General features: G+C 51.2%; 3 protein-coding genes across 3 annotated transcripts; all 3 read right to left on the reverse strand.

Moving 5' to 3' along the window:
• Nucleotides 1-3,119: 3,119 nt before the first annotated feature.
• On the reverse strand, nucleotides 3,120-56,243 carry LOC134154669 (transmembrane protein 209-like). The gene is made up of 17 exons (XM_062601349.1): nucleotides 56,177-56,243; nucleotides 52,251-52,356; nucleotides 15,799-15,851; nucleotides 14,903-15,029; nucleotides 14,727-14,785; nucleotides 13,855-13,986; nucleotides 12,639-12,877; nucleotides 12,019-12,227; nucleotides 11,375-11,546; nucleotides 10,352-10,423; nucleotides 9,119-9,215; nucleotides 7,431-7,556; nucleotides 6,897-6,994; nucleotides 4,858-4,972; nucleotides 4,660-4,757; nucleotides 3,766-3,839; nucleotides 3,120-3,174 (listed from the first exon to the last, which is right to left on the reverse strand). The coding sequence occupies exons 1-17, from the start codon at nucleotides 56,241-56,243 to the stop codon at nucleotides 3,120-3,122; spliced, it is 1,899 nt and encodes a 632-aa protein (XP_062457333.1).
• Nucleotides 56,244-68,901: 12,658 nt separating this feature from the next.
• Nucleotides 68,902-82,561, reverse strand: LOC134154671 (transmembrane protein 209-like). Its single transcript, XM_062601350.1, has 16 exons — nucleotides 82,535-82,561; nucleotides 81,638-81,689; nucleotides 80,758-80,884; nucleotides 80,583-80,641; nucleotides 79,711-79,842; nucleotides 78,487-78,725; nucleotides 77,867-78,075; nucleotides 77,223-77,394; nucleotides 76,199-76,270; nucleotides 74,965-75,061; nucleotides 73,283-73,405; nucleotides 72,757-72,854; nucleotides 70,640-70,754; nucleotides 70,442-70,539; nucleotides 69,548-69,621; nucleotides 68,902-68,956 (listed from the first exon to the last, which is right to left on the reverse strand). Exons 1-16 carry the CDS (start codon nucleotides 82,559-82,561, stop codon nucleotides 68,902-68,904), a joined length of 1,749 nt encoding a protein of 582 aa, XP_062457334.1.
• Nucleotides 82,562-104,808: 22,247 nt separating this feature from the next.
• On the reverse strand, nucleotides 104,809-108,418 carry LOC134154672 (uncharacterized). The gene is made up of 13 exons (XM_062601351.1): nucleotides 108,247-108,418; nucleotides 108,000-108,145; nucleotides 107,801-107,909; nucleotides 107,546-107,662; nucleotides 107,364-107,431; nucleotides 106,476-106,571; nucleotides 106,167-106,355; nucleotides 105,942-106,044; nucleotides 105,665-105,806; nucleotides 105,400-105,583; nucleotides 105,188-105,287; nucleotides 104,985-105,103; nucleotides 104,809-104,850 (listed from the first exon to the last, which is right to left on the reverse strand). The coding sequence occupies exons 1-13, from the start codon at nucleotides 108,416-108,418 to the stop codon at nucleotides 104,809-104,811; spliced, it is 1,587 nt and encodes a 528-aa protein (XP_062457335.1).
• Between the last annotated feature and the right edge of the window lie 32,504 nt (nucleotides 108,419-140,922).

The following is a 140,922-nucleotide window of genomic DNA, read 5'->3' on the forward strand; positions in this document are numbered from 1 at the left end:
AAGTAATATCAAGTATGGACAAGAGATATTAAGATTGTTCAAAGCAATAATGGAACCCAAAGAAGTAGCTATAATGCATTGCAAAGCCCACCAGAAGGGAAATAGTGAAGTGACACAAGGAAACAGGAGAGCAGATATGGCAGCCAAAAAGGCAGCACTAGCAGGACAGGTGATTGGGGCTTTATTACCCAGTAGAAAAATACAGGTGAGACGTCCTGAATATTCAGACAAAGAAAATCAGTTGGCATAAAGGCTAGAATGTACAAAAAATGCTAAAGGGTGGTGAGTCACCCCAAATGGACAAGTTTTAACTACAGCCAAAATGATGGAAGTGCTCCTCAAGAGACTGCATGAAGAAACTCACATGGGAGCAGATGCTATGATAAGCAGCGTAAAAAAGATATGCTGTGGGATCAAAGATGCTATCAAATGCTGACCTTATTGTAAGGAGATGCCCCACCTGTTGTGCAACTAACCCCAAAATTCAGAAGAAACCACCTATGGGAGAACTAAGAAGAGGATTAACCCCAGGGGAACACTGGCAGATCGATTTCTCTCAATTGCCTAAATGTGGTCGGTTTAAAGATTTACTTGTTTTGGTAGATACATTTTCTGGCTGGCCAGAAGCCTTCCCATGCTCCACCAATCGTGCAAAAGAGGTAATTAAGATTTTACTAAAAGAGATAGTTCCTCGATTTGTGATTCCTGAAGGTATATCCTCAGATAATGGACCTCATTTTATTTCAGAGGTGGTTCAAGGAACATCCAGATTTTTACAGATGAAATGGGAATTACACACTCCATGCAGACTCCAGTCTAGCGGTAAGGTAGAAAGAATGAACCAAACACTTAAAAGACATATTTCAAGACTGTGTCAGGAAACCCATCTTAAATGGGTAGATGTATTACCAATGGCCTTGATGAGAATAAGAATAACCCCAAGAATAAAAAAGGGAGTAAGCCCTTTTGAAACACTTTATGGGAAACCTTACCCAATTAATGAAATAGGGGGACGAAGTGATCAAATGCATGTAAGAGGGGAAGAAATGTTGAGAGAGTATTTATTGTCTTTGTCTCGGGTACTAACATCTTTACATAGGTACCTTAATCAACGTACCCCCCTTCCATTGGACTCCCCTGTGCATGACTTCAAGCCTGGGCATCTAGTTTATATTCGGACATGGAAAGAAGAACCACTAAGAGAAAAGTGGAAAGGACCTTACCTGGTGCTTCTGACAACTCCTACTGCAGTAAAGGTGGAGGGAATAAGTTCCTGGACCCACTATTCCCGAATACAGAAGGCACCTTTGAATGACTCGTGGACTGCCACACCCACAAGATAGCTCTCAAGAGAAGAACACAGAAGTTACAAAAGTGATGAACTGCACTTGGAAAATTGAACTCTTTTATATGGAAATAGAGTGCTCTTAAGTGTTATTAGGTGTTATTTTGCATTCTGATAGTATTGTTAATTATAGATAGAGCTGATTTACAAGAATATTGATTTGTTTAATTTAATTTGTTTGCTATAGAGTTAAGATGGAAAATGAGGACATTGTTAACTTTGTTATGCACGCTCATTGGTAGAGCTAACCTGATTTTGTAGCTTATACGGGCCTTCAGAAAAAGTGACTCAGATTACTGCTTGCTTCTCTATCCCCAGATCTCCTGGATTACCCATGCCATGGGAAATACTTAGAATTAACTTAACATTCATGTAAGAATAATTGAAGTTGTTTAAATGAGACTTGCTAGATAAGTGATATTAACAAGTCTCAGAGGGGGGAATTCTTAGAGAAATATCCCCCCCCTTAAAAAGCAGGGCCCGCTCTTTGAAACAAAGGCAAGTGTTTTCCCCCAAAAGACAATTCCGCAGAAGGGGAACGGCGGCACGTGCAGGTGTGGTGAGACGCTCGCGCAGGCGTCGTTCCGCAGCGGGGACGTTCCACTGCTGCCCGAGCTTTGAGCCCGTCACTGCAACGGGAACCGCAGCTTGCCCGGTGGCCCCAGAGCTTGACTCGTTCCCGAGAAGCCGGAGGCTCTGGCCAGGCGGCGGCCGCTCGCCCCCAGGGGAAAAAAAGAGAAAAAAGCCATTTCTGGGCACGCTCTGGCAAGGCAGCAGGAACTTCGGGGTGTTCCCCGAAGTTCCTGGGATGAGCCCACGCAGGTGTATCCACTCTGGTTTCATGCAGGGATGCTGAAGCCACAGGCCAGTCTGCAAGGCCCTAAAAGTAAGGAGCTGCTAGCAGAAAAGCTAACATGAGAAATAAAAGAATTTTTAAAAAATTAAAAAGCAAAGGCAGGGTAACGTTCTAGTCGTACTCAATCACCCACAACATCTTCTGTCTCGTAAGATGGTCACATTTGAATGGTAGGGTTATTTTGTTTTGTTTTAAATCTATTTTAAAAATACCTACTGAAACCAGCAAGTCAAAAAATTTTCTCTTTCCCTTATATCTGCAGTGGAGACACCTGAAGCATCCAGAGAGGTCACAAAATCCAATTATTCCAATGAGCAGGGATAAAAGACAACGTCCTTTCAGATCGCATCTAATTAAATTAACCAAAAATCGGTTTAAGCGCTAACTTGGCGCCTGTTATGCCCGTCTGGAATCTCTTGGATCTTGTGAATCCGGCAGTTGGCCGCGTTGCAGTAACTGTCTTTTCAAGGGACTGCTCGCCAGCGAGCGGCTGGGTACAACTGCGGGAGACACGTCCCAGCTGCGCTGCTGCATTCCACCCTCAAACGCGGCAAGCGCGGGTTCATTGCTGAGCCCTGCGGTCAGTTAAGCTCTTTAGAGTGCTTGAAGAGTAAATGCAACAGAAATAGCAAGGGGGGTTTAAATACGATTTGTTAAGGTGAGGAGCCAAATAGAAAAGACCTGCCTGGAGTTCCTGTTTAGATACATTTCATCAGTAAAAAACAATACAACGTTTTACAGAGTATCCTCCCCAAAACTGTACAGAAATTACAAACATTTCCCCTCTGTCCATAAAGCAGAGTTTAAATTATCCCATTTCATAGTCCATATTCAAGGCAACAAGTGAAACGATGCTGCTCAGCTCGTCTTGTAGGAGAAGCAGGATCGTTCTTCTGAGCTGCAGTCCTGCTAGAGATGTTACTCTCCAAACACCCCTAGAACGTTGACTCCTGATGCACCAAAATTCACTCGCCTGCAAAAACAGCATTATAACGATAAGACACAAGTAAGTTAAAGCTCCTATTTAAAACAAATCTTCATTACAAGAAAAACTGCCAATCCCACACATCAGCATTTTAACATTTATGTAGGTATCGTGTTTCACCTCGAATTAAAGACAGCTCTTTCAGAACAAAAAAGTCCGGACATTGCTTTTATGTCAGTGCAGCTTTCACTGTGCACTCGAAACTCCTCTTGTTATGCCAAAAACAAGAGATTACAGCACTATGGCAGTGTCTGTCTCCTGTTTATAAATAGCACAGTACTTCTAGCAAGAAGGTAGCAACCTGGTTGTCTGGCCAAGGCCACTGTTCCGCAGCATGGACTCCACAGGATTTTTCAGCCAGGACAAGACCAAAGAAAAGCACAAAACATTTCCTGCACGCTCATGCACACAAAACTGACATGATTTTGTAAAAAGGCTGCCATTACTTAAAATGAGAAGAGCATTTTAATTCCATCAGTATCGTCCTATGATAGCAACTTCAGTTACGGTATTTCAAAACAGAAAGCTCCTGCTCGGATCTCGTGCGCAGCGCAATGATACGGAACGTTTGACACTTACCCAAGCATCCCAGATTCTTTTGTCTTTATGATGTACAGAAACATAAGCAATGTATGGAACATGTTGTTTCTGCCCTGAATACCACAGGAAGAGAAAAAAACTTGGAAATGAAATCACATGCAAACAACCATACTAATATCTTAGAATGTCTTATTTAAAACAACTGTCATCCCCTGTCCTGATCTTAGGTGGAGCAGCACAATTTTTCCTTCAAAACGTTTTGCAAGATACATATACTGCAGTGCGAGCCCTGTTGGCCTGTTATATCATCAGAGATGAGAAAAAACTATAACAGAGACCTCGCGAAATGGTATTACAGCTTAGACTGCTGGGGTTTTGCCTCAATTCTTATCTTTCAATTAGGCAAACACCAGAAAAAGACCAAGCTTGTTTTCTAGATGGATTATCACCCTCAAATATTTTTAAATGCTTTTTAAAAGAGCTTTTCTGAAATCAGAAAATCAAGTCACAATCGGGGCTCAATAATAAAATCAAGATGTACAGGAAAAGTCTAGTATTTTGATATTGAGATTAGATGTTTCCCTCCAAAAACTCTTACAGACAAGCATCAGTCTTGTTGGCAATGAGGAATAGCAACACACCTCAGAGCTTACATAAATTAGGATTTTAGAATAAATCATCAGAAAATAAACAACAAGAGGAAGCTGCTGCCTGGGCACTGATGTACCTAAGTTAGGCACTGAAGCTATCATTCAGCAGCAGACTAAATACCACACGATGGTCAAAGATTGTGGTAACATTTGCTTTCTGCACTGAGCCAGCCTACATATTCAATAGATGTGGCTAGTTCCAAAGGAAAAGGAAGAATGAAAAAGAAACAGATCAGGTCTGCTCAAGGTTTCCTGACAGCAGAAAAAACTAACACGATCATACCTCAGGCAGATTGTAGACCTGGCGGTGGTAGATCAGCTCATAGTGGGGTGGATTGATGTTGCTTTGGTAGATGCAAAATACATTTTCATTTGTAATGTCTGTGAATTAAAGTTTTAAAATAAGATAGGGATTTTAAGAGCGCTGATGGGATTCAAGCAGGAAACAGCAGCTAAACAAGCAGTCCAAGAATGCCAATACCTGGTTTATCTGGTGTTTGAACAAAGTGTTGGGCAGTGAAGGTTTTGCCATCGGGGTATTTGGGGCTAGGGGGCAGTCTGGCATCGAGGTAAGTGCAGAATATGTGCATAAGGATCTGTGCAAACAAAAACAAATCTCATTTTAGTATCATTAAGAAGACTGACAGGACAGCAGCTTTCTTTCCATAATCTCAGACATTAGTTAGGGTATTTGAGAGTCTGTTGCTGCATCATGGACTTAATTAATCCCACCATGTTTAGAAGCCCAAGGCAGCTTAACACTTAGAGCACTGAATTCAATGGTCCAGGGCACGCCACAGACATCAAGACAAGTTTATTCTTCCTGTAAATGAAACCCTTTCAGTCACAACACGTTAAAAAGGTGCTGCATGTGAACTGAACTCCTGACATACAAGTAACTATCTTCACATCTCACAGAATTTGCAGAGTCACAGATCTGAATAGCATGTATAGGACAAACTACAAGATACCTGATTTCATGATGGTTTCTACGCTAGCTGCAAAGATTTGGCGTAGAGAGGCCGATCCGATCTAATGACAACTTTTCCAAACACTACACTTACCCAGCAAGTTGCTCATCTCTTGTCAAAAATGGCAAAACAAAATCAATGGACAAACTTGAACTGCTCATGAATCTTACCAGCTTTCAACATTTTGGAAGAAAGTCCTAGAACAAGTATCTTCTTAGCTAACAGCGAGAAAATCGCAGTACTGCATGTTGTATTTTAACTCTTACAGTAGACTTCTCAACATTCTTTGGGTGCAGCGTGACCAAATTACTCTGTAGTATGATACCTCCTGTGTTCAACATAGGATTTGTTTGGCAGACAGAAGAATTTCTATGGGCTAAATGCCCAAAGCCTCAAGAGGTCTAGCAGAAATTATTGCTTTAAGTTGCACGCAATGAGACTAACATTACAGTTAAAAACTCTTCATTTGGCACTTATTGTCTTAAGTTAATGCCAAAGCTTCGAGACAAGTGTTCAATATTAATTTCATCTGTTATATCAGAACTTCTTTCCCAGAATCTTTACAAGTTTAGTACATTGTCCAATACTACCTCTCTTAGCTGGTTTCATTAAAAGACAATGAATTCAGGGTGTGATGGTCTGTGTTACGCTTGTCATTCCCAAATATTTAGTCATCTTCACAACTAGAAAATCAAATCTTATTTCAAGACAGATTTTGCTCAGCTTTAGCTTCCAGCAATTCAATCTTGTTTCATCTTTGTCAGCAAGGTTGTAAAACTTGCATATGAATCTTCTTTCTGCTTCTCCCCAGTAACTGAACATCTACAGAGGGAATCAAATCACCTGAACTCTCCTTTCAAATACAGAGTTCAACTGAAGAGTCACACGTGAAGCTTGTTCTCCACTACTTGGATTATCTTGTGGCCTTTCTTTTATCTATTTCAGTTGAATTTTCAAGTCACTGTATTCACTGAAGTGCTTTCTCCTGACCTTTTGCATTAATTGGCTAAGCATGACTACAAGTCTGTTCTCAAGTAAGATAATGTAATGCCTGTGGATCTCTCAAGAAATTACTGAATTAAATAAACATGAAGACACGCCACTTAATCCGTTTGTTCTTCTAACCATTACAGCACAGGAAAATTTTAAGGTTCATCTTGCATGAGAAATTATGAGGTTTGGTTAAAGCAGACTTTTTTTTTTTTTTTCTTTTTTTTTTTAATAAGGTAAGAATATTGCTCTAACAAATCCGCAACCTTCTGTCAGGTTGCTCCCAAAACAGTTACCTGACTGACATCTCAGATGAGTCTAAATAAGAGGCCGGCTTAAGACTAAGACATGAAATCGCATTTTTGTGATCTGCACAATGTCCAATCCCATTTGCATTATTCCTTGCATAATTTCACTGACTACAATGGGATTATCAGGATAGGGAGGCAAACAGGATTTTGACCATGTTCCTCAAAAGACTTAATTGCTACCACACACAAAAATCTACCCTGAAAGACACACTTTAGGAAGTTATATTAAGCCTTCTTTGAAAACTTACAGCACAGTCAGTGGGCAAGTCAGCATCCCACTTACGGCCCTTGAAATCTCCTCCTCTGTTCCATCGGAACGAGCTCATGTATCCTCCCTGAGAAAGCTCTGAAAAAACAAAATTTATTCAGCTACTGGAGGTTGAAGGTGCAAGAAGGACATATTTGACACTAGCTTCAAGAACACTGCATGTATTTTCAGTGCACAAAATAGGAAAAATTAAACTAAGGAAGTGCTTATAAAGATATAAAGTTAGGGGAGTGGAGTTTACAAGGTATTTTTTATTGGTAATTAATGAAGGGATTAAATAGGACACTTCACACCCCAAACTGAGAGAAGAAATAAAAACTTCCATGCCAAGTCCCACATCATTACATTGGTATGAAAAGAGGAAGTTGCAAAAACTACCTCTGCTACTTGAAAAGCAGCTCTTCTCCCTGCTGTGACTGTAGTTCAAACCTCTTAATTGACGGGGTATCTGACACCACTGACGCTTGACCCAGCTAACGGAAACGTTTTAAAGTCAGTATGGTTGACCACATACCTTTGACCCTTTCAACCAAATACTCTTGGTTCGCTGCAATATCCAAATACTGCATTATAGCGTACAGAGTTGGCATGACTGGAGCTTTAACAAGCGCTGCTTGTTTCAGATTGCTGATGCTGGCTTCTGCATGCGACAAGAGCCAGCACGACATCTGCATCCACGACAGAAATTTGAACATCCTCCCTTACAAGGCATTAACAAATGCAATGTTACAAGGAGGAACTGGCTTTTTTGTCTCACTATTTACTAAGGTAACTTACTAAGATAATTTACTAAGATTTATACAAAGTTAACAGCTTATCCAATACTCCAAATGTTTGTTTCCAATCCCAGTGAAGTACTAGCTGTCTCCCTTAAACCACAGAACATAAACGCTATGCAGCACTGTGCGGTCGCAAAAGACGACAGACCCTTATCTGAAGGGCTTGCATTCCAAAAGAAAACAGAAACCTATAGTGTGAAAAAGGGAAGAAGTAACATCCATTTTACAGAGCAGTAGGAGGGCAGCAAGGTGGAGATGAGGTCAGTAAGTGATCAGTTTTTCACAGGCACCACAACAGATGCAGATCTTGAGGACAAACTACAAACAGGCCAAAAAAAAGTAGGCTTTGTTTAAATGAAGCCTATCAAATCCTGCTCTTGATTGAGGGGGATATGCATGTGATAGGGCAACAGAAGGAGTTCCTTCAGAGTTGCACTATGAAATTTTAGCTAGAATTCTAGCTCATCAAAATGCTTAAAAAGGAGGGGGGGGACCCCAAAACAGCAAAAATCAACTGCCCCAACCAAAAGATCTTTTCTTCTAATGCCCATAGCTCTCCAAAATCCACCTGAGATTATCCTCCCCAACCCCACTTAGTGCTACACCTAGTACTTAAATAATCTTTAATGTATCTTAATCTTAAAATGATCTTAGATCTTAAATGCAAACGATTAATAGCCTATCTCTGATAACAGAACTATTCTAAGTTAAAATAAATAAATAAATAAACTTTAATGTATCTTAACCTTAAAATGATCTTAGATCTTAAATGCAAACGATTAATCGCCTGTGATAACAGAATTAATTTAAGTTAAAATAAATAAATAAATAAATACTTCCTAGGTCTATAGATTTATTATTATCACAGTCATAAGATGACTTCTCAGTTCTTAAACACTATTTGGATACAATGTATCACATCTAAGTTTTCATAAAACTTTTTGTGGCCTGTTTGCTTTCAGACAAGATAGCAGGTAACAATTTAAGGAAGGAACAGCAATAGGTTTTTCAGGAAGTAGCTGATTTTAAGGAAGTTTGGAAAGACACATACTAACGTAGACAGAGAGGGCTGACAGGCAACCATCCTTGCAACGTGTGATAGTTTTCTGACAGTTTAAGATACAAGGATGTTAATCTGAGCCCTTAACTCTCCAGGAATGAATTCAGAGGAAACAAGAGGCTTAAGAATTTTATGCTATTGCAGCATCAGCATGCCTTTATCAGTATTTCCAGAAATCCTATGAAGAATCCTTCCAGTTTAGTAAAATGCATTACATGAAGCAAAGATCACACCAATACAAACAGGAAACGGAACTGTAATTCTTAGCAGACTTGTTTTCTATACTACCTATGCAGTGCCCTGCTATGGGGTGGCCTGCTACCAACCACCACAGGGAACCCCCCAGTTACTCTATCATCATACCTCCAACCTGCATTTCTGGGTACCCCGTTCTTCTCAGCTGACTGCTCACAGACTCAATCTCTTGTACAAGTGGCACTAAAATAGTCTCATTAATCCACTAGGAAAGAGAAATGCAAAAATTAAAAAGCTTAGAAGCAACAAGAATGTGACAAAAATGTTAGTTTACTCTCTAGTCAGCATCACTGTTACAATCACAAAGGAGTTTAACAACAGGAACTTTGAAGTCAACCAAGGAGGAAAAGTAATTAAGAGCTCCAATTTAGATAGGGGTGATTGGCTCTAGAAAGACCCTCTAAAATGCCAAAAATTCACTATAGAGGACTTGGGAAAACAAATCTCCAGAAAGCAGTGATACTGATAAAGCTTTCCTGAACAATGAGAAAAGGGGTATTCTGAGGCACTGCACGTCACTCATAGTGGTAATTTAAACTTTCATGGGTCCACTCCCTCTCAAAACCCTTTCAGGAAATGAAGGGCCTGATAAACACAATATGTGACACTTGTATGTGACACGATTTGGGAACTGAAGCCAAGCTGCCTGTAGGTTTATGAACAGATGCTTAGGAATCTGCTACAGAACAGTCATAACCCCACATCTCATAGAAATCTTTTACTTTTCACTCGTCCCACTACTTAGAAGAACTACATACGTGATAGTTGCTGACTGAAGGGGTAATTCAAAGTTAGGCTTACAAATTATTTTGTCATAGTATGTGATTGTATTTCCTCTGCTAAAGCAATTGCCTAAGACCAAAATTTTCTTTTTGTTTTTTTATTACACTCCTCAAGGCTGTTGGAAAAAGTCAACGGGCTGGCATTTCCCATGCTTTATTTGAGTCCAGAAGGAGTTTGAAATACAGGAGAAAAAAAACAGAAAAAATTCAGAAAATTGGGTTGTAGAAAGAAAAAACAAGTCTTTTCACATCCACTGTGTGTTAAGATGCACGTGTCTTCATTCAAAGGTGGGTGAACTTTACAGCTGTAAAGTTTTCAGAACAGAAAACACCTAGGTCAGCAAGTGCAAAAGTTCAGGTTGAAAATGTGTCCTAATACTTCTTTGTTACAAGCATGCTGTTCTAGTCTCCATGTCCAAGCCCACCCTAATCCTCAAATAGACTCAAATATGTAATTCTTTTCACTTCCTTAGGTATACATGGAGCACTGAGGTACTTTTTCATTCTGCTGTACCTATTCTAACAGCAAGAACAGGCAGTTCATAGGGACAGGACTTACACTTCTGAACCTAGCGGTCCAGGAATCCAGGTAATCAAGCTGTCGTCGATTCACAATCACCCTTGCCCAAACCTATGGAAAGAACATTATTACCTACATACAGCAACCTAACAGAATACTAAAGAGTTTTTAGGGCCTAAGACGTTTTCTGACCGCAGCCACAGCACATAATTCAAATTGCATTTGTTCCAGAACTCTCATCTAATGGCTGTATCATGTGAATTCTACAGTAGCTTACCATACTACTCTCCTACTCTCTGTTCACAGTACACTAAATCTCCCGTGAGTCCAAACGCACAGTTTTGCGTTCCCTGCTCTGTTAGGATAAAATTGGTCCAAGTTGCAGGGTAGACTAAGTTAATGTACGACATAAAGAAAACAGATCAAATTTAATTAAAAGCTACGTTAATGACATTCTTTTGAATCAGACTTATTCCAGACACAAGTGTAAAGGAGAACAATTTTACACACCTTCAACTATTTCACTACATTAGGTACAGGTCAGTTTCCAGTCATTTTTTATGTCACAAGTTTATTTTATCCAGAGTACAAAATGGTAAAAAAAGTTCCGCAACCACCATTCTTGAGTTGAACTCGAAGTCTGTCTGTTCTCAGACACACAGTAATATTAAACAACTTCAGATAAAATAATTCTGAAGAGTTGGCCAAACCAACAGAAGTTTCCAGCTTTCCACCGTGGCCTACACGGTGAGTATTAGTTAATTACAAAGACCACAAAGCATGAAACCTGAAATTCTCTCAGGAGTCACTTTTCCACCTAAACACAGGTACCTTGTTCACCAAGGAAGAAATCATTTTACAATTTTACAATTGTAAAATTTTACAGTCCGGAATTTGAAATGTATACCCCTTGTGGCAAAAAGTCTTACAAGCTGTATGAAGATGGTTAAATGCTATAGGATTTCTCCCTTTCTAGCACCGTTGACGGAGTTCACATTTGGATGGAGCCACATATTTTAGAGCCCTGTTTTTCTCTCTTGGCTCCTTTGGTGCTGAGCTTACTTCTTCTGCAGTCAGTGGAGAGCTCAGACGAGCTTCGTCCTTGTGTGCTGATGGAGCTTGGGGCATGCAAGCCACCTGATACTGGTACTTTCTCAGCACCTGTGCTTGCTCTACTAAGGAACGGCTGTAGTTCCAAAAGGTTGGGCTGCTGGAAGGAGAGCTGGAACATGAACTTGCTGAAATGACATTGAACAGCCATAAAATTATCACCAAGTAATCACAGAAGCAACACTGCAGGCAATAGGTCACTATATTAAGGCTTTGACAGGAGAGATGTGCTCATGAATTATCATAAATACATACACCAAAATCTGTCTGCATAAACACTGATTTCATCTTTATATTAATAAGGCACTGTCCCTATCCCAGACAAAAACTGCCTGCAGGTAATTCACCACCTTTAGCTCAACTGCCTTCTCCACAAAATATCCCTCCCATCGAGGTGATAAAGCCCTTCAACTCATTGTAGTCCACTATACACAACAAATGCTACAGAGATTATTAGTATATCTATAATATAGACTAGTACTTCAGCAGCTCTCTTTCTGTGCAGGAATCTTTTCCAACTTTTCTCATCCACTCCTCATCAATAAAACCAACATCCCCTCCTTGCCAAGCTTTTCAGGCTACATGAAGTTATTTACGTACCCAATTGAAGTCTACGCTGTTTCTCTTCTTCGCTTCGAAGGTACTTTTGCAGTGACTTGCGGTCTGTGATTTCATCATCTTGACTCATACGGGAATTATACCGCATTGGTGAAAAGTGGCAACGAGACCTTAGCCCGGTGCTTTCCACTGGCCCAACACTTGAGGCATATGGTGAACCAGTAGGAGAAGAGCTGAAGCTGGAAAGCTTTGGGAAACAAAAGCAAACAGTTGTGTCACATGAGGAAAGTGAGAGTTCCATTTTGACTTTATAAACTAAATGAATAGATCGACTCAGCATAAGAATTGATTACTCTGCTGATTGCTGCTATAAAATATGCTCTCGTTTGGGGGAAGGTTTTTGCTATTTTGTAGTTACATTCTAGTTTCTTATTTTTGCTGTGCTCTGAAAGAATCTAGCTACTCTAAAACAAATAAATTAACACCAGGGAAAGAGGATGAATACTGACAAGACAAATTTCATCTGCTTTGCAAACAAAGCGAACACACACACAGGACCCTCCACTGCCCGCCGCACACCTCCAATGGCTTACAGCACAACACAAGGACACGATAAGCAAAGCCAAACCATTCCCCTTGAAGCCACCTTGGTCATTACCTTACTGTAGCTGCTGCTTGGTGAATAGGTTAAAGCACTGCTATAAGAAGCGCTGTTGCTTGACAGAGCCTGCCGCTGAGGGCTGTACCCTGAGATACAACCAGAAGTAAACTTTGGACTGGCCCTGAAGGGCCGGGATGGGCTGTAACTCAGCACAGTTTGACCCTGGACTCTAGGAGAAGGCGTAGAAGAAGGGACTTTCTTCGCTGCCAGCTCATGTGCTGGAATTATTTGTACCGCTGCAATAAGCAAAAAAAACCACAATCAGCACTGTACATGCAGCAGCCCAGAACTCTCCTCCTCACTTTAAATACACAGCAAAACACACATACACAACTCTCTTCCCTTAAGGAAATTCTAGGACACTAAAAAGACTATTCTAGTCTGACCCCTACAGGATTCAGCAGTCAACCCCAAAGACATAAAAATCAGAAAACTGGGACACGTGATCATAATTCAATACAAATTCTACAATTTAAAATTTCAGTTAAATTCTACCAAGCACCTTTGCATAGCCCGAGGCAATTATTTAACTTATTTGGTCAGCTACTCTACCTGCCTGCTTCATGTGTCTTTAGCACATCTAATGTCTCATTTACCTGTGCAAACCCAGATATTACACTCCTCAGCTGCGGTGATATAACCCTACTCCCGTATCTGCCGCTCTTTCTCTGGAGGCAGCCTAGTAGTATGTAACACATTGTACTAGCACCTTGCTTTTGCTGTATTTTCAAACTCTGCCAAGTTTTTCTATATTTTACAACATCACTCAGACGTTCAGAACTTTTCAGAGCAACTCCTCTCTAGCCTGTCATTTTCAGACTGCACACTAAGGTCTCTTTTCTCTTTCTAATTTGGCGCTCTCCAGTCAGTATGATGATAGTAGGATACCAAATTTAAATACAAACCTATACACTCTGCCTTGTTCTCAATCCCATTTATAGGTTACAAATTCCTTGTCCAGCTTCATAAAGTTTAAGTCTCTCTCACTGCCCTTTAACAGCCCACTCTCCTTTTGTATTGGTTGCTTCCTCTCCACTTCTCCCCTTAATTGCTCATCAATTTATCACTTTTATTTTGAATTTTTATAGGCTGCAGTTAGTTCATCTTACTGCTCTTGTCAGATGAGGTAACTGAGAACTCACTTCACTAAAGATTCATGGGCTTGAGAAAGATATCATCTTTAAAAAAAGTATTTATAATTTATAACACCTACCTGCATTCTGCATCCCTAGAAGGATCTGCTGTCTACGAGTCATGACCAAGGTAGTTGGTGCCATTGTGTACTTGAAGTACATCCAAAAATCAAATAAGGCATTCAGACTGAACAGGGATACAAGCGCAAGCTCTAGAACAAACACAAAGGTTTTTATCATGCTAGGCACCATAAACAGGAGTAACAGTAAATGATCTGAGAAAACAAGTTTATACACAAATCAAGAATAGTTTATTGTTAGGGCTACCAATAACTGCCAGTCTGAGCACGGACGTAAGACAACTTCTCCTTTTCATGCAAGAACCATTAGAGATAAATTTCCTTTCTATATTGAAATTCATTTCTGTTGCTACAATATGTATTTGTAAAAGCGAAAGGTATTTTCCAGACAGGATACAAAGCACTGCAATGAAGTTTCATGCTATTTATCAAGTGTCTTCTGCCAAACCTTCTGTCACTCGTTACCTGACATTGCTCTCACTCTTCTTCCTTTTCATCCGCTAATAGTATTAGATACAACTACTTTTGAGCCTACTCATTTGAAACCAAATTTGATTATTTGGAAATGTCCTGCAGCCCTACAATACAACACAACGCTACTATTTCAACTATTCCCCAAAGCCTTATTGCACACATTAAACACATTTAAGGTAGGAAACCTGTTCTTCACACTCTTTCTTACTTGTCACTAAAATGATGAAATTCCAACAGCACCAAAAGGGATAAAGGAAAACAAAATGAAGCTTGGTTATTAAAAAACAACAACAACAACGAAAAACCCCAAACCTTAAAAATGAATTCCCCAGCAAGAAGAATGAAGGCTGAAACCTTCCCTCCTCCCTAAAACTAATTCATATGCTGTGACAACTCACCAATATACCAGAGCGGCCAAAATGCGATGTTGTAATAGGAACTTATAAGTTTTCCAGTCCTAAAAAGGAAAAGGAAGAAGCGATCAATTTAACAGTAACTGGGTCCTATGAAATATTTAAGCATATACAAAGTAGAATGCTTTACTTAGTTGAGTCAGATATAACAATCAACATACATGTCAGTATATATCATCCCCCCAACAGACATATTAAGGAGGCCCCAGGCCCAGACCACTTTCCGCTCTTCAGCCTCCCTCCTAATCTTCACAGTCCTGTCAAGGAGCGAAGCTGCAGAAATCTGTTCTGCCGCCATTGTCTGCAACAGGAAGCACACAAAGAAAGTTAAAGATTGAAAATTTATATACAAGAGTTAGATTCTCACTCTGTACAAGACCTTTAAAAAAGTAAAAAAGCAAAAAGAAATTACATAAAAGGACTTCACATTGAGGTACCAAATCGTGTGTAGTGTTAAGAATGAGCTTCAGTGGTTTAAAAACAAAAAACAAAAAACAAAAACAAAAAACCCAAAACAATATTCCTCTTATAAACTGCATAAGCACTGTCACCTCTTCACAGTGAAACAGTTTCCATTTTCTCCACTGAGGTACAGAGGACAGAAAAGAGAGCCAGATTCCAACAGCGTTTTTGAGAAATAGCATTTTTCGGAATGCTGAGGCAACACTGCCTTCTCCAAGCAAGGAAAACAGACCAAGAAAACATCTTGCACAACCTGGCAGTTTTCCTACTGAAAACACCCACCTATCTCCTTCTGTCAGCTCAGGACAGCTCTGTACCCTCCCCACACCCTCCCCCCTTTACACCACAAAATGCCCTATGTAACAGAAATAACGCTTCCTGCATATTCTACTCCTCTCATCACTCTAGCACACACCATGCCACACACACACACACACACACACGCGGGCGCGCTTGTCACCCGCCGGCAGCCCGCCGCACTCCCAGGCCTCGCTGCCAGGCCCTGAGTCGGCAGCGACACCGCCGCTCCGCTCCGCTCCGCCCCCGAGGGCGCCGCGGCCCAGGCCCAGGCCCAGGCCCCGCCCGCCGCCCCCACCGCAGCCGCCTCCAACGATTGGTCGCGCGGACGTGACGTCACCGGAATCAGTTCTGCGGGGGGGGCGGGGTGGGGGGGAACGCCGTTGCCGGGGAGATGCCGTTAACGGCGGGGGGGGGGAGGGGGGCGGGGGAGACGACTCCGCTTTTGAAAAACAACGTTCGCCCGTGCACAGCCCGGCCGCTTTCCTACTGAAAACCCCCGCCCGTGTCCGTCTCCAGACCCTCCGCACACCCCCCCGCCTTTACGCCACAAAATGCCGCACACAACAGCAGTAACACTGGCCACTTTCCCTGCTCCTCCCATCAGCGCAGGAAACTGCCACGCCTCCCCCGGCCACAGGCTTCAAAACCTCTCAGCTACTTCGTCGCTGAACACAAACATACAAGAGTTACCTCAGAGAACACGCGGTTTAACTGAAATGACAGGATTTCACACGCACAGCCCTCTCCCACCTCCACCACCCTAGACCCTTCCCCACACCCCCCCCACTCTGGCACACACCACGACACGCACGGACACTTGTCACCTGCCAGCGGCCCGCCGCGCTCCCAGGCCTCGCTGACAGGCCCTGAGCGCGCACGCCCCGGCTCCCCCGCAGCCAAACCCCGCCGACCACAAGCAGACTCGGCCCCGCAACGAGCAGGCGCCCCGGGAGGGCGGCGACACCGCCGCTCCGCTCCGCTCCGCCCCCGAGGGCGCCCAGGCCCCGCCCCAGGCCCAGGCTCCGCCCGCCGCCCTCACCGCAGCCGCCCTCACCGCAGCCGCCTCCAACGATTGGTCGCGCGGACCTGTGACGTCACTGGAGGCAGTTCCGCGGGGGCGGGGTGCCGTTGCCAGGGGTACGCCGTTGCCAGGGGAACGCCGATCCCAGCCGGATGCCGTTGCCAGGGGGACGCCGTTGCCAGGGGGACGCCGTTGCCAGGGGGACGCTCGTGCAGCCGCCCCGGACGCCCCGGCCGATGGCGCCTGCCCGACCCGGCCGCAAGCGGCGCCAGGCGCCATGGCGGCCCCAGCGCGGCGGCCGCGACGCCCCCCGCACCCTGCCGCCCGCCTTGGCCGCCACCGGCCGTGCCCACACCCGGCCGTACCCTTCCCCTGCTCGGCTCCCACTACGGCCGCGTGCGGGCACACCCCCCGGCTGCCCCACGCCAGAGCCTGGCCAAACGTGTTGCTCCTGCCTGCAAACCTCACCACGAGGAGCAGGGAGGAATAAAAGCACCGCTGGCCGCTGAAAGGGAGCACGAGTTACAGCAGACCGCTCTGTGAGCGCGGGCCAGCGGACAACCTCAGCTGCTCCAAAACCCTTCCTGCCTTTGCCTCAGATCCCAAGCACCAACCTGAAATTAAGAAAGCCTAAAAAAGGAGATTAACTACAAGCCTAGACTGCACAGTTATCGATAAACACAGTGTCTAACGCTTGGCCACTCTGTACAGTGTGCTGTAGGTGACCCTGCTTGAGCAGGGGGGTTGGACGAGATGATCTCCAGAGGCCCCTTCCAACCTCCATCCTTCGATGATTCTGTGATGGGCGCTTTCTCTCGCAGCTCCTGCTGTGGGGGGAATGGAAAATGCGTGGAGGACAAAGAGGCTAGAAGCTGGTCTGAGGTGCGGATCCTTACCGAGGCTTGTCAGTCTGCAGAGAGAAGGGGACTCAATCCTCATGTAGTGCTGATGAAAGTCTCCCTGAGCAGGCTCTCAAGCAAAGCTCCTGCATTTGCAGATGCGCACGCACCAGATGGAACGATGAAGCCTGGTCCTCCAGAATCGCCATTGCTAGTGAGGGGCCGCAGGCTTTGCCCTGACTTGGGCTTGCTGGAGTGTCAAGGTGGAGCAGAGTGGCACTTGGAGGAGGCTCTCCTTCAGCAGCTTAAAGGCCTGCCAGCTTTCTTGAGCTCCTTTGCCCTTCTGAGCTGCCTCCCCTGGCGTCCCCCTAGCAGGTCTCTGCAGAAGGGGAAGCCTGCTCGCCTCAAGGCCAGCCTCTGGGCTCTGCTGCCCTCCTTCCTACCTGCCCTCAGGCTCTGCAACTCCACTAGTTCCCGGGTGCTACAGCCCAGGTGGCCATGGACGCTGCTGGCACCAAGCCTCCGGGGTGGCCGCTTCCCCTTCTGGCCCTGGGCACCCGCCTTCTTCCCCTCACGCCCGCAAAAGCCCAGCACTCAAGGGCACCCAAGACACACACAAGAGCTAGCAGTTCCCTCCCACCATGCAGCCAGTGGACAAAGTCAGCCAGGGCTCAAAGAAGGGCACTGGAAGGGCTCTTGTACAACCAGCAACCACAGGACAATGCATTTGCAGAATGCAGGCTAGCACAAGAAGGACCCCAGTCAGGAACACTTACCACTCCTGTGTTCTGATGGCCTACATTCACAGGCTGTGTAGCACGTACCCTAGCTTCTGGACGTGGTTTCTTTCCACCTGCTGCTGCATTCTGTGCAGAGCACTGTGAGGAGACTGGGAATGGACTGCAAATATACACACGGGGAGGTGGTATGAGCACAGGGGGAGTAGGATCTCCACTCCCCCCTCACAAGCTGGGCACCTGCTTCTGCAGCAGAAGGCAGTGCTGCAGCAGAAGCACAGGGATTCCACTGACTGCAGGTACATCAACAGCTGTGAAGACTACCCCCAAATAAAACACTCAGGGCTGCACATCATGCCCGAAAGAGAGCTCTAAGCTCGCCCACAGCATGACTTTCTCTCCATGCAGTGAGGATAGAAGCAGGGTCATCTACAGGACAGGCTCCAACTCATACCACTACCCCTGTCCTGCCACATGCATTAGCCACTGCTCCATGGCCCCAAAGACTCTGTGTTCAGGGATGGGCAATGGATGGTTGCTGGGCTCCCAGTGTCAAAGAAGGAGAAAGGCATCAAGGCAGTCAAGCACAAAGCTCTGAGCAGGTGGGAGCCAGCACAGAGCTCTGAAGAACCCTTCCCCACAGACAGAGCCCATATGAAGGCGGAGCATGCGTGCAGGTCACTGGGACTCAGCCGCTGGGAAGCCTTGCTCCCAAAGCACTTTCAGAGCAGCCTGCCCCAGCCCTGGCAATGCAGCCCTAACCAACCTGTGCTGGGTGGCTGCTCCCTTCATCAGGCAGGGGGGAAAGAAGGAAGGCAAAGTACTCACGTTGGAAAAATACTTGGAAGAGGAGTAGAGGACAAAAAAGGAGCCGCTCTAGTGGCTGTGAACATTGATTCCCTCATCACCTTCATCTGCAAAGGTGAGAAAGAGAGGTGAGATGCTGCCAAGGAAAGGATCTTGCTGCTCACAAGGGCAGCCCATGTTTCCATGCTCCGGAGAAGAAGCTGCCTCTCAGAACTGCAGAAACAACCCTTGCTCTTGCTCTGCAGCCCCTCCATTCTACACAACAACAGCTGTGGGGGAATAGGGGAGAATGGCTAAAAGCTCTGGCAGGCTTTTGTCGAGGGTAAGAGCCGAGAGTCTGAGTTAAGAGAGCAGTTCCTGCCTATAGAGAATTCAAGGGAGGAAAGCCCAGGGGAAGGCAGCTCACTAAACTCTAGGGAAATGTGTCGGTCAGCCTGCTAGGGAGGATGAGAGAGAGCAGTGGGGGTGCAATACATCTGTTTTACCAGGAGGAAACGTTTTTCTCAGTCCCTGCGCTCATCCTTTCCCTAAACCTTCCTGTCAGCACCCTTTTGCTCTGAAAGGCAGTTGAGCAAGGCTGAACATCCCTTTCTTGTTCAGACCAAGCATCTGAATAATCACACAGCTGAGCAAAAACTCTCCATCTCGTATTACAGAAAGGCTCAGTGCTTCCATGGCCACCAGAAAGAGCAGTGTGTTCATGGAGAGTGCAGGAGTTACAGATATATTGTAAAACTAGTGCACAAGTGGCATTTCTGAAAGCAAAGCCCCAGGGAAAGTCCGACAAGGCTAAGCAGAACCCATGGGAAGGGCCCTTCTACAGCCAGTGCCCAGAGCACAATGCTTTGGCAGAAAGCAAGCTGGCAAAAGAAGGACCTCCATCAGGAGCACCTACCTCTGTTGACTTCTGATGGCCATGTACAGGCCACGCAGCTGCTGCTCGAGCTTCTGGCATTTGTGTCCTCCTGCCCAGTAATTCCTTCTTCGCAGAATGTGAGTGAATTCCTGGAAGCATGCTGCAAATACACACCGCGGGGATGTGTGCCACAGGACACTCAGGACTGCACAACATGCCCAAAAGAAAACTCGAGGAGCCCACAATTGAGACTTTTTCTCCAGGCACCAAGGAGAGCAGCAGCGTCAGCTCCAAGGACAGGCTCCAGGACACACCATTACCCACTGTCCTGAGCACTCTAGTAGCCACTGCTGTGTAGCCCCCAAGGACAAGCTTTCTTGGAAGCTTCAGAAATGGAACCGGGAATAACTGCTCCGTCCCTTGCAGTCCTTCTCTCTTCAGGCACTTACGTCCCTCCTTCCCATCCTCTTCAAAGAGCCCAAACAACCTGTCCTTGCCTCTAAGGGCTGCCTGAGCCAAGGGCACATCCTCTCGAGCCTGCTGCTTGCCACCCCTGACTGCTGTCTGGAAATGACCTTCCTTCCTCCTTGCTGCTGGCAGTCAAAGGAAGGGCATTGCCCAAGGGGAAACACCACAGCTTTGGGGAGATATTCACCCAAGGCATCCTCCCCTCCAGCAGCATTCCTTGCAGCCCTCTCTTCCACCTCACTCCTCTCTACTAGGCTGCTCACCACAGCTCTACATGCCTGGAGACATTGTTGGCAAAGGATTCTGTGGCAGCAGGCACAAAGGCTCTCTCTCACCTGAAACAGGGCCCTTCTGCCTCTTCCAGGCCCTGCATGTATGTGCACACACATAGACTCCCCTTTGCATTCACATCCACCAACTCTGCACAAGTGTGTGTCATGCTTCAGTGACACACAGAGATGCCAGCCAGTGGGGTGTAGTCACACTCTGTTGGTGCCAGCCACCAGAGGGGACTTCAAAGGAAGAAAAGGGCTCCTAGCTCCCAAAATTCATCCACAACTCTGCAAACAGCCTCTGCTCCTTGGCCTTGCTGCCAGCAGAGCTCCGATTTCACTTTGACATACAAAGCTCGATCCTGTCCTGGCCACAAAAGACATCCTCCGCCTTTCCTCCTGCCTAACTGCATACTCACAGGTCTGAGCAAACAACGCACACCCTGCGGCAAAGCTCACACCAACACCTCCCTCTTCACAAGGCTTGACAAGAGCATGCAGACTTTTCCTCAGCCTCCAAAATTGCCCTGAGACACCCAGCACTGCTCTCCGCAAATGAGCAGCATCCACATTTATTTCACCTACGCGCTAGGAGAAAAGGCCCTCCTCTTCCAAAAGGACCACTTACATTGACTTTCCCAAAGGTCTGGGACTGACAGTCTGACAGGCACTTGCTCCGGGCTGCCCAGCCAGCAAGAGAGGCCTAGTCCTCATGGCAGAGTTTAAAAGGCATTCAGGCGGCACGGCTCCCTTCTGCCGGGGAGGGCGGCAGGGCTGTGTGAGCAGGGTGTGCGTGCAGCCAGGTGTGCCCAGGGCTGTGCCTGAGAGCAGTGTCCTGGGAGGTCAGGGTGCCCAGGGCCATGCCTCTGCCACCTGCGATGGTCAGCACTCAGCCCGCCTGGGCAACTGCCTGCAGGGCTGCGGGGAGAAGCCGTGGGGGGAAGGAGCAGCCCACAAAAGGGCAGGATCACAGTGCCCCAGAGTGGGGGCTGCGTGGGGCAAGGCTGCTCAGAGCTGCTGCTCAGCCCCAGGAGCTTGCCCGGAGGAAAGTCAAGGCAGGGATGACTCCACAGGGAAAGAGGTTTCCCCAGTGTTGGCTTTCTGTTCCACGCTGTTTTTTGGGGGGAAGGGAAAAGGAGGTGCCAAGGCTGGAGAAGAGCTGGAGACTGGGGAGGCTGCTGAGGGGTCAGCAGGTCTGTGAGGAAGCTCAGAAAGTGCTTTTGCCCCTGCTCTGCCCATGCACAGCAGCAGCAGCAGCAGCTCTGCTGGCCCCAGGAGCCTTTGTGGAGCTGCTCCTTGGCACCTGCCAAGAGGTGCGTGCCCCGAAGCAGTGCCCTGCTGCTGGGAGGGATCTGTGGGGCACAGACAAGTGCCCCAGAAGTGGGCTGGGGTCTGTTGGCTAAGGCAGGCAATGGACGCAGGAGAGGGCATTTGGTGCTGACAGGAAAAGCTGCAGGCGGTGGAGCCATGGTGCGAGAAGGGGAGGAAGGTAGAGCAGAAGTGCGGTGGGAGGGAGAGTTAGGGAATTTAGCTCTCTTCCCCTCCAGTGCAGACGTTTTCTTCCCAGAAAACCCCACATGGCCTCTGCCAGCCTGCAGAGCCTCTGCCCCACAGGCCCCAGGGCAGGCACTACCTTCTCTGCAGACAGACCTCTGGCTGAGGAGAGGGTCTGACTCCAACGAGATGTTACTCTAGCCTAGGCCTCTCTTGCAAAGGCTGGAGCAGCAGCAAGTACACGGAGGTTCTGCTTGCAGACTGCAGCTCACTAAGTGCTTGAGGCCAGTGTTGCGAGAGCTGCTGGTGCTTCAGCACAGTCTTTCTAGCACAGGCTGGAACAGCAGCAAGTAAATGCAGAACCGCAAAGAATGCAGTGATTGCCCCAACAGGGTCTTCTTCCAGCAGCCTGGGGCCTGGGAGCTTCCTCAGCCAGACGCAGGAGCCACAAAGCCTTTGCCTGCTTGGTCCTTCCAGAAGCACACCCCCACCTTGGGCTGAAAGCACACCGTCAACCTGTGGCAGGGTCACATGCGCCTCCTTGCTTGGCTTCTCTCTTCCTCTTCAAAGCACTTCTGCTGGGCTTCTTTTCACCTCTGCAGGGCAAGGAGATGTGGCTTTCAGCGACCTCTCTCTTGCCTCTCCTTCCTGACCAAGAGCTGTTCGCTCACAGCCTGCCCCGGTGCATGCAAAGTTCAGATGTGGTCATTTTCTCCCCAACAGGCCTCACTCCTCCTGCAGCAAATACCCTCTGGCACTTTATTGCCCAGCCATTCCCTGTGCTTTGGTCCTTCTGTAGCTCTTATTTGGGGAGCCTATAACATGGAGAGGAATGAGTGGTTCTGGTTTTGGTTTGTTTGAAAAGGTTGATCCCTACCAGAAGCAAGCAAGGCAGAAAGACATCTTGGGCTGGCGTTTTCCTCCAGACTACGATTGTCGCAGCAGAGAGTCAGCTGCCTGTATGGAAGCATGATTTGGATCGGAAAAGGGCGCAGGATCTCCTCATCACAAAGGCCTTAAGCCATACTGGGGAGCCAAAGCCCTCAGGGAAAGCCCACAATTTTCTCAGCCCGGTCTTCAAGTATGGCCTCAGAAGGCAAGTGGGCCTCTTGGCATGCTGGGCTGCCACCTTCAGCAGGAGCACTCCTGAAGGGGTTGAATTCTTGCTTTTCTCTTTACTCATACAGTTTCAAGAAGAAAACAAGAACTCCCCGGCCTTGTCCCCTGCCACACTGAGATAACTGTGGCTCCTACGGGCTCCATTTGCACAACCACCCAGGAAGAGTCTGCATAGGTATTGTCAGAGAAGGAAAGCTCCTCAGATCCACTGGAGATGTGGGCCTTCCACTTGTGTATGCAGTGTGCTTCCCAGGCTCCGACAAAGGAAAGGCAGACTTTATGCACCCTGAGAGCTCCTGGAGAGACAACACAGCAGGGCCAGCAAGCAGACGGGCTCTGCTGGACCTCCTACTTAAAAAGAAGGGAAGGCTGCATGCGGATATCAAGACTGGCAGCAACCTTGGCTGCAGTGGCCGTGAGAGTGTGGAGCTGAGGATCCTGAGAGGATGGAAGAGCACAAAATGTGGGATGCCAACACTAGACTGCAGCAGAGCAGACTTTGGCCTCTACAGGCAGCTGTCTAGGAGAACCCCATGCCAGAGGCTCCCAGAAGTAAGAGGGAAATCAAAGAAAGCTTCTTTGGAGTCCCGGAGTTCCTCCTCCAGGCTGCGTCCAATTCTGGGCTCCACAACACAAGAGAGACGTGGAGCTACCAGGTGGAGTCCTGCCCCAGAAGGGCTACTAAGATCAGGAAGGGAGTGGAGCATCTCTCCCACAGGGAACGGTGGAGAGAGCTGGGCCTGTTCAGCCTGGGGCAGAGAAGGCTGAGGGGGGGAATCTCAGCAATGTGTATAAGTATCTGCAGGGTGGGTGTCGAGAGGATGGGGCCAGACTCTGTTCAGTGGAGCCCAGCGATAGGACGAGAGGCAACAGGCCAGAGTGAAACCCAGGAAGGTCCATCTGAAGACAAAGGAATAAGCCTTTTCCCTGGGAGGAGTGACAGAGCACTGGAACAGGTTGCCCAGAGAGGCTGTGGAGTCTCCATGCCCGGAGACAGTCAGAAGCCGTCTGGACAGGGTCCTAGGCAAGCTGCCCTAGGTGACCCTGCGTGAGCAGGGCAGGTGCACTAGAGGCTCTCCAGGTCCCTTCCAACCTCAAAGAGCTCTGTGATTCTGTGGTTCTGAGAGCTGAGGCCAGGTCCTGCACAGGGCCGTGCAGGGAGAGCTCCTGTCATGCCAGGGCTGGCTGAGTCTTGCCATGGCCCTGGCATCACTGCAGCTTCTGCTCACATGCTGCGTGGGATGGAAAGTAGAGAGAGCCTTTGTGGAGGCTCTGTGCAGGTGTTTGGGCTGCTTGATGGCCTGGTCAGGTTGCTGTGTCCACCTGTAGATGAGGTTGAGGTGAGACTTCAGCCCAGGCTTAGCCCAGGTAGAGCAGGGCTGCAGCCTGGGTCATTGCAGGCTGCTCAGGTGCTGTCCTGCCACTGGGGCCAGGCGTGGACCCTTGTCTCTGGCACGCAGCCCTCCCCGGCGAGGCCCATGCACAGCACCCACAAGCGGGCAGTGCCAGGCCAGCGTGCACCTGACACCTTCATGTTCACCATCAACCCAGCTGTCCCTGCCCTGCCTCGGAGCAGGGATCTCGCCCCAGGCACCGGGGCTGCAGCTCGGCCGCCTTCCCCTCAGCACGGTCACACGGCAGCTCCTGGCCTGGCAGCAGCGCCGGCAGCAGCCGCTCTCCCAGCCCCCGGGGCTCCGCACGCTCCAGCTGGGGAAAGACGTGGCTGCGTTTGCAGAGCTCGCGGGGCTTTAGTCTCCTGGGGCTCCAGCCAGAGATGTCTGTTCCCGAGGTGCTGGAGCAGGTCAGGCTGCTTCCCGCGGCAGGAAGCCCAGCTGCAGCTGGCTCCAGCGCTGCGCCTGGCACAGCTGCATCCCAGTCCGGGGCAGGAGCTGCCAGCAGCGGCGGTCTCAGCCACAGGGGCCTCAGCTCTCCCTGCCTACCCGTAGGGCATAGACAGCAGGAAAGCATAGCACAGGCACGTTCTGTGAATATGATAGTGCTTGATGTTTGCCACAGCTCTTATCCATTGCTAAGCACGAGCAGTACTGACCAGGCCAGAAGGTGGGCTTTCTTGAAGAAAAGCCGAGCAGTCTTTAAGCACTGCCAGCCCCCTTGGACATCTTCAGATACTGCAGGCTCTTGTAGATGGAAATTCATCATTCAAAGGTCATTTCTCCAGAGACTAATTCAACCTCTTTCACAACAATTGCTCCTCTGCAGTCCCTGCTTTGGGACAGGACTATTTCAAAGCAGCGAGCTCATCAGAGCAGTGCTTTTTGCTCCAGGATCTTTTGCTTGCCCAGCACTGAGCTGTTCTTCTACAGCTTTTGCCAGTTGCTGGAATGTCCACAAACCTATTGCCTAACGCTGGCATTTTTGAATGTCATCCCATGCAGTGTCATTTATTGGCCTCTGAGAATTTATCAGATCATGTGGGATGGAGGAAGACAGTGAGGGTCTTCGTGGTTGGTTTAAATACTCCTGTAGATGAGCTTTCCTGGAAGCAAGGCTGTTTCGACAGGGCAAGTTATGTGTGTGTGTTCTAAGCTGACCAACGGCGTAAGAAGATGTTGTCTCTGGGTTTAAACAAAATGTGTGGTGCATATCCAGTGGAATTTCCTTCACTCAAGAGCCCATTGAGTGATAATCAAACACAAAAAATCAAATGTCTTCCTCTGTGTGGGCCCCTTTCATTTTGAGTTCCTCTGAGGGCTTTACATCTCTCTACATTTTTGCACCATCCACTCCCAAGTACTATTTATTTCCACAAACGTTTTGGGCTGTGTGTGCTGAAAAACTAACATTGGATCTTTTTCCCCTCTCCCAGGTGCAGGTGAAGTTGGAAGTGCATGTGTTGGCCTCCACGCATCTACTGAAGGATCTGCAGCAAATGCAGATGTACCCCAGGACTCCACTTTCCAGGGCAATACAGAGGAATCGTGATATTCTGAGCAGAAAGGATGTGGCTTGCACAAAAGACTATGCAAAGCTGGTGAAAAATATTTGCTTTACACAGCACGGTAATGGTTTCCCACTAAGTGGTCTGGCTGTGAGAAATCCTTGCTGCAGGCTGAACCTAAACTCCAAGGGGTTTCAAAAGTTGCCAGGCACACTGCACTTCCCTCTAACAAGCCTGCAGGGATATGGAGCTTGTCTGGCACCGTAAAGTCCATGTCCCTTCTCGTGTGAGTAACCAACTGGCTAACCTTTCTTCTGCAGCTTGATGGAGCTGCCTAAGTATTTTGTATGGAAGCACACGTGTGGTCTTGCTCAAGTCAGGTGCTGCCTTTTAGCCACAGCAGTCCCTCTGCTCCCTTCCATTCTCGTCCTGCTACAGACATGTAGCGTTTTCAACGTTCTCTTAGCACTGAGCACATTGCTCTTGGATCTGTTCTGTGTCCCCTACTTCAGTCCTCATGCACTGGAAAACCCTGTAGTGAAGCTGAAAGCTTTCCGAGGGTTCAGCCGGCAGTGCTGGGCACTACAGATTGCTGCTGCTTCCGTGCGCCTCTGGAGGTGGCTGTAAAAGCACGGTCGAGTGAGAGGAGTGCCAAGACAACTACAGTGTGGTTTTGTTATACGAGTTTCACTACGCCACGTTGGTTTGGAGATACCTTAATGTTGCAGCTCTAGAGGCTTTCAGGCACTAGACTAACCACGCTGCCACTCCGGGGACACTTCCTCTGAGAAGTCCAGGGATGTTAAGATACAGGTGTGTCTGTCCCCGCCTCCTCATTCCTCAATCCTTTCTAGAAGCTGGCCTGACAGATGAGCCAAGCTTTCGGTTACTGTGACTTGCTGGTCACGCCAGAGCTGTAGCCCTGCTGAAGGGCAGAGTAAAGGGTGTCTCAGTAACACGAGCTTCTCAGCGAGTTCTCTGCCGTCATCGAACACCTGCATTTGTCATCCCACAGCTGCACACGTGCCCCTTGGAGGGCAGTGATCCCAGGCTGCTGGGACAGGGGAAGTTCCTTCCAAGGGCTGCTGAGGAAGAGCGGTTGTACTGCGGGGAAGAAAGAGCTCAGAAATTCTCTTCTACCTAGGATTTCTCAGTCCCTGAGAGGCAGGAGCCGTCACCTGGCTTCAGCGGTGCTTGGGAGGTGACTTGCGCCTCATCAGCTCCTAGGCCAGCAGCAGGCACGTGGATTTCCTCCTGGTTCTGATGCCACTTCTCCCGAAGAACCACCAGCACCAGGCCCAGTGCCCCTTTGGGAGCTTCCGAGGTCACTTCTGGTAGGCCAGGAGCAGGCCCACTGCTGCTGCTCCACTTCAGGAGGTCACTTCTGCCTCAGGACCTGACAGGTCAGTGGCAGGCCCAGGATGGCAGTGCTGACTGCGAGGCCACTACTCCCTCAGGCCCGGAGAGACCAGTGGCAGGCAGAAGGCTTTGATGCTGAGTGTGAGGGCACTTGTGCCTTGCACCCGGGAGCCTCGCAGCAGGAAAATGGTGTCAGTGCTGACAGGGAGGTGATTCCAGCCACACCCACTTGGAAGCCAGAGGAGGAACCTTGCTGCTGCTTCTGCTAGTGAGCTCACTTGCGCCTCAAGACCTGAGAGGCCACCAGTGGCCACAAAGCTGCTGTTAGTGCCTGGGAAGGAGCAACCAGCCTGGGGAGGCAGCAGGTGTGTTGGCAAGCTCAGTGCCGGAGGGGAGAGCAGCAGGTGTTGTGCAGCTGCCTCCAGGAGGGCTCCACGCTGTCTCCCATTGCTTCTTCAACAATGTCCTGATGAAGCAGGGACTTGGTGTGTAACCAGGAAGGGGTGCTGATACCTGGCTGTGCTGGAGAGGAGCTTTTCAGAGAAGGACCTGGGGGTTGTGGTGGGCACCACGCTGACCATGAACCAGCAATGTGCTCTGGTGGCAAAGAGCAGCCATGGTATCCTGGGCTGCATCAGGAAGAGCATTGCCAGCAGGTGGAGGCAGGTGATCCTTCCCCTCTGCTCAGCACTGGTGAGGCCGCACCTGGAGAGCTTGGTCCACCAGCACAAGAGAAACATGGACCTACTGGAGTGAGTCCAACCACAAAGAAGACTAAGGGCCTGGAGCATCTCCTGTATGAGGAGAGGCAGAGATAGCTGGGCCTGTTCAGTGTGTAAGGGGAGAAGGCTCAGGGCAATTTGAATGTACAGAAGTACCTGATGGGGACATGGCATAAAGAAGACAGAGACAGATTCTTCTGTGACAGCCAGTGGCAGGATGGGAGGCAACAGGCACATGTAGAAATACAAGAAATTCCATTGAAATATAAGAAAAGACTTTCTACTGCAAGAGCGATGGAAGACTGGACCAAGTTGCTCAGCAGGACTGTGAGTCTCCATCCTTGCTGCTGCTCAAAACCCAACTGGACACAGTCTCAGTCAGCATGCTCCAGGTATACCTCCAGGTATAAAAGAAAAGAGGGTGGAGGCAGATGTTCTCCAGGGGTGCTTTCCAACTTCAGCAATGCGTTGATTCAGTGATTTGGTGATGCTGCCATTTGTGAAGTCACTTGTGAGCTGCCTAGAGGAACTTTGCTTCTCCATGGAAGAACTCCTCTGTATCACAGAGCAGTCAGTGCCTCTGCAAATTACTTCTCAAGGACTTCAACGAGGCGTGGGGGCTTTTTCTTCAGGGCCTCGTACAGGCGATCCTTGCACCAGGGAGTCCAGCTCAGCAACAGCCTGAACAGCTCACGCATCATGGTGTGGGATGGTTTCTCCGCCAGAATTCTTTGGTATTGCTCAAAGTCCAGAATGTCCCCGAGCAGGAGGTCCAGGACACCTTTCACTTCAACAACGCGTTCAGTCAGCTCCACTCGGTGCCTATCGACAAAGTGTTCCCCTGGGGAAGACAGAAGCAAAGGGTTAGTCATCTGTGGACACACTGGTGCTCCTTCAGCTGCTTCACAGGTCATGGAGCAGCAGCCACTTCACAGCGGGGTTTGCCTGAGTTAGCACGACCCAAGGAGGAAATGAACGGCACCACGGAGCACCCAGTCCTCTCTGTTGTTAGTGGGTGATGGCACCGTCTAGCCGAAAGCCGAAAGCATTCTAGTGTGAATGTCTAATTCAAACTGGGGCTGTGCCGGGGCCAATGCTGTGTTTTAGAGTGGGTGTTTGAGCCGCAGCCCCTGGTTTTGAGGCGTTTCGCCCCCAAAAGTCTCACCTGTCACTGCAACATTTGAGCAGATTTGGGGATTTGTTCTCTGCCCCTAAAGCCTGTGGGACAGCAAAACAGAAAAGAAATGAGAGGGGAAGCAATGGGAGGGAGCTCCAATCTTGCACAGTCGACGGGGCGCTGCAGAAGGGAGGGACAGAGCAGACACCTTTCCAAAGGAGGCTCCTTCCCTTAGGGGACCAGGACTCCCCAGGCCACCTCCCAGCCTTGCTGGTGACCCTCTCTCACGGCTGCTCCCATCCCCAGCGAGCCAGTGCCATCAAGTGACAGCACAGCTAACTGCAGCCCTATCAGAGACCACCACCGCGCGGTGTGAACTGGCCATGGGAAATGCTGGAGCTACGGATGATGTTCCATGAGCACCTCTGACAGGGAGGAGACATCCCATCACCTGGTTCAACCCGTATGTCTTGCTGGGAACTCACTGCATTGGAGTTTTAAGCTAATTTCAGACAGTGTCATGGCAAAAACAGTCAATCGAGCTCATCACCCTTGGTTTGTTCTGCAGCAACCACACACATGCCAACATGGCCGCCCCAATAACATGCCAACGACACGCACATGCTAACGACACAGCTGTCCCACACACATGCCAATGAGACACACACACGCCAAGGATACGGCTGCCCCTTTCACAGGCAAAGACACGCACACGGCAGCCCCACGTACACAGCAGCCCCACGCACACCCATATGAAGGGCAATTGGGACCAGTGGGACAACATCCCCCCTGCACCCCCCCACCCCAGGGGCCCAGGCATCCAGACACCCCTCAGCCCCCCATCCTGGGGGGCATCCAAGCACCCCCCTGGGCCCCACCACCCCAGGGACCCAGCATCCAGACACCCCATTGCCTCCCCCCACACCAGGCGTCCAGACCTCCTGACATCCCTCTGCCCCCCCACACGAGGGGTCCAGTCGTCTGGGCCCCTCCTTCCACGTGCCCAGGAAATCCCGATCCCTTCCCACACCAGGGGCCCAGGCGTCCGAGCACCCCCCCTTCCCCCCGCCCCCCGTTACCTGAGCGCCGGCTCGGACGCCTGGGCCCCTCGCCGCGCCCCCTTCCCTCCCCCAGGCCCAGCGATGCCGCTGCCGCCCCGCGCCGGGAACTGCAATCCCAGCAGGCAGCGCGGCTGCCGAGCCCCGCCCCCTCCCTGGCGCCTCCTCGAGCCCTGACAGAGGGGACGAGAGAGACACGGAGCTGCTGGAGAGAGGGCGGCGTGGGGCTGCGAAGGGGGTCGGGGGCTGGAGCAGCTGCCCTCCAAGGAACGGCTGCGAGAGCTGGGGCTGTTTAGCCTGCGGAGGAGAAGCCTGAGGGGGATCTTATCAGTGTGTCTAAGTACCTGAAGGGAGGGTGTCAAGGGGACGGGGCCAAACTCTTTTCAGTAGTGCCGTGCGACAGGACTAGAGGCAGCGGGCACAAACTGAACCAGCGGACGCTCCGCCTGAATATGAGGAGGAATTTCTTCACAGTGACAGTGACCGAGCACTGGGAGAGGTTACCCAGAGAGGTGGAGGAGTCTCCTTCCCTGGAGAGATTCAAGGCCTCTCTGGATGCAGTCCTGTCTACGATGGTCTAGGTGACCCTGTCTGAGCAGGGAGGTTGCACTAGATGATCTCCACAGGTCCCTTCCAACCTTCCTGATTCTGTGATTCTGCTGAGCCTGCTCGCCTCAAGGCCAGCCTCTGGGCTCTGCTGCCCTCCTTCCTACCTGCCCTCGGTCTCTGCAACTCCACTAGTTCCCGGGTGCTACAGCCCAGGTGGCCATGGACTCTGCTGGCACCAAGCCTCCGGGGTGGCCGCTTCCCCTTCTGGCCCTGGGCACCCGCCTTCTTCCCCTCACGCCCGCAAAAGCCCAGCACTCAAGGGCACCCAAGACACACACAAGAGCTGGCAGTTCCCTCCCACCACGCAGCCAGCACTGGGCCCCAGCAAGGGGGGCCCAGGCTCAAGCACTTCCTCCCCTCAGAGGCGTACAGCAGCTTTTTCCTCCTCTCCCCACAGGCCCCCTGGCCCCAGGACATGCGTTGGCCATGGCAGGGCCCTCTCCACGCCTCTCCCCAGCACCAACAAGACGCAGCACACCCCTAGGCCACAGCCACCGCAGCTGCAGCCAAAGAGCCACAGCAGGACCGTGGCGGAGAGCTGCCCTGGCAGCAGCCCCCAAGCCCTGACTCCTCAGCTCTGCTCTTCAGGCCTCTCCAAAGTTCCCATGCTGCAAACAGATGATCTCACTGCACACCCAGCCAAGAGCCACCCGACTTGGGGCAGTTGGTTTAATTCAGCTTCAGAGAACTTCCTGTGTGCTCGCATGGCTCACAAGCAGTGCTGCTGCTGCCGTTGCCGCCGTTGTCAGGCAGTTGTGCCGTTGCCGGTCAGCGCCACTGCTGGAGAGGGCCACTCTCCAGGCTCACAGCACTTGCTGCCCATTAAAGCTCCAGCGAGCAGAAGAGGTCTGGGTGGAGGTAGGTGGGTACCATGTCATGGTGAGCTAGTGGTAAATAGGTACCTTGCAAAGTCTTCCCCAAGACCTGGTCCCCTCCCACCTCTGCAACACTGAATATGGTACAGTTCAAGTGTTGAAGACAGAATTAAGAAACTATGACAGAGGGAGAAAGAAGCCAGACATGTGCCCTGGCAACAGAGTGAGAGCCTGACACCTTTCCTCTCTGCTTTGATCCTGCCTTAACACAACAGTCGTGTGGCTGTATTCCAGCTTAGGCTGTCCCTTGTAGGATGACCTCGTAAGGCCACCGGACCAAGGAAGACAGGCAGCAAACCATTGCCCATCCTGTAACAGAGTCCCTGGGGCCACGGAGCAGTGGCTAATGTAGCTGGCAGCACAGTGCGTAATGCTGTGCCTCGGAGCCTGTCCTGGCAGATGACCCTGCTGCTCGCCTTCCTGCATGGAGAGAAATTTTCACTGTGGTTGTTTCCAGAGCTCTCCTTCGGGCATGATCTGCAGCCCTGGGTGTTTTGTTAGGGGGTGATCCCCGTTCCTGTGGATGTGACCCCAGTCAGTGGGACCCACGTGCTTCTGCTACAGAACTGCCTTCTGCGGCAGAAGCAGGTGCCCAACTTGTCAGGCTGAAATGGGGACCCTACTCCCCCTGTGCTCATGCCACCTCCCCGCGGTGTGTATTTGCAGTCCATTCCTAGGCACCCCAGAGTGCTCTGCCCAGAAGGCAGTGCCAGGCAGGAGGAAGCCATCTTCAGAAGCTGGAGCACCTACTGAGTGGCTTGGGAATGAAGTGGACGAGAATGCCAGAGCAGTAAGTGTCACTGTTGGAGGCCCTTCTTCTGCCGGTGTGCATCCTGCAAAAGCCTTGTGCTATGGGCGCTGGCTCACAAGAGCCCTTCCCATGGGTTCACTGAGCCCTGCCCGACATCGCCCAGTCCTGCCTTCAAAGGCGCCGGTGGTGAATGTAGTTTTGGAATGCACACGCTGTTGCACCTTGCTCTCCGTGAACACACCAGCAGAGCCTCTGGGGCCCTCCTGCTGGTGGCACTGGAAGTGCTGGGCCTTTCTGTGATAGAAAGTGAAGAGTTTCTGCTCAGCTCTGTCATAATTCAGATGCCTGGTTCAAAGAGAATGGGATGTTCAGCTTTTCTGGGCTTCCCTTCAGGGTAAAAGGGTGCTGACAGGAAGGCTCCCAGGAAGGCTCAGAGCAGAGGCTGGGGAAGAACCTTCCCTTCTGCAAAATGGAGCTGCCATAGCCCCCCCCTACCCCCTCCTGTCCTCCCTAGCAGGACTGCCCTGCACATTGCCCTAGAGTTTAGTGAGCTGCCTTCCCCTGTGCTTGCCTCCCTTGACTCCATGCTCTTCTGGATCAGCCTTTTGGCTCTTCCCTTGACAAAAGCCTGCCAGAACATTTAGCTCTTTGCCCATATTCCCCTGCAGCTGCTCTTGTGTGGAATGGAGGGGCTGCTGTGAGCAAAAGCAATGGGTGTTTCTGCAGTTCTGAGAGGCAGCTTCTTCTCCGGAGCATGGAAACATGGGCTGCCCTTGCCAGGAGCAAGAGCCTTTACTTGGCAGCATCTCACCTCTCTTTCTCACCTTTGCAGATGAAAATACGCAGGGATTCAATCCCGACAGCCACTAAAGCAGCTTCGATTGTGTCCCTTGAACCTCTTCCAAGTATTTTTCCAACGTGAGTACTTTGCCTTCCTTCTTTCCCCCTGCCTCAGAAAGGCAGCAGCCTCTCCGCACAGGTTTGTTAGGGCTGCAGTGCCAGGGCTGGGGGAGGCTGCTCTGAAAGTGCTTTGGGAACAAGTCTTCCCAGCGGCTGGGTCCCTCTTATAGTTAGATTCCCGGGGGCCATATGCCCAGGTTGGCAAGCCGGCACAAACTCACTCACACACACACACACACAAACACTCTTTAGGAGCAAGCAGTTTATTAGTAGATACTTACGAACAGACCGACCCAATGGTAATCTCGAGGACCACCTCAATGCTTGTCCCAATCATCTGCATGATGAGAGAGCGAGAATCGGCAGGTACAATCTTTTCGGATGTCCCCGAGGAGGCAACATGGTCCTCTGTTGTGTAGCAGCCTCTCTCTCCTTCAGAAAAACTCCGGTATTTATGATTACTTGTGGTAGGCGGGAGTCCCGGCACCTGGGGCCAGCAAGTGCAGGGAGTCTAGCCCAAATCCACCCCGGTTGCATAACCAGGCTATGATACTGCGCACGCGTGCAGACTTATTTCGGGGGCCACATTTGGCTTTGGGGGTCGCTATTTCACTACTCTTCAGCTTCTGACCTTCATGTTGACTGCTTCTCATGGTGATTCTGTAGCTGGAAGCCACCGAATCTACATGTAACCAACCACTGTTCTTTCTCACAGATTCCCAAGACCTTGTCAGTTACTTATTTGTATCCCGCTTAACACAGCGGTATTGTTCAGGCACTGAAAAGTTACAACACTAGACTATTCCCACCAAGTATCAGGTAGTACAGATACAAAAAGTTACAACACGGACCATTCCCATCAAGTGTCAGGTAGCAGGGATACAGTCGCAGTGACCTGCATGCATGCTCTGCCTACATCTGGGCTCTGAGGGTGGGGAGAGGGTTCTGCAGAACTCTGTGATGTCGTCCACCTGCTAAGGGCTTTGTGTGTAAATGCTTGATGCCTTTCTCCTTCTTTGACACTGGGTGCCCAGCAACAACCTATTGCCCACCCCTGAACACAGAGTCTTTGGGGCCACAGAGCAGTCTTGTGTAGTTGGCAGGACAGCAGGTAATGGTGTGTTTCAGAGCCTGTCCTGGCAGATGACCCTGCTGCTCTCCTCACTGCCTGGAGAGAGTCTCCCTTGGGCTCCTGGAGCTCTCCTTCAGGCATGACGTGCAGCCCCAGGTGTTTTGATGGGAGGTGATGCTCTGATGTGGCCCCAGTCAGTGGAAGCCCTGTGCTTCTGCTGCAGAATTGCCTTCTGCTGCAGGAGCAGGTGTGAAGCTGGTGAGGGCCAGGTGGGGACCCTACTCTCCCTGTGCTCATATCATCTCTCCGCGGTGTGTATTTGCAGGCTGGTGCCAGTCACCTCAGAGTGCTCTGCACAGAGTGCAGCAGCGGGCAGGAAGAAGGAACGGAGAGAAGCCCGAGCACTAGTGCATGTCCTCTGAGCGAGGACTGTCAGAGGTCTGGAGTGGTAAGTGCTCCTCATTGAGGCCCTTCATGTGCCAGCCTGCTCTCTGCCCAGGCCTTGTGCTATGGGTGCTGGTTGTACAAGAGCCCTGCTGGGCCCTGGAAGGCTTTGCGCAGGGCTTTGTTTTCAGAGATGCCAGCTGTGCTCTACTTCTGCAATGTATCTGCCTCTCCAGCGCTCTCTGTGAGCAACCCAACAAAGCCTCTGGGGCTCTCTGCTTGGTGGCTGTGGAACTGCAGGGCGTTTCCACGCTAGAAGATGGAGAGTTTCTCTTCAGCTGTGTGATGAGTAAGATCTTTGGTGTGAACAAGCAAGGGATGTTCAGCCTTGCTGGGCTTCCCTTCAGGGCAGAAGGGTGCTGACAGGAAGGCTCACAGGAAGAGTTAGGGAACAGGCCTTTCCCTTGCGGGAAAAGAGACCGGCTCTGGCCCCCACTGCACACCCCTGTCCTCCCTAGCAGGACGGCCTTGGCCTTTCTGCCGCAGGAGGGCACAGCCTGTTCCTTTCTGCCTCCTTCTCCAGGGGGAAGAAGAGCCATGGGCGGAGACAGGGACAAGCAGGAGAAAGAGCAGCAGCAGTGGCAGTGTCAGCGGCAGACCCGGTGGCAACAGAAGACAGAGCAGCAGTGGCAGGGGCAGTGGCAGCATCAGTGGCAGCCACAGTGCCGGCAGCAGCCCCACTGGCAGTCGCAGTGGGAGCCCCAGTGGCAGACACAGCGGCAGCCCCACTGGGAGCCCCAGTGGCACTGGGAAACCCACTGTCAGACAGAGCGACAGCCCCAGTGTCAGCAGCAGCCTCACTGGCAGTGGCAGTGGAAGCTCCAGCTGCAGGCACAGCGGCAGCTCCAGTGCCAGTGTCAGACAGAGCGGCAGCGGCAGTGGAAGCTCCAGTGGCGGGGACAGCAGCAGATCCACTGGCGGTGGCAGCAGCAGTGGAAGCCCCGGTGGCGGGCACAGCGGCAGCCCCAGGGGCAGGCGCAGTCGAAGACCACATGTCAGACAGAGGGGAAGCGGCAGTGGGAGCCCCGGGGGCAGCGGCGGTGGCCACAGCAGCAGCCACAACGGCGGCAGCGGCGGCAGCAGCAGCAGCAGCTCTGCTTGTGAGCCGCGCGAGCACCCAGGAAGTTCTTGTGTGCTGAATTAAACCAGCTGCCCCAGGCCGGGTGGCTCTTGGCGGGGTGTGCGGCGCGCTCGCCCGCCTGCAGCGCGGCAGCTCTGGGGAGGCCTGAGGAGCGGAGCGGAGCAGCCGGGGCTCGGGGCCAGGAAGGCTCCTCCTCACAGCGGCTGCTCCCGCGAGGCGCCAGGGAGGGGGCGGGGCTCGGCGGCCGCGCTGCCTGCTGGGATTGCAGTTCCCGGCGCGGGGCGGCAGCGGCATCGCTGGGCCTGGGGGAGGGAAGGGGGCGCGGGGAGGGGCCCAGGCGTCCGAGCCGGTGCTCGGGTAACGGGGGTGGGGGGAGGGTGCTCGGACGCCTGGGCCCCTGACGTGGGAAGGGATGGGGACTTCCTGGGCACGTGGAAGGAGGGGCCCAGACGCCTGGGCCCCTGGGGTAGGGGGATGTAATGGGGTGTCCGGATGTCTGGGCCCTGGAGTCAGGGCGGGGCAGAGGGATGCCCGTATGCCTGGGCCGCTCGCGTAGTGGGCAGAAGAGAGGTGCCCGGACACCTGGGCCCCTTGGGTAGAGGCGGGCAGGAGAGTGCCCAGATGCCTGGGCCCCTGGGGTGCAGGGGGGCAGAGGGGTGCCTGGACCCCTGGGGTGGGGGGGAGCAGGGGGATGTTGCCCCAGTGGTCCCCATTGCGCTGCATATGTGTGTGCGTGGGGCTGCCGTGTGTGTGTCTTTGCCTGTGAAAGGCCCAGCTGTGTCGTTGGCATGTGCGTGTCGGCGTGTTTGTGGGGCAGCCATGTTGACGTGTGCATGGTTGCTGCAGAACAAACCAAGGGTGATGAGCTCAATTGAACGTATTTGCCATGACACTGTCTGAAATTAGCTTAAAACTCCAATGCAGTGAGTTCCCAGCAAGACATACGGGTTGAACCAGGTGATGGGATGTCTCCTCCCTGTCAGAGGTGCTCATCGTACATCATCCATAGCTCCAGCATTTCCCATGGCCAGTTCACACTGCGCAGCTGTGGTGGTCTCTGATAGGGCTGTAATTAGCTGTGCTGTCACTTGATGGCACTGGCTCAGTGGAGATGGGAGCAGCCATGAGAAAGGGTCACCAGCAAGGCTGGGAGGTGGCCTGGGAGTCCTAGTCCCCTAAGGGAAGGAGCCTCCTTTGGAAAGGTGTCTGCTCTGTCCTTACCTTCTGCAGCGCCCCATTGACCATGCAAGATTGGAGCTCCCTCCCATTGCTTCCCCTCTCATTTCTTTTCTGTTTTGCTGTCCCACAGGCTTTAGGGGCAGAGAACAAATCCCCAAAGAATCTGTTCAAATGTTGGCAGTGACAGGTGAGACTTTCGGGGGCAAAATGCCTCAAAACCAGGGGCTGCGGCTCAAACACCCACTCTAAAACACAGCATTGGCCCCGGCACAGCCCCAGTTTGAATTAGACCTTCACACGAGCCTCTGCTTTCGGCTAGATGCTGCCATCACCCACTAACAACAGAGAGGACTGGGTGCTCCGTGGTGCCGTTCATTTCCTCCTTGGGTCGTGCTAGCTCAGGCAAACCCCGCTGTGAAGTGGCTGCTGCTCCATGACCTGTGAAGCAGCTGAAGGAGCACCAGTGTGTCCACAGATGACTAACCCTTTGCTTCTGGCCTCCCCAGGGGAACACTTTGTTGATAGGCACCGAGTGGTGCTGATTGAACGTGTTGTTGAAGTGAAAGGTGTCCTGGACCTCCTGCTCGGGGACATTCTGGACTTTGAGCAATACCAAAGAATTCTGGCGGAGAAACCATCCCACACCATGATGCGTGAGCTGTTCAGGCTGATGCCGAGCTGGACTCCCTGGTGCAAGGATCGCCTGTACGAGGCCCTGAAGAAAAAGCCCCCACCCCTCGTTGAAGCCCTTGAGAAGTAATTTGCAGAGGCACTGACTGCTCTGTGATACAGAGGAGTTCTTCCATGGAGAAGCAAAGTTCCTCTAGGCAGCTCACAAGTGACTTCACAAATGGCAGCATCACCAAATCACTGAATCAACGCATTGCTGAAGTTGGAAAGCACCCCTGGAGAACATCTGCCTCCACCCTCTTTTCTTTTATACCTGGAGGTATACCTGGAGCATGCTGACTGAGACTGTGTCCAGTTGGGTTTTGAGCAGCAGCAAGGATGGAGACTCACAGTCCTGCTGAGCAACTTGGTCCAGTCTTCCATCGCTCTTGCAGTAGAAAGTCTTTTCTTATATTTCAATGGAATTTCTTGTATTTCTACATGTGCCTGTTGCCTCCCATCCTGCCACTGGCTGTCACAGAAGAATCTGTCTCTGTCTTCTTTATGCCATGTCCCCATCAGGTACTTCTGTACATTCAAATTGCCCTGAGCCTTCTCCCCTTACACACTGAACAGGCCCAGCTATCTCTGTCTCTCCTCATACAGGAGATGCTCCAGGCCCTTAGTCTTCTTTGTGGTTGGACTCACTCCAGTAGGTCCATGTTTCTCTTGTGCTGGTGGACCAAGCTCTCCAGGTGCAGCCTCACCAGTGCTGAGCAGAGGGGAAGGATCACCTGCCTCCACCTGCTGGCAGTGCTCTTCCTGATGCAGCCCAGGATACCATGGCTGCTCTTTGCCACCAGAGCACATTGCTGGTTCATGGTCAGCTTGGTGCCCACCACAGCCCCCAGGTCCTTCTCTGAAAAGCTCCTTTCCAGCACAGCCAGGTATCAGCACCCCTCCCTGGTTACACACCAAGTTCCTGCTTCATCAGGACATTGTTGAAGAAGCAATGGGAGACAGCGTGGAGCCCTCCTGGAGACAGCTGCACAACACCTGCTGCTCTCCCCTCCGGCACTGAGCTTGCCAACACCCCTGCTGCCTCCCCAGGCTGGTTGCTCCCTCCCAGGCACTAACAGCAGCTTTGTGGCCACTGGTGGCCTCTCAGGTCTTGAGGCGCAAGTGAGCTCACTAGCAGAAGCAGCAGCAAGGTTCTTCCTCCTGGCTTCCAGGTGGGTGGGGCTGGAATCACCTCCCTGTCAGCACTGACACCATTTTCCTGCCGCGACGCTCCCGGGTGCAAGGCACAAGTGCCCTCACACTCAGCATCAAAGCCTTGTGCCTGCCAGTGGCCATGCGGGGCAGCACTACAGGGTTTTCCACTGCAGGAGGACTGAAGTAGGGGACACAGAACAGATCCAGGAGCAATGTGCTCAGTGCTAAGAGAACGCTGAAAATGCTACATGTCTGTAGCAGGAAGAGAATGGAAGGGAGCAGAGGGACTGCTTTGGCTAAAAGGCAGCACCTGACTTGAGCAAGACCACACGTGTGCTTCCATACAAAATACTTAGGCAGCTCCATCAAGCTGCAGAAGAAAGGTTAGCCAGTTGGTTACTCACAGTAGAAGGGACATGGACTTTACGGTGCCAGACAAGCTCCGTATCCCTGCAGGCTTGTTAGAGGGAAGTGCAGTGTGCCTGGCAGTTTTTGAAACCCGTTGGAGTTTAGGTTCAGCCTGCAGCAAGGATTTCTCACAGCCAGACCATTTAGTGGGAAACCATTACCGTGCTGTGTAAAGCAAATATTTTTCACCAGCTTTGCTTTGTATTTTGTGCCGGTCACATCCTTTCTGCTCAGAATATCACAATGCCTCTGTATTGCCCTGGAAAGTGGCATTTGCTGCAGATCCTTCAGTAGATGCGTGGAGGCCAACACATGTACTTCCAACTTCACCTGCACCTGGGAGAGGGGGAAAAAAAAACCCCAGTGTTAGTTTTTCAGCACACGTAGCCCAAAGCGTTTGTGGAAATAAATAGTACATGGGACTGGAGAGTGCAAAAATGTAGAGAGATGTAAAGCCCTCAGAGGAACTCAAAATGAAAGGGGCCCACACAGAGGAAGACATTTGATTTTTTGTGTTTGATTATCACTCAACGGGCTCTTGAAAGAGAGTGAAGGAAATTCCACTGGATATCCCCATCAAAGGGATGGGGCCGAACTCTTTTCACTAGTGCCACGCAACAGGACAAGAGGCAACGGGCACAAACTGAACCAGCGGAAGCTCCGCCTCAATATGAGGAGGAATTTCTTTCCTGTAAGAGTGACCGAGCACTGGGAGAGGTTTCCCAGAGACATTGTGGAGTCTCCTCCTCTGGAGAGATTCAAACCCTGCCCGGATGCAACCCTGTCTAACATGGTCGAGGTGACCCTGCTTGAGCAGGGAGGTTGGACTAGATGATCTCCTGAGGTCCCTTCCAACCTTACCCATTCTGTGATTCTGTGATATGCCCCACACGTTTTCAGAAAACCCACCGACCATATCTACTTACACCATTGGCCAACCTGGACTCCTGCAGGTTGGACTCCTGTCTCCAAGCGTCCCATCTTCCTTCACAGCTCAGAAAGGCAGTTTTATGGAGGACAAATCTTTTAGCCGCTTTCTGCTGAGCCTTCTCGATGGAGATGTATATGCATACACAAACACACACACGGGTACCCCTTGCCCTGTCGAAACTTCCTTTTTTCCAGGGAAGCTCCTCTACAGGACTATGTAAACCAACCAAGAAGACCCTCAGTGTCTTCCTGCATCGAGCACAATCAGATAAAGTCTCAGATGCCAATAAATGACATTGCTCCCAGTCAGCACGGGATGACATTCAAAAATGCTAGTGTTAGGCAATAGGTTTGTGGACACGCCAGCAAATGTTGAAAGCTGTAGAGAAACAAATCACAGTGCTGGGTGAGGAAAAGATCCTGGAGCAAAAAGGACCTCTCTGATGAGCTCTGTGCTTTGAAATAGGTCCTGTCACAAAGCAGGGACTGCAGAGGAACCAGTTTGCCCTCCTCCCCCGCCCATACCTTTCCTTTGTCGGAGCCTGGGAAGCACACTGCATACGTGAGTGGAAGGCCCACATCTCCAGTGGATCTGAGGAGCTTTCCTTCTCTGACAATACCTATGCAGACTCTTCCTGGGCCCTTCTGCGAATGGAGCCATTAGGAGCCACAGTTGTCTCAGTGTGGCCGGGGACACTGGTGGGGAGTTCTTGTTTTCTTCTTGAAATTGTATGAGTAAAGAGAAAAGCAAGAACTCAGTCCCTCCAGGAGAGCTCCTGCTGAAGGTGGCAGCCCAGCATGCCAAGAGGCCCGCTTGCGTTCTGAGGACATACTTGAAGACCAGGCTGAGAAATTGTGGGCTTTCGCTGAGGACTTTGGCTCCCCAGTATGACTTAAGGCCTTTGTGATGAGTTCCCGTGCCCTTTTCCGATCCAAATCATGCTCCATACGTGCCCCATACAGGCAGCTGACTCTCTGCTGTGACAAACAAGGTCTGGAGGAAAAAGCCAGCCCAAGATGTCTTTCTGCCTTGCTTGCTTCTGGTAGGGATCAATCTTTTCAAACAAACCAAAACCAGAACCTCTCATTCCTCTCCATGTTATAGGCTCCCCAAATAAGAGCTACAGAAGGACCAAAGCACAGGGAATGGCTGGGCAATAAAGTGCCAGAGGGTATTTGCTGCAGGAGGAGTAAGGCCTCTTGGGGAGTAAATGACCACATCTGAACTTTGCATGCACCGGGGCAGGCTGTGAGCTAACAGCTCTTCGTCAGGAAGGAGAGGCAAGAGAGAGGTCGCTGAAAGCCGCATCTCCTTGCCCTGCAGAGGTGAGAAGAAGCCCAGCAGAAGTGCTTTGAAGAGGAAGAGAGAAGCCAAGCAAGGAGCCGCATCTGGCCCTGCCACAGGTTGACGGTGTGCTTTCAGCCCAAGGTGGGGGTGCGCTTCTAAAAGGACCAAGCAGGCAAAGGCTTTGTGTCTCCTGCCTCTGGCTGAGGAAGCTCCCAGGCCCCAGGCTGCTGGAAGAAGACCCTGTTGGGGCAATCAGTGCATTTTTGGCTGTTCTGCACCCACTTGCTGCTGTTCCAGCCTGTGCTGAAACACCATGTGACTGGAGCCAGTGCTCTCTGCTCCTGCTCTGCAAAGCTGTTGGCCTAAGCCTCTTCACTCCCTCGGCATCCATGGCAAAGCCATCAAAAGACGCCAGCTTCGGATGAGATCAGTCTAATGCCTCGTGTTTCCCAGCACAGGAGCTCTGGCTTCCTCCGCTTGCTGCTTAGTTTGCAAGAGCAACCTCTTTTTGTCTCTCAGAGTCCTACCTTTGAAGGGCAGGCTTGTTCCATTTGTCTTCCCCTCAGGGATGGGAGGTGCAAGAGCAGAATCTGGCAGAAAATAGGACGCAAGCACAGAGCTGAGGAATGAGCCCAAAGACAGCAAAGGCCTCTTCTCCCACTGCGGGCTGCAGCTCTCGGAACCCTGGCCTCAAGTACTGCGTGAGCCGCAGTCTGCAAGCAGAACCTCCGTGTTTGTGGAGAAAATGGGCACAGGCATCTTGGATGTCTGCAGTCTTCTCCACGGGACTTGCCAGAGTTGATGTACTGCTATGAAGATGGTTAGAAGGCTGGGTCATCTCTCTAAGTAGGAAAGGCTGTAAGGGCTGCGCTTGTTTAGCCTCCAGAAGAGAAGCCTGAGAGGGGATCTTACCCATGTCTACAAATACCTCAAGGGAGGGTGTCAAGAGGATGGGAGCGGGCTCTTTTCTGTGGTGCCAAGTGCTAGGAGAAGAGGCAGCGCACACGAACAAGAACACAGGGAGCTCCACCTGACTCTGAGGAAAAACTTCTTTCTGGTGAGAGTGACCGAGCATTGGGACAGGTTGTCCAGAGAGGTAGTGGAGTTTCCTTCTCTGGAGACATTCAGAGGCTGCCTGGTGTGATCCTGTGCAGTGTGCTGTAGGTGACCCTGCTTGAGCAGGGGGGCTGGACGAGATGATCTCCAGAGGCACCTTCCAACCTCCACCCTTCGATGATTCTGTGATGGGCGCTTTCTCTCGCAGCTCCTGCTGTGGGGGTAATGGAAAATGTGTGGAGGACAAAGAGGCTAGAAGCTGGTCTGAGGTGCGGATCCTTACCGAGGCTTGTCACTCTGCAGAGAGAAGGGGACTGCGTGCTCATGAAGTGCTGATCAAAGTCTCCCTGAGCAGGCGCTCAAGCAAAGCTCCTGCATTTGCAGATGCGCACGCACCAGATGGAACGATGAAGCCTGGTCCTCCAGAATCGCCATTGCTAGTGAGGGGCTGTAGGCTTTGCCCTGACTTGGGCTTGCTGGAGTGTCAAGGTGGAGCAGAGTGGCACTTGGAGGAGGCTCTCCTTCAGCAGCTTAAAGGCCTGCCAGCTTTCTTGAGCTCCTTTACCCTTCTGAGCTGCCTCCCCTGTCGTCCCCCTAGCAGGTCTCTGCAGAAGGGGAAGCCTGCTCGCCTCAAGGCCAGCCTCTGGGCTCTGCTGCCCTCCTTCCTACCTGCCCTCCGGCTCTGCAACTCCACTAGTTCCTGGGTGCTACAGCCCAGGTGGCCATGGACTCTGCTGGCACGAAGCCTCCGGGGTGGCCGCTTCGCCTTCTGGCCTGGGGCACCCGCTTTCTTCCCCTCACACCTGCAAAAGCCCAGCACTCAAGGGCACCCAAGACACACACAAGAGCTGGCAGTTCCCTCCCACCACGCAGCCAGCACTGGGCCCCAGCAAGGGGGGCCCAGGCTCAAGCACTTCCTCCCCTCAGAGGCGTACAGCAGCTTTTTCCTCCTCTCCCCACAGGCCCCCTGCCCCCAGGACATGCGTTGGCCATGGCACGGCCCTCTCCACGCCTCTCTCCAGCACCAACAAGACGCAGCACACCCCTAGGCCACAGCCACCGCAGCTGCAGCCAAAGAGCTACAGGACGACCGCGGCGGCGAGCTGCCCTGGCAGCAGCCCCTGAGCCCTGACTCCTCAGCTCTGCTCTTCAGGCCTCCCCAAAGCTCCCACACTGCAAACGCACGAGCTCACCACACACCCAGCCAAGAGCCACCCGACTTGGGGCAGTTGGTTTAATTCAGCTTCAGAGAACTTCCTGGGTGCTCGCGTGGCTCACAAGCAGTGCTGCTGCTGCTTCCGTTGTGGCTGCTGCTGTGGCCACTGCCGCTGCCCCTGGGGCTCCCACTGCCGTTGATGCTCTGTCTGACACTGGGTCTTCGTGTGCCGCTGCCACTGCCAGTGGGGCTGCCGTTGTGTCCAGCATTGGAGCTTCCACTGCCACTGCTGCTACGAGCGGGTTTCTCGCTGTGTCCAACATTGCAGCTCCCACTGTCACTGCCGCTGTGTTTGCCGCTGGCACTTGGGCTGCCGCTGTGCCCGCCACTGGGGCTTCCAGTGACGCTGCCACCGCCAGTGGATCTGCTGCTGCGTCTGCCACTGGGGCTTCCAGTTCCGCTGCCGATGTGTCCGGCACTGCCACTGCCGCTGCCACTTGGTCTGACAGTGGGGCTTCCACTGCCCCTGCCGCTGACACTGGGGCTGCCGCTGTCTCTGACAGTGGGGCTTCCAGTGCCACTGCCACTCTGTCCGGCACTGGCACTGGGGCTGCCGCTTGGTCTGACAGTGGGGCTTCCACTGCCCCTGCCGCTGACACTGGGGCTGCCGCTCTGCCTGCCAGCAGGGCTCCCGCTGCCACTGCCACGCTGCCCGCTACTGACACTGGGGCTGCCGTTCTCTTTTGCAGTGGGGCTTCCACTGCCGCTGCCTCTGGGTCTCCCGCTGACACTGCCGCTGATACTGCCCCTGCCACTGCTGCTGCGTCTTCTGCTAAAACTGGCTCTGCTGGGCTCTTTGCCACTGCTGCTGCTCTTTCTTCTGCTTGCCTGTGTCTCTGCACACGGCTCTTCTTCCCCCTGCACAAGGAGGCAGAAAGAACAGGCTGTGTTCTGCCCTGCCAGAAAGCCCAGTAAGACTGCAGACTCGTGAGGGCCAGGGATGTTTGCAGGAGCTTCTGAGGGTGTTGCCAGCCTCACCGTCATGGGACAGGGGAGCTTGTTTGGACACAGCTCATCAGCCCGTGGCAGAGGCTGCTGGTACCAGGACTGGCAGATACCTGTGTCGTCTTGGCTTCAGCGGTCAGGGAGAGCTTTGCAAAGGGGCACACCAACGCTGGAAGCATCCCTTTGCGCTCAGCTGCTCAGATCTTGCAGGTGCCACTGTTGGAGGCCATTCTCAGCACTCAACAGCTGCCCCCTTGGCTGGAAGGCAAGGCTGAGCCCAGGCCAGCCCTGTGGCTTGCTCATGGGGCAATGGGGTTGCACCTTGTCTCTCTCGCTCGGCCTCCGAGCCCTCCTGCTTCTCTCCTCCCCTACTCCCTCAACCCTGCTCCCATTTGCAGAAACAGCCCTTCAGCTCCACAGCAGTGCTGGGCTTTTGCTGGGGGCTGCAGAGAGGGACTTAGTGACAGGCTTTAAGCCACATCAAGCCCATGTCAGGAAAAGTCACAGCACGCTCTCGGCAGCACAGTGGCTCCGGGATTACAAGTGGCACCCCTTGCTGCCTCACTGCCCCTCAGTTCTGCCAGGCTTCTCCTGGAGCTGCCACATACCTGCCCTGTCTTGCAAGGCCCCTCTTGACTGTCCAGCCCTTCCTCCTCTTCCTCTAGGCAGGAGAAGTAGACCTTCAGGGTCACTTGCTTGTCTTCTCCCAGCTGGTATTGGACGATCTTCTGAATACTGGGCTTTTCTTCAGCCAGATTCTCAGCACCCTCCTGCACCTGCAAGACAACTCCACACTGTGCAATGTGCCCAACTTCCAAGTCCACTCCGCTGCTCTCCACATGCTCCTCGCCAGCATCCAGGGACTGCAGGACCTTGGCAATCACCAGGCCCCTGGCTCTGACCTGGCCTGGGGCACCCTGCCGAACAACGGCTGCTGCCGCCCCAGCAGCAGAAGAGCAAGGGGCACCGCAACATGTCCCAGGCTTTGTGACCTTCTCCTGAGCCTTCCTGCCAGCACCCTATTGCCCTGAAGGGAAGACCAGCCATGCTGAACATCCCCTTCTCATTCGCACCAAGCATCTCAATAATCACACAGCTGAGCAGAAACTCTCCATGGTCTCTCACTGAAAACCCCAGCACTACCATGGCCAGAAAAAAAGAGAGGGCCCCAGGGGCTCTGCTGGAGTGTTCGAGGAGGGCGCAGCAGCAAGAGCTATATTGCAAAACTAGAGCCCAAGCAGTGCCTTTGAAGGCAAGCCCTGGGCCAAGTCAGCCAGGGCTCAGCAGAGCCCATGGGAAGGGCTCTTGTCCCAGAGAAGAATGCTTCTGCAGACAAAGGAGCTCAGGGAGGAGCACCTACCTGTCTTGCCTTCGGAGCGCTTTCATTCACAGCCCACACAGCTCGCACTCTAGCACGTGGCGGTTGTTCCCAGGCGCCTGGGGCCGGCCGTTTGGCAAAACACTCTGGGGTGGTGGAAAACATCCTGCAAATAGGCACCAGGGAGGTGGCATGAGCCCGGGGAAGCTGGGGAGTTTGGACTCCACGCAGCGCTCCCAAGGGGGGGCACCTGCCTCTGCAGCAGAAGGCAGTTCTGCAGCAGCAGCACGGGGGTTCCACTGACGGGGATCACATCCACAGACACGGAAATCACCTCCCGCCAAAACACCCACAGCTACACAATGTGCCCGCTGGAGAGCTCCGGGTGCCCACAGCGAGACTTTCTCTCCAGGCAGCAAGGAGAGCAGCAGGGTCCCCTACAAGGACAGCCTCCAACTCACACCATTACCTGTGTCCTGTCAACTGCATTAGCCACTGCTCCGTGGCCCCAAGGACTCGGTGTTCCGGGATGGGCAATGGATTGCTGCTGGGCACCCAGCAACAGAGAAGGAGAAAGGCATGAAGGCAGCCCAGAATAAAGCCCTTGTGTGGTGGGAGCCAGCACAGAGTTGGCCAAAGCCCCCCACAGAGCCCACATGAAGGCAGAGCATGCCTGGAGGTCACAGGGACACTGTCGCTGGGAAGTCTTGCTCCCAAAGCACTTTCAGAGCAGCCTTCGCCAGCCCTGGCACTGCAGCCCTAACAAACCTGCGCCGAGAAGATGCTCTCTTGCTAAACTGGAGGCTAGGGAGCCAACAAATATACTCACGTTGGAAACATATGGCGGCGGGGAGTACGGGCCTGGACATCGAGGGCTTTGGTGGCTGCAAGGATCGAGTCTCTCATCTCCAGCATCTGCACAGGGGAGAAACACAGGTGAGATGCTGCCAAGAAGAGGATCTTGCTGCTCACAAGGGCAGCCAATGTTTGCACTGTTCAGAGAAGAAGCTGCCTCTCAGAACAGCAGAAACAACCTTCTCTCTTGCTCACTGCAACCCCTCCATTCTACACAATAGCTGCTCCCTGGACATACAGGCAAATGGGGAAAAGCTCTGGCAGGCTTTTGTCCAGGGCAAGAGCCAAGAGGCTGATCCAGGAGAGCAGTTCTTGCCTAGGGGAGAGACTGAGGGAGGGCAGCGCAGGGGAGGGCCGCTGACGAAGATTAAGGGCAATGTGCATGGCAGTCCTGCTAGGGAGGACAGGAGGGTACAGTGGGGGCTGCAGCAGGTCTCTTTTCCCAGAAGGGAAAATTATTTCTCAGGCTCTGCTCTGACCCTTCCCATGCGCCTTCCTGCAAACACCCTACTGCCCTGAAGGAAAGACCAGTCACACTGAACATCCCGTTCTCATTTGCACCCAGCATCTCAATAATCACACAACTGAGCAGAAACTGAATTTTCTATCGCAGAAAGGCTCTGCAGTTCAGAGGCAACCAAAACCGGGACCCCGGTGCCTCTGCTGGTGTGTTCAAGGAGGGCGCAGCAGCAAGAGCTATATTGCAAACCTGGAGCACAAGCGGTGCCTGTGAAGGCAAGCCCTGGGCCAAGTCTTGCAAGGTTCAGCAGAGCCCATGGGAAGGGCTCTTGTACAGCCAGCGCCCATAGCACAAGGCCTGGGCAAAAAGCAGGCTGGCACATGAAGGGCTGACTCAATGAGGAGCACTTACCACGCCAGACCTCTGACGGCCCTCGCTCAGAGGACATGCAGCTAGTGCTTGGGCTTCTCTCCGTTCCTTCTTCCTGCCCGCTGCTGCTGTACTCTGTGCAAAGCACTCTAAGGTGACTGGCACTGGCCTGCAAATACACACCGCGGAGAGGTGATATGAGCACAGGGAGAGTAGGGTCCCCACCTGGCCCTCACCAGCTTCACACCTGCTCCTGCAGCAGAAGGCAATTCTGCAGCAGAAGCACAGGGCTCCCACTGACTGCAGCCACATCAGAGCACCACCTCCCACCAAAACACCTGGGGCTGCACGTCATGCCTGAAGGAGAGCTCCAGGAGCCCAAGGGAGACTCTCTCCAGGCAGTGAGGAGAGCAGCAGGGTCATCTGCCAGGACAGGCTCCAAGGCACAGCATTACCTGATGTCCTGTAAGCTACATAAGACCTGAACACTCTGTGTTCAGGGATGGGCAATAGGTTGTTGCTGGGCACCCAGTGTTGAAGAAGGACAAAGGCATCAAGACAGTCAAGCATTAAGCTCCTGCATAGTGGGAGGCAGCACAGAGCTCTGCAGAACCCTCTCCCCACCCACAGAGCCCAGATGAAGGCAGAGCATGCATGCAGGTCACTGGGACCCAGCCGCTTGGAATTTTTGCTCCCAAAGCACTTTCAGAGCAGCCTGCCCCAGCCCTGGCAATGCAGCCCTAACAAACCTGTGTGGAGAGGCTGCTGCCTTTGTCAGGGAGAGGGGAAAGAAGGAAGGGAAAGTACTCACTTTAGGAACATGTTTGGAAGAGGTGCAGGGGACACAATCGGAGCTGCTTTAGTGGCTGTCAGGATTGAATCCCTGTGTATTTTCATCTGCAAAGGTGAGAAAGAGAGGTGAGATGCTGCCAAGGAAAGGATCTTGCTGCTGGCAAGGGCAGCCCATGTTTCCATGCTTCAGAGAAGAAGCTGCCTCTCAGAATTGCAGAAACAGCCGTTGACCCTTTGCTCTTGCTCACAGCAGCCCCTCCATTCCGCACAAGAGCAGCTGCAGGGGAATATGGGCAAAGAGCTAAATGTTCTGGCAGGCTTTTGTCCAGGGAAGAGCCAAAAGGCTGATCCAGGACAGAACGGAGACATCAAGGGAGGCAAGCGCAGGGGAAGCCAGCTCAGAAGCTTCTCCAGTAGGGAAGGTTCTTCCCCAGCCTCTGCTCTGAGCCTTCCCGGGAGCCTTCCTGTCAGCACCCTTTTTCCCTGAAGGGAAGCCCAGAAAGGCTGAACATCCCTTTCCTGCTTGAAACAAGCATCTGAATTATCACAGAGCTGAGCAGAAGCTCTTTACTTTCTATCACAGAAAGGCCCAGCACTTCCAGTGCCACCAGCAGGAGGGCCACAGAGGCTCTGCTGGTGTGTTCACAGAGAGCAAGGTGCAACACTGTGTGCATTCCAAAACTACATTCACCACCGATGCCTTTGAAGGCAGGACTGGGCGATGTCGGGCAGGGCTCAGTGAACCCATGGGAAGGGCTCTTGTGAGCCAGCGCCCATAGCACAAGGCTTTTGCAGGAAGCACGCTGGAAAAGAAGGGCCCCCAGCAGTGACACTTACAGCTCTGGCATTCTCGTCCACTTCATTCCCAGGCCACTCAGTAGGTGCTCCACCTTCTGATGATGGCTTCCTCCCGCCTGGCACTGCCTTCTGGGCAGAGCACTCTGGGGTGCCTAGGAATGGACTGCAAATACACACCGCGGGGAGGTGGCATGAGCACAGGGGGAGTAGGGTCCCCATTTCAGCCTGACAAGTTGGGCACCTGCTTCTACCGCAGAAGGCAGTTCTGTAGCAGAAGCACGTGGGTCCCACTGACTGGGGTCACATCCACAGGAACGGGGATCACCCCCTAACAAAACACCCAGGGCTGCACATCATGCCTGAAGGAGAGCTCTGGACACAACCACAGTGAAATTTTCTCTCCATGCAGGGAGGCGAGCAGCAGGGTCATCTGGCAGGACAGGCTCCCAGGCACAGCATTACGCGCTGTGCTGCCGACTACATTAGTCACTGCCCCGTGGCCCCAAGGACTCTGTGTTCCGGGATGGGCAATGGATTGCTGCTGGGCACCCAGTGACAAAGACAGAGAAAGGCATCAAGGCAGTCCAGAATAAAGCTCTTGCGTGGTGGGAGACAGCATAAATCTTGGCTTAGGGCCTCCAACAGACCCTGTATGAAGGCAGAGCATGCGTGCAGGCCACTGGGATGCAGCCGCTGGGAAGTCTTGCTCCCAAAGCACTTTCAGAGCAGCCTCCCCCAGCCCTGGCACTGCAGCCCTATCACACCTGTGCTGAGAGGCTGCTGCCTTTGTCAGTCAGGGGAAAAGAAGCAAGGCAAAGTACTCACGTTGGAAAAATACTTGGAAGAGCACAAGGGGCCTCAGTCTCACTCCTCTGGCTGGCTTTGAGGACTGAGTCCCTCATCTCCAGCATCTGCAAAGGTGAGAAACACCGGTGAGATGCTGCCAAGGAAAGAATCTTGCTGCTGGCAAAGGCAGCTAAAGTTTCCATTACTCAGAAAAGAAGAAGCTGCCTCTCAGAAACTCTGAAATACCCATCATTGTGGCTCACAGCAGCCCCTCCATTCTACACAAGACCAGCTGTAGGAGAATATAGGCAAAAGTCTAAAAGCTCTGGCAGGATTATGTCCAGGGCAAGCACAAAGAGGCTAATCCAGCAGAGCATTGGGAAGTCAAGGCAGGCAAGTGCAGGGGAAGGCAGCTCACTAAACTCTAGGGCAATGTGCAGGGCAGTCCTGCTAGGGAGGATAAGAGAGGGCAGTGGGGGTTACGGCAGCTCTGTTTTCCCAGAAGGGAAGGTTCTTTCTCAGCCTCTGCTCTGACCCTTCCCTGTCAGTGCTCTTTTACCCTGAAGGGAAGCCCAGCAAGGCTGAACATCCCTTTCCTGTTTGAACCAAGCATCTGAATAATCACACCGCTGAACAGAATCTCTCCATCTGCTATAGCAGAAAGGCCCAGCAGTTCCACGGCCACTAGAGCGAGGGCCCCAGAGGCTCTGCTGGGAGACGTTAATGGAGAGTGAAGGAGTCATGAGAGATGCATTGCAGAAGTAGAGCACAAGCAGCGCCTTTGACAGCAAAGCCCGGGGACAGTCAGGCAGGGCCCAGAGGAACCCATGGGAAGGGCTCTTGTCCAGCCAGCGCCCACACCACGATGCTTTGGCAGAAAGCAAGCTGCCAAAAGAAGGACCTCCATCAGGAGCACCTACCTCTCTTGAATTCTGATAGCCAATCTCAGGCCCGCCAGCTCCCGCTCTGGCGTCTGGCAGCTGCTTCCTCCAGCCCACTAAATCCTCCTTTGCAGAGCTAGGCTGAATTGCTGGCAGCATGCTGCAAATACACACCGTGGGGAAGTGTGACACAGAGACTCTCCACCACCCAACCACCCAGGGCTGCACAGCGTGCCCGAGGGAAAGCTCTGGGTGCCCACAGTAGGACTTTTTCTCCAGGCACCAAGGAGAGCAGCAGGGTCAGCTCCAAGGACAGGCTCCAGCACACACCATTACCCACTGTCCTGAGCACTCCAGTAGCCTCTGCGGTGTGGCCCCCAAGGACAAGCTTTCTTGGAAGCTTCAGAAAGGGAACCGGGAATAACTGCTCTGTCCCTTGCAGTCCTTCCGTCTTCAGGCACTCATGTCCCTCCTTCCCATCCTCTTCAAAGTGCCCAAACAACTCGTCCTTGCCTCTAAGGGCTGCCTGAGCCATGGCCACACCCTCTCGAGCCTGCTGCTCGCCACCCCTGACTGCTGCCTGGAAATGACCCTCCTTCCTCCTTGCTGCTGGCAGTCAAAGGAAGGGCATTGCCCAAGGGGAAACACCACAGCTTTGGGGAGATATTCACCCAAGGCATCCTCCCCTCCAGCAGCATTCCCTGCACACCCCTCTTGCACCTCACACCAGTTGAGCTTTTCCACTTAGCTCCTCACAAGGCCTGACAAGGGCATGCAGACTCTTCCTCAGCCTCCAAAATTGCCCTGAGACACCCAGCCCTGCTCTCCACAGATGAGCAGCATTCTCCTTACTTTCATCTATGGGCTAGGGGAAAAGGCCCTCCTCTTCCCAAAGGACCAATTACATTGAGTTGCCCAAAGGTCTGGAAGCTGGAAGCAGAGGCAGCGGGGGCAGAAAGCCAAGAGCAGGCTCTGCCAGGCACATGCTCTTGTCTGCCCAACCAGCAACGGAGGCCTAGTCCTCGTGGCAGAGCTTAAAAGGCATTCAGAGCTCCTCAGGACCTTGTGTCCAAGGGAAACATCACCCTCCAAGACACACAAGGCTACAGGGTCACCCTCCGCCATTCCCCCAAGTGTCTCACCTGCCTCGAGGCTCTTCCTCCACCGTGCCTTCCTCCACATTGGTAGCCACCACTTTGGATTCAGGCTGCCTCTCTCGCTGGAGGAGGCGCTGGCCAGATACATGCTCTGCAATCAGAAGGGAAGAAAACACACAGTCAAGCCAAAGGCTGTGCTTTGGGAATGTGTAGGAGAAACACAGAAGGCAAGGGCAGAACAAATTGCTTTGAAGGTGGAAGGAAGTCTTGGCACAAGTGAGCAGATTGTCGACTCCCCATCAGGGCTGAGCTGCCTTGCCTCTAGTGCCTCATGCTAGGCGAGCCACGGTGCTGCAGCCTTGGCTCCAATGCCCTGCCAAGGACCAACAAAAGAGAAGGTGCAAAGCCCAGCCAGGCATCAGCCACTCCATTACCTTCCTTGCTGCTGGCAACATCTAGTCCCTTCTCCTCTTCCCACGTGGGCTTCACAGCTCCCACAGATGGTCTTCGAGGGGCACTCTCAAGCACATACCTGTAAACCAGAAAAAGACACCACTCGCAAGGAAGGGCCCCGCATTTCCTTTGCTGCTTCTGTGAATTCTGGGCACACAGACACATGGCCCAGCTGCTAGGAAGAGCAGCCTTTCCCAAAGGGGGAATATGCAGGACAGGTCATCTCCTGCAGGACTCCCTCAGGAAGTGCAGGGACCCAGCATGCCTGCCTGCAGGGCCACAAGCTTCCTCCTCACACTGCTCCAGGCCTTCCCTCTACCCCTGGGGAGAGAGCTCCTTCTCAGCTTTCCAAAGCAAACCCTCCAGGTCAACACTGCAGCCTGTCTGACAGCTCCTGAGCAGGCTCCTGTGCAGGCACATCAGACAAGGCCCCTTTCCTCCAGCTTTCCACCCTCTTAGGAAATTCTAATCTAGACCTCCACAGCCCTTGCAATCCCTCCCAAGCTCAGGGCAGAGCATCTGCAAAGAACAGCCTCCATTCCTGGGCCCCTAGTGGAACAAAGGCCTTCACAAGGTGGGAGCCAGCACAGAGCTCAGCAGAACCCCCACACAGAGCCCAAACAAAGCCAGGGCATGGCTGCAGCACACGGGGATCCAACTCCTCGGAAGACTTGCTCTGCAAGCACATTCTGAGCAGCCTTCACTAGCTCTGGCAACACATCTCGACCAAACCTGCAGTGAGGAGCTGCTCTTTGGGTGAGCCCGGAACTCAGGTGGAAAGGAGCAAACCAAAGTACTCACATTGGAAAGACAATGAGAGAGCCAGAATGGATCAGGGAAGCCGCTGTTTGGGTGCTTGCGAGAACTGAATGCCTCATCTCTGGCATCTGCAAAGGGCAGAGACATGGGTGAGATGCTACGAAGAAAAGGACCTTGCTGCCCACAAGGGCAGACCATGTTTCCACTAATCAGAGAAGAAGCTGCCACTCAGAAAGAGGGAAACACCCCTCGCTCTTGCTCACAGCCACCCCCACCTCCATTCTACAGACCAGCAGGTGTGGAATAATACAGGCAGATGGCCAGAAACACTGGCAGGCTTCTGTCAAGGGCAAGAGCCAAGAGGCTGATGCAGGAGAGCAGTTGTTGCATAGTGGAGAAGTCAAGGGAGGCAAGCAGAGGTCTTCTGCACCAGAAAGCCCAGGCTGAATGACACGGCTGCACTGGAGACCTGGGCAAAGGCCCTGGCTTGCAATGACTTTGTCTGTGACAAACCCCGAGAGTCTTCTGCAACTTGAGGAGCAGCTGTTGGACGCACTGCCCCACAATCCCAAACATGGCCAGAGGAGGCCTGGAGACAAATGGGATCCTAACACAAAGACCCCAAGGAAAGGCTGACTTTATGGAAGACTTCTGGAGGAAGCCTAGCAGGAAAGAACTCCCAGGACCCAGCAGTGGGGGGAAAGCGGTTGCTTTGGACTTGGCCAGGCTTGCAAAGGGGTGAGAAGGAGAGCTGTGGAAAAAGGCAGACTTACATCCAGAAGAGCTTTGAGCAGCTGTGGGGAGGCATTCAGCCTGCACAGAAAGCCTCTGTAAAACCACATTGTCACCTCTTTGCCTTCAATGAGAAGCACGCCAATGCCCTTGAAAAGAAGGGCCACGTTCTTCCCATTGGCCAGGCAGCAAGACAGAAGGTACACGGTCTCCTCCACGCAGGCCGCCACTGTTTTCCAAGGCACGGAGATGGCCACGGCTACGTGAGGATACTTGAGGGTCTCAGCTTTCCTGCGCCCTAGGCAACAAGCAAAGAGCAGCACAGTCACGGATGGAGCCCTTCAGCAGGCTCCCACACAGTGCTGGGCGCCTGAAGGTCTTGCGGCAGCACAGAGCTGCAGAGCTCTCTGCTTTAACCCCCACAAAAGCCCCCACAGGAGGCTCCTGTCAGCCCTCCCTGGCCCAAATTCAAAGCACTCTGCAGCCTCCTGGGACAAGGCTACCGCAGGGCTTCCTTCCCTGCACAGACACCAAGAGCGAGCCCTGGCCACCTCCTGGGAGCGGGAGGCAGGAGGGCAGGCCAAGCAGAGCAGCAAGGGGGCCAGCTGCCAGCAGAAGGCAGTGCACAGAGGAATGGTGCCGGCACTCAGGCCATGCCAGCTTTGACGAGCCTTAGCTGTGCCATGTCACGCTGGCTCCAAAGGAGGAGGAAAACACATGGGCTGCACAACAGCCTTCCACGCTGCCTCTTAATCCATCGGTGTTAGGAAGCAATAGGAAGGACTTGTCCTTTTGAGCAGACAGCTGCTGTGGCATCAACGGGGAACAACAGTGGCAACTACACGGCACTGGAAGCAGCAGCCACAAAAGCCCCACTATGGAGCCACGCGTTCGAGCCAGTGCAAGAGAGAGACACACCGAGAGACTCTCGTTGGATTCTGCATTATAATGTTGTGACAATCAAAACACCCTGAAGCTCTGCTCAGCACCCGGGGCAGCAAGTCTCAATTTCTAACAGCCCCTGGGAAACAGCAGAGAGCCACAGCCCCGCGATGTCCCCAGGGGAAGCCGAGGTTTCAGTCTGCCTTCTTACCAGCAACAGAGGCCTCCTCATGGCTGAGGCCATGAAGATCCACAAGGTTGCTTGAGAGGCGAAATGCGGGTCTCTGAACAGTCAGAGGACTTTTCTTGCCAGCAACGACTTGTTTTGTAGCAACACTGAAGGTGCCAAGGGGAATAATTCTCACATCCTGCAGCCAGAGAAGTAGAGAGAAGCCTTAGAAGCATGGGAGACAGACAAAGAGAGAGTTGTTCTCAAAGCATGGCCACGGTGCTAGGTGCCCTGCCCATGGCTGGCATGCAAAGGGGCAAGACAGAGCCTTCTGGAAAGCTTGGCGGAAGCCCTGGAGAACTCCCTGAGAAGGCCATTCCCCATAGTTTCCTCCCCCTCCTCCTCAGCCTCCAAAGGCAACGTTGCCACCCCTCCAGCACACGAAGAAAAGGCTTTCCCAGAACGGCTCCCTTTCTGGCCTTGCACTCTGCCAGGATCTCCAGAGAGGGCCCAGAAAGCCTCCCACCCTTCCAGCAACCGCAGCTGCACTGCACATTGGGCACCTCCCTTTTGGGAGAAGTCGGTCTGGGGCACAGCTGTCATTTGCAGCATGCTTCTGCAGGGGGGTTGCTTCTGCTTGGAGAGGAGGGGCAGGACTATTGCGGCCCATGGCCCCGAGGGGTCAGTGCTGCTGCCAGCATGGGTATGGGAGGGGAGGGAGAGGATGGCACATCCACCTTGTTCAGCACCAGCTTCTCCTGGATGTAGTTGGAGACACCCTCCCAGATGGGCACGGCCACTGCAAAGCAAGGCAAAGACACGTCATGCCCCCTGCACCACAAGGCACCATCAGCGGAGGACCCTTGGGGCACCCCAAGACCGCCCAGGCTCCCCACAGCCCCTGGGCATCTACAGCCCATCTTGGTGCTCAGCCTCTCGACAGCAATCCTGGGCAAGGAGGTCGCGAAGGCCTTACCCCGCGGGGGAATGATGGGCACCCGCTGCTCACGCTGCGTGGCGCGGCCAGCATCCCGGAGCTCCATGTCCGTGCCGGGCGCTCTGGCTTGGCCGCGCAGTGGGAGGGTCCCTGCAAAGGCTTCCTGGCCGCTCGGCTGCTCCTGCTGCGCCCTTCAGCACAGCCCCGCGCTGCCCCGGGCTCCCGTCGCCAGCTCCCGCTGGGGCTCGTCGGCTCCTGGCAGCACAGCGGTGCCCAGAGCAGCCCCAGCGCCTGCGCTGCGGTGGGCTGTGCGGGACGAGTGGGGAGGGTGCGTGGGCGGGCGGGAGAGGGCAGCGGTGGCTGTGACCCAGCAGGGATGTCCCCTGTGACGCCAGCCCATGTCACAGAGGGGACCGGGACCCCCGGGGCCCCCGGCCAGGGCTGGCCCTGCAGTGGGGAGGGGCTGCACGGGGCACTTGTGGGGCTGCCGTGACCCCCGCACTGGGGAGGTCCTGGGGCAGGGATAACCCCACCGGGGGACCGGCTGGGCTGGGTGCTGCGGCTGCACTCAGCCAGGCCATGGCCCCATGCGGGAAACCTGGCTGCGAGGGGAGGGGGGCAGTGGGGCACTGCACCAGCCTCCACCCATGGCGACACAGCACAGGCTGCGGCTCCTGCTGCCCCCAGTGCAAGGAAGTGCTGAGAACGGACCGATGGCAGGGAAACCTCCAGCAAGGCCTTGGCAGGCAGCAAAGCCCTGGCTCAGTGCCGAAGGAGAAGTTTCTTCCTGCCAGGCGTGGGCAGCTGGTGCATCCTGCCTCTGGGAATGTCCCCCAGAGCCCCCAGATGATGCCACACACGGGTCTGTGTCTCTCCACATTGCCCAGGGAGAGCTCGCAGGCACTTGCGCATGCCCTGGATCACCTCTGGCACCTCTGGTGTCACCCAGTGTTTCCACGGCAGCAGCTGACTCCCACCTTCCACCACCTTGGACTGGAAATGGGAGGGGGGACAAGGAGCTCGCACACTTCTGTGCACCTCTTTTGGGCACACGGCAGCTTAAGCAGGATGAATCCCACAACCGTCCTGGGGGTTGGTGGCGTGCATGTGATGGAGGTGTCTGCCCCACCACCTGGAGGGCTTCTCCCCAAAGAAATGAGGGGCCCAGGCTGACTCAGCTCACTCACTCCCCGAAGCCTGGGGAAATGACTTCCCTGCTGGGTGCAGGAGCAGCTCCTCTGCCAGGAGCCGCAGTGCTGAGGGCACTGCCTGCCCGTGCTGAGCTGAGCTGAGACAAAACGGAGGGAAGCTCCGGACGCTCAGGAGGGAGGCAGCAGCTGAGAGCTCCTTCTGGCAGAAATGGGCAGAGCCCTTCCAGTGGGAAGTCTCTGGCTGCAGGGCAGTGCTGCTGAGCTGCTCGCGGGGTCCTGGAGACCTCGCGCAGGTGATGGTTGAGGCCATCTTTCCAGAGAGCTCTCTCGATGGAGCAGCTGGTGCTTTAGGGCAGGGACTTGCTGCCACAGTGTCCGAGGGACAGGGCGGCATGGCTCCCTTCTGCCGGGGAGGGTGTAGGGCTGTGCGAGCAGGGCGTGCGTGCAGCCAGGTGTGCCCAGGGCTGTGGCTGAGAGCAGTGTCCTGGGAGGTCAGGGTGCCCAGGGCCATGCCTCTGCCACCTGCGATGGTCAGCACTCAGCCCGCCTGGGCAACTGCCTGCAGCGCTGCGTGGAGAAGCCATGGTGGGAAGTAGCAGCCCACAGAAGGGCAGGATCTTGCTGTCCCAGATCAGAGGCTGTGTGGGGCAAGGCTGCTCAGAGCTGCTGCTCAGCCCCAGGAGCTTGCCCGGAGGAAAGTCAAGGCAGGGACCACTCCACAGGGAAGGAGGTTTCCCCAGTGTTGGCTTTCTGTTCCACGCTGTTGTTTTGGGGGAAGGGAAAAGGAGGTGCCAAGGCTGGAGAAGAGCTGGAGACTGGGGAGGCTGCTGAGGGGTCAGCAGGTCTGTGGGGAAGCTCACAAAGTGCTTTTGCCCCTGCTCTGCCCACGCACAGCAGCAGCAGCAGCAGCAGCTCTGCTGGCCCCAGGAGCCTTTGTGGCAGCTGCTCCTTGGCACCTGCCAAGAGGTGGGTGCCCCAAGGCAGTGCCCTGCTGCCGGGAGGGCTCTCTGGGGCACAGCGAAGTGCCCCAGAAGTGGGCTGGGGTCTGTTGGCTAAGGCAGGCAATGGACGCAGGAGAGGGCATTTGGTGCTGGCAGGAAAAGCAGCAGGCGGTGGAGCCATGGTGCGAGAAGGGGAGGAAGGCAGAACAGAAGTGCGGTGGGAGGGAGAATTAGGGAATTTAGCTCTCTTCTCCTCCATTGCAGATGTTTTCCTCCCAGAAAACCCCACATGGCCTCTGCCAGCCCGCAGAGCCTTTGCCCCACAGGCCCCAGGGCCAGGCCAGGCACTGCCTTCTCTGCAGACAGACCTCTGGCTTAGGAGAGAGTCTGATTCCAACAAGATGTTACTCCAGCCTAGGCCTCTCTTGCAAAGGCTGGAGCAGCAGCAAGTACACGGAGGTTCTGCTTGCAAACTGCAGCTCACTAAGTGCTTGAGGTCAGTGTTCCGAGAGCTGCTGGTGCTTCAGCACAGTCTTTCTAGCACAGGCTGGAACAGCAGCAAGTAGGTGCAGAACAGCCAAAAATGCACTGATTGCCCCAACAGGGTCTTCTTCCAGCAGCCTGTGGCCTGGGAGCTTCCTCAGCCAGAGGCAGGAGACACAAAGCCTTTGTCCGCTTGGTCCTTCCAGAAGCGCACCCCCATCTTGGGCTGAAAGCACACCGTCAATGTGTGGCAGGGCCAGATGCGGCTCTTTGCTTGGCTTCTCTCTTCCTCTTCATAGCACTTCTGCTGGGCTTCTTCTCACCTCTGCAGGGCAAGGAGATGCGGCTTTCAGCGACCTCTCTCTTGCCTCTCCTTCCTGACCAAGAGCTGTTAGCTCACAGCCTGCCCCGGTGCATGCAAAGTTCAGATGTGGTCATTTACTCCCCAAGAGGCCTTACTCCTCCTGCAGCAAATACCCTCTGGCACTTTATTGCCCAGCCATTCCCTGTGCTTTGGTCCTTCTGTAGCTCTTATTTGGGGAGCCTATAACATGGAGAGGAATGAGAGGTTCTGGTTTTGGTTTGTTTGAAAAGATTGATCCCTACCAGAAGCAAGCAAGGCAGAAAGACATCTTGGGCTAGCTTTTTCCTCCAGACCACGTTTGTCACAGCAGAGAGTCAGCTGCCCGTATGGGAGCATGATTTGGATCGGAAAAGGGTGCGGGAACTCCTCATCACAAAGGCCTTAAGCCATACTGGGGAGCCAAAGTCCTCAGGTAAAGCCCACAATTTTCTCAGCCTGGTCTTCAAGTACGACCTCAGAACACAAGTGGGCCTCTTGGCATGCTGGGCTGCCACCTTCAGCAGGAGCTCTCCTGGATGGGCTGAGTTCTTGCTTTTCTCTTTACTCATACAATTTCAAGAAGAAAACAAGAACTCCCCACCAGTGTCCCCGGCCACACTGAGATGACTGTGGCTCCTAATGGCTCCATTCGCACAAGGGCACAGGAAGAGTCTGCATAGGTATTGTCAGAGAAGGAAAGCTCCTCAGATCCACTGGAGATGTGGGCCTTCCACTCGTGTATGCAGTGTGCTTCCCAGGCTCTGACAAAGGAAAGGTATGGGCGGAGGAGGAGGGCAAACTGGTTCCTCTGGAGTCCCTGCTTTGTGACAGGACCTATTTCAAAGCACGGAGATCATCAGAGAGGTCCTTTTTGCTCCAGGATCTTTTCCTCACCCAGCACTGTGATTTGTTTCTCTACAGCTTTCAACATTTGCTGGCGTGTCCACAAACCTATTGCCTAACACTAGCATTTTTGAATGTCATCCCGTGCTGACTGGCAGCAATGTCATTTATTGGCTTCTGAGACTTTATCTGATTGTGCTCGATGCAGGAAGACACTGAGGGTCTTCTTGGTTGGCTTACATAGTCCTGTAGAGGAGTTTCCCTGGAAAAAAAGGAAGTTTCGACAGGGCAAGTGGTACCCGTGTGTGTGTTTGTGTATGCATATACATCTCCATCGAGAAGGCTCAGCAGAAAGCGGCTAAAAGATTTGTCCTCCATAAAACTGCCTTTCTGAGCTGTGAAGGAAAATGGGATGCTTGGAGACAGGAGTCCAACCTGCAGGAGTCCAGGTTGGGCAGTGGTGTAAGTAGATATGGTCGGTGGGTTTTCTGAAAACGTGTGGGGCATATCACAGAATCACAGAATGGGTAAGGTTTGAAGGGACCTCAGGGGATCATCTAGTCCTACCTCCCTGCTCAGGCAGGGTCACCTCGACCATGTTAGACAGGGTTGCATCCGGGCAGGGTCTGAATCTCTCCAGAGGAGGAGACTCTACAATGTCTCTGGGAAACCTCTCCCAGTGCTCGGTCACTCTCACAGGAAAGAAATTCCTCCTCATATTGAGGCGGAGCTTCCGCTGGTTCAGTTTGTGCCCGTTGCCTCTTGTCCTGTTGCGTGGCACTAGTGAAAAGAGTTCGGCCCCATCCCTTTGACGAGGATATCCAGTGGAATTTCCTTCACTCTCTTTCAAGAGCCCGTTGAGTGATAATCAAACACAAAAAATCAAATGTCTTCCTCTGTGTGGGCCCCTTTCATTTTGAGTTCCTCTGAGGGCTTTACCTCTCTCTACATTTTTGCACTCTCCAGTCCAATGTACTATTTATTTCCACAAACGCTTTGGGCTACGTGTGCTGAAAAACTAACACTGGGGTTTTTTTTTCCCCCTCTCCCAGGTGCAGGTGAAGTTGGAAGTACATGTGTTGGCCTCCACGCATCTACTGAAGGATCTGCAGCAAATGCCACTTTCCAGGGCAATACAGAGGGATTGTGATATTCTGAGCAGAAAGGATGTGACCGGCACAAAATACAATGCAATGCTGGTGAAAAATATTTGCTTTACACAGCACGGTAATGGTTTCCCACTAAGTGGTCTGGCTGTGAGAAATCCTTGCCGCAGGCTGAACCTAAACTCCAAGGGGTTTCAAAAACTGCCAGGCACATGGCACTTCCCTCTAACAAGCCTGCAGGGATACGGAGCTTGTCTGGCACCGTAAAGTCCATGTCCCTTCTCGTGCGAGTAACCAACTGGCTAACCTTTCTTCTGCAGCTTGATGGAGCTGCCTAAGTATTTTGTATGGAAGCACACGTGTGGTCTTGCTCCAGTCAGGCGCTGCCTTTTAGCCAAAGCAGTCCCTCTGCTCCCTTCCATTCTCTTCCTGCTACAGACATGTAGCATTTTCAGCGTTCTCTTAGCACTGAGCACATTGCTCCTGGATCTGTTCTGTGACCCCTACTTCAGTCCTCATGCACTGGAAAACCCTCCAGTGCAGCCCAGCATGGCCACTGGCAGGCACAAGGCTTTGATGCTGAGTGTGAGGGCACTTGTGCCTTGCTCCCGGGAGCCTCGCAGCAGGAAAATGGTGTCAGTGCTGACAGGGAGGTGATTCCAGCCCCACCCACCTGGAAGCCAGGAGGAGGAACCTTGCTGCTGCTTCTGCTAGTGAGCTCACTTGGGCCTCAAGACCTGAGAGGCCACCAGTGGCCACAAGGCTGCTGTTAGTGCCTGGCTGGACACAACCAGCCTGAGGAATCAGCAGGGGTGTTGATGTTAGAGAAATACTATGGGAAAAACCTTGCAAATAGTTAACAAGACTCAAGGACACGGGGGAGAGAAAAACAGTACTGCAAAGGATAACCAGCTCCGGCTAAGTAACCTTGATGAAACCACAACGCTTTGAAGATTGCGAGGGGTAGATAAGACAAACACAGCAGAATAACCCAGAAGTGACCTCAGGTTCATTAAGGCTTATTAACATATTAAACTTCACACCCCTAAATGAATAATGAGATGGAAATGACATGATAATGATGTTACCGCCTCTTCTTCACTTCCTATGCTAATTAACAAGAATGTGAAAGCGCAAGTAACGAAACTGTAACCAATAGGAAAACTTGCATGAAGTACTCTTTGAAAAGCGTGTATAAACAAAGAATGAGAGGGGGAGGAGGTGTGCTAGCTCTGTGGATTTACCACCTAGCCCCCATCTCTGCGCAGAAATGAAATCAACAAATATCTCGACCCTTTGTGTCTATTGGTTGCTTGCACACCGGGTAACAGAACCCAGATTTTGGGACAACAGTTTGGCAACCCAGGTGGGACTTGCCAGAAGGCCTTGCCCGGATCATCTTGCCGTTCCCGACAGCGGACTGGATCGGATCGAGCTCCAGGATGCACCGACCTGTTGATCGGGGAGTCCTCTGACCTCCCTCCGAAGTTGGGATGACAAGAGGCTCAAAGGTGCAACGCCAACCAGAGATATATGTGCCAGGGCGAAAGAGGGGTGAATCTTTGGATTGGTGAGTATCAAATTTACTTACTTACGTGGAAGACTATGTTGAATTACGTCGCACGTAGACGCTCGGCAAAGGTTGCCTTTATTGACCAGAGGGGTCAGAGCGGAGTGCGCACAAAGGTACGGGAAAAAAGTTATTTCTAAGTAATAAGGTTGGTATTTCTCGGTAATTAACATGGGATCAAGCCAATCCACGATTCCTCCCTGTAGCCCTTTGGGTTGTATTTTGAAACACTAGAATATTTTTGGAGGAGATCGGATGACAAAAAAAAGAAAGAAAAGATGTTGTAATCAATGGTGGCCAATGTATAAGCTGGAATGTGATGAGCAATGACCAAAAAATGGGACCTTGAACTATAACACTATATTACAGTTACTGCTGTTTTGTTGCCGGAAGGGGAAGTGGGATGAAATACCCTATGTGGAGGCTTTTGTGTCGCTATATAGGGAAGCAGAAATTCAGAGGGAATGTGAACCTATAAGTAAGGAGGAATCTGTAATGATTGCAGTAGGAAAGAAGGAAGAGAGCGGGTATTGTGCTAACAGACAAATTCTGAATGGAGAGGAGCAGGAGGATGTACAGCTACTGACAGTGCCCCCCTCTTGTGGAAACGATTCCACCGCAGTTGAAGCATCGGCCCCCCCGCTAGAAAGCCAAGAGTCCAGCCCTATTTCTGGCCGAACTAGGAGACGGAAACAACCTGTTCTACAGGCTCCTTTGAGACAAGTAGTGGGACCAGAAGGGCTGCCAGTATTTGTACATGTTCCTTTTACAACCTCGGATTTACTAAACTGGAAGCAGTCTATTGGATCATATAGGGAAAATCCTGAGAAGCTGCATCAGCTTTTGGAGACTATTATGATAACTCATAATCCTAACTGGGGAGATGTGCAGGCGCTGTTGAATGCTTTCCTGACGGGAGAAGAAAGGAGGCTGGTAATTGCTAAGGCAAAAGAAGAGGGTGAGAGAAGGGACAGAAAGGGGGAACCTGAGGTCTATTTACGCACCAGAAAGGATCCAGAGTGGGATCCAAATAGGAGTGGGGGTAGGGAGCTATTGAGGCAGTATCAACAGCTAATCTTATACGGGTTTCGGTACAGAGTTCCGAAACCAAAGAACGCATCAAAACTGTATGAGCAAGGGCCTGAAGAAAATCCCTCGGCCTTTTATGAAAGATTATGCGAAAGAGCCAGAAAATGGACAGACCTGGATCCAAATGAGGAAGCGAATCAAAGGCTGTTTAATATGCTCTTCATTGGCCAGTCAGCTCAGGATATTAGAAAGAAGCTGCAGAAGGTAGATGGAGCTGGGGGAATGTCTATTCCACAGCTGATAGAAATAGCGTATAAGGTACAGAATAATCGAGATGAAAAGAGAACAAGAGAAATTGAATGAAACTGCAGGCTTCTCTCCTGGCAGCTGTCCAGAGGAATGAATCCCAAGGCAGGGGCAGGGGAAGCAGGAGAGGTAACAGAGGAGGAAGAGGTGGAAGGGGAGGGAGGCCAGGAGGAGGCCTCCCTAGACCCACTTTGGGTCCAAATCAATGTGCAGTTTGTAGACAGGAAGGGCACTGGAAAGATGAATGTCCAAATCAAAGAAGGATAACAAAGCTACAGAGCCCAGCAAACACCGACCTAATTATGTGAGAGGAGTCAGATATGGAATGAAGGGGACCGGGGGAGAAAATCAGAATTTCCTCAGCTGATCCCCTGGTTCCAGTAAAGCTGGGGAAAGAAACTATAGATTTTTTATTAGATAGTGGAGCCACTCATTCATGATAACTAGTTGTAAAGGACCCTTAAGTAAGACTGCTACCACCATTGTTGGGGCTACGGGAAGGAAAGCTTTGAGGCCATTTTTGCAACCAATGGAGTGCATGACTGGAGGTACTAAATTGACTCATGAATTTCTCTCTATGCCAGAGTGTCCCCTCCCTTTATTAGGATGGGATTTCCTATGCAAACTGAATGCGCAGGTGACCTTTTCTGAGAGTTCCGTGCAGCTCCACAGCCCTCCAGAATCGGCATGGAGAGCACAAATCTGCCTTTTGATGGGATCGGCTCCAGACGATAACAGTGCAAGTATCCCTTCAAGTGTATTGGATGCGGTGATTCCCTTGGTTTGGGCCTCAACAAAGCCAGGCAAAGCAAAAAATGTGACTCCAGTCAAAATAGAGCTGCAACCAGGAGCGAAGCCAGTTAGGGTGCATCAGTACCCTATCAAGCTAGAAGCACGTAGAGGATTGGAACCCCTAATTAATGCCTTCTTGCAATATGGCTTGCTTAGAGAGTGTCAGTCTGAATTCAATACACCAATCCTGCCGGTAAGGAAACCGCACTCCCAAGAATATCAACTGGTCCAGGACCTGAGGGCAGTGAACCAAATAACAAAAGATATCCATCCAAGTGTGGCAAACCTATATACTCTTTTAGCCTCGGTGCCTGAGACTAACAGTTGTTTTACAGTGCTAGATTTAAAAGATGCCTTTTTTTCTGTATTCCTATAGAGGAACAAAGCCAGGCAATTTTCACCTTTGAATGGGAAAGTCCCACTACGAGGAGGAAGGAGCAGTTATGCTGGACGGTTCTTCCTCAAGGATTCAAGGACAGCCCTACCGTGTTTGGTGAGATCTTGGCCAAAGAACTAGCCCAATGGCAGGAAGGTAACAAAAATGTCACTCTTTTACAGTATGTGGATGACATTTTGAGTGGAGCGGATTCAGAGCAAATATGTTTAGAGGCGACAGTGAGTCTGTTCAATTTTTTGTGGGCTTGCCGGGTATCGTGTTTCAAAGAAAAAGGCTCAGATTGCGAAGAAGGAAGTCCAATATCTTGGATTTAAAATATCAAAAGGACAACGTGCACTAGGAGTGGAAAGAAAAGAGGCTATATGCCGAATTGCAGGACCCCGCACAAAAAGACAGCTGAGGGGATTCTTGGGAATGGCAGGATTTTGCCGTATATGGATCTCTAATTTTTTGCTGATAACTAAACCTTTATATGCAGCCCTAAAGGGTCCGGAGGAATGGTTAGAGTGGACCCCAGCATGCCGTGCTAGTTTCGATGAAATAAAAAAGAAATTGATGGAAGCTCCCGCACTGGGACTCCCAGATATGGCTAAACCCAAATGCTTGGGAGCTGGAAAAGACCGGTGGCATATCTTTCTAAACAATTAGACGAAGTAAGTAAAGGATGGCTGTCCTGCCTCCGGGCTATAGCAGCCACCATCTTATTAATACAAGCAAGATTGTTACAAGCAATAATGGAACCCAAAGAAGTAGCTATAATGCATTGCAAAGCCCACCAGAAGGGAAATAGTGAAGTGACACAAGAAGGAGAGGAGATATGGCAGCCGAAAAGGCAGCACTAGCAGGACAGGTGATTGGGGCTTTATTACCCAGTAGAAAAATGCAAATGAGACCTCCTGAATATTCAGACAAAGAAAATCAATTGGCAGAAAGGCTAAAATGTACAAAAAATGCTGAAGGGTGGTGGGTCACCCCAAATGGACAAGCTTTAACTACAGCCAAAATGATGGAAGTGCTCCTCAAGAGACTGCATGAAGAAACTCACATGGGAGCAGATGCTATGATAAGCAGCGTAAAAAAGATACGCTGTGGGATCAAAGATGCTATCAAATGCTGACCTTATTGTAAGGAGATGCCCCACCTGTTGTGCAACTAACCCCAAAATTCAGAAGAAACCACCTATGGGAGAACTAAGAAGAGGATTAACCCCAGGGGAACACTGGCAGATCGATTTCTCTCAATTGCCTAAATGTGGTCGGTTTAAATATTTACTTGTTTTGGTAGATACATTTTCTGGTTGGCCAGAAGCCTTCCCATGCTCCACCAATCGTGCAAACAGAAGTAATTAAAATTTTACTAAAAGAGAAAATTCCTCGATTTGGGATTCCCGAAGGTATATCCTCAGATAATGGACCTCATTTTATTTCAGAGGTGGTTCAAGGAACATCCAAATTTTTACAGATGAAATGGGAATTACACACTCCGTGGAGACCCCAGTCTAGCGGTAAGGTAGAAAGAATGAACCGAACACTTAAAAGACATATTTCAAAACTGTGTCAGGAAACCCATCTTAAATGGGTAGATGTATTACCAATGGCCTTGATGAGAATAAGAATAACCCCAAGAATAAAAAAGGGAGTAAGCCCTTTTGAAATACTTTACGGGAAACCTTACCCAATTAATGAAATAGGGGGATGAAGTGATCAAAGGCATGTAAGAGGGGAAGAAATGTTGAGAGAGTATTTATTGTCTTTGTCTCGGGTACTAACATCTTTACATAGGTACCTTAATCAACGTACCCCCCTTCCATTGGACTCCCCTGTGCATGACTTCAAGCCTGGGCATCTAGTTCATATTTGGACATGGAAAGAAGAACCACTAAGAGAAAAGTGGAAAGGACCTTACCTGGTGCTTCTGAAAACTCCTACTGCAGTAAAGGTGGAGGGAATAAGTTCCTGGACCCACTATTCCCGAATACAGAAGGCACCTTTGAATGACTCGTGGACTGCCACACCCACAAGATAGCTCCCAAGAGAAGAACACAGAAGTTACAAAAGTGATGAATTGCACTTGGAAAACTGAACTCTTTTATATGGAAATAGAGTGCTCTTAAGTGTTATTAGGTGTTATTTTGCATTCTGATAGTATTGTTAATTATAGATAGAGCTGATTTACAAGGATATTGATTTGTTTAATTTAATTTGTTTGCTATAGAGTTAAGATGGAAAATGAGGACATTGTTAACTTTGTTATGCACGCTCATTGGTACAGCTAACCTGATTTTGTAGCTTATACGGGCCTTCAGAAAAAGTGACTCAGATTACTGCTTGCTTCTCTATTCCCCAAATCTCCTGGATTACCCATGCCATGGGAAATACTTAGAATTAACTTAACATTCATGTAAGAATAATTGAAGTTGTTTAAATGAGACTTGCTAGATAAGTGATATTAACAAGTCTCAGAGGGGGGAATTCTTAGAGAAATATCCCCCCCCCTTAAAAAGCAGGGCCCGCTCTTTGAAACAAAGGCAAGTGTTTTCCCCCAAAAGACAATTCCGCAGAAGGGGAACGGCGGCAGGCGCAGGCATGGTGAGACGCTCGCACAGGCGTCGTTCCGCAGCGGGGACGTTCCACTGCTGCCCGAGCTTTGAGACTGTCACTGCAACGGGAACCGCAGCTTGGCCGGCGGCCCCAGAGCTTGACTCGTTCCCGAGAAGCTGGAGGCTCTGGCCAGGCGGCGGCCGCTCGCCCCCAGGGGAAAAAAAGAGAAAAAAGCCATTTCTGGGCACGCTCTGGCAAGGCAGCAGGAACTTCGGGATGTTCCCCTAAGTTCCTGGGATGAGCCCACGCAGGTGTATCTGCTCTGGTTTCATGCAGGGATGCTGAAGCCACATGCCAGTCTGCAAGGCCCTAAAAGTAAGGAGCTGCTAGCAGAAAAGCTAACGTGAGAAATAAAAGAATTTTTAAAAAATTAAAAAGCAAAGGCAGGGTAATGTTCTAGTCGTACTCAATCACCCACAACATCTTCTGTCTTGTAAGATGGTCACATTTGAATGGTATGCTTATTTTGTTTTGTTTTAAATCTATTTTAAAAATACCTACTGAAACCAGCAAGTCAAAAAATTTTCTCTTTCCCTTATATCTGCGGTGGAGACACCTGAAGCATCCAGAGAGGTCACAAAATCCAATTATTCCAATGAGCAGGGATAAAAGACAACGTCCTTTCAGATCGCATCTAATTAAATTAACCAAAAATCGGTGTAAGCGCTAACTTGGCGCCTGTTATGCCCGTCTGGAATCTCTTGGATCTTGTGAATCCGGCAGTTGGCCGCGTTGCAGTAACTGTCTTTTCAAGGGACTGCTCGCCAGCGAGCGGCTGGGTACAACTGCGGGAGACACGTCCCAGCTGCGCTGCTGCATTCCACCCCCAAATGCGGCAAGCGCGGGTTCATTGCTGAGCCCTGCGGGCAGTTAAGCTCTTTAGAGTGCTTGAAGAGTAAATGCAAGAGAAATAGCAAGGGGGTTTTAAATATGATTTGTTAAGGTGAGGAGCCAAATAGAAAAGACCTGCCTGGAGTTCCTGTTTAGATACATTTCATCAGTAAAAAACAATACAACGTTTTACAGAGTATCCTCCCCAAAACTGTACAGAAATTACAAACATTTCCCCTCTGTCCATAAAGCAGAGTTTAAATTATCCCATTTCATAGTCCATATTCAAGGCAACAAGTGAAACGATGCTGCTCAGTTCGTCTTGTCGGAGAAGCAGGATCGTTCTTCTGAGCTGCAGTCCTGCTAGAGATGTTACTCTCCAAACACCCCTAGAACGTTGACTCCTGATGCACCAAAATTCACTCGCCTGCAAAAACAGCATTATAACGATAAGACACAAGTAAGTTAAAGCTCCTATTTAAAACAAATCTTCATTACAAGAAAAACTGCCAATCCCACACATCAGCATTTTAACATTTATGTAGGTATCGTGTTTCACCTCGAATTAAAGACAGCTCTTTCAGAACAAAAAAGTCCGGACATTGCTTTTATGTCAGTGCAGCTTTCACTGTGCACTCGAAACTCCTCTTGTTATGCCAAAACCAAGAGATTACAGCACTATGGCAGTGTCTGTCTCCTGTTTATAAATAGCACAGTACTTCTAGCAAGAAGGTAGCAACCTGGTTGTCTGGCCAAGGCCACTATTCCGCAGCATGGACTCCACAGGATTTTTCAGCCAGCACAAGACCAAAGAAAAGCACAAAACATTTCCTGCATGCTCGTGCACACAAAACTTACATGATTTTGTAAAAAGGCAGCCATTACTTAAAATGAGAAGAGCATTTTAATTCCATCAGTGTCGTCCTATGATAGCAACTTCAGTTACGGTATTTCAAAACAGAAAGCTCCTGCTCAGATCTCATGCGCAGCGCAATGATACGGAACGTTTGACACTTACCCAAGCATCCCAGATTCTTTTGTCTTTATGATGTACAGAAACATAAGCAATGTATGGAACATGTTGTTTCTGCCCTGAATACCACGGGAAGAGAAAAAAACTTGGAAATGAAATCACATGCAAACAAACATACTAATATCTTAGAATGTCTTATTTAAAACAACTGTCATCCCCTGTCCTGATCTTAGGTGGAGCAGCACAATTTTTCCTTCAAAACTTTTTGCAAGATACATATACTGCAGTGTGCGCCCTGTCGGCCTGTTATATCATCAGAGATGAGAAAAAACTATAACAGAGACCTCGCGAAATGGTATTACAGCTTAGACTGCTGGGGTTTTGCCTCAATTCTTATCTTTCAATTAGGCAAACACCAGAAAAAGACCAAGCTTGTTTTCTAGATGGATTATCACCCTCAAATATTTTTAAATGCTTTTTAAAAGAGCTTTTCTGAAATCAGAAAATCAAGTCACAATCGGGGCTCAATCATAAAATCAAGATGTACAGGAAAAGTCTAGTATTTTGATATTGAGATTAGATGTTTCCCTCCAAAAACTCTTACAGACAAGCATCAGTCTCGTTGGCACTGAGGAATAGCAACACACCTCAGAGCTTACATAAATTAGGATTTTAGAATAAATCATCAGAAAATAAACAACAAGAGGAAGCTGCTGCCTGGGCACTGATGTACCTAAGTTAGGCACTGAAGCTATCGTTCAGCAGCAGACTAAATACCACACGATGGCCAAAGATCGTGGTAACATTTGCTTTCTGCACTGAGCCAGCCTACATATTCAATAGATGTGGCTAGTTCCAAAGGAAAAGGAAGAATGAAAAAGAAACAGATCAGGTCTGCTCAAGGTTTCCTGACAGCAGAAAAAACTAACGCGATCATACCTCGGGCAGATTGTAGACCTGGCGGTGGTAGATCAGCTCATAGTGGGGTGGATTGATGTTGCTTTGGTAGATGCAAAATACATTTTCATTTGTAATGTCTGTGAATTAAAGTTTTAAAATAAGATAGGGATTTTAAGAGCGCTGATGGGATCCAAGCAGTAAACAGCAGCTAAACAAGCAGTCCAAGAATGCCAATACCTGGTTTATCTGGTGTTTGAACAAAGTGTTGGGCAGTGAAGGTTCTGCCATCAGGGTATTTGGGGCTAGGGGGCAGTCTGGCATCGAGGTAAGTGCAGAATATGTGCATAAGGATCTGTGCAAACAAAAACAAATCTCATTTTAGTATCATTAAGAAGACTGACAGGACAGCAGCTTTCTTTCCATAATCTCAGACATTAGTTAGGGTATTTGAGAGTCTGTTGCTGCATCATGGACTTAATTAATTCCACTATGTTTAGAAGCCCAAGGCAGCTTAACACTTAGAGCACTGAATTCAATGGTCCAGGGCACGCCACAGATGTCAAGACAAGTTTATTCTTCCTGTAAATGAAACCCTTTCAGTCACAACACGTTAAAAAGGTGCTGCATGTGAACTGAACTCCTGACATACAAGTAACTATCTTCACATCTCACAGAATTTGCAGAGTCACAGATCTGAATAGCATATGTAGGACAAACTACAAGATACCTGATTTCATGACGGTTTCTACGCTAGCTGCAAAGATTTGGCTTAGAGAGGCCGATCCGATCTAATGACAACTTTTCCAAACACTACACTTACCCAGCAAGTTGCTCCTCTCTTGTCAAAAATGGCAAAACAAAATCAATGGACAAACTTGGACTGCTCATGAATCTTACCAGCTCTCAACATTTTGGAAGAAAGTCCTAGAACAAGTATCTTCTTAGCTAACAGCGAGAAAATCGCAGTACTGCATGTTGTGTTTTAACTCTTACAGTAGACTTCTCAACATTCTTTGGGTGCAGCGTGACCAAATTACTCTGTAGTATGATACCTCCTGTGTTCAACATAGGATTTGTTTGGCAGACAGAAGAATTTCTATGGGCTAAATGCCCAAAGCCTCAAGAGGTCTAGCGGAAATTATTGCTTTAAGTTGCATGCAATGAGACTAACATTACCGTTAAAAACTCTTCATTTGGCACTTATTGTCTTAAGTTAATGCCAAAGCTTCGAGACAAGTGTTCAATATTAATTTCATCTGTTATATCAGAACTTCTTTCCCAGAATCTTTACAAGTTTAGTACATTGTGCAGTACTATCTCTCTTAGCTGGTTTCATTAAAAGACAATGAATTCAGGGTGTGATGGTCTGTGTTACGGTCTTTAATACTTTCAAACTGCTCAGCTTGCTGTCTACCAAGATAGCCAGAGCTGCTTCCCAGCTTGTCAGTCCCAAATATTTAGTCATCTTCACAACTAGAAAATCAAATCTTATTTCAAGACAGATTTTGCTCAGCTTTAGCTTCCAGCAATTCAATCTTGTTGCATCTTTGTCAGCAAGGTTGTAAAACTTGCATATGAATCTTCTTTCTGCTTCTCCCCAGTAACTGAACATCTACAGAGGGAATCAAATCACCTGAACTCTCCTTTCAAATACAGAGTTCAACTGAAGAGTCACACGTGAAGCTTGTTCTCCACTCCCTGGATTATCTTGTGGCCTTTCTTTTAACTATTTCAGTTGAATTTTCAAGTCACTGTATTCACTGAAGTGCTTTCTCCTGACCTTTTGCATTAATTGGCTAAGCATGACTACAAGTCTGTTCTCAAGTAAGATAATGTAATCCCTGTGGATCTCTCAAGAAATATTACTGAATTAAATAAACATCAAGACACGCCACTTAATCCGTTCGTTCTTCTAACCATTACAGCAAAGGAAAATTTTAAGGTTCATCTTGCATGAGAAATTATGAGGTTTGGTTAAAGCAGACTTTTTTTCTTTTCTTTTTTTTTTCTTTTTTTTTTTTTTTTTAATAAGGTAGAATATTGCTCTAACAAATCCACTACCTTCTGTCAGGTTGCTCCCAAAACAGTTACCTGACTGACATCTCAGATGAGTCTAAATAAGAGGCTGGCTTAAGACTAAGACATGAAATCGCATTTTTGTGATCTGCACAATGTCCAATCCCATTGGCATTATTCCTTGCATAATTTCACTGACTACAATGGGATTATAAGGATAGGGAGGCAAACAGGATTTTGACCATGTTCCTCAAAAGACTTAATTGCTACCACACACAAAAATCTACCCTGAAAGACACACTTTAGGAAGTTATATTAAGCCTTCTTTGAAAACTTACAGCACAGTCAGTGGGCAAGTCAGCATCCCACTTACGGCCCTTGAAATCTCCTCCTCTGTTCCATCGGAATGAGCTCATGTATCCTCCCTGAGAAAGCTCTGAAAAAACAAAATTTATTCAGCTACTGGAGGTTGAAGGTGCAAGGAGGACATATTTGACACTAGCTTCAAGAACACTGCATGTATTTTCAGTGCACAAAATAGGAAAAATTAAACTAAGGAAGTGCTTATAAAGTTAGGGGAGTGGAGTTTACAAGGTATTTTTTATTGGTAATTAATGAAGGGATTAAATAGGACACTTCACACCCCAAACTGAGAGAAGAAATAAAAACTTCCATGCCAAGTCCCACATCATTACATTGGTCTGAAAAGAGGAAGTTGCAAAAACTACCTCTGCTACTTGAAAAGCAGCTCTTCTCCCCGCTGTGACTGTAGTTCAAACCTCTTAATTGACGGGGTATCTGACACCGCCGACGCTTGACCCAGCTAACGGAAACGTTTTAAAGTCAGTATGGTTGACCACATACCTTTGACCCTTTCCACCAAATACTCTTGGTTCGCTGCAATATCCAAATACTGCATTACAGTGTACAGAGTTGGCATGACTGGAGCTTTAACAAGCGCTGCTTGTTTCAGATTGCTGATGCTGGCTTCAGCATGCGACAAGAGCCAGCACGACATCTGCATCCACGACATAAATTTGAACATTCTCCCTTACAAGGCATTAACAAATGCAATGTTACAAGGAGGAACTGGCTTTTTTGTCTCACTATTTACTAAGGTAACTTACTAAGATAATTTACTAAGATTTATACAAAGTTAACAGCTTATCCAATACTCCAAATGTTTGTTTCCAATCCCAGTGAAGTACTAGCTGTCTCCCTTAAACCACAGAACATAAACGCTATGCAGCACTGTGCGGTCGCAAAAGACGACAGACCCTTATCTGAAGGGCTTGCATTCCATAAGAAAACAGAAACATATGGTGTGAAAAAGGGAAGAAGTAACATCCATTTTAAAGAGCAGTAGGAGAGCAGCAAGGTGGAGATGAGGTCAGTAAGTGATAAGATGCAGATCTTGAGGACAGACTACAAACAGGCCCCCCCAAAAAAAAAAAAAAAAAGTAGGCTTTGTTTAAATGAAGCCTATCAAATCCTGCTCTTGATTGAGGAGGATATGCATGTGATAAGGCAATGGAAGGAGTTCCTTCAGAGTTGCACTATGAAATTTTAGCTAGAATTCTAGCTCATCAAAATGCTTAAAAAGGAGGGGGGGGGAACCCCAAAACAGCAAAAACCAACTGCCCCAACCAAAAGATCTTTTCTTCTAATGCCCATAGCTCTCCAAAATACACCTGAGATTATCCTCCCCAACCCCACTTAGTGCTACTCCTAGTACTTAAATAATCTTTAATGTATCTTAACCTTAAAATGATCTTAGATCTTAAATGCAAACGATTAATAGCCTATCTCTGATAACAGAACTATTCTAAGTTAAAATAAATAAATAAATAAACTTTAATGTATCTTAACCTTAAAATGATCTTAGATCTTAAATGCAAACGATTAATCGCCTGTGATAACAGAATTAATTTAAGTTAAAATACATAAATAAATAAATACTTCCTAGGTCTATAGATTTATTATTATCACAGTCATAAGATGACTTCTCAGTTCTTAAACACTATTTGGATACAATGTATCACATCTAAGTTTTCATAAAACTTTTTGTGGCCTGTTTGCTTTCAGACAAGATAGCAGGTAACAATTTAAGGAAGGAACAGCAATAGGTTTTTCAGGAAGTAGCTGATTTTAAGGAAGTTTGGAAAGACACATACTAACGTACACAGAGAGGGCTGACAGGCAACCATCCTTGCAACGTGTGATAGTTTTCTGACAGTTTAAGATACAAGGATGTTAATCTGAGCCTTTAACTCTCCAGGAATGAATTCAGAGGAAACAAGAGGCTTAAGAATTTTATGCTATTGCAGCATCAGCATGCCTTTATCAGTATTTCCAGAAATCCTATGAAGAATCCTTCCAGTTTAGTAAAATGCATTACATGAAGCAAAGATCACACCAGTACAAACAGGAAACGGAACCGTAATTCTTAGCAGACTTGTTTTCTATACTACCTATGCAGTGCCCTGCTATGGGGTGGCCTGCTACCAACCACCACAGGGAACCCCCCAGTTACTCTATCATCATACCTCCAACCTGCATTTCTGGGTACCCCATTCTTCTCAGCTGACTGCTCACAGACTCAATCTCTTGTACAAGTGGCACTAAAATAGTCTCATTAATCCACTAGGAAAGAGAAATGCAAAAATTAAAAAGCTTAGAAGCAACAAGAATGTGACAAAAATGTTAGTTTACTCTCTAGTCAGCATCACTGTTACAATCACAAAGGAGTTTAACAACAGGAACTTTGAAGTCAACCAAGGAGGAAAAGTAATTAAAGAGTATCAATTTAGATAGGGGTGATTGGCTCTAGAAACACCCTCTAAAATGCCAAAAATTCACTATAGAGGACTTGGGAAAACAAATCTCCAGAAAGCAGTGATACTGATAAAGCTTTCCTGAACAATGAGAAAAGGGGTATTCTGAGGCACTGCACGACACTCATAGTGGTAATTTAAACTTTCATGGGTCCACTCCCTCTCAAAACCCTTTCAGGAAATGAAGGGCCTGATAAACACAGTATGTGACACTTGTATGTGACACAGTTTGGGAACTGAAGCCAAGCTGCCTGTAGGTTTATGAACAGATGCTTAGGAATCTGGTACAGAACAGTCATAACCCCACATCTCATAGAAATCTTTTACTTTTCACTCGTCCCACTACTTAGAAGAACTACATATGTGATAGTTGCTGACTGAAGGGGTAATTCAAAGTTAGGCTTACAAATTATTTTGTCATAGTATGTGATTGTATTTCCTTTGCCAAAGCAATTGCCTAAGACCAAAATTTTCTCTTTGTTTTCTTATTACACTCCTCAAGGCTGTTGGAAAAAGTCAACGGGCTGGCATTTCCCATGATTTATTTGAGTCCAGAAGGAGTTTGAAATACAGGAGAAAAAAACGAGAAAAAATTCAGAAATTTGGGTCGTAGAAAGAAAAAACAAGTCTTTTCACATCCACTGTGTGTTAAGATGCACGTGTCTTCATTCAAAGGTGGGTGAACTTTACAACTGTGAAGTTTTCAGAACAGAAAACACCTAGGCCAGCAAGTGCAAAAGTTCAGGTTGAAAATGTGTCTTAATACTTCTTTGTTACAAGCATGCTGTTTTAGTCTCCATGTCCAAGCCCACCCTAATCCTCAAATAGACTCAAATATGTAATTCTTCTCACTTCCTTAGGTATACAGGGAGCACTGAGGTACTTTTTCATTCTGCTGTACCTATTCTAACAGCAAGAACAGGCAGTTCATAGGGACCGGACTTACACTTCTGAACCTAGCGGTCCAGGAATCCAGGTAATCAAGCTGTCGTCGATTCACAATCACCCTTGCCCAAACCTATGGAAAGAACATTATTACCTACATACAGCAACCTAACAGAATACTAAAGAGTTTTTAGGCCCTAAGATGTTTTCTGACCGCAGCCACAGCACATAATTCAAATTGCATTTGTTCCAGAACTCTCATCTAATGGCTGTATCATGTGAATTCTACAGTAGCTTACCATACTACTCTCCTACTCTCTGTTCACAGTACACTAAATCTCCCGTGAGTCCAAACGCACAGTTTTGCGTTCCCTGCTCTGTTAGGATAAAATTGGTCCAAGTTGCAGGGTAGACTAAGTTAATGTACGACATAAAGAAAACAGATCAAATTTAATTAAAAGCTACGTTAATGACATTCTTTTGAATCAGACTTATTCCAGACACAAATGTAAAGGAGAACAATTTTACACACCTTCAACTATTTCACTACATTAGGTACAGGTCAGTTTCCAGTCATTTTTTATGTCACAAGTTTATTTTATCCAGAGTACAAAATGGTAAACAAAAGTTCCGCAACCACCATTCTTGAGTTGAACTCGAAGTCTGTCTGTTCTCAGACACACAGTAATATTAAACAACTTCAGATAAAATAATTCTGAAGAGTTGGCCAAACCAACAGAAGTTTCCAGCTTTCCACCGTGGCCTACACGGTGAGTATTAGTTAATTACAAAGACCACAAAGCATGAAACCTGAAATTCTCTCAGGAGTCACTTTTCCACCTAAACACAGGTACCTTGCTCACCAAGGAAGAAATCATTTTACAATTTTACAATTGTAAAATTTTACAGTCCGGAATTTGAAATGTATACCCCTTGTGGCAAAAAGTCTTACAAGCTGTATGAAGATGGTTAAATGCTATAGGATTTCTCCCTTTCTAGCACCGTTGACGGAGTTCACATTTGGATGGAGCCACATATTTTAGAGCCCTGTTTTTCTCTCTTGGCTCCTTTGGTGCTGAGCTTACTTCTTCTGCAGTCAGTGGAGAGCTCAGACGAGCTTCGTCCTTGTGTGCTGATGGAGCTTGGGGCATGCAAGCCACCTGATACTGGTACTTTCTCAGCACCTGTGCTTGCTCTACTAAGGAACGGCTGTAGTTCCAAAAGGTTGGGCTGCTGGAAGGAGAGCTGGAACATGAACTTGCTGAAATGACATTGAACAGCCATAAAATTATCACCAAGTAATCACAGAAGCAACACTGCAGGCAATAGGTCACTATATTAAGGCTTTGACAGGAGAGATGTGCTCATGAATTATCATAAATACATACACCAAAATCTGTCTGCATAAACACTGATTTCATCTTTATATTAATAAGGCACTGTCCCTATCCCAGACAAAAACTGCCTGCAGGTAATTCACCACCTTTAGCTCAACTGCCTTCTCCACAAAATATCCCTCTCATCGAGGTGATAAAGCCCTTCAACTCATTGTAGTCCACTATACACAACAAATGCTACAGAGATTATTAGTATATCTATAATATAGACTAGTACTTCAGCAGCTCTCTTTCTGTGCAGGAATCTTTTCCAACTTTTCTCATCCACTCCTCATCAATAAAACCAACATCCCCTCCTTGCCAAGCTTTTCAGGCTACATGAAGTTATTTACGTACCCAATTGAAGTCTACGCTGTTTCTCTTCTTCGCTTCGAAGGTACTTTTGCAGTGACTTGCGGTCTGTGATTTCATCATCTTGACTCATACGGGAATTATACCGCATTGGTGAAAAGTGGTAACGAGACCTTAGCCCGGTGCTTTCCACTGGCCCAACACTTGAGGCATATGGTGAACCAGTAGGAGAAGAGCTGAATCTGGAAAGCTTTGGGAAACAAAAGCAAACAGTTGTGTCACATGAGGAAAGTGAGAGTTCCATTTTGACTTTATAAACTAAATGAATAGATCGACTCAGCATAAGAATTGATTACTCTGCTGATTGCTGCTATAAAATATGCTCTCGTTTGGGGGAAGGTTTTTGCTATTTTGTAGTTACATTCTAGTTTCTTATTTTTGCTGTGCTCTGAAACAAACTAGCTACTCTAAAACAAATAAATTAACACCAGGGTAAGAGGATGAATACTGACAAGACAAATTTCATCTGCTTTGCAAACAAAGCGAACACACACACAGGACCCTCCACTGCCCGCCGCACACCTCCAATGGCTTACAGCACAACACAAGGACACGATAAGCAAAGCCAAACCGTTCCCCTTGAAGCCACCTTGGTCATTACCTTACTGTAGCTGCTGCTTGGTGAATAGGTTAAAGCACTGCTATAAGAAGCGCTGTTGCTTGACAGAGCCTGCCGCTGAGGGCTGTACCCTGAGATACAACCAGAAGTAAACTTTGGACTGGCCCTGAAGGGCCGGGATGGGCTGTAACTCAGCACAGTTTGACCCTGGACTCTAGGAGAAGGCGTAGAAGAAGGGACTTTCTTCGCTGCCAGCTCATGTGCTGGAATTATTTGTACCGCTGCAATAAGCAAAAAAAACCACAATCAGCACTGTACATGCAGCAGCCCAGAACTCTCCTCCTCACTTTAAATACACAGCAAAACACACATACACAACTCTCTTCCCTTAAGGAAATTCTAGGACACTAAAAAGACTATTCTAGTCTGACCCCTACAGGATTCAGCAGTCAACCCCAAAGACATAAAAATCAGAAAACTGGGACACGTGATCATAATTCAATACAAATTCTACAATTTAAAATTTCAGTTAAATTCTACCAAGCACCTTTGCATAGCCCGAGGCAATTATTTAACTTATTTGGTCAGCTACTCTACCTGCCTGCTTCATGTGTCTTTAGCACATCTAATGTCTCATTTACCTGTGCAAACCCAGATATTACACTCCTCAGCTGCAGTGATATAACCCTACTCCCGTATCTGCCGCTCTTTCTCTGGAGGCAGCCTAGTAGTATGTAACACATTGTACTAGCACCTTGCTTTTGCTGTATTTTCAAACTCTGCCAAGTTTTTCTATATTTTACAACATCACTTAGACGTTCAGAACTTTTCAGAGCAACTGCTCTCTAGCCTGTCATTTTCAGACTGCACACTAAGGTCTCTTTTCTCTTTCTAATTTGGCGCTCTCCAGTCAGTATGATGATAGTAGGATACCAAATTTAAATACAAACCTATACACTCTGCCTTGTTCTCAATCCCATTTATAGGTTACAAATTCCTTGTCCAGCTTCATAAAGTTTAAGTCTCTCTCACTGCCCTTTAACAGCCCACTCTCCTTTTCTCCTTTTGTATTGGTTGTTTCCTCTCCACTTCTCCCCTTAATTGCTCATCAATTTATCACTTTTATTTTGAATTTTTATAGGCTGCAGTTAGTTCATCTTACTGCTCTTGTCAGATGACGTAACTGAGAACTCACTTCACTAAAGATTCGTGGGCTTGAGAAAGATATCATCTTTAAAAAAAGTATTTATAATTTATAACACCTACCTGCATTCTGCATCCCTAGAAGGATCTGCTGTCTACGAGTCATGACCAAGGTAGTTGGTGCCATTGTGTACTTGAAGTACATCCAAAAATCAAATAAGGCATTCAGACTGAACAGGGATACAAGCGTAAGCTCTAGAACAAACACAAAGGTTTTTATCATGCTAGGCACCATAAACAGGAGTAACAGTAAATGATCTGAGAAAACAAGTTTATACACAAATCAAGAATAGTTTATTGTTAGGGCTACCAATAACTGCCAGTCTGAGCACGGACGTAAGACAACTTCTCCTTTTCATGCAAGAACCATTAGAGATAAATTTCCTTTCTATATTGAAATTCATTTCTGTTGCTACAATATGTATTTGTAAAAGCGAAAGGTATTTTCCAGACAGGATACAAAGCACTGCAATGAAGTTTCATGCTATTTATCAAGTGTCTTCTGCCAAACCTTCTGTCACTCGTTACCTGACATTGCTCTCACTCTTCTTCCTTTTCATCCGCTAATAGTATTAGATACAACTACTTTTGAGCCTACTCATTTGAAACCAAATTTGATTATTTGGAAATGTCCTGCAGCCCTACAATACAACACAACGCTATTATTTCAACTATTCCCCAAAGCCTTATTGCACACATTAAACACATTTAAGGTAGGAAACCTGTTCTTCACACTCTTTCTTACTTGTCACTAAAATGATGAAATTCCAACAGCACCAAAAGGGATAAAGGAAAACAAAATGAAGCTTGGTTATTAAAAAACAACAACAACAACGAAAAACCCCAAACCTTAAAAATGCTTTCCCCAGCAAGAAGAATGAAGGCTGAAACCTTCCCTCCTCCCTAAAACTAATTCACATGCTGTGACAACTCACCAATATACCAGAGCGGCCAAAATGCGATGTTGTAATAGGAACTTATAAGTTTTCCAGTCCTAAAAAGAAAAGGAAGAAGCGATCAATTTAACAGTAACTGGGTCCTATGAAATATTTAAGCATATACAAAGTAGAATGCTTTACTTAGTTGAGTCAGATATAACAATCAACATACATGTCAGTATATATCATCCCCCCAACAGACATATTAAGGAGGCCCCAGGCCCAGACCACTTTCCGCTCTTCAGCCTCCCTCCTAATCTTCACAGTCCTGTCAAGGAGCGAAGCTGCAGAAATCTGTTCTGCCGCCATTGTCTGCAACAGGAAGCACACAAAGAAAGTTAAAGATTGAAAATTTATATACAGTTAGATTCTCACTCTGTACAAGACCTTTAAAAAAGTAAAAAAGCAAAAAGAAATTACATAAAAGGACTTCACATTGAGGTACCAAATCGTGTGTAGTGTTAAGAATGAGCTTCAGTGGTTTAAAAACAAAAAACAAAAAACAAAAACAAAAAACCCAAAACAATATTCCTCTTATAAACTGCATAAGCACTGTCACCTCTTCACAGTGAAACAGTTTCCATTTTCTCCACTGAGGTACAGAGGACAGAAAAGAGAGCCAGATTCCAACAGCGTTTTTGAGAAATAGCATTTTTCGGAATGCTGAGGCAACACTGCCTTCTCCAAGCAAGGAAAACAGACCAAGAAAACATCTTGCACAACCTGGCAGTTTTCCTACTGAAAACACCCACCTATCTCCTTCTGTCAGCTCAGGACAGCTCTGTACCCTCCCCACACCCTCCCCCCTTTACACCACAAAATGCCCTATGTAACAGAAATAACGCTTCCTACATATTCTACTCCTCTCATCACTCTAGCACACACCATGCCACACACACACACACGCGCGCGGGCGCGCTTGTCACCCGCCGGCAGCCCGCCGCACTCCCAGGCCTCGCTGCCAGGCCCTGAGTCGGCAGCGACACCGCCGCTCCGCTCCGCTCCGCCCCCGCGGCCCAGGCCCAGGCCCAGGCCCCGCCCGCCGCCCCCACCGCAGCCGCCTCCAACGATTGGTCGCGCGGACGTGACGTCACTGGAGCAGTTCTGCGGGGGGGGGAACGCCGTTGCCGGGGAGATGCCGTTAACGGCGGGGGGGGGAGGGGGGCGGGGGAGACGACTCCGCTTTTGAAAAACAACGTTCGCCCGTGCACAGCCCGGCCGCTTTCCTACTGAAAACCCCCGCCCGTGTCCGTCTCCAGACCCTCCGCACACCCCCCCGCCTTTACGCCACAAAATGCCGCACACAACAGCAGTAACACTGGCCACTTTCCCTGCTCCTCCCATCAGCGCAGGAAACTGCCACGCCTCCCCCGGCCACAGGCTTCAAAACCTCTCAGCTACTTCGTCGCTGAACACAAACATACAAGAGTTACCTCAGAGAACACGCGGTTTAACTGAAATGACAGGATTTCACACGCACAGCCCTCTCCCACCTCCACCACCCTAGACCCTTCCCCACACCCCCCCCACTCTGGCACACACCACGACACGCACGGACACTTGTCACCTGCCAGCGGCCCGCCGCGCTCCCAGGCCTCGTTGACAGGCGCTGAGCGCGCACGCCCCGGCTCCCCCGCAGCCAAACCCCGCCGACCACAAGCAGACTCGGCCCCGCAACGAGCAGGCGCCCCGGGAGGGCGGCGACACCGCCGCTCCGCTCCGCTCCGCCCCCGAGGGCGCCCAGGCCCCGCCCCAGGCCCAGGCTCCGCCTGCCGCCCCCACCGCAGCCGCCCTCACCGCAGCCGCCTCCAACGATTGGTCGCGCGGACCCGTGACGTCACTGGAGGCAGTTCCGTGGGGGCGGGGACGCCGTTGCCAGGGGGACGCCGTTGCCAGGGGGACGCTCGCGCAGCCGCCCCGGACGCCCCGGCCGATGGCGCCTGCCCGACCCGGCCGCAAGCGGCGCCAGGCGCCATGGCGGCCCCAGCGCGGCAGCCGCGACGCCCCCCGCACCCTGCTGCCCGCCTTGGCCGCCACCGGCCGTGCCCACACCCGGCCGTACCCTTCCCCTGCTCGGCTCCCACTACGGCCGCGTGCGGGCACACCCCCCGGCTGCCCCACGCCAGAGCCTGGCCAAATGTGTTGCTCCTGCCTGCAAACCTCACCACGAGGAGCAGGGAGGAATAAAAGCACCGCTGGCCGCTGAAAGGGAGCACAACGAGTTACAGCAGACCGCTCTGTGAGCACGGGCCAGCGGACAACCTCAGCTGCTCCAAAACCCTTCCTGCCTTTGCCTCAGATCCCAAGCACCAACCTGAAAGTAAGAAAGCCTAAAAAAGGAGATTAACTACAAGCCTAGACCGCACAGTTATCGATAAACACAGTGTCTAACGCTTGGCCACTCTGTGCAGTGTGCTGTAGGTGACCCTGCTTGAGCAGGGGGGGTTGGACGAGATGATCTCCAGAGGCCCCTTCCAACCTCCACCCTTCAATGATTCTGTGATGGGCGCTTTCTCTCGCTTTTTCTCCTGCTGTGGGGGGAATGGAAAATGTGTGGAGGACAAAGAGGCTAGAAGCTGGTCTGAGGTGCAGATCCTTACCGAGGCTTGTCAGTCTGCAGAGAGAAGGGGACTCAATCCTCATGTAGTGCTGATGAAAGTCTCCCTGAGCAGGCTCTCAAGCAAAGCTCCTGCATTTGCAGATGCGCACGCACCAGATGGAACGATGAAGCCTGGTCCTCCAGAATCGCCATTGCTAGTGAGGGGCCGCAGGCTTTGCCCTGACTTGGGCTTGCTGGAGTGTCAAGGTGGAGCAGAGTGGCACTTGGAGGAGGCTCTCCTTCAGCAGCTTAAAGGCCTGCCAGCTTTCTTGAGCTCCTTTGCCCTTCTGAGGTGCCTCCCCTGGCGTCCCCCTAGCAGGTCTCTGCAGAAGGGGAAGCCTGCTCGCCTCAAGGCCAGCCTCTGGGCTCTGCTGCTCTCCTTCCTACCTGCCCTCGGTCTCTGCAACTCCACTAGTTCCCGGGTGCTACAGCCCAGGTGGCCATGGATGCTGCTGGCACCAAGCCTCCGGGGTGGCCGCTTCCCCTTCTGGCCCTGGGCACCCGCCTTCTTCCCCTCACACCTGCAAAAGCCCAGCACTCAAAAGCCCAGCACTCAAGGGCACCCAAGACACACACAAGAGCTGGCAGTTCCCTCCCACCACGACGCCAGCACTGGGCCCCAGCAAGGGGGGCCCAGGCTCAAGCACTTCCTCCCCTCAGAGGCGTACAGCAGCTTTTTCCTCCTCTCCCCACAGGCCCCCTGGCCCCAGGACATGCGTTGGCCATGGCACGGCCCTCTCCACGCCTCTCTCCGGCACCAACAAGACGCAGCACACCCCTAGGCCACAGCCACCACAGCTGCAGCCAAAGAGCTACAGCATGACCGCGGCGGCGAGCTGCCCTGGCAGCAGCCCCTGAGCCCTGACTCCTCAGCTCTGCTCTTCAGGCCTCTCCAAAGTTCCCATGCTGCAAACGCACGAGCTCACTGCACACCCAGCCAAGAGCCACCCGACTTGGGGCAGTTGGTTTAATTCAGCTTCAGAGAACTTCCTGGGTGCTCGCATGGCTCACAAGTAGTGCTGGTGCTGCTGCTGCTGCTCCTGCTGCTACTTGGCTGTGTCTCTGCACACAGCTCTTCTAACCCCTGGGAAGAAGGTAGAAATGAACAGGCTGTGTTCTGCCCCACTAGAAAGGCTGAGAAAGTCTGCAGAGTAGTGCAGGCTAGTGTTCGCTGATGGTTTTGCTATATTGACTGTCATGGGACTTGAGACCTTGTTTGGACACTGCTAATCTGTTGTGAACCAAGACTGGGGGGTACCTGTGTCCAGTATTCAGCAGTCAAGGAGAGCTTTGCAAAGGGGCACACCAACACTGGAAGCATCCCTTTGCGCTCAGCTACTCAGATTTTGCAGGTGCCACTGTTGAAGGCCATTCTCACCACTCAACAGCTGCCCCCTTGGCTGGAAGGCAAGGCTGAGCCCAGGCCAGCCCTGTGGCTTGCTCATGGGGCAATGGGGTTGCACCTTGTCTCTCTCGCTCGGCCTCAGAGCCCTCCTGCTTATCTCCTCCCCTACTCCCTCAACCCTCCTCCCATTTGCAGAAACAGCCCTTCAGCTCCACAGCAGTGCTGGGCTTTTGCTGGGGGCTGCGGAGAGGGACTTAGTGACAGGCTTTAAGCCACATCAAGCCCATGTCAGGAAAAGTCACAGCACGCTCTCGGCAGCACAGTGGCTCCGGGATTACAAGTGGCACCCCTTGCTGCCTCACTGCCCCTCAGTTCTGCCAGGCTTCTCCTGGAGCTGCCACATACCTGCCCTGTCTTGCAAGGCCCCTCTTGACTGTCCAGTCCTTCCTCCTCTTCCTCTAGGCAGGAGAAGCAGACCTTCAGGGTCACTTGCTTGTCTTCTCCCAGCTGGTATTGGACGATCTTTTGAATACTGGGCTTTTCTTCAGCCAGATTCTCAGCACCCTCCTGCACCTGCAAGACAACTCCACACTGTGCAATGTGCCCCACTTCCAAGTCCACTCCGCTGCTCTCCACATGTTCCTCATCAGCATCTGGAGACTGCAGGACCTCGGCAATCACCAGGCCCCTGGCTCTGGCTTGGCCTGGGCCCCCCGCCGGACAACGGCTGCTGCAGGCAGGGACTCTGCAGCCCCAGCTGCAGAAGAGCAAGGGGCTCCACAACATTCCCCAGCTACATCACAGCCTGAGCAGGGTTCCCTGCCTTTCCCATGGGATCAGTCTCCGATGTCTCCTGCTGCCAAATAAATTGTGGAGGGCATTGTCACTTCCAGGAGCAGCAAGTGCGGGCTTCAACATGGTGGTTTTCTTGAAGGGAAGGTTACTTACACTCTCCTTTGAACCTTGTTTTGAACCTTCCTGTCAGCATCCTTTTGCCCCAAAGGAAAGCTGAACAAGGCTGAATATCCCTTTCTTGTTTGCACCAAGCATCTCAATAATCACGCAGCTAAGCAGAAACTGCCCATCTTCTATCACAGAAAGAACCAGAAATTCCACTGCCACCAGAAAGAGGACCCCAGTGGCTCTACAGGCGTGTTCATGGAGAGTGCAGCACTGAGAGATGCATTGTAAAACTAGAGCACCGCCTTTGAACTCAAAGCCCTGGACAAAGTCAGCCAGGGCTCAAAGAAGGGCACTGGAAGGGCTCTTGTACAACCAGCAACCACAGGACAATGCATTTGCAGAATGCAGGCTAGCACAAGAAGGACCCCAGTCAGGAACACTTACCACTCCTGTGTTCTGATGGCCTACATTCACAGGCTGTGTAGCACGTACCCTAGCTTCTGGACGTGGTTTCTTTCCACCTGCTGCTGCATTCTGTGCAGAGCACTGTGAGGAGACTGGGAATGGACTGCAAATATACACACGGGGAGGTGGTATGAGCACAGGGGGAGTAGGATCTCCACTCCCCCCTCACAAGCTGGGCACCTGCTTCTGCAGCAGAAGGCAGTGCTGCAGCAGAAGCACAGGGGTTCCACTGACTGCAGGTACATCAACAGCTGTGAAGACTACCCCCAAATAAAACACTCAGGGCTGCACATCATGCCCGAAAGAGAGCTCTAAGCTCGCCCACAGCATGACTTTCTCTCCATGCAGTGAGGATAGAAGCAGGGTCATCTACAGGACAGGCTCCAACTCATACCACTACCCCTGTCCTGCCACATGCATTAACCACTGCTCCATGGCCCCAAAGACTCTGTGTTCAGGGATGGGCAATGGATGGTTGCTGGGCTCCCAGTGTCAAAGAAGGAGAAAGGCATCAAGGCAGTCAAGCACAAAGCTCTGAGCAGGTGGGAGCCAGCACAGAGCTCTGAAGAACCCTTCCCCACAGACAGAGCCCATATGAAGGCGGAGCATGCGTGCAGGTCACTGGGACTCAGCCGCTGGGAAGCCTTGCTCCCAAAGCACTTTCAGAGCAGCCTGCCCCAGCCCTGGCAATGCAGCCCTAACCAACCTGTGCTGGGTGGCTGCTCCCTTCATCAGGCAGGGGGGAAAGAAGCAAGGCAAAGTACTCACGTTGGAAAAATACTTGGAAGAGGAGTAGAGGACAAAAGAGGAGCCGCTCTAGTGGCTGTGAACATTGATTCCCTCATCACCTTCATCTGCAAAGGTGAGAAAGAGAGGTGAGATGCTGCCAAGGAAAGGATCTTGCTGCTCACAAGGGCAGCCCATGTTTCCATGCTTCAGAGAAGAAGCTGCCTCTCAGAATTGCAGAAACAACCCTTGCTCTTGCTCTGCAGCCCCTCCATTCTACACAACAACAGCTGTGGGGGAATAGGGGAGAATGGCTAAAAGCTCTGGCAGGCTTTTGTCGAGGGCAAGAGCCGAGAGTCTGAGTTAAGAGAGCAGTTCCTGCCTATAGAGAATTCAAGGGAGGGAAGCCCAGGGGAAGGCAGCTCACTAAACTCTAGGGAAATGTGTCGGTCAGCCTGCTAGGGAGGATGAGAGAGAGCAGTGGGGGCTGCAATACATCTGTTTTACCAGGAGGAAACGTTTTTCTCAGTCCCTGCGCTCATCCTTTCCCTAAACCTTCCTGTCAGCACCCTTTTGCTCTGAAAGGCAGTTGAGCAAGGCTGAACATCCCTTTCTTGTTCAGACCAAGCATCTGAATAATCACACAGCTGAGCAAAAACTCTCCATCTCGTATTACAGAAAGGCTCAGTGCTTCCATGGCCACCAGAAAGAGCAGTGTGTTCATGGAGAGTGCAGGAGTTACAGATATATTGTAAAACTAGTGCACAAGTGGCATTTCTGAAAGCAAAGCCCCAGGGAAAGTCCGACAAGGCTAAGCAGAACCCATGGGAAGGGCCCTTCTACAGCCAGTGCCCAGAGCACAATGCTTTGGCAGAAAGCAAGCTGGCAAAAGAAGGACCTCCATCAGGAGCACCTACCTCTGTTGACTTCTGATGGCCATGTACAGGCCACGCAGCTGCTGCTCGAGCTTCTGGCATTTGCGTCCTCCTGCCCAGTAATTCCTTCTTCGCAGAATGTGAGTGAATTCCTGGAAGCATGCTGCAAATACACACCGCGGGGATGTGTGCCACAGGACACTCAGGACTGCACAACATGCCCAAAAGAAAACTCGAGGAGCCCACAGTTGAGACTTTTTCTCCAGGCACCAAGGAGAGCAGCAGCGTCAGCTCCAAGGACAGGCTCCAGGACACACCATTACCCACTGTCCTGAGCACTCCAGTAGCCACTGCTGTGTAGCCCCCAAGGACAAGCTTTCTTGGAAGCTTCAGAAATGGAACCGGGAATAACTGCTCTGTCCCTTGCAGTCCTTCTCTCTTCAGGCACTTATGTCCCTCCTTCCCATCCTCTTCAAAGAGCCCAAACAACCTGTCCTTGCCTCTAAGGGCTGCCTGAGCCAAGGGCACATCCTCTCGAGCCTGCTGCTCGCCACCCCTGACTGCTGCCTGGAAATGACCTTCCTTCCTCCTTGCTGCTGGCAGTCAAAGGAAGGGCATTGCCCAAGGGGAAACACCACAGCTTTGGGGAGATATTCACCCAAGGCACTCCTCCCCTCCAGCAGCATTCCTTGCAGCCCTCTCTTCCACCTCACTCCTCTCTACTAGGCTGCTCACCACAGCTCTACATGCCTGGAGACATTGTTGGCAAAGGATTCTGTGGCAGCAGGCACAGAGGCTCTCTCTCACCTGAAACAGGGCCCTCCTGCCTCTTCCAGGCCCTGCATGTATGTGCACACACATAGACTCCCCTTTGCATTCACATCCACCAACTCTGCACAAGTGTGTGTCATGCTTCAGTGACACACAGAGATGCCAGCCAGTGGGGTGTAGTCACACTCTGTTGGTGCCAGCCACCAGAGGGGACTTCAAAGGAAGAAAAGGGCTCCTAGCTCCCAAAATTCATCCACAACTCTGCAAACAGCCTCTGCTCCTTGGCCTTGCTGCCAGCAGGGCTCCGATTTCACTTTGACATACAAAGCTCGATCCTGTCCTGGCCACAAAAGACATCCTCCGCCTTTCCTCCTGCCTAACTGCATACTCACAGGTCTGAGCAAACAACGCACACCCTGCGGCAAAGCTCACACCAACACCTCCCTCTTCACAAGGCTTGACAAGAGCATGCAGACTTTTCCTCAGCCTCCAAAATTGCCCTGAGACACCCAGCACTGCTCTCCGCAAATGAGCAGCATCCACATTTATTTCACCTACGCGCTAGGAGAAAAGGCCCTCCTCTTCCAAAAGGACCACTTACATTGACTTTCCCAAAGGTCTGGAAGCTGAAAGCAGAAGCAGCAGCGGAAAGAAGCCAAGAGCAGGCTCTGACAGGCACTTGCTCCGGGCTGCCCAGCCAGCAAGAGAGGCCTAGTCCTCATGGCAGAGTTTAAAAGGCATTCAGGCGGCACGGCTCCCTTCTGCCGGGGAGGGCGGCAGGGCTGTGTGAGCAGGGTGTGCGTGCAGCCAGGTGTGCCCGGGGCTGTGCCTGAGAGCAGTGTCCTGGGAGGTCAGGGTGCCCAGGGCCATGCCTCTGCCACCTGCGATGGTCAGCACTCAGCCCGCCTGGGCAACTGCCTGCAGCGCTGCGTGGAGAAGCCGTGGGGGGAAGGAGCAGCCCACAAAAGGGCAGGATCACAGTGCCCCAGAGTGGGGGCTGCGTGGGGCAAGGCTGCTCAGAGCTGCTGCTCAGCCCCAGGAGCTTGCCCGGAGGAAAGTCAAGGCAGGGACGACTCCACAGGGAAAGAGGTTTCCCCAGTGTTGGCGTTCTGTTCCACGCTGTTTTTTGGGGGGAAGGGAAAAGGAGGTGCCAAGGCTGGAGAAGAGCTGGAGACTGGGGAGGCTGCTGAGGGGTCAGCAGGTCTGTGAGGAAGCTCAGAAAGTGCTTTTGCCCCTGCTCTGCCCATGCACAGCAGCAGCAGCTCTGCTGGCCCCAGGAGCCTTTGTGGAGCTGCTCCTTGGCACCTGCCAAGAGGTGGGTGCCCCGAAGCAGTGCCCTGCTGCTGGGAGGGATCTCTGGGGCACAGACAAGTGCCCCAGAAGTGGGCTGGGGTCTGTTGGCTAAGGCAGGCAATGGACGCAGGAGAGGGCATTTGGTGCTGACAGGAAAAGCTGCAGGCGGTGGAGCCATGGTGCGAGAAGGGGAGGAAGGTAGAGCAGAAGTGCGGTGGGAGGGAGAGTTAGGGAATTTAGCTCTCTTCCCCTCCAGTGCAGATGTTTTCTTCCCAGAAAACCCCACATGGCCTCTGCCAGCCCGCAGAGCCTCTGCCCCACAGGCCCCAGGGCAGGCACTACCTTCTCTGCAGACAGACCTCTGGCTGAGGAGAGGGTCTGACTCCAACGAGATGTTACTCCAGCCTAGGCCTCTCTTGCAAAGGCTGGAGCAGCAGCAAGTACATGGAGGTTCTGCTTGCAGACTGCAGCTCACTAAGTGCTTGAGGCCAGTGTTGCGAGAGCTGCTGGTGCTTCAGCACAGTCTTTCTAGCACAGGCTGGAACAGCAGCAAGTAAATGCAGAACCGTAAAGAATGCAGTGATTGCCCCAACAGGGTCTTCTTCCAGCAGCCTGGGGCCTGGGAGCTTCCTCAGCCAGACGCAGGAGCCACAAAGCCTTTGCCTGCTTGGTCCTTCCAGAAGCGCACCCCCACCTCGGGCTGAAAGCACACCGTCAACCTGTGGCAGGGTCACATGCGCCTCCTTGCTTGGCTTCTCTCTTCCTCTTCAAAGCACTTCTGCTGGGCTTCTTCTCACCTCTGCAGGGCAAGGAGATGTGGCTTTCAGCGACCTCTCTCTTGCCTCTCCTTCCTGACCAAGAGCTGTTAGCTCACAGCCTGCCCGGGTGCATGCAAAGTTCAGATGTGGTCATTTTCTCCCCAACAGGCCTCACTCCTCCTGCAGCAAATACCGCCTGGCACTTTATTGCCCAGCCATTCCCTGTGCTTTGGTCCTTCTGTAGCTCTTATTTGGGGAGCCTAAAACATGGAGAGGAATGAGTGGTTCTGGTTTTGGTTTGTTTGAAAAGGTTGATCCCTACCAGAAGCAAGCAAGGCAGAAAGACATCTTGGGCTGGCGTTTTCCTCCAGACCACGATTGTCGCAGCAGAGAGTCAGCTGCCTGTGTGGGAGCATGATTTGGATCGGAAAAGGGCGCGGGATCTCCTCATCACAAAGGCCTTAAGCCATACTGGGGAGCCAAAGCCCTCAGGGAAAGCCCACAATTTTCTCAGCCCGGTCTTCAAGTATGGCCTCAGAAGGCAAGTGGGCCTCTTGGCATGCTGGGCTGCCACCTTCAGCAGGAGCGCTCCTGAAGGGGTTGAATTCTTGCTTTTCTCTTTACTCATACAGTTTCAAGAAGAAAACAAGAACTCCCCGGCCTTGTCCCCTGCCACACTGAGATAACTGTGGCTCCTACGGGCTCCATTTGCACAACCACCCAGGAAGAGTCTGCATAGGTATTGTCAGAGAAGGAAAGCTCCTCAGATCCACTGGAGATGTGGGCCTTCCACTTGTGTATGCACTGTTCTTCCCAGGCTCCGACAAAGGAAAGGCAGACTTTATGCACCCTGAGAGCTCCTGGAGAGACAACACAGCAGGGCCAGCAAGCAGACGGGCTCTGCTGGACCTCCTACTTAAAAAGAAGGGAAGGCTGCATGCGGATATCAAGACTGGCAGCAACCTTGGCTGCAGTGGCCGTGAGAGTGTGGAGCTGAGGATCCTGAGAGGATGGAAGAGCACAAAATGTGGGATGCCAACACTAGACTGCAGCAGAGCAGACTTTGGCCTCTACAGGCAGCTGTCTAGGAGAACCCCATGCCAGAGGCTCCCAGAAGTAAGAGGGAAATCAAAGAAAGCTTCTTTGGAGTCCCGGAGTTCCTCCTCCAGGCTGTGTCCAATTCTGGGCTCCACAACACAAGAGAGACGTGGAGCTACCAGGTGGAGTCCTGCCCCGGAAGGGCTACTAAGATCAGGAAGGGAGTGGAGCATCTCTCCCACAGGGAACGGTGGAGAGAGCTGGGCCTGTTCAGCCTGGGGCAGAGAAGGCTGAGGGGGGGAATCTCAGCAATGTGTATAAGTATCTGCAGGGTGGGTGTCGAGAGGATGGGGCCAGACTCTGTTCAGTGGAGCCCAGCGATAGGATGAGAGGCAACAGGCCAGAGTGAAACCCAGGAAGGTCCATCTGAAGACAAAGGAATAAGCCTTTTCCCTGGGAGGAGTGACAGAGCACTGGAACAGGTTGCCCAGAGAGGCTGTGGAGTCTCCATGCCCGGAGACAGTCAGAAGCCGTCTGGACAGGGTCCTAGGCAAGCTGCCCTAGGTGACCCTGCGTGAGCAGGGCAGGTGCACTAGAGGCTCTCCAGGTCCCTTCCAACCTCAAAGAGCTCTGTGATTCTGTGGTTCTGAGAGCTGAGGCCAGGTCCTGCACAGGGCCGTGCAGGGAGAGCTCCTGTCATGCCAGGGCTGGCTGAGTCTTGCCATGGCCCTGGCATCACTGCAGCTTCTGCTCACATGCTGCGTGGGATGGAAAGCAGAGAGAGCCTTTGTGGAGGCTCTGTGCAGGTGTTTGGGCTGCTTGATGGCCTGGTCAGGTTGCTGTGTCCACCTGTAGATGAGGTTGAGGTGAGACTTCAGCCCAGGCTTAGCCCAGGTAGAGCAGGGCTGCAGCCTGGGTCATTGCAGGCTGCTCAGGTGCTGTCCTGCCACTGGGGCCAGGCGTGGACCCTTGTCTCTGGCACGCAGCCCTCCCCGGCGAGGCCCATGCACAGCACCCACAAGCGGGTAGTGCCAGGCCAGCGTGCACCTGACACCTTCATGTTCACCATCAACCCAGCTGTCCCTGCCCTACCTCGGGGCAGGGATCTCGCCCCAGGCACCGGGGCTGCAGCTCGGCCGCCTTCCCCTCAGCACGGTCACACGGCAGGTCCTGGCCTGGCAGCAGCGCCGGCAGCAGCCGCTCTCCCAGCCCCCGGGGCTCCGCACGCTCCAGCTGGGGAAAGACGTGGCTGCGTTTGCAGAGCTCGCGGGGCTTTAGTCTCCTGGGGCTCCAGCCAGAGATGTCTGTTCCCGAGGTGCTGGAGCAGGTCAGGCTGCTTCCCGCAGCAGGAAGCCCAGCTGCAGCTGGCTCCAGCGCTGCGCCTGGCACAGCTGCATCCCAGCCCGGGGCAGGAGCTGCCAGCAGCGGCGGTCTCAGCCACAGGGGCCTCAGCTCTCCCTGCCTACCCGTAGGGCATAGACAGCAGGAAAGCATAGCACAGGCACGTTCTGTGAATATGATAGTGCTTGATGTTTGCCACAGCTCTTATCCATTGCTAAGCACGAGCAGTACTGACCAGGCCAGAAGGTGGGCTTTCTTGAAGAAAAGCCGAGCAGTCCTTAAGCACTGCCAGCCCCCTTGGACATCTTCAGATACTGCAGGCTCTTGTAGATGGAAATTCATCATTCAAAGGTCATTTCTCCAGAGACTAATTCAACCTCTTTCACAACAATTGCTCCTCTGCAGTCCCTGCTTTGGGACAGGACTATTTCAAAGCAGCGAGCTCATCAGAGCAGTGCTTTTTGCTCCAGGATCTTTTGCTTGCCCAGCACTGAGCTGTTCTTCTACAGCTTTTGCCAGTTGCTGGAATGTCCACAAACCTATTGCCTAACGCTGGCATTTTTGAATGTCATCCCATGCAGTGTCATTTATTGGCCTCTGAGAATTTATCAGATCATGTGGGATGGAGGAAGACAGTGAGGGTCTTCGTGGTTGGTTTAAATACTCCTGTAGATGAGCTTTCCTGGAAGCAAGGCTGTTTCGACAGGGCAAGTTATGTGTGTGTGTTCTAAGCTGACCAACGGCGTAAGAAGATGTTGTCTCTGGGTTTAAACAAAATGTATGGTGCATATCCAGTGGAATTTCCTTCACTCAAGAGCCCATTGAGTGATAATCAAACACAAAAAATCAAATGTCTTCCTCTGTATGGGCCCCTTTCATTTTGAGTTCCTCTGAGGGCTTTACATCTCTCTACATTTTTGCACCATCCACTCCCAAGTACTATTTATTTCCACAAACGTTTTGGGCTGTGTGTGCTGTAAAACTAACATTGGATCTTTTTCCCCTCTCCCAGGTGCAGGTGAAGTTGGAAGTGCATGTGTTGGCCTCCACGCATCTACTGAAGGATCTGCAGCAAATGCAGATGTACCCCAGGACTCCACTTTCCAGGGCAATACAGAGGAATCGTGATATTCTGAGCAGAAAGGATGTGGCTTGCACAAAAGACTATGCAAAGCTGGTGAAAAATATTTGCTTTACGCAGCACGGTAATGGTTTCCCACTAAGTGGTCTGGCTGTGAGAAATCCTTGCTGCAGGCTGAACCTAAACTCCAAGGCGTTTCAAAAGTTGCCAGGCACACTGCACTTCCCTCTAACAAGCCTGCAGGGATACGGAGCTTGTCTGGCACCGTAAAGTCCATGTCCCTTCTCGTGCGAGTAACCAACTGGCTAACCTTTCTTCTGCAGCTTGGTGGAGCTGCCTAAGTATTTTGTATGGAAGCACACGTGTGGGCTTGCTCAAGTCAGGTGCTGCCTTTTAGCCACAGCAGTCCCTCTGCTCCCTTCCATTCTCGTCCTGCTACAGACATGTAGCGTTTTCAGCGTTCTCTTAGCACTGAGCACATTGCTCTTGGATCTGTTCTGTGTCCCCTACTTCAGTCCTCCTGCAGTGGAAAACCCTGTAGTGAAGCCGAAAGCTTTCCGAGGGCTCAGCCGGCAGCGCTGGGCACTACAGATTGCTGCTGCTTCCGTGCGCCTCTGGAGGTGGCTGTAAAAGCACGGTCGAGTGAGAGGAGTGCCAAGACAACTACAGTGTGGTTTTGTTATACAAATTTCACTACGCCACGTTGGTTTGGAGATACCTTAATGTTGCAGCTCTAGAGGCTTTCAGGCACTAGACTAACCACGCTGCCACTCCGGGGACACTTCCTCTGAGAAGTCCAGGGATGTTAAGATACAGGTGTGTCTGTCCCCGCCTCCTCATTCCTCAATCCCTTCTAGAAGCTGGCCTGACAGACGAGCCAAGCTTTCAGTTACTGTGACTTGCTGGTCACGCCAGAGCTGTAGCCCTGCTGAAGGGCAGAGTAAAGGGTGTCTGAGTAACACGAGTTTCTCAGCGAGTTCTCTGCCGTCATCGAACACCCGCATTTGTCATCCCACAGCTGCACGCGTGCCCCTTGGAGGGCAGTGATCCCAGGCTGCTGGGACAGGGGAAGTTCCTTCCAAGGGCTGCTGAGGAAGAGCAGTTGTACTGCGGGGAAGAAAGAGCTCAGAAATTCTCTTCTACCTAGGATTTCTCAGTCCCTGAGAGGCAGGAGCCGTCACCTGGCTTCAGCGGTGCTTGGGAAGTGACTTGCGCCTCATCAGCTCCTAGGCCAGCAGCAGGCACGTGGATTTCCTCCTGGTTCTGATGCCACTTCTCCCGAAGAACCACCAGCACCAGGCCCAGTGCCCCTTTGGGAGCTTCCGAGGTCACTTCTGGTAGGCCAGGAGCAGGCCCACTGCTGCTGCTCCACTTCAGGAGGTCACTTCTGCCTCAGGACCTGACAGGTCAGTGGCAGGCCCAGGACGGCAGTGCTGACTGCGAGGCCACTACTCCCTCAGGCCCGGAGAGACCAGTGGCAGGCAGAAGGCTTTGATGCTGAGTGTGAGGGCACTTGTGCCTTGCACCCGGGAGCGTCGCAGCAGGAAAATGGTGTCAGTGCTGACAGGGAGGTGATTCCAGCCACACCCACTTGGAAGCCAGGAGGAGGAACCTTGCTGCTGCTTCTGCTAGTGAGCTCACTTGTGCCTCAAGACCTGAGAGGCCACCAGTGGCCACAAGGCTGCTGTTAGTGCCTGGGAAGGAGCAACCAGCCTGGGGAGGCAGCAGGGGTGTTGGCAAGCTCAGTGCCGGAGGGGAGAGCAGCAGGTGTTGTGCAGCTGCCTCCAGGAGGGCTCCACGCTGTCTCCCATTGCTTCTTCATCAATGTCCTGATGAAGCAGGGACTTGGTGCGTAACCAGGGAGGGGTGCTGATACCTGGCTGTGCTGGAAAGGAGCTTTTCAGAGAAGGACCTGGGGGCTGTGGTGGGCACCAAGCTGACCATGAACCAGCAATGTGCTCTGGTGGCAAAGAGCAGCCATGGTATCCTGGGCTGCATCAGGAAGAGCATTGCCAGCAGGTGGAGGCAGGTGATCCTTCCCCTCTGCTCAGCACTGGTGAGGCCGCACCTGGAGAGCTTGGTCCACCAGCACAAGAGAAACATGGACCTACTGGAGTGAGTCCAACCACAAAGAAGACTAAGGGCCTGGAGCATCTCCTGTATGAGGAGAGACAGAGATAGCTGGGCCTGTTCAGTGTGTAAGGGGAGAAGGCTCAGAGCAATTTGAATGTACAGAAGTACCTGATGGGGACATGGCATAAAGAAGACAGAGACAGATTCTTCTGTGACAGCCAGTGGCAGGATGGGAGGCAACAGGCACATGTAGAAATACAAGAAATTCCATTGAAATATAAGAAAAGACTTTCTACTGCAAGAGCGATGGAAGACTGGACCAAGTTGCTCAGCAGGACTGTGAGTCTCCATCCTTGTTGCTGCTCAAAACCCAACTGGACACAGTCTCAGTCAGCATGCTCCAGGTATACCTCCAGGTATAAAAGAAAAGAGGGTGGAGGCAGATGTTCTCTTCCAGAGGTGCTTTCCAACTTCAGCAATGTGTTGATTCAGTGATTTGGTGATGCTGCCATTTGTGAAGTCACTTGTGAGCTGCCTAGAGGAACTTTGCTTCTCCATGGAAGAACTCCTCTGTATCACAGAGCAGTCAGTGCCTCTGCAAATTACTTCTCAAGGGCTTCAACGAGGGGTGGGGGCTTTTTCTTCAGGGCCTCGTACAGGCGATCCTTGCACCAGGGAGTCCAGCTCAGCAACAGCCTGAACAGCTCACGCATCATGGTGTGGGATGGTTTCTCCGCCAGAATTCTTTGGTATTGCTCAAAGTCCAGAACGTCCCCGAGCAGGAGGTCCAGGACACCTTTCACTTCAACAACACGTTCAATCAGCTCCACTCGGTGCCTATTGACAAAGTGTTCCCCTGGGGAAGACAGAAGCAAAGGGTTAGTCATCTGTGGACACACTGGTGCTCCTTCAGCTGCTTCACAGGTCATGGAGCAGCAGCCACTTCACAGCGGGGTTTGCCTGAGCTAGCACGACCCAAGGAGGAAATGAACGGCACCACGGAGCACCCAGTCCTCTCTGCTATTAGTGGGTGATGGCACCGTCTAGCCAAAAGCCGAAAGCATTCTAGTGTGAATGTCTAATTCAAACTGGGGCTGTGCCGGGGCCAATGCTGTGTTTTAGAGTGTGTGTTTGAGCCCCTGCCCCTGGTTTTGAGGCGTTTCGCCCCCAAAAGTCTCACCTGTCACTGCCAACATTTGAGCAGATTTGGGGATTTGTTCTCTGCCCCTAAAGCCTGTGGGACAGCAAAACAGAAAAGAAATGAGAGGGGAAGCAATGGGAGGGAGCTCCAATCTTGCACAGTCGACGGGGCGCTGCAGAAGGGAGGGACAGAGCAGACACCTTTCCAAAGGAGGCTCCTTCCCTTAGGGGACCAGGACTCCCAGGCCACCTCCCAGCCTTGCTGGTGACCCTCTCTCATGGCTGCTCCCATCCCCATCGAGCCAGTGCCATCAAGTGACAGCACAGCTAACTGCAGCCCTATCAGAGACCACCACCGCGCGGTGTGAACTGGCCATGGGAAATGCTGGAGCTACGGATGATGTTCCATGAGCACCTCTGACAGGGAGGAGACATCCCATCACCTGGTTCAACCCGTATGTCTTGCTGGGAACTCACTGCATTGGAGTTTTAAGCTAATTTCAGACAGTGTCATGGCAAAAACAGTCAATCGAGCTCATCACCCTTGGTTTGTTCTGCAGCAACCACACACATGCCAACATGGCTGCCCCAATAACACGCCAATGACACACACACGCCAACGACACGGCTGCCCCTTTCACAGGCAAAGACATGGACACGGCAGCCCCACGCACACGGCAGCCCCACGCACACCCATGTGCAGGGCAATTGGGACCAGTGGGACAACATCCCCCCTGCCCCCCTTACACCCTGGGGGCCCAGGTGTCCAGGCACCCCTCAGCCCCCCACCCTGGGGGGCATCCAAGACCCCGCTGGGCCCCACCACCCCAGGGACCCAGCATCCGGACACCCCACTGCCTCCCCCCACACCAGGCGTCCAGGCCTCCCGACACCCCTCTGCCCCCCTCACACGAGGGGTCCAGGCGTCCGGGCCCCTCCTTCCACATGCCCAGGAAATCCCCATCCCTTCCCACGCCAGGGGCCCAGGCGTCCGAGCACCCTCCCCCCACCCCCGTTACCCGAGCGCCGGCTCGGACGCCTGGGCCCCTCCCCGCGCCCCCTTCCCTCCCCCAGGCCCAGCGATGCCGCTGCCGCCCCGCGCCGGGAACTGCAATCCCAGCAGGCAGCGCGGCCGCCGAGCCCCGCCCCCTCCCTGGCGCCTCCTCGAGCCCTGACAGAGGGGACGAGAGAGACACGGAGCTGCTGGAGAGAGGGCGGCGTGGGGCTGCGAAGGTGGTCGGGGGCTGGAGCAGCTGCCCTCCGAGGAACGGCTGCGAGAGCTGGGGCTGTTTAGCCTGGGGAGGAGAAGCCTGAGGGGGATCTTATCAGTGTGTCTAAGTACCTGAAGGGAGGGTGTCAAGGGGACGGGGCCAAACTCTTTTCAGTAGTGCCGTGCGACAGGACTAGAGGCAGCGGGCACAAACTGAACCAGCGGACGCTCCGCCTGAATATGAGGAGGAATTTCTTCACAGTGACAGTGACCGAGCACTGGGAGAGGTTACCCAGAGAGGTGGAGGAGTCTCCTTCCCTGGAGAGATTCAAGGCCTCTCTGGATGCAGTCCCATCTACGATGGTCTAGGTGACCCTGCCTGAGCAGGGAGGTAGGACTAGATGATCTCCACAGGTCCCTTCCAACCTTCCTGATTCTGTGATTCTGCTGAGCCTGCTCACCTCAAGGCCAGCTCTGGGCTCCGCTACTCTCCTTCCTACCTGCCCTCAGGCTCTGCAACTCCACTAGTTCCCAAGTGCTACAGCCCAGGTGGCCATGGACTCTGCTGGCACCAAGCCTCCGGGGTGGCCGCTTCCCCTTCTGGCCCTGGGCACCCGCCTTCTTCCCCTCACGCCCGCAAAAGCCCAGCACTCAAGGGCACCCAAGACACACACAAGAGCTGGCAGTTCCCTCCCACCACGCAGCCAGCACTGGGCCCCAGCAAGGGGGGCCCAGGCTCAAGCACTTCCTCCCCTCAGAGGCGTACAGCAGCTTTTTCCTCCTCTCCCCACAGGCCCCCTGGCCCCAGGACATGCGTTGGCCATGGCACGGCCCTCTCCACGCCTCTCCCCAGCACCAACAAGACGCAGCACACCCCTAGGCCACAGCCACCACAGCTGCAGCCAAAGAGCCACAGCACGACGACGGTGGAGAGCTGCCCTGGCAGCACCCCCTGTTCCCTGACTCCTCAGCTCTGCTCTTCAGGCCTCCCCAAAGCTCCCACACTGCAAACGATGAACTCACCGCACACCCAGCCAAGAGGCACCCGACTTGGGGCAGCTGGTTTAATTCAGCACACAAGAACTTCCTGGGTGCTCGCGCGGCTCACAAGCAGAGCTGCTGCTGCTGCTGCTGCCGCTGCCGCCATTGTGGCTGCTGCTGTGGCCACTGCCGCTGCCCCTGGGGCTCCCACTGCCGCTTCCCCTCTGTCTGACATGTGGTCTTCGACTGCGCCTGCCCCTGGGGCTGCCGCTGTGCCCGCCACCGGGGCTTCCACTGCTGCTGCCACCGCCAGTGGATCTGCTGCTGTCCCCGCCACTGGAGCTTCCACTGCCGCTGCCGCTCTGTCTGACACTGGCACTGGAGCTGCCGCTGTGCCTGCAGCTGGAGCTTCCACTGCCACTGCCAGTGAGGCTGCTGCTGACACTGGGGCTGTCGCTCTGTCTGACAGTGGGTTTCCCAGTGCCACTGGGGCTCCCGGTGGGGCTGCCGCTCTGTCTGCCACTGGGGCTCCCACTGCGACTGCCAGTGGGGCTGCTGCCGGCACTGTGGCTGCCACTGATGCTGCCACTGCCCCTGCCACTGCTGCTCTGTCTTCTGTTGCCACCGGGTCTGCCGCTGACACTGCCACTGCTGCTGCTCTTTCTCCTGCTTGTCCCTGTCTCCGCCCATGGCTCTTCTTCCCCCTGGAGGCTGTGCCCTCCTGCGGCAGAAAGGCCAAGGCCATCCTGCTAGGGAGGACAGGGGTGTGCAGTGGGGGCCAGAGCCGGTCTCTTCTCCTGCAAGGGAAAGGCCTGTTCCCTAACTCTTCCCGTGAGCCTTCCTGTCAGCACCCTTCTGCCCTGAAGGGAAGCCCAGCAAGGCTGAACATCCCTTGCTTGTTCACACCAAAGATCTAACTCATCACACAGCTGAAGAGAAACTCTCCATCTTCTAGCGTGGAAACGCCCTGCAGTTCCACAGCCACCAAGCAGAGAGCCCCAGAGGCTTTGTTGGGTTGCTCACAGAGAACGCTGGAGAGGCAGATACATTGCAGAAGTAGAGCACAGCTGGCATCTCTGAAAACAAAGCCCTGCGCAAAGCCTTCCAGGGCCCAGCAGGCCTCTTGTACAGCCAGCGCCCATAGCACAAGGCCTGGGCAGAGAGCAGGCTGGCACATGAAGGGCCTCAATGAGGAGCACTTACCACTCCAGACCTCTGACGGCCCTCGCTCAGAGGACATGCAGCTAGTGCTCGGGCTTCTCTCCGTTCCTTCTTCCTGCCCGCTGCTGCACTCTGTGCAGAGCACTCTGAGGTGACTGGCACCGGCCTGCAAATACACCCCGCGGAGAGGTGATATGAGCACAGGGAGAGTAGGGTCCTTACCCGGCCCTCACCAGCTTCACACCTGCTCCTGCAGCAGAAGGCAATTCTGCAGCAGAAGCACAGGGCTTCCACTGACTGCGGCCACATCAGAGCATCACCTCCCACCAAAACACCTTGGGCTGCACGTCATGCCTGAAGGAGAGCTCCAGGAGCCCAAGGGAGACTCTCTCCAGGCAGTGAGGGGATCAGCAGGGTCATCTGCAAGGACAGGCTCCAAGGCACAGCATTACCTGCTGTCCTGCCAGCTACACAAGACTGCTCCGTGGCCCCAAAGACTCTGTGTTCAGGGGTGGGCAATAGGTTGTTGCTGGGCACCCAGTATCAAAGAAGGAGAAAGGCATCAAGCATTTACACACAAAGACCTTAGCAAGTGGACGACATCACAGAGTTCTGCAGAACCCTCTCCCCACCCACAGAGCCCATTGAAGGCAGAGCATTTGTGCAGGTCACCGGGACCCAGCTGCTAGGAAGACTTACTCCCAAAGCACTTTCAGAGCAGCCTCCCCCAGCCCTGGCAATGCAGCCCTAACAAACCTGTGCTGAGAGGCTGCTGCCTTTGTCAGGCAGGGGGAAAGAATGAAGGCAAAGTACTCACGTTGGAAAAATACTTGGAAGAGGTTCAAGGGACACAATCGAAGCTGCTTTAGTGGCTGTCAGGATTGAATCCCTGCGTATTTTCATCTGCAAAGGTGAGAAAGAGAGGTGAGATGCTGCCAAGGAAAGGCTCTTGCTGCTGGCAAGGGCAGCCCATGTTTCCATGCTCCAGAGAAGAAGCTGCCTCGCAGAACTGCAGAAACAGCTATCGTTCTTGCTCACAGCAGCCCCTCCATTCCACACAAGAGCAGCTGCAGGGGAATATGGGCAAAGAGCTAAATGTTCTGGCAGGCTTTTGTCCAGGGAAGAGCCAAAAGGCTGATCCAGAAGAGCATGAAGGAGTCAAGGATGCAAGCACAGGGGAAGGCAGCTCACTGAACTCTAGGGCAATGTGCAGGGCAGTCCTGCTAGGGAGGACAGGAGGGGGCAGTGGGGGCTACGGCAGCTCCGTTTTGCCAGAAGGGAAGGTTCTTCCCCAGCCTCTGCTCTGAGCCTTCCCGGGAGCCTTCCTGTCAGCACCCTTTTACCCTGAAGGGAAGCCCAGCAAGGCTGAACATCCCTTTCCTGCTTGAACCAAGAATCCGAATTATCACAGAGCTGAGCAGAAGCTCTTCACTTTCTATCACAGAAAGGCCCAGCACTTCCAGTGCCACCAGCAGGAGGGCCCCAGAGGCTCTGCTGGTGTGTTCACGGAGAGCAAGGTGCAACAGCGTGTGCATTCCAAAACTACATTCACCACTGCTGCCTTTGAAGGCAGGACTGGGCGATGTCGGGCAGGGCTCAGTGAACCCATGGGAAGGGCTCTTGTAAGCCAGCGCCCATAGCACAAGGCTTTTCCAGGAAGCACGCTGGAAAAGAAGGGCCCCCAGCAGTGACACTTACCGCCCTGGCATTCTCGTCCACTTCATTCCCAAGCCAATCAGTAGGTGCTCCAACTTCTGAAGATGGCTTCCTCCCGCCTGGCACTGCCTTCTGGGCAGAGCACTCTAGGGTGCCTAGGGGTGGACTGCAAATACACACCGCGGGGAGGTGGCATGAGCACAGGGGGAGTAGGGTCTCCATTTCAGCCGGACAAGTTGGGCACCTGCTTCTGCCGCACAAGGCAGCTCTGTAGCAGAAGCACGTGGGTCCCACTGACTGGGGTCACATCCACAGGAACGGGGATCACCCCCTAACAAAACACCCAGGGCTGCACGTCATGCCTGAAGGAGAGCTCTGGACACAAGCACAGTGAAAATTTCTCTCCATGCAGGGAGGCGAGCAGCAGGGTCATCTTCCAGGACAGGCTCCCAGGCACAGCATTACGCACTGTGCTGCCAACTACATTAGCCACTGCCCCGTGACCCAAGGACTCTGTGTTCCGGGATGGGCAATGGATTGCTGCTGGGCACCCAGTGACAGAGAAAGGCGTGAAGGCAGCCCAGAATAATGCTCTTGCATGGTGGGAGCCAGCATAATTCCTGGCCAAAGCCTTCCAACAGAGCCTGTATGAAGGCAGAGCATGCGTGCAGGCCACTGGGATGCAGCTGCTGGGAAGTCTTGCTCCCAAAGCACTTTCAGAGCAGCCTCCCCCAGCCCTGGCACTGCAGCCCTAACAAACCTGTGCGGAGAGGCTGCTGCCTTCCTCAGGCAGGGGAAAGAAGCAAGGCAAAGTACTCACGTTGGAAAAATGCTTGGAAGAGCACAAGGGGCCTCAGTCTCACTCCTCTGGCTGGCTGCGAGGACTGAGTCCCTCATCTTCAGCATCTGCAAAGGTGAAGAACACTGGTGAGATGCGACCGAGGAAAGAATCTTGCTGCTGGCAAAGGCAGCCAATGTTTGCACTGCTCAGAGAAGAAGCTGCCTCTCAGAAACTCAGAAACACTCATCGTTCTTGCTCACAGCAGCCCCTCCATTCCACACAAGACCAGCTGTAGGAGAATATAGGCAAAAGTCTAAAAGCTCTGGCAGGATTATGTCCAGGGCAAGCACAAAGAGGCTAATCCAGCAGAGCATTGAGGAGTCAAGGCAGGTGAGCGCAGGGGAAGGCAGCTCACTGAACTCTAGGGCAATGTGCAGGGCAGTCCTGCTAGGGAGGACAGGGGGCAGTGGGGGCTATGGCAGCTCCGTTTTGCAGAAGGGAAGGTTCTTCCCCAGCCTCTGCTCTGAGCCTTCCTGGGAACCTTCCTGTCAGTGTTCTTTTACCCTGAAGGGAAGCCCAGCAACGCTGAACATCCCTTTCCAGTTTGAACCAAGCATCTGAATAATCACACCTCTGTATAACTCTCCATCTGCTATAGCAGAAAGGCCCAGCAGTTCCACGGCCACTAGAGCGAGGGCCCCAGAGGCTCTGCTGGGAGACGTTAATGGAGAGTGAAGGAGTCATGAGAGATGCACTGCAGAAGTGGAGCACAAGCAGCGCCTTTGACAGCAAACCCCGGGGACAGTCACGCAGGGCCCAGAGGAACCCATGGGAAGGGCTCTTGTCCAGCCAGCGCCCACAGCATGATGCTTTGGCAGAAAGCAAGCTGGCAAAAGAAGGACCTCCTTCAGGAGCACCTACCTCTCTTGACTTCTGATAGCCAATCTCGGGCCAGCCAGCTCCCGCTCTGGCTTCGGGCAGCTGCTTCCTCCAGCCCAGTAAATCCTCCTTTGCAGAGCTAGGCTGAATTGCTGGCAGCATGCTGCAAATACACACCGTGGGGAAGTGTGACACAGAGACTCCCCACCACCCAAACACCCGGGGCTGCACAACGTGCCTGAAGGAAAGCTCTGGGTGCCCACAGCAAGACTTTTTCTCCAGGCACCAAGGAGAGCAGCAGGGTCAGCTCCAAGGACAGGCTCCAGCACACACCATTACCCACGGTCCTGAGCACTCCAGTAGCCACTGCTGTGTGGCCCCCAAGGACAAGCTTTCTTGGAAGCTTCAGAAATAAAACCAGGAATAACTGCTCTGTCCCTTGCATTCCTTCCGTCTTCGGGCACTCATGTCCCTCCTTACTACCTCTTCAAAGTGACCAAACAAATTGCCCTTGCCTCTAAGGGCTGCCTGACCAAGGCCACACCCTCTCGAGCCTGCTGATCAACACCCCTGACTGCTGCCTGGAAATGACTCTCCTTCCTCCTTGCTGCTGGCAGTCAAAGGAAGGGCACTGCCCAAGGGGAAACACCACAGCTTTGGGGAGATATTCACCCAAGGCATTCTTCCCTCCAGCAGCATTCCTACCAGCATTCCTCTTGCACCTCACGCCGCTTGAGTTTTTCCACTAAGCTGCTCACAAGGCTTGACAAAAGTATGCAGACTCTTCCTCAGCCTCCAAAATTTTCCTGAGACACCCAGCCCTGCTCTCCACAAATGAGCAGCATCCGCATTACTTTCATCTATGGGCTAGGGGAAAAGGCCCTCCTCTTCCCGAAGGACCAATTACATTGAGTTGCCCAAAGGTCTGGAAGCTGGAAGCAGAGGCAGCGGGGGCAGAAAACCAAGAGCAGGCTCTGCCAGGCACTTGCATGTACGCAGCGTGGTCCAGCCCTGGGACCAGACAGGCACAGCGGTGCCATCCCCAGGAGGGGGGACGCCCTGCCCGCGACCAGGCAGCTCCCTGAGGACCTGTGAGCCAACCACGAAGTGCCACCCTGACACGGGGACCGGGTCCACCCCAGAACACTCACTGGACGTGGCTGTAGTAGAGCATGCCGTTGTTCTGCACCTGCAATGGAGAGCTCATCAGCGGGGCGAGCGCCGTGGCTGTGCTCTGGGTACCCTGCAGCGCCCTTTGCGGGCCGCCGGCGAGGAGCCGGGCAGGCTACGGGCGCCCGCGGGTGCTGCGGTTTGGGGGCTTACCAGGTCGAAGTGGCAGCTCTGGCAGAGGTAGTGGCCCAGCGCGTTCTGGGTGATGTTGTGGCACTCGCCACACACCAGCCTCCCGTACACCTTGGAGAAGAGCATCGGGGCGAAGACGCCTGCTGGCAGGAGAGGTGGAAGTGGGCGCCAGGCCACGGCGTGGGACATCCTCCCCCCGCTGGCACCGCCGCCGGGGCACTCACCTCCCACGGAGAGGAAGAGCAGGGCCGAGCTGACACCCGCCGAGCGGCTGTTGAACCTCTGCTCCTGGTGCCGGATGCCTCCTATGACCGTGCACAAGCCCTCGGAGAGAACATGGCTGTCAGTGTGACCTCGGTGAGGAGGTCCTCTCCTCCTCTCACGCTGGAGGATGGGGGCTTTCGTGACACAAGCGCCTCCTCCCCGCCGGGCTCACCGGGACCAGGAGGACGCAGCCCACCAGGGTGCCCGTCAGCTCTGCCTTGACGATCTCCTCATAGCACTTGCTGCCCTTGCGGGCACCCTTGATGAGCGCCGTGATGTAGAAGGTGAGCTCCATGATGGAGCCGAACGTGGCGTTCACCACCGCCCCCACCGCGACGTTGCTCTGCGCCGAGATGCTGCGGGGACGGGAAGCGCAGAGGGTCAACGGGGCGGGAAGCAGCGCCGCGGGGCGGCCCCGGCACCAGGCAGCTGCTCACCTGGCGATGGCCATGCCGATGTAGTAGGAGAGGGGCATGATGGAGAGCAGCGCCAGAGCGAACTTCACGGGCGAGCTCGTCAGCCAGTTGCGCCCGTCCACGTAGCCCAGCACCAGCGTCACCACCACCAGCAGCAGCAGGTCTGCGGCAGCCGTCAAGAACGTGTCCGAAGTGGGGGGGGGAGGGCGGTGGTTTTTGAGAGGTGGTACCTCAAGGAGGTGCCCAGTTGACGTGTCCCCGCGTACACACAAAAAGGAAGTGGCAGGGAAAAAGATACTGACAGCGAAGACGTTGATGCCGTCCACGGCGTACTTGTAGTAGTAGGCGTTGACGGCGCGGTAGCAGCACTTGATCACCTCCGCCTCCAGCGGCACGTCTGTCTGCGGCGGCGGCAGCGGGGCGGAGGAAACCAAGCGGGTGACACTGGTCTGGGTGTCCCCCCCTGCCAAAAGCCAGCCCATCGAGAGGGGACACTCCACCCCCAGCACCAGGGGCCACCCACCATGCGCAGGCGCCGGATGCGCACCCACTCTGGGGGCGGCAGCAGCACCCGGTGGGACGTGCTCATCTTGGTGACGGGGATGAGGAAGAAGAGGAGCCAGGTGACGAAGCAGACGAGCCCGTGGGCCAGTGCCAGCGCCGGGTAGCCCAGGCAGAGCCACACGGCGGCGGCGGCGGCGGCAGCGCGTTGCTGCAAGGACGGCCTGGTGGCGGCAGGTTTTTAGGGTGGAAAAACCCAAACGGGAGCAGCCGGGCTCCCAAAGAGCAGGCCCTCGGGCCCCGTCCAGCACCTCCCGCGCCAGGCGCTCACCCGGTAGCCGGGGTCCGCGGGGCACCAGTGGCCGGGCGCTAGGCCGCCGAGCAGGGCCGAGGTCTCCCGGGTGCCGTCGGCCTCCGCGGCGGGTCCCTGGCGGAGAGCGAGGAGGTTGGGGCCGGGTACGTGCCCACCAGGGCTGGTGGGGACGGACGTACGGACGGTGCCTGGCCATTACCTCCACCCACTGGATCACCCTGACATGGGGTCTTTGACTGCTGCCAGTGGGGCTGCCGCTGTGCCCGCCACCAGGGCTTCCACTGCTGCTGCCACCGCCAGTGGATCTGCTGCTGTCCCCGCCACTGGAGCTTCCACTGCTGCTGCCGCTCTGTCTGACACTGGCACTGGAGCTGCTGCTGTGCCTGCAGCTGGAGCTTCCACTGCCACTGCCAGTGAGGCTGCTGCTGACACTGGGGCTGTTGCTCTGTCTGACAGTGGGTTTTCCAGTGCCACTGGGGCTCCCGGTGGGGCTGCCGCTCTGTCTGCCACTGGGGCTCCCACTGCCACTGCCAGTGGGGCTGCTGCCGGCACTGTGGCTGCCACTGGTGCTGCCACTGCCCCTGCCACTGCTGCTCTGTCTTCTGTTGCCACCGGGTCTGCCGCTGACACTGCCACTGCTGCTGCTCTTTCTCCTGCTTGTCCCTGTCTCCGCCCATGGCTCTTCTTCCCCCTGGAGAAGGAGGCAGAAAGGAACAGGCTGTGCCCTCCTGTAGTAGAAAGGCCAAGGCCGTCCTGCTAGGGAGGACAGGGGTGCAGAGGGCCGAGGTCTCCCGGGTGCCGTCGGCCTCCGCGGCGGGACCCTGGCGGAGAGCAAGGAGGTTGGGGCCGGGCGCGTGCCCACCAGGGCTGGTGGGGACGGACGTACGGACGGCGCCCGGCCGTTACCTCCACCCGCTGGATCACTTTGCTGAAGGGCCAGAGGAAGTAGCCGCCCAGGTCCCTGCAGAGCCACCCTGCGGGGACAGCGGCATCAGGATGCGGGGCAGGACCCCGACGCGCACGACCCGTCCCCCACCACGACAGCCCGGCCCGGTCGCACCGGGGACGGGCACCTGGGGAGGACTCACCGTAAGGATCCCCCACGACAGTGAGGAACATCTCGGCGGCCACCAGGACGCAGAGGAGCGCCAGCCACCAGCCGAAGAACAGCGCGTAGAGGATGCTGCCCAACGTCACCGTGGAGCCTGCAGACAGCGACCGGCCCCTCCGCTGCTCCGCCAGCCGCTTCGCCACGTGCACGGCGGGGGAGGGGGGGTGTTAACCGGGCTCCCTCCTCCCAACAGGGTTTTGCCGCGGACCCTAGAGCCTCGGCGGCCACCCACCTCCAAAGCCGCGGACGACGTTCAGGTCGGAGTAGAGCTCCTTCCTGATCTCCGAGCGGTCCTCCCAGGGCCGGGCGGTCGCGTGGCTCTTCCACTTCTTGAAGCCGAACTGCAGAGAGGAGAAGGTAGCGGCCAAAGAAAAGACCCCCTCCCCTCCCGCACAGCAGGATGGGCATGGTCCGCGGGGGGACGGACCCACCTTGACGTCGTTGGAGAGCTTGTTGGCCTCCACCGCGCTCTCGGCCGTCAGCGTGGTCTTTGCCCCGCAGCTCTCGCACGCCGGCACCTCGTTCAAGTGCTGCTGGCGGGTGACGACTGCGGGCGAGAGGTGAGCGGGCGCGGGCGCTGGCGCGGGGACCCCCCGCGCGGACCCCCCTCGCCGCTGCCGCCGCCGGGCTCCCTACCGGGCAGGATGCGGAGGGCGAGGATGCGGGGGGCGAGGATGCCGTGGGGGTGGGAGGCCGAGGGCAGGTCGCCATGCGGGTCGTTGATGGTGGTGCAGCGACGGTCGCAGAGCGAGCCCCACCGCGGCCCCTCGCCCCGCACCTCCGGCTCCCCGGCAGCGGCTGCAAGAGAGGCAGCGGCCAGGACGGGCCGGGCCAGGCCAAGCCGGGCCATGCCGGGCCTCGGAGGCGCCGCGCGTTCGTCCCCTTGCGGCCCTGGCGCCGCACCAGAGCCCCTGCTTCCCCCCCCCTCGAAAAAAACCCCACCCCCTTCCCAGGCTCATGCACTCCAGCACCCGCTGCAGCCCGACCCAGGAAGGACCCCCCCACACCGTGCATATTGCCCCCCAGGTGCAACACCCCTGCCATGGAAAGCCCCCCCCCCCCAATGCAATGTCCAGGATCCCTCCCCGTGGGTGCAACACCCAGAAGGGATCTTCCTCCCCTCCCCCCCATGCAATGCCCCCCTGTGGAAAGCCCCCCCAGTGCAAGGCTCAGGACCCCTCCCATTGGGTGCAGCACCCCGAAGGGACCATGCCCCGCATCCAGTGCACAGCCCAGGAGGGGCCCCCGCCCTGGCACGCCCCCCCCCGTGCAAAGCCCCCCCCCAGTGCAATGTCCCAGACTCCTCCCAATGGGTGCAACACCCAGCAGGGACCCTTCCCCCCCCCCCCGCCGTGCAATGCCTAGGAGGGAACCCCCCCACACCAGGCAAATCTGCCCCCCAGGTGCAATGCTCCCCCAGTGCAAAGGCCAGGATTGACACCTCCCACCCCGTGCAACACCCAGCAGGGTCCTTCACCCCCCTCCAGTGCAGTGCCCAGGAGTGACAACTCCCCCACCCTGCAACCCGCCCCCCCTCCCCGGTGCAATGCCCAGGACCCCTCCCCTTGGGTGCAACACCCAGGAGGGACCTTCGTCCCCCTTCCCCCCCAACCCCACAGTACTCGGTGTCACCCTGTCGCACCCCCCCCCCCCCCAGTGCACAGCCCAGTCCTGTCCTGCCACCCAGGGCGAGGCCTGAGAACCGCCCCCGGTGCGATGCTCAGGCCCCCCCGGCATGGTGCAACGCGGCGCTCACCCAGCGCGTCCTGCGGGCAGTGCCTGCGGCGCCCGGGCTCGCCCTCGCCGGCCATGGGGGCGCCGGTAGCGCGTAGCAATTGCTGGTAACAATCCATTGCCCATCCCGGAACACAGACTCTTCAGGGTCACGGGGCAGTGGCTAATGTAGTTGGCAGCACAGCGCGTAATGCTGTGCCTTGGAGCCTGTCCTGGAAGATGACCCTGCTGCTTGCCTTCCTGCATGGAGAGAAATTCTCACTGTGGTTGTGTCCAGAGCTCTCCTTTGGGCATGATCTGCAGCCCTGGGTGTTTTGTTAGGGGGTGATCCCAGTTCCTGTGGATGTGACTCCAGTCAGTGGGACCCACGTGCTTCTGCTTCTGCTACAGAACTGCCTTCTGCGGCAGAAGTAGGTGCCCAACTTGTCAGGCTGAAATGGCTGAAACTGCCCCTGTGCTCATGCCACCTCCCCGCGGTGTGTATTTGCAGTCCAACCCTAGGCACCCCAGAGTGCTCTGCCCAGAAGGCAGTGCCAGGCGGGAGGAAGCCATCTTCAGAAGCTGGAGCACCTACTGAGTGGCTTGGGAATGAAGTGGACGAGAATGCCAGGGCGGTAAGTGTCATTGCTGGAGGTCCTTCTTCTGCCAGCGTCCTTCCTGGAAAATCCTTGTGCTATGGGCGCTGGCTTACAAGAGCCCTTCCCATGGGTTCACTGAGCCCTGCCCGACATCGCCCAGTCCTGCCTTCAAAGGCGCCGGTGGTGAATGTAGTTTTGGAATGCACACGCTGTTGCACCTTGCTCTCCGTGAACACACCAGCAGAGCCTCTGGGGCCCTCCTGCTGGTGGCACTGGAAGTGCTGGGCCTTTCTGTGATAGAAAGTGAAGAGCGAGTGAAGAGTTTCTGCTCAGCTCTGTGATAATTCAGATGCTTGTTTCAAGCAGGAAAGGGATGTTCAGCCTTGCTGGGCTTCCCTTCAGGGTAAAAGGGTGCTGACAGGAAGGCTCCCAGGAAGGCTCAGAGCAGAGGCTGGGGAAGAACCTTCCCTTCTGGCAAAACGGAGCTGCTGTAGCCCCCACTGCCCCCTCCTGTCCTCCCTAGCAGGACTGCCCTGCACATTGCCCTAGAGTTCAGTGAGCTGCCTTCCCCTGTGTTTGCCTCCCTTGACTCCTTCATGCTCTTCTGGATCAGCCTTTTGGCTCTTCCCTGGACAAAAGCCTGCCAGATCATTTAGCTCTTTGCCCATATTCCCCTGCAGCTGGTCTTGTGTGGAATGGAGGGGCTGCTGTGAGCAAAAGCAATGGGTTTTTCTGCAGTTCTGCGAGGCAGCTTCTTCTCTGAAGCATGGAAACTTGGGCTGCCCTTGCCAGCAGCAAGATCCTTTCCTTGGCAGCATCTCACCTCTCTTTGTCACCTTTGCAGATGAAAATACGCAGGGATTCAATCCTGACAGCCACTAAAGCAGCTTCGATTGTGTCCCTTGAACCTCTTCGAAGTATTTTTCCAACGTGAGTACTTTGCCTTCCTTCTTTCCCCCTGCCTGACAAAGGCAGCAGCCTCTCCGCACAGGTTTGTTAGGGCTGCATTGCCAGGGCTGGGGCAGGCTGCTCTCAAAGTGCTTTGGGAACAAGTCTTCCCAGCGGCTGGGTCCCTTTTCTAGTTAGATTCCCGGGGGCCAAATGTCCGGATTGGCAAGCCGGCACAAAATCACATACACACACACATACACAAACACTCTTTAGGAGCAAGCAGTTTATTAGTAGATACTTACAAACAGACCGACCCAATGGTAATCTCGAGAAGGACCACCTCAATGCTTGTCCCAATCATCTGCATGATGAGAGAGAGAGAGTCGGCAGGCACAATCTTTTCGGGCGTCCCCGAGGAGGCAACGTGGTCCTCTGTTGTGTAGCAGCCTCTCTCTCCTTCAGAAAAACTCCGGTATTTATGATTACTTGTGGTAGGCGGGAGTCCCGGCACCTGGGGCCAGCAAGTGCAGGGAGTCTAGCCCAACTCCGCCCCGGTTGCATAACCAGGCTATGATACTGCGCACGCGTGCAGACTTATTTCGGGGGCCACATTTGGCTTTGGGGGTCGCTATTTCACTACTCTTCAGCTTCTGACCTTCATGTTGACTGCTTCTCGTGGTGATTCTGTGGCTGGAAGCCACCGAATCAACATGTAACCATCCACTGTTCTTTCTCACAGATTTCCAAGACCTTGTCAGTTACTTATTTGTATCCTGCTTAACACAGCGGTATTGTTCAGGCACTGAAAAGTTACAACACTAGAATATTCCCACCAAGTATCAGGTAGTACAGATACAAAAAGTTACAACACGGACCATTCCCATCAAGTGTCAGGTAGCAGGGATACAGTCGCAGTGACCTGCATGCATGCTCTGCGTTCATCTGGGCTCTGAGGGAGGGGGAGAGGGTTCTGCAGAACTCTGTGATGTCGTCCACTTGCTAAGGGCTTTGTGTGTAAATGCTTGATGCCTTTCTCCTTCTTTGACACTGGGTGCCCAGCAACAACCTCTTTCCCACCCCTGAACACAGAGTCTTTGGGGCCACGGAGCAGTCTTGTGTAGTTGGCAGGACAGCAGGTAATGCTGTGTTTTAGAGCCTGTCCTTGCAGATGACCCTGCTGCTCTCCTCACTGCCTGGAGAGAGTCTCCCTTGGGCTCCTGGAGCTCTCCTTCAGGCATGACGTGCAGCCCCAGGTGTTTTGGTGAGAGGTGATCCACTTCTGCTGCAGGAGCAGGTGTGAAGCTGGTGAGGGCCAAGTAGGGAATTGTAGAGAATTGGCTGCCTGAGCATGGATATCAGGCCGTGCAAATGAGCAACCCTGACTTGCTGATATGGAGTAACCTTGGAGACACCTTGAAGGACAAGTAATGAGGGAGTAAGAATGAATGCTGTGTAAAAACAGGATGAAGGGGTTGGCGAGACGGGACAGTGAATATGTGGATAGCCAATAGCAGAGAGCTTTGCAGCGTGAACTATAGTAGTAAGCCAATTAGATATAGCCAGCTGGATGCTTGAGCGTGTGAACAGCATACGATGGTATATAAGCAGGTTAAGTTGCTGAAATAAACGGATCATATTGCTAGCTCATATTGGGTCGTCTTATGATTCCGCAAGCCCGCCTCCGACAGGGAATCGCAATTCCCCCTGTGCTCATATCACCTCTCCGCGGTGTGTTTTTGCAGGCCAGTGCCAGTCACCTCAGAGTGCTCTGCACAGAGCGCAGCAGCGGGCAGGAAGAAGAAACGGAGAGAAGCCCGAGCACTATCTGCATGTCCTCTGAGCAAGGACCGTCAGAGATCTGGAGTGGTAAGTGCTCCTCATTGAGGCCCCTCATGTGCCAGCCTGCTCTCTGCCCAGGCCTTGTGCTATGGGCGCTGGCTGTACAAGAGCCCTTCCCATGGGCTCTGCTGAGCCTTGCAAGACTTGGCCCAGGGCTTGCCTTCACAGGCACTGCTTGTGCTCCAGGTTTGCATTATAGCTCTTGCTGCTGCGCCCTCCTTGAGCACACCAACAGGGGTACCGGGGCCCCTTTTTTGATTGCCTCTGAACTGCAGAGCCTTTCTGCGATAGAAAATTCTGTTTCTGCTCAGCTGTGTGATTAATGAGAATGGGATGTTCAGTGTGGCTGGTCTTTCCTTCAGGGCAGTAGGGTGTTTGCAGGAAGGCGCATGGGAAGGGTCAGAGCAGAGGCTGAGAAATAACTTTCCCTTCTGGGAAAAGAGATCTGCCGTAGCCCCCACTGCCCCCTCCTGTCCTCCCTGGCAGGACTGCCCTGCACATTGCCCTTGATCTTAGTCAGCGGCCCTCCCCTGCGCTGCCCTCCTTCAGTCTCTCCCTTAGGCAAGAACTGCTCTCCTGCATCAGCCTCTTGGCTCTTGCCCTTGACAAAAGCCTGCCAGAGCTTTTACCCATTTGCCTGTATGTCCAGGGAGCAGCTATTGTGTAGAATGGAGGGGTTGCAGTGAGCAAGAGAGAAGGTTGTTTCTGCTGTTCTGAGAAGCAGCTTCTTCTCTGAACAGTGCAAACATTGGCTGCCCTTGTGAGCAGCAAGATCCTCTTCTTGGCAGCATCTCACCTGTGTTTCTCCCCTGTGCAGATGCTGGAGATGAGAGACTCGATCCTTGCAGCCACCAAAGCCCTCGATGTCCAGGCCCCTACTCCCCGTCGCCATATGTTTCCAACGTGAGTATATTTGTTGGCTCCCTAGCCTCCAGTTTAGCAAGGGAGCATCTTCTCGGCGCAGGTTTGTTAGGGCTGCAGTGCCAGGGCTGGCGAAGGCTGCTCTGAAAGTGCTTTGGGAGCAAGACTTCCCAGCGACAGCGTCCCTGTGACCTCCGGGCATGTTCTGCCTTCATGTGGGCTCTGTGGGGGGCTTTGGCCAACTCTGTGCTGGCTCCCACCACGCAAGGGCTTTATTCTGGACTGCCTTCATGCCTTTCTCCTTCTCTGTTGCTGTGTGCCCAGCAGCAATCCATTGCTTATCCCTGTACACCGAGTCCTTGGGGCCACGGAGCAGTGGCTAATGCAGTTGGCAGGACACAGGTAATGGTGTGAGTTGGAGGCTGTCCTTGTAGGGGACCCTGCTGCTCTCCTTGCTGCCTGGAGAGAAAGTCTCGCTGTGGGCACCCGGAGCTCTCCAGCGGGCACGTTGTGCAGCTGTGGGTGTTTTGGCGGGAGGTGATTTCCGTGTCTGTGGATGTGATCCCCGTCAGTGGAACCCCCGTGCTGCTGCTGCAGAACTGCCTTCTGCTGCAGAGGCAGGTGCCCCCCTTGGGAGCGCTGCGTGGAGTCCAAACTCCCCAGCTTCCCCGGGCTCATGCCACCTCCCTGATGCCTATTTGCAGGATGTTTTCCACCACCCCAGAGTGTTTTGCCAAACGGCCGGCCCCAGCCGCCGGGGAACAACCGCCACGTGCTAGAGTGCGAGCTGTGTGGGCTGTGAATGAAAGCGCTCCGAAGGCAAGACAGGTAGGTGCTCCTCCCTGAGCTCCTTTGTCTGCAGAAGCATTCTTCTCTGGGACAAGAGCCCTTCCCATGGGCTCTGCTGAGCCCTGGCTGACTTGGCCCAGGGCTTGCCTTCAAAGGCACTGCTTGGGCTCTAGTTTTGCAATATAGCTCTTGCTGCTGTGCCCTCCTTGAACACTCCAGCAGAGCCCCTGGGGGCCTCTCTTTTTTTCTGGCCATGGTAGTGCTGGGGTTTTCAGTGAGAGACCATGGAGAGTTTCTGCTCAGCTGTGTGATTATTGAGATGCTTGGTGTGAATGAGAAGGGGATGTTCAGCATGGCTGGTCTTCCCTTCAGGGCAATAGGGTGCTGGCAGGAAGGCTCAGGAGAAAGGTCACAAAGCCTGGGACATGTTGCGATGCCCCTTGCTCTTTTGCCGCTGGGGCTGCGGAGCCCCTGCCTGCAGCAGCCGTTGTCCGGCGGGGTGCCCCAGGCCAGGTCAGAGCTAGGGGCCTGGTGATTGCCAAGGTCCTGCAGTCCCCGGATGCTGGCGAGGAGCATGTGGAGAGCAGCGGAGTGGACTTGGAAGTGGGGCACATTGCACAGTGTGGAGTTGTCTTGCAGGTGCAGGAGGGTGCTGAGAATCTGGCTGAAGAAAAGCCCAGTATTCAGAAGATCATCCAATACCAGCTGGGAGAAGACAAGCAAGTGACCCTGAAGGTCTACTTCTCCTGCCTAGAGGAAGAGGAGGAGGGGCTGGACAGTCAAGAGGGGCCTTGCAAGACAGGGCAGGTATGTGGCAGCTCCAGGAGAAGCCTGGCAGAACTGAGGGGCAGTGAGGCAGCAAGGGGTGCCACTTGTAATCCCCGAGCCACTGTGCTGCCTAGAGCATGCTGTGACTTTTCCTGACATGGGCTTGATGTGGCTTAAAGCTTGTCACTAAGTCCCTCCTTGCAGCACTCAGCAAAAGCCCAGCACTGCTGTGGAGCTGAAGGGCTGTTTCTGCAAATGGGAGCGGGGTTGAGGGAGTAGGGGAGGAGAGAAGCAGGAGGGCTCTGAGGCCGAGCGAGAGAGACAAGGTGTCAGTGCGGCTGCAGCCCCATTGCCCCATGAGCAAGCCACAGGGCTGGCCTGGGCTCAGCCTTGCCTTCCAGCCAAGGGGCAGCTGTTGAGTGCTGAGAATGGCCTCCAACAGTGGCACCTGCAAGATCTGAGCAGCTGAGCGCAAAGGGATGCTTCCAGCATTGGTGTGCCCCTTTGCAAAGCTCTCCCTGACTGCTGAAGCCAAGACGACACAGGTACCTGCCAGTCCTGGCACCAGCAGCCTCCGCCACGTGCTGATGAGCTGTGTCCAAACAAGCTCCCATGTCCCATGACGGTGAGGCTGGCAACACCCTCAGAAGCTCCCGCAAACATCCCCGGCCCTCACGAGTCTGCAGTCTTCCTTCGCTTTTCTGCCAGGGCAGAACACAGCCTGTTCTTTCTGCCTCCTTGTGCAGGGGGAAGTAGAGCCGTGTGCGGAGACACAGGCAAGCAGAAGAAAGAGCAGCAGCAGTGGCAAAGAGCCCAGCAGAGCCAGTTTCAGCAGAAGACGCAGCAGCAGTGGCAGGGAAAGTATCAGCGGCAGTGTCAGCGGGAGACCCAGAGGCAGCGGCAGTGGAAGCCCCACTGCAAAAGAGAACGGCAGCCCCAGTATCAGTAGCAGGCAGCGTGGCAGTGGCAGCGGGAGCCCCAGTGGCAGACGGAGCGGCATCCCCAGTGTCAGCGGCAGGGGCAGTGGAAGCCCCACTGTCAGACCAAGCGGCAGCCCCAGTGCCAGTGCCGGACAGAGTGGCAGTGGCACTGGAAGCCTCAGTGGCAGACGCAGCAGCAGATCCACTGGCGGTGGCAGCGTCACTGGGAGCCCCAGTGGCGGGCACAGCGGCAGCCCAAGTGCCAGCGGCAAACACAGCGGCAGTGACAGTGGGAGCTGCAATGTTGGACACAACGGCAGCCCCACTGGCAGTGGCAGCGGCACACGAAGACCCATGTCAGAAAGACCATCAGTGGCAGTGGGAGCCCCATGGGGAGCGGCAGTGGCCACAGCAGCAGCCACAACGGCAGCAGCAGCAGCAGCAGCAGCAGCTCTGCTTGTGAGCCACGCGAGCACCCAGGAAGTTCTCTGCAGCTGAATTAAACCAACTGCCCCAAGTCGGGTGGCTCTTGGCTGGGTGTGTGGTGAGCTCGTGCGTTTGCAGTGTGGGAGCTTTGGGGAGTCCTGAAGAGCAGAGCTGAGGAGTCAGGGCTCAGGGGCCGCTGCCAGGGCAGCTCTCCGCCACGGTCCTGCTGTGGCTCTTTGGCTGCAGCTGCGGTGGCTGTGGCCTAGGGGTGTGCTGCGTCTTATTGGTGCCGGGGAGAGGCGTGGAGAGGGCCGTGCCATGGCCAACGCATGTCCTGGGGCCAGGGGGCCTGTGGGGAGAGGAGGAAAAAGCTGCTGTACGCCTCTGAGGGGAGGAAGTGCTTGAGCCTGGGCCCCCCTTGCTGGGGCCCAGTGCTGGCTGCATGGTGGGAGGGAACTGCCAGCTCTTGTGTGTGTCTTGGGTGCCCTTGAGTGCTGGGCTTTTGCAGGTGTGAGGGGAAGAAGGCGGGTGCCCAGGGCCAGAAGGGGAAGCGGCCACCCCGGAGGCTTGGTGCCAGCAGCGTCCATGGCCACCTGGGCTGTAGCACCCGGGAACTAGTGGAGTTGCAGAGCCTGAGGGCAGGTAGGAAGGAGAGCAGCAGAGCCCAGAGGCTGGCCTTGAGGCGAGCAGGCTTCCCCTTCTGCAGAGACCTGCTAGGGGGACGCCAGGGGAGGCAGCTCAGAAGGGCAAAGGAGCTCAGGAAAGCTGGCAGGCCTTTAAGCTGCTGAAGGAGAGCCTCCTCCAAGTGCCACTCTGCTCCACCTTGACACTCCAGCAAGCCCAAGTCAGGGCAAAGCCTGCGGCCCCTCACTAGCAATGGCGATTCTGGAGGACCAGGCTTCATCGTTCCATCTGGTGCGTGTGCATCTGCAAATGCAGGAGCTTTGCTTGAGAGCCTGCTCAGGGAGACTTTCATCAGCACTACATGAGCATCGAGTCCCCTTCTCTCTGCAGACTGACAAGCCTCTGTAAGGATCCGCACCTCAGACCAGCTTCTAGCCTCTTTGTCCTCCACGCATTTTCCATTCCCCCCACAGCAGGAGCTGCGAGAGAAAGCGCCCATCACAGAATCATCGAAGGGTGGAGGTTGGAAGGGGCCTCTGGAGATCATCTCGTCCAACCCCCCTGCTCAAGCAGGGTCACCTACAGCACACTGCACAGAGTGGCCAAGCGTTAGACACTGTGTTTATCGATAACTGTGCGGTCTAGGCTTGTAGTTAATCTCCTTTTTTAGGCTTTCTTACTTTCAGGTTGGTGCTTGGGATCTGAGGCAAAGGCAGGAAGGGTTTTGGAGCAGCTGAGGTTGTCCGCTGGCCCGTGCTCACAGAGCGGTCTGCTGTAACTCGTTGTGCTCCCTTTCAGCGGCCAGCGGTGCTTTTATTCCTCCCTGCTCCTCGTGGTGAGGTTTGCAGGCAGGAGCAACACGTTTGGCCAGGCTCTGGCGTGGGGCAGCCGGGGGGTGTGCCCGCACGCGGCCGTAGTGGGAGCCGAGCAGGGGAAGAGTACGGCCGGGTGTGGGCACGGCCGGTGGCGGCCAAGGCGGGCAGCAGGGTGCGGGGGGCGTCGCGGCCGCCGCGCTGGGGCCGCCATGGCACCTGGCGCCGCTTGCGGCCGGGTCGGGCAGGCGCCATCGGCCGGGGCGTCCGGGGCGGCTGCGCGAGCGTCCCCCTGGCAACGGCGTCCCCCTGGCAACGGCGCCCCCGCCCCCGCAGAACTGCCTCCAGTGACGTCACGAGTCCACGCGACCAATCGTTGGAGGCGGCTGCGGTGAGGGCGGCTGCAGTGAGGGCGGCGGGCGGAGCCTGGGCCTGGGGCGGGGCCTGGGCGCACTCGGGGGTGGAGCGGAGCGGCGGTGTCGCCACCCTCCCGGGGCGCCTGCTCGTTGCGGGGCCGAGTCTGCTTGTGGTCGGCGGGGTTTGGCTGCGGGGGAGCCGGGGCGTGCGCGCTCAGCGCCTGTCAGCGAGGCCTGGGAGCGCGGCGGGCCGCTGGCAGGTGACAAGTGTCCGTGCGTGTCGTGGTGTGTGCCAGAGTGGGGGGGGTGTGGGGAAGGGTCTAGGGTGGTGGAGGTGGGAGAGGGCTGTGCGTGTGAAATCCTGTCATTTCAGTTAAACCGCGTGTTCTCTGAGGTAACTCTTGTATGTTTGTGTTCAGCGACGAAGTAGCTGAGAGGTTTTGAAGCCTGTGGCCGGGGGAGGCGTGGCAGTTTCCTGCGCTGATGGGAGGAGCAGGGAAAGTGGCCAGTGTTACTGCTGTTGTGTGCGGCATTTTGTGGCGTAAAGGCGGGAGGGTGTGCGGAGGGTCTGGAGACGGACACGGGCGGGGGTTTTCAGTAGGAAAGCGGCCGTTAACGGCATCTCCCCGGCAACGGCGTTCCCCCCCGCCCCGCACCCCCCCCCCCGCAGAACTGATTCCGGTGACGTCACGTCCGCGCAACCAATCGTTGGAGGCGGCTGCGGTGGGGGCGGCGGGCGGGGCCTGGGCCTGGGCCTGGGCCGCGGCGCCCTCGGGGGCGGAGCGGAGCGGAGCGGCGGTGTCGCTGCCGACTCAGGGCCTGGCAGCGAGGCCTGGGAGTGCGGCGGGCTGCCGGCGGGTGACAAGCGCGCCCGCGTGTGTGTGTGTGTGTGTGGCATGGTGTGTGCTAGAGTGATGAGAGGAGTAGAATATGCAGGAAGCGTTATTTCTGTTACACAGGGCATTTTGTGGTGTAAAGGGGGGAGGGTGTGGGGAGGGTACAGAGCTGTCCTGAGCTGACAGAAGGAGATAGGTGGGTGTTTTCAGTAGGAAAACTGCCAGGTTGTGCAAGATGTTTTCTTGGTCTGTTTTCCTTGCTTGGAGAAGGCAGTGTTGCTTCAGCATTCCGAAAAATGCTATTTCTCAAAAACGCTGTTGGAATCTGGCTCTCTTTTCTGTCCTCTGTACCTCAGTGGAGAAAATGGAAACTGTTTCACTGTGAAGAGGTGACAGTGCTTATGCAGTTTATAAGAGGAATATTGTTTTGGGTTTTTTGTTTTTGTTTTTTGTTTTTTGTTTTTAAACCACTGAAGCTCATTCTTAACACCACACACGATTTGGTACCTCAATGTGAAGTCCTTTTATGTAATTTCTTTTTGCTTTTTTACTTTTTTAAAGGTCTTGTACAGAGTGAGAATCTAACTGTATATAAATTTTCAATCTTTAACTTTCTTTGTGTGCTTCCTGTTGCAGACAATGGCGGCAGAACAGATTTCTGCAGCTTCGCTCCTTGACAGGACTGTGAAGATTAGGAGGGAGGCTGAAGAGCGGAAAGTGGTCTGGGCCTGGGGCCTCCTTAATATGTCTGTTGGGGGGATGATATATACTGACATGTATGTTGATTGTTATATCTGACTCAACTAAGTAAAGCATTCTACTTTGTATATGCTTAAATATTTCATAGGACCCAGTTACTGTTAAATTGATCGCTTCATCCTTTTCTTTTTAGGACTGGAAAACTTATAAGTTCCTATTACAACATCGCATTTTGGCCGCTCTGGTATATTGGTGAGTTGTCACAGCATGTGAATTAGTTTTAGGGAGGAGGGAAGGTTTCAGCCTTCATTCTTCTTGCTGGGGAAAGCATTTTTAAGGTTTGGGGTTTTTCGTTGTTGTTGTTTTTTAATAACCAAGCTTCATTTTGTTTTCCTTTATCCCTTTTGGTGCTGTTGGAATTTCATCATTTTAGTGACAAGTAAGAAAGAGTGTGAAGAACAGGTTTCCTACCTTAAATGTGTTTAATGTGTGCAATAAGGCTTTGGGGAATAGTTGAAATAATAGCGATGTGTTGTATTGTAGGGCTGCAGGACATTTCCAAATAATCAAATTTGGTTTCAAATGAGTAGGCTCAAAAGTAATTGTATCTAATACTATTAGCGGATGAAAAGGAAGAAGAGTGAGAGCAATGTCAGGTAACGAGTGACAGAAGGTTTGGCAGAAGACACTTGATAAATAGCATGAAACTTCATTGCAGTGCTTTGTATCCTGTCTGGAAAATACCTTTCGCTTTTACAAATACATATTGTAGCAACAGAAATGAATTTCAATATAGAAAGGAAATTTATCTCTAATGGTTCTTGCATGAAAAGGAGAAGTTGTCTTACGTCCGTGCTCAGACTGGCAGTTATTGGTAGCCCTAATAATAAACTATTCTTGATTTGTGTATAAACTTGTTTTCTCAGATCATTTACTGTTACTCCTGTTTATGGTGCCTAGCATGATAAAAACCTTTGTGTTTGTTCTAGAGCTTGCGCTTGTATCCCTGTTCAGTCTGAATACCTTATTTGATTTTTGGATGTACTTCAAGTACACAATGGCACCAACTACCTTGGTCATGACTCGTAGACAGCAGATCCTTCTAGGGATGCAGAATGCAGGTAGGTGTTATAAATTATAAATACTTTTTTTAAAGATGATATCTTTCTCAAGCCCACGAATCTTTAGTGAAGTGAGTTCTCAGTTACCTCATCTGACAAGAGCAGTAAGATGAACTAACTGCAGCCTATAAAAATTCAAAATAAAAGTGATAAATTGATGAGCAATTAAGGGGAGAAGTGGAGAGGAAGCAACCAATACAAAAGGAGAGTGGGCTGTTAAAGGGCAGTGAGAGAGACTTAAACTTTATGAAGCTGGACAAGGAATTTGTAACCTATAAATGGGATTGAGAACAAGGCAGAGTGTATAGGTTTGTATTTAAATTTGGTATCCTACTATCATCATACTGACTGGAGAGCGCCAAATTAGAAAGAGAAAAGAGACCTTAGTGTGCAGTCTGAAAATGACAGGCTAGAGAGCAGTTGCTCTGAAAAGTTCTGAACGTCTAAGTGATGTTGTAAAATATAGAAAAACTTGGCAGAGTTTGAAAATACAGCAAAAGCAAGGTGCTAGTACAATGTGTTACATACTACTAGGCTGCCTCCAGAGAAAGAGCGGCAGATACGGGAGTAGGGTTATATCACCGCAGCTGAGGAGTGTAATATCTGGGTTTGCACAGGTAAATGAGACATTAGATGTGCTAAAGACACATGAAGCAGGCAGGTAGAGTAGCTGACCAAATAAGTTACATAATTGCCTCAGGCTATGCAAAGGTGCTTGGTAGAATTTAACTGAAATTTTAAATTGTAGAATTTGTATTGAATTATGATCACGTGTCCCAGTTTTCTGATTTTTATGTCTTTGGGGTTGACTGCTGAATCCTGTAGGGGTCAGACTAGAATAGTCTTTTTAGTGTCCTAGAATTTCCTTAAGGGAAGAGAGTTGTGTATGTGTGTTTTGCTGTGTATTTAAAGTGAGGAGGAGAGTTCTGGGCTGCTGCATGTACAGTGCTGATTGTGGTTTTTTTTGCTTATTGCAGCGGTACAAATAATTCCAGCACATGAGCTGGCAGCGAAGAAAGTCCCTTCTTCTACGCCTTCTCCTAGAGTCCAGGGTCAAACTGTGCTGAGTTACAGCCCATCCCGGCCCTTCAGGGCCAGTCCAAAGTTTACTTCTGGTTGTATCTCAGGGTACAGCCCTCAGCGGCAGGCTCTGTCAAGCAACAGCGCTTCTTATAGCAGTGCTTTAACCTATTCACCAAGCAGCAGCTACAGTAAGGTAATGACCAAGGTGGCTTCAAGGGGAACGGTTTGGCTTTGCTTATCGTGTCCTTGTGTTGTGCTGTAAGCCATTGGAGGTGTGCGGCCGGCAGTGGAGGGTCCTGTGTGTGTGTTCGCTTTGTTTGCAAAGCAGATGAAATTTGTCTTGTCAGTATTCATCCTCTTTCCCTGGTGTTAATTTATTTGTTTTAGAGTAGCTAGCTTGTTTCAGAGCACAGCAAAAATAAGAAACTAGAATGTAACTACAAAATAGCAAAAACCTTCCCCCAAACGAGAGCATATTTTATAGCAGCAATCAGCAGAGTAATCAATTCTTATGTTGAGTCGATCTATTCATTTAGTTTATAAAGTCAAAATGGAACTCTCACTTTCCTCATGTGACACAACTGTTTGCTTTTGTTTCCCAAAGCTTTCCAGCTTCAGCTCTTCTCCTACTGGTTCACCATATGCCTCAAGTGTTGGGCCAGTGGAAAGCACCGGGCTAAGGTCTCGTTGCCACTTTTCACCAATGCGGTATAATTCCCGTATGAGTCAAGATGATGAAATCACAGACCGCAAGTCACTGCAAAAGTACCTTCGAAGCGAAGAAGAGAAACAGCGTAGACTTCAATTGGGTACGTAAATAACTTCATGTAGCCTGAAAAGCTTGGCAAGGAGGGGATGTTGGTTTTATTGATGAGGAGTGGATGAGAAAAGTTGGAAAAGATTCCTGCACAGAAAGAGAGCTGCTGAAGTACTAGTCTATATTATAGATATACTAATAATCTCTGTAGCATTTGTTGTGTATAGTGGACTACAATGAGTTGAAGGGCTTTATCACCTCGATGAGAGGGATATTTTGTGGAGAAGGCAGTTGAGCTAAAGGTGGTGAATTACCTGCAGGCAGTTTTTGTCTGGGATAGGGACAGTGCCTTATTAATATAAAGATGAAATCAGTGTTTATGCAGACAGATTTTGGTGTATGTATTTATGATAATTCATGAGCACATCTCTCCTGTCAAAGCCTTAATATAGTGACCTATTGCCTGCAGTGTTGCTTCTGTGATTACTTGGTGATAATTTTATGGCTGTTCAATGTCATTTCAGCAAGTTCATGTTCCAGCTCTCCTTCCAGCAGCCCAACCTTTTGGAACTACAGCCGTTCCTTAGTAGAGCAAGCACAGGTGCTGAGAAAGTACCAGTATCAGGTGGCTTACATGCCCCAAGCTCCATCAGCACACAAGGACGAAGCTCGTCTGAGCTCTCCACTGACTGCAGAAGAAGTAAGCTCAGCACCAAAGGAGCCAAGAGAGAAAAACAGGGCTCTAAAATATGTGGCTCCATCCAAATGTGAACTCCGTCAACGGTGCTAGAAAGGGAGAAATCCTATAGCATTTAACCATCTTCATACAGCTTGTAAGACTTTTTGCCACAAGGGGTATACATTTCAAATTCCGGACTGTAAAATTTTACAATTGTAAAATTGTAAAATGATTTCTTCCTTGGTGAACAAGGTACCTGTGTTTAGGTGGAAAAGTGACTCCTGAGAGAATTTCAGGTTTCATGCTTTGTGGTCTTTGTAATTAACTAATACTCACCGTGTAGGCCACGGTGGAAAGCTGGAAACTTCTGTTGGTTTGGCCAACTCTTCAGAATTATTTTATCTGAAGTTGTTTAATATTACTGTGTGTCTGAGAACAGACAGACTTCGAGTTCAACTCAAGAATGGTGGTTGCGGAACTTTTTTTTACCATTTTGTACTCTGGATAAAATAAACTTGTGACATAAAAAATGACTGGAAACTGACCTGTACCTAATGTAGTGAAATAGTTGAAGGTGTGTAAAATTGTTCTCCTTTACACTTGTGTCTGGAATAAGTCTGATTCAAAAGAATGTCATTAACGTAGCTTTTAATTAAATTTGATCTGTTTTCTTTATGTCGTACATTAACTTAGTCTACCCTGCAACTTGGACCAATTTTATCCTAACAGAGCAGGGAACGCAAAACTGTGCGTTTGGACTCACGGGAGATTTAGTGTACTGTGAAAAGAGAGTAGGAGAGTAGTATGGTAAGCTGCTGTAGAATTCACATGATACAGACATTAGATGAGAGTTCTGGAACAAATGCAATTTGAATTATGTGGTGTGGCTGCGGTCAGAAAACGTCGTAGGCCCTAAAAACTCTTTAGTATTCTGTTAGGTTGCTGTATGTAGGTAATAATGTTCTTTCCATAGGTTTGGGCAAGGGTGATTGTGAATCGACGACAGCTTGATTACCTGGATTCCTGGACCGCTAGGTTCAGAAGTGTAAGTCCGGTCCCTATGAACTGCCTGTTCTTGCTGTTAGAATAGGTACAGCAGAATGAAAAAGTACCTCAGTGCTCCATGTATACCTAAGGAAGTGAAAAGAATTACATATTTGAGTCTATTTGAGGATTAGGGTGGGCTTGGACATGGAGACTAGAACAGCATGCTTGTAACAAAGAAGTATTAGGACACATTTTCAACCTGAACTTTTGCACTTGCTGACCTAGGTGTTTTCTGTTCTGAAAACTTTACAGCTGTAAAGTTCACCCACCTTTGAATGAAGACACGTGCATCTTAACACACAGTGGATGTGAAAAGACTTGTTTTTTCTTTCTACAACCCAATTTTCTGAATTTTTTCTGTTTTTTTTCTCCTGTATTTCAAACTCCTTCTGGACTCAAATAAAGCATGGGAAATGCCAGCCCGTTGACTTTTTCCAACAGCCTTGAGGAGTGTAATAAAAAAACAAAAAGAAAATTTTGGTCTTAGGCAATTGCTTTAGCAGAGGAAATACAATCACATACTATGACAAAATAATTTGTAAGCCTAACTTTGAATTACCCCTTCAGTCAGCAACTATCACGTATGTAGTTCTTCTAAGTAGTGGGACGAGTGAAATGTAAAAGATTTCTATGAGATGTGGGGTTATGACTGTTCTGTACCAGATTCCTAAGCATCTGTTCATAAACCTACAGGCAGCTTGGCTTCAGTTCCCAAATCGTGTCACATACAAGTGTCACATATTGTGTTTATCAGGCCCTTCATTTCCTGAAAGGGTTTTGAGAGGGAGTGGACCCATGAAAGTTTAAATTACCACTATGAGTGACGTGCAGTGCCTCAGAATACCCCTTTTCTCATTGTTCAGGAAAGCTTTATCAGTATCACTGCTTTCTGGAGATTTGTTTTCCCAAGTCCTCTATAGTGAATTTTTGGCATTTTAGAGGGTCTTTCTAGAGCCAATCACCCCTATCTAAATTGATGCTCTTAATTACTTTTCCTCCTTGGTTGACTTCAAAGTTCCTGTTGTTAAACTCCTTTGTGATTGTAACAGTGATGCTGACTAGAGAGTAAACTAACATTTTTGTCACATTCTTGTTGCTTCTAAGCTTTTTAATTTTTGCATTTCTCTTTCCTAGTGGATTAATGAGACTATTTTAGTGCCACTTGTACAAGAGATTGAGTCTGTGAGCAGTCAGCTGAGAAGAACGGGGTACCCAGAAATGCAGGTTGGAGGTATGATGATAGAGTAACTGGGGGGTTCGCTGTGGTGGTTGGTAGCAGGCCACCCCATAGCAGGGCACTGCATAGGTAGTATAGAAAACAAGTCTGCTAAGAATTACAGTTCCGTTTCCTGTTTGTATTGGTGTGATCTTTGCTTCATGTAATGCATTTTACTAAACTGGAAGGATTCTTCATAGGATTTCTGGAAATACTGATAAAGGCATGCTGATGCTGCAATAGCATAAAATTCTTAAGCCTCTTGTTTCCTCTGAATTCATTCCTGGAGAGTTAAAGGCTCAGATTAACATCCTTGTATCTTAAACTGTCAGAAAACTATCACACGTTGCAAGGATGGTTGCCTGTCAGCCCTCTCTGTCTACGTTAGTATGTGTCTTTCCAAACTTCCTTAAAATCAGCTACTTCCTGAAAAACCTATTGCTGTTACTTCCTTAAATTGTTACCTGCTATCTTGTCTGAAAGCAAACAGGCCACAAAAAGTTTTATGAAAACTTAGATGTGATACATTGTATCCAAATATTGTTTAAGAACTGAGAAGTCATCTTATGACTGTGATAATAATAAATCTATAGACCTAGGAAGTATTTATTTATTTATTTATTTTAACTTAAATTAATTCTGTTATCACAGACGATTAATCGTTTGCATTTAAGATCTAAGATCATTTTAAGGTTAAGATACATTAAAGTTTATTTATTTATTTATTTTAACTTAGAATAGTTCTGTTATCAGAGATAGGCTATTAATCGTTTGCATTTAAGATCTAAGATCATTTTAAGATTAAGATACATTAAAGATTATTTAAGTACTAGGTGTAGCACTAAGTGGGGTTGGGGAGGATAATCTCAGGTGGATTTTGGAGAGCTATGGGCATTAGAAGAAAAGATCTTTTGGTTGGGGCAGTTGATTTTTGCTGTTTTGGGGTCCCCCCCCCTCCTTTTTAAGCATTTTGATGAGCTAGAATTCTAGCTAAAATTTCATAGTGCAACTCTGAAGGAACTCCTTCTGTTGCCCTATCACATGCATATCCCCCTCAATCAAGTGCAGGATTTGATAGGCTTCATTTAAACAAAGCCTACTTTTTTTTGGCCTGTTTGTAGTCTGTCCTCAAGATCTGCATCTGTTGTGGTGCCTGTGAAAAACTGATCACTTACTGACCTCATCTCCACCTTGCTGCCCTCCTACTGCTCTGTAAAATGGATGTTACTTCTTCCCTTTTTCACACTATAGGTTTCTGTTTTCTTTTGGAATGCAAGCCCTTCAGATAAGGAACTGTCGTCTTTTGCGACCGCACAGTGCTGCATAACGTTTATGTTGTGTGGTTTAAGGGAGACAGCTAGTACTTCACTGGGATTGGAAACAAACATTTGGAGTATTGGATAAGCTGTTAACTTTGTATAAATCTTAGTAAATTATCTTAGTAAGTTACCTTAGTAAATAGTGAGACAAAAAAGCCAGTTCCTCCTTGTAACATTGCATTTGTTAACGTCTTGTAAGGGAGAATGTTCAAATTTCTGTCGTGGATGCAGATGTCATGCTGGCTCTTGTCGCATGCAGAAGCCAGCGTCAGCAATCTGAAACAAGCAGCGCTTGTTAAAGCTCCAGTCATGCCAACTCTGTACGCTATAATGCAGTATTTGGATATTGCAGCGAACCAAGAGTATTTGGTTGAAAGGGTCAAAGGTATGTGGTCAACCATACTGACTTTAAAACGTTTCCGTTAGCTGGGTCAAGCGTCGGCGGTGTCAGATACCCCGTCAATTAAGAGGTTTGAACTACAGTCACAGCAGGGAGAAGAGCTGCTTTTCAAGTAGCAGAGGTAGTTTTTGCAACTTCCTCTTTTCATACCAATGTAATGATGTGGGACTTGGCATGGAAGTTTTTATTTCTTCTCTCAGTTTGGGGTGTGAAGTGTCCTATTTAATCCCTTCATTAATTACCAATAAAAAATACCTTGTAAACTCCACTCCCCTAACTTTATATATTCCTTAGTTTAATTTTTCCTATTTTGTGCACTGAAAATACATGCAGTGTTCTTGAAGCTAGTGTCAAATATGTCCTTCTTGCACCTTCAACCTCCAGTAGCTGAATAAATTTTGTTTTTTCAGAGCTTTCTCAGGGAGGATACATGAGCTCATTCCGATGGAACAGAGGAGGAGATTTCAAGGGCCGTAAGTGGGATGCTGACTTGCCCACTGACTGTGCTGTAAGTTTTCAAAGAAGGCTTAATATAACTTCCTAAAGTGTGTCTTTCAGGGTAGATTTTTGTGTGTGGTAGCAATTAAGTCTTTTGAGGAACATGGTCAAAATCCTGTTTGCCTCCCTATCCTGATAATCCCATTGTAGTCAGTGAAATTATGCAAGGAATAATGCCAATGGGATTGGACATTGTGCAGATCACAAAAATGCGATTTCATGTCTTAGTCTTAAGCCGGCCTCTTATTTAGACTCATCTGAGATGTCAGTCAGGTAACTGTTTTGGGAGCAACCTGACAGAAGGTTGCGGATTTGTTAGAGCAATATTCTACCTTATTAAAAAAAAAACAAAAAGAAAAAAAGAAAAGAAAAAAGTCTGCTTTAACAAAACCTCATAATTTCTCATGCAAGATGAACCTTAAAATTTTCCTTTGCTGTAATGGTTAGAAGAACAAACGGATTAAGTGGCGTGTCTTCATGTTTATTTAATTCAGTAATTTCTTGAGAAATCCACAGGCATTACATTATCTTACTTGAGAACAGACTTGTAGTCATGCTTAGCCAATTAATGCAAAAGGTCAGGAGAAAGCACTTCAGTGAATACAGTGACTTGAAAATTCAACTGAAATAGTTAAAAGAAAGGCCACAAGATAATCCAGGGAGTGGAGAACAAGCTTCATGTGTGACTCTTCAGTTGAACTCTGTATTTGAAAGGAGAGTTCAGGTGATTTGATTCCCTCTATAGATGTTCAGTTACTGGGGAGAAGCAGAAAGAAGATTCATATGCAAGTTTTACAACCTTGCTGACAAAGATGCAACAAGATTGAATTGCTGGAAGCTAAAGTTGAGCAAAATCTGTCTTGAAATAAGATTTGATTTTCTAGTTGTGAAGATGACTAAATATTTGGGACTGACAAGCTGGGAAGCAGCTCTAGCTATCTTGGTAGACAGCAAGCTGAGCAGTTTGAAAGTATTAAAGACCGTAACACAGACCATCACACCCTGAATTCATTGTCTTTTAATGAAACCAGCTAAGAGAGATAGTACTGCACAATGTACTAAACTTGTAAAGATTCTGGGAAAGAAGTTCTGATATAACAGATGAAATTAATATTGAACACTTGTCTCGAAGCTTTGGCATTAACTTAAGACAATAAGTGCCAAATGAAGAGTTTTTAACGGTAATGTTAGTCTCATTGCGTGCAACTTAAAGCAATAATTTCCGCTAGACCTCTTGAGGCTTTGGGCATTTAGCCCATAGAAATTCTTCTGTCTGCCAAGCAAATCCTATGTTGAACACAGGAGGTATCATACTACAGAGTAATTTGGTCACGCTGCACCCAAAGAATGTTGAGAAGTCTACTGTAAGAGTTAAAACACAACATGCAGTACTGCGATTTTCTCGCTGTTAGCTAAGAAGATACTTGTTCTAGGACTTTCTTCCAAAATGTTGAGAGCTGGTAAGATTCATGAGCAGTCCAAGTTTGTCCATTGATTTTGTTTTGCCATTTTTTGACAAGAGAGGAGCAACTTGCTGGGTAAGTGTAGTGTTTGGAAAAGTTGTCATTAGATCGGATCGGCCTCTCTAAGCCAAATCTTTGCAGCTAGCGTAGAAACCATCATGAAATCAGGTATCTTGTAGTTTGTCCTATACATGCTATTCAGATCTGTGACTTTGCAAATTCTGTGAGATGTGAAGATAGTTACTTGTATGTCAGGAGTTCAGTTCACATGCAGCACCTTTTTAACGTGTTGTGACTGAAAGGGTTTCATTTACAGGAAGAATAAACTTGTCTTGACATCTGTGGCGTGCCCTGGACCATTGAATTCAGTGCTCTAAGTGTTAAGCTACCTTGGGCTTCTAAACATGGTGGGATTAATTAAGTCCATGATGCAGCAACAGACTCTCAAATACCCTAACTAATGTCTGAGATTATGGAAAGAAAGCTGCTGTCCTGTCAGTCTTCTTAATGATACTAAAATGAGATTTGTTTTTGTTTGCACAGATCCTTATGCACATATTCTGCACTTACCTCGATGCCAGACTGCCCCCTAGCCCCAAATACCCCGATGGCAAAACCTTCACTGCCCAACACTTTGTTCAAACACCAGATAAACCAGGTATTGGCATTCTTGGACTGCTTGTTTAGCTGCTGTTTCCTGCTTGGATCCCATCAGCGCTCTTAAAATCCCTATCTTATTTTAAAACTTTAATTCACAGACATTACAAATGAAAATGTATTTTGCATCTACCAAAGCAACATCAATCCACCCCACTATGAGCTGATCTACCACCGCCAGGTCTACAATCTGCCCGAGGTATGATCGCGTTAGTTTTTTCTGCTGTCAGGAAACCTTGAGCAGACCTGATCTGTTTCTTTTTCATTCTTCCTTTTCCTTTGGAACTAGCCACATCCATTGAATATGTAGGCTGGCTCAGTGCAGAAAGCAAATGTTACCACGATCTTTGGCCATCGTGTGGTATTTAGTCTGCTGCTGAATGATAGCTTCAGTGCCTAACTTAGGTACATCAGTGCCCAGGCAGCAGCTTCCTCTTGTTGTTTATTTTCTGATGATTTATTCTAAAATCCTAATTTATGTAAGCTCTGAGGTGTGTTGCTATTCCTCAGTGCCAACGAGACTGATGCTTGTCTGTACGAGCTTTTGGAGGGAAACATCTAATCTCAATATCAAAATACTAGACTTTTCCTGTACATCTTGATTTTATGATTGAGCCCCGATTGTGACTTGATTTTCTGATTTCAGAAAAGCTCTTTTAAAAAGCATTTAAAAATATTTGAGGGTGATAATCCATCTAGAAAACAAGCTTGGTCTTTTTCTGGTGTTTGCCTAATTGAAAGATAAGAATTGAGGCAAAACCCCAGCAGTCTAAGCTGTAATACCATTTCGCGAGGTCTCTGTTATAGTTTTTTCTCATCTCTGATGATATAACAGGCCGACAGGGTGCACACTGCAGTATATGTATCTTGCAAAACATTTTGAAGGAAAAATTGTGCTGCTCCACCTAAGATCAGGACAGGGGATGACAGTTGTTTTAAATAAGACATTCTAAGATATTAGTGTGGTTGTTTGCATGTGATTTCATTTCCAAGTTTTTTTCTCTTCCCGTGGTATTCAGGGCAGAAACAACATGTTCCATACATTGCTTATGTTTCTGTACATCATAAAGACAAAAGAATCTGGGATGCTTGGGTAAGTGTCAAACGTTCCGTATCATTGCGCTGCGCACGAGATCTGAGCAGGAGCTTTCTGTTTTGAAATACCGTAACTGAAGTTGCTATCATAGGACGATACTGATGGAATTAAAATGCTCTTCTCATTTTAAGTAATGGCAGCCTTTTTACAAAATCATGTCAGTTTTGTGTGCATGAGCGTGCAGGAAATGTTTTGTGCTTTTCTTTGGTCTTGTGCTGGCTGAAAAATCCTGTGGAGTCCATGCTGCGGAACAGTGGCCTTGGCCAGACAACCAGGTTGCTACCTTCTTGCTAGAAGTACTGTGCTATTTATAAACAGGAGACAGACACTGCCATAGTGCTGTAATCTCTTGTTTTTGGCATAACAAGAGGAGTTTCGAGTGCACAGTGAAAGCTGCACTGACATAAAAGCAATGTCCGGACTTTTTTGTTCTGAAAGAGCTGTCTTTAATTCGAGGTGAAACACGATACCTACATAAATGTTAAAATGCTGATGTGCGGGATTGGCAGTTTTTCTTGTAATGAAGATTTGTTTTAAATAGGAGCTTTAACTTACTTGTGTCTTATCGTTATAATGCTGTTTTTGCAGGCGAGTGAATTTTGGTGCATCAGGAGTCAACGTTCTAGGGGTGTTTGGAGAGTAACATCTCTAGCAGGACTGCAGCTCAGAAGAACGATCCTGCTTCTCCGACAAGACGAACTGAGCAGCATCGTTTCACTTGTTGCCTTGAATATGGACTATGAAATGGGATAATTTAAACTCTGCTTTATGGACAGAGGGGAAATGTTTGTAATTTCTGTACAGTTTTGGGGAGGATACTCTGTAAAACGTTGTATTGTTTTTTACTGATGAAATGTATCTAAACAGGAACTCCAGGCAGGTCTTTTCTATTTGGCTCCTCACCTTAACAAATCGTATTTAAACCCCCCTTGCTATTTCTGTTGCATTTACTCTTCAAGCACTCTAAAGAGCTTAACTGCCCGCAGGGCTCAGCAATGAACCCGCGCTTGCCGCGTTTGAGGGTGGAATGCAGCAGCGCAGCTGGGACGTGTCTCCCGCAGTTGTACCCAGCCGCTCGCTGGCGAGCAGTCCCTTGAAAAGACAGTTACTGCAACGCGGCCAACTGCCGGATTCACAAGATCCAAGAGATTCCAGACGGGCATAACAGGCGCCAAGTTAGCGCTTACACTGATTTTTGGTTAATTTAATTACATGCGATCTGAAAGGACGTTGTCTTTTATCCCTGCTCATTGGAATAATTGGATTTTGTGACCTCTCTGGATGCTTCAGGTGTCTCCACCGCAGATATAAGGGAAAGAGAAAAATTTTTGACTTGCTGGTTTCAGTAGGTATTTTTAAAATAGATTTAAAACAAAACAAAATAACCATACCATTCAAATGTGACCATCTTACGAGACAGAAGATGTTGTGGGTGATTGAGTACGACTAGAACGTTACCCTGCCTTTGCTTTTTAATTTTTTAAAAATTCTTTTATTTCTCACATTAGCTTTTCTGCTAGCAGCTCCTTACTTTTAGGGCCTTGCAGACTGGCCTGTGGCTTCAGCATCCCTGCATGAAACCAGAGTGGATACACCTGCGTGGGCTCATCCCAGGAACTTCGGGGAACATCCCGAAGTTCCTGCTGCCTCGCCAGAGCGTGCCCAGAAATGGCTTTTTTCTCTTTTTTTCTCCTGGGGGCGAGCGGCCGCCGCCTGGCCAGAGCCTCTGGCTTCTCCGGAACGAGTCAAGCTCTGGGGCCGCCGGCCAAGCTGCGGTTCCCGTTGCAGTGACGGTCTCAAAGCTCGGGCAGCAGTGGAACGTCCCCGCTGCGGAACAACGCCTGCGCGAGCGTCTCACCACGCCTGCACGTGCCGCCGTTCCCCTTCTGCGGAATTGGCTTTTGGGGGAAAACACTTGCCTTTGTTTCAAAGAGCAGGCCCTGCTTTTAAAGGGGGGGAAGCCATTGCAAATTCAGGCAAATCGAAAAGGGGGTTAGAAGTTGATGTGGTTTATTTTTTTAAACAGAGGGGTAAAACTGCGATACTGTTGTCCCAAAATCTGGGTTCTGTTACCCGATGTGCAAGCAACCAATAGACACACAGGGTCGAGGTATTTGTTTATTTCATTTCTGCGCAGAGATGGGGGCTAGGTGGTAAATCCACAAAGCTAGCACACCTCCTCCCCGTCCCATTCTTGATTTACACACGCTTTCCAGGGAGTATTTTATACAAATCTTTCTATTGGTTACAGTTTCGTTAACTCAGGTAATTGCTCTGCGCTTGTGCTTTCACATTCTTGTTAATTAGCATAGGAAGCGAAGAAGAGGCGGTAATATCATTATCATGTCATTTCCATCTCATTATTCATTTAGGGGTGTGAAATTTAGTATGTTAATAAGCCTTAATGAACCTAAGGTCACTTCTGGGATATTCTGCTGTTTTTGTCTTACCTACCCCTCGCAATCTTCACAGCGCTGTGGTTTCATGAAGGTTATTTAGCTGTAGCTGGTTATCCTTTGCAGTACTGTTTTTCTCTCTCCCTTGTCCTTGAGTCCTGTTAACTATTTGCAAGGTTTTTTCTCACAGTATTTCTCTAGCAATTCCCCCCTCTGAGACTTGTTAATATCACTTATCTAGCAAGTCTCATTTAAACAACTTCAATTATTCTTACATGGATGTTAAGTTAATTCTAAGTATTTCCCATGGCATGGGTAATCCAGGAGATTTGGGGAATAGAGAAGCAAATAGTAATATCTGAGTCACTTTTTCTGAAGGCCCGTATAAGCTACAAAATCAGGTTAGCTGTACCAATGAGCGTGCATAACAAAGTTAACAATGTCCTCATTTTCCATCTTAACTCTATAGCAAACAAATTAAATTAAACAAATCAATATTCTTGTAAATCAGCTCTATCTATAATTAACAATACTATCAGAATGCAAAATAACACCTAGTAACACTTAAGAGCACTCTATTTCCATATAAAAGAGTTCAATTTTCCAAGTGCAGTTCATCACTTTTGTAACTTCTGTATTCTTCTCTTGGGAGCTATCTTGTGGGTGTGGCAGTCCACGAGTCATTCAAAGGTGCCTTCTGTATTCGGGAATAGTGGGTCCAGGAACTTATTCCCTCCACCTTTACTGCAGTAGGAGTTGTCAGAAGCACCAGGTAAGGTCCTTTCCACTTTTCTCTTAGTGGTTCTTCTTTCCATGTCCGAATATAAGCTAGATGCCCAGGCTTGAAGTCATGCACAGGGGAGTCCAATGGAAGGGGGGTACGTTGATTAAGGTACCTATGTAAAGATGTTAGTACCCGAGACAAAGACAATAAATACTCTCTCAACATTTCTTCCCCTCTTACATGCATTTGATCACTTCGTCCCCCTATTTCATTAATTGGGTAAGGTTTCCCGTAAAGTGTTTCAAAAGGGCTTACTCCCTCTTTTATTCTCAGGGTTATTCTTATTCTCATCAAGGCCATTGGTAATACATCTACCCATTTAAGATGGGTTTCCTGACACAGTCTTGAAATATGTCTTTTAAGTGTTTGGTTCATTCTTTCTACCTTACCGCTAGACTGGAGTCTGCATGGAGTGTGTAATTCCCATTTCATCTGTAAAAATCTGGATGTTCCTTGAACCACCTCTGAAATAAAATGAGGTCCATTATCTGAGGATATACCTTCAGGAATCACAAATCGAGGAACTATCTCTTTTAGTAAAATCTTAATTACCTCTTTTGCATGATTGGTGGAGCATGGGAAGGCTTCTGGCCAACCAGAAAATGTATCTACCAAAACAAGTAAATATTTAAACCGACCACATTTAGGCAATTCAGAGAAATCGATCTGCCAGTGTTCCCCTGGGGTTAATCCTCTTCTGAGATCTCCCATAGGTGGTTTCTTCTGAATTTTGGGATTAGTTGCACAACAGGTGGGGCATCTCCTTACAATAAGGTCAGCATTTGATAGCATCTTTGATCCCACAGCGTATCTTTTTTACGCTGCTTATCATAGCATCTGCTCCCATGTGAGTTTCTTCATGCAGTCTCTTGAGGAGCACTTCCATCATTTTGGCTGTAGTTAAAACTTGTCCATTTGGGGTGACTCACCACCCTTTAGCATTTTTTGTACATTCTAGCCTTTATGCCAACTGATTGTCTGAATATTCAGGAGGTCTCACCTGTATTTTTCTACTGGGTAATAAAGCCCCAATCACCTGTCCTGCTAGTGCTGCCTTTTTGGCTGCCATATCTGCTCTCCTGTTTCCTTGTGCCACTTCACTATTTCCCTTCTGGTGGGCTTTGCAATGCATTATAGCTACTTCTTTGGGTTCCACTGTTGCTTTGAACAATCTTAATATCTCTTGTCCATACTTGATATTACTTCCTCGAGAATTTAAGAGCCCTCATTCTTTCCAAATCGCTCCATGAGCGTGAACTACCCCAAAAGCATACTTTGAGTCAGTATCTATATTTACTCTTTGGCTCTTTCCGATTTCAAGGGCTCGTATAAGGGCAATGATTTCAGCCTCTTGTGCTGAGGTGTTTTGTGGCAATGGTTTAGCTTCTACTTCTTTCCATTGAGTCACTACTGCATATCCAGCCTTTCTCTCTCCATTCTGTACAAAGCTGCTACCCAGAGTCAATGTGCGGGCCTCTTGTATTAATAAAGACGGTGGCTGCTATAGCCCGGAGGCAGGCCGGCCATCCTTTACTTACTTTGTCTAATTGTTTAGAAAGATATGCCACCGGTCTTTTCCGGCTCCCAAGCATTTGGGTCATTACTCCCGAGGCCACCTGCTGCCGCTCATGCACATACAATTGAAAGGGTTTAGCCATATCTGGGAGTCCCAGTGCTGGAGCTTCCGTCAATTTCTTTTTTATTTCATCGAAACTAGCACGGCATTCTGGGGTCCGCTCTAACCATTCTCCCGGACCCTTTAGGGCTGCGTATAAAGGTTTAGTTATCAGCCCAAAATTAGAGATCCATATACGGCAAAATCCTGCCATTCCCAAGAATCCTCTCAGCTGTCTTTTTGTGCGGGGTCCTGCAATTCGGCATATAGCCTCTTTTCTTTCCGCTCCTAGTGCACGTTCTCCTTTTGATATTTTAAATCCAAGATATTGGACTTCCTTCTTCGCAATCTGAGCCTTTTTCTTTGAAACACGATACCCGGCAAGTCCCAAACAATTGAACAGACTCACTGTCGCCTCTAAACATATTTGCTCTGAATCCACTCCACTCAAAATATCATCCACATACTGTAAAAGAGTGACATTTTTGTTACCTTCCTGCCATTGGGCTAGTTCTTTGGCCAAGATCTCACCAAACAGGATAGGGCTGTCCTTGAATCCTTGAGGAAGGACCGTCCAGCATAACTGCTCCATCCTCCTCGTAGTGGGACTTTCCCATTCAAAGGCGAAAATTGTCTGGCTTTGTTCCTCTATAGGAATACAGAAAAAAGGCATCTTTTAAATCTAGCACTGTAAAACAACTGTTAGTCTCAGGCACCGAGGCTAAAAGAGTATATGGGTTTGGCACGCTTGGATGGATATCTTTTGTTATTTGGTTCACTGCCCTCAGGTCCTGGACCAGTCGATATTCTTGGGAGCACGGTTTCCTTACCGGCAGGATTGGTGTATTGAATTCAGACTGACACTCTCTAAGCAAGCCATATTGCAAGAAGGCATTAATTAGGGGTTCCAATCCTCTACGTGCTTCTAGCTTGATAGGGTACTGATGCACCCTAACTGGCTTCGCTCCTGGTTGCAGCTCTATTTTGACCGGAGTCGCGTTTTTTGCTTTGCCTGGCTTTGTTGAGGCCCAAACCAAGGGAATCACCGCATCCAATACACTTGAAGGGATACTTGCACTGTTATCGTCTGGAGCCGATCCCATCAAAAGGCAGATTTGTGCTCTCCATGCCAATTCTGGAGGGCTGTGGAGCTGCACGGAACTCTCAGAAAAGGTCACCTGCGCATTCAGTTTGCATAGTAAATCCCGTCCTAATAAAGGGAGGGGACATTCTGGCATAGAGAGAAATTCATGAGTCAATTTAGTACCTCTAATCGTGCACTCCATTGGTTGCAAAAAATGGCCTCAAAGCTTTCCTTCCCATAGCCCCAACAATGGTGGTAGCAGTCTTACTTAAGGGTCCTTTACAACTAGTTATCATGAATGAGTGGCTCCACTATCTAATAAAAAATCTATAGTTTCATTCCCCAGCTTTACTGGAACCAGGGGATCAGCTGAGGAAATTCTGATTTTCTCCCCCGGTCCCCTTCATTCCATATGTGACTCCTCTAACATAATTAGGTCGGTGCTTGCTGGGCTCTGTAGCTTTGTTATCCTTCTTCGATTGGGACATTCATCTTTCCAGTGCCCTTCCTGTCTACAAACTGCACATTGATTTGGACCCAAAGCGGGTCTAGGGAGGCCTCCTCCTGGCCTCCCTCCCCTTCCACCTCTTCCTCCTCTGTTACCTCTCCTGCTTCCCCTGCCCCTGCCTTGGGATTCATTCCTCTGGACAGCTGCCAGGAGAAAAGCCTGCAGTTTCATTTGATTTTGTGTTTCTCTTGTTCTCTTTTCATCTCGATTATTCTATACCTTATACGCTATTTCTATCAGCTGTGGAATAGACATTCCCCCAGCTCCATCTACCTTCTGCAGCTTCTTTCTAATATCCTGAGCTGACTGGCCAATGAAGAGCATATTAAACAGCCTTTGATTCGCTTCCTCATTTGGATCCAGGTCTGTCCATTTTCTGGCTCTTTCGCATAATCTTTCATAAAAGGCCAAGGGATTTTCTTCAGGCCCTTGCTTTACTTCATACAATTTTGACACAGTCTTTGGTTTCGGAACCCCGTACTGAACCTTATATAAAAATAGATATTGATACTGCTTCAATAGCTCCCTACCCTTGCTCCTATTTGGATCCCACTCTGGATCCTTTCTGGTGGGTAAATAGACCTCAGGTTCCCCCTTTCTGTCCCTTCTCTCACCCTCTTCTTTTGCCTTAGCAATTACCAGCCTCCTTTCTTCTCCCGTCAGGAAAGCATTCAACAGCACCTGCACATCTCTCCAGTTAGGATTATGAGTTATCATAATAGTCTCCAAAAGCTGATTCAGCTTCTCAGGATTTTCCCTATATGATCCAACAGACTGCTTCCAGTTTAGTAAATCCGAGGTTGTAAAAGGAACATGTACAAATACTGGCAGCCCTTCTGGTCCCACTGCTTGTCTCAAAGGAGCCTGTAGAACAGGTTGTTTCCGTCTCCTAGTTCGGCCAGAAATAGGGCTGGACTCTTGGCTTTCTAGCGGGGGGGCCGATGCTTCAACTGCGGTGGAATCGTTTCCACAAGAGGGGGGCACTGTCAGTAGTTGTACATCCTCCTGCTCCTCTCCATTCAGAATTTGTCTGTTAGCACAATACCTGCTCTCTTCCTTCTTTCCTACTGCAACCATTACAGATTCCTCCTTACTTATAGGTTCACATTCCCTCTGAATTTCTGCTTCCCTATATAGCGACAAAAGCCTCCACATAGGGTATTTCATCCCACTTCCCCTTCCGGCAACAAAACAGCAGTAACTGTAATATAGTGTTATAGTTCAAGGTCCCATTTTTTGGCCATTGCTCATCACATTCCAGCTTATACATTGGCCACCATTGATTACAACATCTTTTCTTTCTTTTTTTTGTCATCCGATCTCCTCCAAAAATATTCTAGTGTTTCAAAATACAACCCAAAGGGATACAGGGAGGAATCGTGGATTGGCTTGATCCCATGTTAATTACCGAGAAATACCAACCTTATTACTTAGAAATAACTTTTTTCCCGTACCTTTGTGCGCACTCCGCTCTGACCCCTCTGGTCAATTTAAGGCAACCTTTGCCGAGCGTCTACGTGCGACGTAATTCAACATAGTCTTCCACGTAAGTAAGTAAATTTGATACTCACCAATCCAAAGATTCACCCCCCTTTCGCCCTGGCACAAATATCTCTGGTCGGCGTTGCACCTTTGAGCCTCTTGTCATCCCAACTTCGGAGGGAGGTCAGAGGACTCCCCGATCAACAGGTCGGTGCATCCTGGAGCTCGATCCGATCCAGTCCGCTGTCGGGAACGGCAAGATGATCCAGGCAAGGCCTTCTGGCAAGTCCCATCTGGGTCGCCAAACTGTTGTCCCAAAATCTGGGTTCTGTTACCTGGTGTGCAAGCAACCAATAGACACAAAGGGTCGAGATATTTGTTGATTTCATTTCTGCGCAGAGATGGGGGCTAGGTGGTAAATCCACAGAGCTAGCACACCTCCTCCCCCTCTCATTCTTTGTTTATACACGCTTTTCAAAGAGTACTTCATGCAAGTTTTCCTATTGGTTACAGTTTCGTTAACTCAGGTAATTGCTCTGCGCTTGCGCTTTCACATTCTTGTTAATTAGCATAGGAAGTGAAGAAGAGGCGGTAACATCATTATCATGTCATTTCCATCTCATTATTCATTTAGGGGTGTGAAGTTTAATATGTTAATAAGCCTTAATGAACCTGAGGTCACGTCTGGGTTATTCTGCTGTGTTTGTCTTATCTACCCCTCGCAATCTTCAAAGCGTTGTGGTTTCATCAAGGTTACTTAGCCGGAGCTGGTTATCCTTTGCAGTACTGTTTTTCTCTCCCCCGTGTCCTTGAGTCTTGTTAACTATTTGCAAGGTTTTTCCCACAGTATTTCTCTAACACCAACACCCCTGCTGCTTCCTCAGGCTGGTTGTGCCCTCCTAGGCACTAACAGCAGCCTTGTGGCCACTGGTGGCCTCTCAGGTCTTGAGGCCCAAGTGAGCTCACTAGCAGAAGCAGCAGCAAGGTTCCTCCTCCTGGCTTCCAGGTGGGTGGGGCTGGAATCACCTCCCTGTCAGCACTGACACCATTTTCCTGCTGCGAGGCTCCCGGGTGCACGGCACAAGTGCCCTCACACTCAGCATCAAAGCCTTGTGCCTGCCAGTGGCCATGCTGGGCTGCACTGGAGGGTTTTCCAGTGCATGAGGACTGAAGTAGGGGACACAGAACAGATCCAGGAGCAATGTGCTCAGTGCTAAGAGAACGTTGAAAACGCTACATGTCTGTAGCCGGAAGAGAATGGAAGGGAGCAGAGGGACTGCTTTGGCTAAAAGGCAGCGCCTGCCTGGAGCAAGACCACACGTGTGCTTCCATACAAAATGTTTAGGCAGCTCCACCAAGCTGCAGAAGAAAGGTTAGCCAGTTGGTTACTCGCACGAGAAGGGACATGGACTTTACGGTGCCAGACAAGCTCCGTATCCCTGCAGGCTTGTTAGGGGGAAGTGCAGTGTGCCTGGCAGTTTTTGAAACCCCTTGGAGTTTAGGTTCAGCCTGCGGCAAGGATTTCTCACAGCCAGACCATTTAGTGGGAAACCATTACCGTGCTGTGTAAAGCAAATATTTTTCACCAGCTTTGCATAGTGTTTTGTGCCGGTCACATCCTTTCTGCTCAGAATATCACAATGCCTCTGTATTGTCTGGGAAAGTGGAGTCGTGGGGTACATGTGCATTTGCTGCAGATCCTTCAGTAGATGGATGGAGGCCAACACATGCACTTCCAACTTCACTTGCACCTGGGAGAGGGGAAAAAAAATCCAGTGTTAGTTTTACAGCACATGTAGCCCAAAGCATTTGTCGAAATAAATAGTACCTGGGAGTGGATGGTGCAAAAATGTAGAGAGATGTAAAGCCCTCAGAGGAACTCAAAATGAAAGGGGCCCACACAGAGGAAGACATTTGATTTTTTGTGTTTGATTATCACTCAACGGGCTCCTGAAAGAGAGTGAAGGAAATTCCACTGGATATCCCCGTCAAAGGGATGGGGCCGAACTCTTTTCACTAGTGCCACGCAACAGGACAAGAGGCAACGGGCACAAACTGAACCAGTGGAAGCTCCGC

The sequence above is a fragment of the Rhea pennata genome, unplaced genomic scaffold (assembly GCF_028389875.1).
Source record: "Rhea pennata isolate bPtePen1 unplaced genomic scaffold, bPtePen1.pri scaffold_33, whole genome shotgun sequence".
Classification (NCBI taxonomy): Eukaryota; Metazoa; Chordata; class Aves; order Rheiformes; family Rheidae; genus Rhea; species Rhea pennata.

Excerpts from the sequence above, each read along its gene's own strand:
- LOC134154669 (XM_062601349.1), bottom strand. The coding sequence starts at position 56,243 with ATGGAGCTCCGGGATGCTGGCCGCGCCACGCAGCGTGAGCAGCGGGTG. Across the intron at positions 12,228-12,638 it reads CAAGCAGCAGCTACAGTAAG|CTTTCCAGCTTCAGCTCTTC; the intron begins GTAATGACCAAG and ends TGTTTCCCAAAG. Across the intron at positions 7,557-9,118 it reads CCCAGAAATGCAGGTTGGAG|AAGCCAGCATCAGCAATCTG; the intron begins GTATGATGATAG and ends TGTCGCATGCAG.
- LOC134154671 (XM_062601350.1), bottom strand. The coding sequence starts at position 82,561 with ATGGCGCCTGGCGCCGCTTGCGGCCGG. Across the intron at positions 78,726-79,710 it reads TCTAGGGATGCAGAATGCAG|CGGTACAAATAATTCCAGCA; the intron begins GTAGGTGTTATA and ends TGCTTATTGCAG. Across the intron at positions 70,540-70,639 it reads TCAAACACCAGATAAACCAG|ACATTACAAATGAAAATGTA; the intron begins GTATTGGCATTC and ends TTTAATTCACAG.
- LOC134154672 (XM_062601351.1), bottom strand. The coding sequence starts at position 108,418 with ATGGCCCGGCTTGGCCTGGCCCGGCCCGTCCTGGCCGCTGCCTCTCTT. Across the intron at positions 107,663-107,800 it reads CGTCGTCCGCGGCTTTGGAG|GCTCCACGGTGACGTTGGGC; the intron begins GTGGGTGGCCGC and ends CGCTGTCTGCAG. Across the intron at positions 106,045-106,166 it reads GCATCCGGCGCCTGCGCATG|ACAGACGTGCCGCTGGAGGC; the intron begins GTGGGTGGCCCC and ends CCGCCGCCGCAG.